Raw genomic sequence first — 142,738 nt, forward strand, 5'->3', positions numbered from 1 at the left:
ACGTGCCCTGTCAAGTTCGTCGTTCTGCAAGACTGTTCGAGGGATGTTATCCTCGGAATGGACTTCCTCTGCGAGTATGGCGCCGTCATCGACCTCGGAACAAACCGGCTGACGCTACGAAAACCTGCACCACCAGCGGAGGAACCCCAAGCGACGTCACCCACGGTCCGAGTCCTCGCAAATCACGTAAACCTACCACCGCGGTCGAGTGTTTTCGTACTTGTCGGGATCGATGAAGCTTCCTGTGGCGAAGTTCTTCTCGAGGGAAGCCTCCAATTGCTCCTGGGAAGAGGCATAGGCGTCGCAAGGGGAGTAGCTGAACTTCAGGATGGGCGGACTGTGGCCCTCGTGACGAACTTCAGAAACGAAACGCAACACCTCACGAAAGGTGCAGCCGTGGGCCACGTCGAGAAACTCCGAAACCCCGCTGAAATCACCGCGATTACTGACGAATCCTCGCCGCCCCAGCAAGACAGTACGTCGCCAGCGCAGCTCGACATCGACCCTAAGCTTCCGGACCCGAAACGACGGCAGCTGGTTAACCTCCTCGCCGAATACCGCGACTGCTTTGCGACGTCGTCGAAGGTGCGCCAGACCGCAGTTGCCAAGCACCGTATCGTTACCGAGGACGACGCGCGCCCTGTGCATCGATCGCCGCACAGAGTCTCCGCTAAGGAAAGGGAGGTGATCCATCAGCAAGTTCAAGAGATGCTGAATGACGACATAATTCAACCTTCAAGCAGTCCATGGGCCTCTCCAGTCGTGCTGGTTAAGAAAAAGGACGGAACTCTTCGGTTATGCGTGGACTACCGGCAGCTCAACGCGGTTACGAAGAAATACGTCTACCCACTCCCCCGCATCGACGACACTCTAGACCGGCTGCGCCACTCTCGATACTTTTCATCGATGGACCTGAAGAGCGGCTACTGGCAAATTGAGGTCGACGAACGGGACCGAGAGAAGACAGCCTTCGTCACGCCGGATGGACTGTACGAGTTCAAGGTGATGCCCTTCGGACTATGCACGGCGTCAACAACTTTCCAGCGTGTCATGGACACCGTACTGGCAGGGCTGAAGTGGCAGAGTTGTCTCGTCTACCTTGACGACGTCGTAGTATTTTCAGCTGACTTCGACGAGCACTTGAAACGACTCCGAGCTGTTCTTCAAGCCATTCAGACCGCCGGACTCACACTCAAGCCGTCAAAGTGCCGGTTCGCCTATGACGAACCGAAGTTCCTTGGCCACGTGGTTAGTAACGAAGGCGTCCGCCCAGACCCCGAGAAGACTCGCGCCGTCGCGGCATTTCCAGCGCCGACAGATAAGAAGGCCGTGCGAAGATTCCTTGGACTTTGTGCCTATTATCGACGCTTCGTTCGGGATTTCGCAAGGATTTCCGCACCACTTACGAATCTCACGAAGGACGCCGAGAAGTTCGAATGGGCCGAGGAGCAACAGCAGGCATTCGACGAACTGAAACGACGACTCCAGACTCCTCCTGTGCTTGGACATTTCGACCAGGAAGCGGAAACAGAAATTCACACGGACGCAAGTAACGCGGGACTGGGCGCAGTACTAGTCCAAGTGCAAGAAGGCATCGAGCGAGTCATCGCCTACGCAAGTCGGACATTGTCCAAGGCGGAGAAAAATTACTCCACGACTGAGAAAGAATGCCTTGCGGTCGTCTGGGCAATAACGAAGTTTCGTCCGTACTTGTACGGGAGCCCGTTCCGTGTAGTCACGGACCACCACTCGCTCTGCTGGCTTGCGAACCTGAAGGACCCGTCAGGACGCCTCGCTCGATGGAGTCTTCGACTACAAGAATTCAACATGACAGTGGTCTATAAGTCAGGCTGCAAGCACAGCGACGCCGACTGCCTGTCCAGAGCCCCCGTCGAAACCCCTTCCGGCTGCAGCGACGACAATGACGACGAGTGCTTCCTAGGAGCAGTGAACACCGACGATATGGCACGACGTCAACGGGACGATCCTGAGCTGCGCGCATTAATCGAGCACCTGGAAGGGGGTAGGAGTACCATGCCACGTGTCTTCTCACGAGTGCTGCCGACCTTCGCCATCCGACAAGGTGTACTCTACAAAGAGAACTTCGGCGACAACAACACACCGTGGTTGCTGGTAATCCCGAGTTGCCTTCGAGAGGAGATCTTCCAAGCCTGCCACGACGACCCGACATCCGGACACCTTGGTTACAGCCGGACACTGGCCCGTATTCGTGAAAAGTATTACTGGCCGAGGCTCCCCAAGACCGTCCACCTATACACACGATCATGCCACGAGTGCCAGCGACGCAAAAAACCGCCGACGAGGCCGGCCGGACTTCTGCAGCCCATTTCTCCTCCAACTACACCCTTCCAGCAGATCGGAATGGATCTACTTGGTCCTTTTCCGCCTTCGAAGTCGGGGAACCGCTGGATCATCGTCGCCACAGATTATCTCACGCGGTACGCCGAAACGAAAGCTCTTCCTTCAGGGACTGCTGTGGAAGTCGCCAAGTTTTTCATCGAGTCCATCGTCCTCCGGCACGGCGCTCCCGAAGTTCTGATTACAGATCGCGGATCTTCGTTCATGGCCCAGCTGACGCAAGAGATCCTTCGTCTCAGTGGCACCGGCCATCGTCGAACCACTGCATACCACCCGCAGACCAACGGGCTGACCGAGCGACTCAACAAGACAATCGCCGATATGATCTCTATGTACGTCGACGTAGAGCACAAGACGTGGGACGAGGTGTTGCCCTACGTCACGTTTGCCTACAATACGGCGGTTCAGGAGACCACCGGATTCACCCCTTTCCAGCTGGTACATGGTCGGAAGGTAACGACCATGCTGGACGCAATGCTGCCCCATGAGCCATCTGACAATGAGAGCGACGACGCCCAGGCGGTTGCTCAACGCGCCGAAGAAGTCCGCCAGCTCGCGCGACTCATGATTCAAGACCAGCAACGCGTCGACGCGGGCCGCTACAACCTTCGTCGCAGGGACGTTCACTTCCAGCCCGGAGACAGGGTGTGGGTGTGGACGCCCATCCGTCGCCGCGGCCTCAGTGAGAAACTGCTGAAACGGTATTTTGGACCATACAAGGTACTTCGTCGCCTCGGCGAGCTGAACTACGAGGTGATGCCCGACGGAACAAGAACATCATCACGCCGCCCACCACGACCTGAAGTCGTCCACGTCGTGCGCTTGAAGCCGTACTACGCTCGATAGGACTGTGGATCTTATGTGTTTCAAGTGACTCTTTAGTTTGCCGTTCTTTTTATGTGCTTTATTTTGTTTTGGGATGCATCGGGGCGATGCACTTTTTAAGGGGGGAGTAATGCCGCGCGCCAAGTAGGCAGCGCGGCCGTAGCCTAACGGTTATCGCGCTTACCTCCCACGCGAAGGGCCAGGGTTCGATTCCTGGCCGCGGCTACGCATTTTTGTTAACACTGTAATGTGATGTTCTGGTGAAATCGAGAACCGTCTAGCTGATTCGAGGTCAGAATGTTCTACGCGTCGAACCTTCTACGTCGAATGCTCCAGAAGCCAACGTGTGTACAAAAGCGGCTCCGCGGGCAAGCCGGAGCCAGTTTCGCCCCAGCGTTCGACTGTGCTGCTCCGCCGACTTCGAAGCCCGCGACGCTCTGTTATTATCGTTGTACCCTTTATTTTTTTTGGCACAAGTTCGCCACATTAAACGTTTATTTCTTCCTATTTCGTTGGTCACCACCCGTGACAATATGAACCGATGTCGCACGACGTGGTTGGCGTCTTCACACTAACGACCTTATGGGACCACCATCATGCTGACCATGTAAGCTGACCACCGTCTGCAAAACTTGGCTGGCGGTGCCCGGCCCCCCAAATTTTATATTTCCATATTGCATTTACCTCACGCACTTCTGTACGGCTAGAAAGCACCTATAGTACTACCCCATACCCCGACACGCGACTCCGGCGTCGTGTTGCTGCCGTCAGCTCGGCGCTTGCACAGCTGCTTCATCTCGCGGGAATTCGGTTTCGGCACGCACGCAGTGTCCACACCTGGCGCGGACAAACGCCAACTTGTTTGTAAACGGCGTGTCGGTCTATATAACCCATTCCATGTTAAAGGTAAAAATTTATCTCTACAAAGGCAATCCTAAACAGCGAGTCACGAGGTCCGAGCACCGCTAGGCGTCCTTGGCCGGTTCTTCCTCCTCTGGCCCGTCCTCACGCAGGGTGCCGGGCTCCCTGCGACCCAGCTCTTCGAGCTCCTTGGCTTGGTTCCGTTCGTCCAGGAAGCGGGCAATGTTGGCATCCACGCGGGGCAGAGCTTTCGTCTGGCGCGCGGCACGCTGCAACGCAAAGCCACGGCAAGGCAGCCGAGTTAAACTCTTAAATAGGGTTTCATTTTTTTTCGTTTCAACAGAGAATGTGTTATATAGCAGGCACCTAACCATTTCCGTTTTCCGACCGGGGACAGAAAGAGCGCGAGAGAGCAACGGAAAAGTAGAGAAAGAACAAGAGGAGACTTCTCTGCCACAACGGGTCGATGCACTTCCGAGCATCTTGTTCTCTTTCGCCGCGAGGTGGCAGCAGAGCTCTCCTTGGTGCTGCCGCATTCCGACAGTTCCGTTTTTCGCACGCTCTGTCCGGTTTCGAGAAAGTCGCATTTACATTGCCACTGCGGAAGAGGGCACCCACGAGTAAGACATCCACGGAGCGGTCACGCGCTTACCGTGCACAACACGGGACCCTTTCGCGTCATCCAGTCTCGACACTAACACATCACATTCTGCGTTACCACTGCCTTTGCCAGGCTAGTGTTTCTTATTTCAAATTCGAGGGTGTTTATCTTGAGGTTAGTTTTTTCGCATTGATTCGGGGTTTATTAGTGTCAACTTTCAGTGTTGCACAAAATATCGGCGTGTATAGGGGGCTTCAGGCCCATTCCCACACTATCAGCCCCTTGAACCGTGTGCCTTAAAATTAAAACCCCTTGAAATCTCTTACGACAAGAGAACATGCTGGCACGTTGATGCCATCTGTGTGATGACCCCGGAAGAGCAATTCGCTAGATCGAAGGTTTTGCGGTATTTGCGAGATAAAATGCAAGTACTACCTACAAGAAACGGTCGTCTATAACATTGACAAAATTCTTTCCAGGCAAAAAGCAAACTATGAGTCAGAAAAAAAAAAAGAAAAAGAAATGGGACTGCCAAGTGTCGCAGGCTACCCGATAGGTGGTGCCAGTGCGTTCTAAGAGATTTTAAGGCAGACAGTCCTAAGGAGCTGCGGGTGAATCGTGAATTAAATAACAATCTAAATTGTGATTTACATTGCACTGATTTGGCTACGACGATATAAATTAAACGCTTTTCCCCCGAAACAATCCCTAAAGTATTTTCCATGTACCATGCGTCTATCATTTTATGCTTCCCACGGTAATTTATTTTGTATTTAACAAAAATAATGATCAAACAAAAATATTTCTATCAGGCAGTCATTTTTAACAGCATATCTAGTGACAAAAAGTCACTCTTTTCTAGCTAAAGTGATTTATATCACAGATCTAATATAAACTAAAACTCCAATTTGTTTAAAAAAAAAAAGCAATGCTTTTTTTTACTTCGTTGATTGGTATTTATTGAAAACACAGAACCCTAGGTATAAGTAAAAGTGAGCCTTTTCCAAAGCTGTCAAGGCCAGCACAGTTTCCATAGCGCTATCGAACCTAGTACTTGTCCGAACATGTGGCTTAATTCGCTTAATATCTCCTCTGTGCAACAGCGCACGTGAATGAGACACAAGAGGAAACCATACGCTCGTGTAGCACTGCGTTACTGCAACAATGTAGAAACTATGCCAGCCTCGCCAATGTTGCATCAAAGAGTTTATGTCAAGTATGGTCAATGTTATGTCAGGCCAGGCTAGATTATGTTAGGCTAGGGAGGGCGAAAACTGAGGTAAAGCTAGTTGAGGCTAGGATATGCTAAGCTAAAGTTAGGTTAGACGAAATGAAATTCACTTAGGCTTGGTTGGTAGGTTTAGTCAGGTAAGGCAAGGCAAAAGCTAGGTTAGATACTTTAGATCAAGCTCGATTAGGTCACATTGGGGAGCGGGTTAGAATAGGCAGAGGCAGGAAAAGGTAGCTTAGGTAAAAAAATGTTACCTAGGTGAGGAGGTAGAGTTGGGTTAAATTAGGTTGCATAATGATTAATCTGGGTTAGATTGCCACCCTTAGGTTAGGGTTAAAAAATAGTTCAAGGGCAGCCAAGATTAGGAAGGTCAGGTTAGGTCAAGCCAGGTAAGTTTGTACTAGGTCAGGTTAAGTTAAGCTAGGTTAGGTCAGGCCAGGCCAGGCCAGGCCAGGCCAAGCCAGGTCAGGTTAGGCTATGTCAGGCCAAATCGGTTAACACTAAGTTAGGTCAGGCACAGTCAGGTCAGCTTAGGTTAGGTCAGATCAGAATAGGCCTGGTCAGACAGGAGGGCGACTTGCCTCTATCTTCTGCACCAGATCCACCTGAGGAGGAGTGACGACAAAGTTGGTGACCCGGCATGTGTCAACGGTGCTCCCGACGCGACCGACACGCCCACACCGGTGGATGTAGTCCGACATGTGGTGGGGGAAGTCAAAGTTCACCACATGCTCCACCTGGCAAGCAAGATATGTTCGGTTTTCAGAAAAGGAAAGCAGAAACCAAATTAGACTCCCTCATATTTAAGAAAGTAGTTATCCTGCATTTATTAAGCTGGCAGTCACCATAGCGCTGTACAGCTACAAAATCAGTAGCCATTTAGCACGCGAAATTATTCCTCCAGGATTCTATCAATTTTAGCACAAAAGCTGAAGCTAATTATGTTTTTTTTTTAAAGTGCCATAGAATGCGTTAGCAGACCCTTAAAATCTTATAACCATTACTGGTGAAAAAAACAAAACAAGGGAAACTAAAAAGAAACACGGCTGAAAAAATAAAAGCAGCAGTGCTGTGGTTATCACATTGTCAAAGTTCACCAGATCTTTTTAGCGAAACTGCTAGTGTCTGGAAGGAAACTACCCAGCACAAAAACACTAACCAAGAGTCCAAGAACCCAAACCTCTCTGCTCGCACCTCTACAAAGAGAAGTAGTCCTGATGTCTCAAAACTACTACGCTACTATTTTTTACGTCTCACAATCATTCAACTAATGCAAATCCAAAATGAAAAAAACAAAAAACAAAAAAAAAAACACGAAAAACGTTGGAAACAAAAATATTATTAATCAAACCTTCCACTACAGATTCCTAGCTTAATCTTTCTCTTAAAGACAAAAAAAAACCAAAAGAACATTGACTGCATCTTTGAGTATTCTGCCAAACACATTTAAATGCAGTAACATTAAAGGGGAGGGCGGTGCTCTTAGTTAGGGTGGTGCCTAGGGTGGGGTTTTGTATGAAAACAGATTATGTCACACCATTGTCTATTTGTGACGCTGCCCACACTTCCCTTCAGCACCACCAAGATACAAAGCATTCATGCTGAATTATTTGGGTCACCAAGCTAGGGGAAGCGTGCTTTCCCGCGATTACCACTCCTCCTCGTTCCGTGCGCCCTTTCTACACCACCCCTTTCTGCTCCTCTCTTACTCGCCCTTTCTACCCCTCCCCGCAGGTTCTTACACCACCTGCTCCTGATCCTCCTGTTCCTGCATGTGGGTCCTTAGCTCAGTAGCCAGCACACTCAGCTTCCATGCCAACGACCAGGGTTCGATCACTGGCACCGGTTGCCATTTTTCTCAATATCGTTTAGCGGTTACGTACTGACCGACCGGCACATTTCGGGCTTAGGAAGCCCCAGAGGCTAGTTGGCCCTGTAAAGCTCCTGCTCTAAAAGCGGGACTCACGTGAGTTGTGTCGAGACCCCGAGAACCGAGATCGGTGCACGCAAGCACGGTGGCCTCTCCCGACGAAAAGCGATTGTAGCTCTCACGACGGTCCTGAAAAATTGGGAGTTGCATATTTAGTAGCTGAAACACTGCTTTTCTAAGCCGCTCTCTAATAGTAAAGGAGTAGAGCATCAGGCTATTGAGCGAGAGTTTGTCGGTCAGATTCCCACCAAAGGAGAAAGTGATTTTTGCAAACAAACCTGACTGTGTCTTCATGTTTTTCGTTAAAAACTTTAGCGATACTCTAGTCTTAGAAGCCAATCATTAAACACATTCTGCATTAAAACAAATCGGGACTCCTAGTGTAGGACTTCAAATGGCTTATGCGGTATTGTTTTAACATTTACAGGCAATGCAGAGGATAGCAAAAGAAAAAAAAAACTGCTGGAAATATACCATTACAGCAAACTATGTCACCACCTTTAGAAGGAGATCGCCATGCAAGCTTGTCACGGAGATGTTGTTCTCTGCCAGAAAGTGCGCCACCCACTTGCACGAAGGGGCTGCGTTGGAGAACACCATCACCGGGCGCCCAGCATTGGCGTCCGTCTTGACTGTCTCAATCAGCGCACCTAGAAAAGACAGAAGTGCCAGGGCTCTGTATTCTCGGATAAATCCGACAAAATCTGATACACTCAAAACGAACATGCACGTGCATTTGTTTCATATTGCAGAACAGAATTTTCCGGGGGAGGGGGGGGGGGGGGGAGGGCTGCCAAAAGAGATGCCATTGCATATAAAAAGATATAAGGCAAAAATATTATTCTTGGCTGTTGTTGACGTGCGAAAGTGATGGCGCCCAATGAAACAGTTTTATGACTGCCATTAGTACAGAAAAAGTCAAACTGCTCTGAGCCAACAGACGGCACTGAATTTTGGAAAGGGTCTATGGTAACTAACGGTCACTGCGTTACAAAGTGATTTCAGGTACGGACCTGCCTTGCTGCTTGACCTGAGACGCAGGAACTTGTGCTGCACGTGGGGCAGTAGCCTGTGCAGCTGTGGGGTAGTCACGTTCACCAGCGTCTCTTCGTCCACCAGGCCGGACAGGGAGTCCGTGATTTCCGTGGGCAGTGTGGCGCCCACCAGGATGAGCTGCGCTCCGACCTGGAAGTTGTCTTGCCTGAGGTCTTGGACCTATTCGCCGGCAAGGAGACATAAAAATATGAGCAGTGGGGTCTCCGGCCGAAATTGGACATCCGGACAAAGTCGGATCTCCAGTTAATGTAGTACCTCTAGCCAAAATGAGATCTATGGCCAAAGTTGGACATAGGCCAAAGGTGGACCTCTAGGTAAAGCCGGACTTCTGGCCAAAGTTGGATTTTTGGCCAAATCTGGACATTCAGCAAAAGTTGGACATTTGGCCAAAGTTGGACATTTGGCCAAAGTTGGACATTTGGCCAAAGTTGGACCTTTGGTTGAAGATAGATCTCCGGCCGAAGCCGAGACGGACAACCTCGGAGTAAAGCGCCAGACTTGAAGCGCAGCCAAGAGTGTAAGATGTCGAGGTAAGAGGTGAAAAGAACCAAGGACAGACGGTTCTGTTAATCCCTCCATAGTGTTTGTTTCCTTTCTGGTGACAAACCCGAACACCAAGAGTCTAAATGCGGCCCTACCGTGATGCCGTAACACTACAAAATTAAATGAACCCCGAGGAGAATACGTCTGATACAACTGGGGACCGTCTAGAAGATGACCCACCAGAGGATTGAGAATCCATTCAGGCAACGTAGACGTCTCCAACACTAAAACTGGCGTCTCAATAGTCACAAAGTGACAGACGAATTCCTCTCGGCGTGGCGCACGTTGAGAGATGCTGCAAGACGTGCTGGCGGCCATACGGACGTAAGCTAGGCAGCGCTGCGTGAATCCGCTATATTCTGTTTCGCTCCAAGTTTGATCAGACGGATCCAACTACGATCCGACGGAGTGAATTGAGCGGCAGCAAAAGTGCATCACCATGTCCCTCGTCGTCTCTGTGCGGTTCTTATCGCCGGCTAATCCAATCACGCATGGAAAGAAGCGCAGGATTACAGGCGGGGTGTAAGATAGGCAGGTGAGGAAACGAGAGGAAATTGCACGACTCGATTGTGTCCCCACTTAAAGGGGCCCTGCAATCATATTTAAGCGTCTACCTTTTTAGCTGTTTCCACATCTCTTGAGGTTCGGGCAAGCTAGCAAGCACGGAGAGTAACTAAATATCAGTGCGTCATATTTTAACCGGACAACGCGGAAGCCTCCTCCACCTACGGGGGCGACCCGTGGTACGGAAAGCGCACAATATGTGAAGTTTTTGGTCCTGGGCTTATTACTGGTCAGAGCCGCTAAAAGCTTCTTTTTAGTCGAAATACAAAATATAAGTAGCACGAACCGTTTCAATTATTTATGAAAGTAGTATTTGTTCAGTACTTTAGATCAGAAAAGAAACAAATGCAGTTTATAAGGTGCGGAAACAACAAATGACCCATTGACATACCCGTCATCAAGCGGTCGAAAAGGCGGCGTATACTAGAAAGGGGTAGTGAGGTCAGGCACTGAAGAGCGGCGAGCGTAGAAAGGTCCCGGATGTATGCGGCGGTGCTGCGGTCATATACGGGCTCGAGGATCCGAGCGTTTCGAAGGCCTTTGGTGAGCGTTTGGCTTGCAGTTTGGCCGTCTGACGGTATGGCAGCACCAAGCGGCTCCCGCTCTGAACTGATCTTCACCCCATGTTTGCTGTCGTTTGTGGCCAATAAAGTGTTATGCCGAATTAGTGTTTAATCGCGCAGCAAATGCAATGCGAGCCACCCCGGCTGCCCGCTTCATACAGCCTATCCAGCACATGCTTTAGCGGCGTGCTCTCAAGCCGCCGACACGGAGTGCGGCAGCCGTGAGCGCTCGCTGAGCTCACTAGCTTTCCTCTAGTTCAGTGCCACTCAGCGACCAAGGACGTCATGAAGGAGGTTGTTTTTTTTGCTTGTCTTTGTAATTTTAATTTGCCTACAACTTTTAATATAAAGCAAAATTCGACAACACAAAAGATTCATTAAGTTACTACGTTTAGTGTGCTCAGGTCCGGTGCAAATTAAAAACCAGTAAAAAGTCCTTGCAGGGCCCCTTTAACAGAGGTTCGTGGCACTTCACATAGATGCTGCCATGCAAAGAAGAAACGAAAAACAAAATATCCTCATTAATTTTGCAGGCAATACGACCCACTGGCAATTTGTTTCCTAAAATCTGCATGAACCACGGAACTTTAACCGAGTAAACTAATAATATCTTTAACATATGGGTTCAGTTTTTCCCGCAGTTTTACATTACAAGTTAAAATAATTGAGGGGGCACGCTGCGCGACAAAATAAAGGCGAGCTGAGAAGTTGGCTCAGGCGTGTCGTGAATGCGTCGACGGCGTCAATTCCACTCTGGCTGCACATGTGTTCAGCAATCTAGCTTACAAGTTTCCATTGTTTACATGCAAGGAAGGTAGGTCTCAGTTCAACGCAATTTGAAGCCAGCAGCACGCTGTCGCACTAGACTGCATTTGTACTGTGTCCAGCACAGCAGTAACCCGACGTCAACATCGCCCGCGTTAAATACCGCCGATTTTTCTTTCTTCGGGTCGTAACCCAATCGACAGTTTGGAAGACAACAGTGGCGGCCCTTGCCTCGAGAATCTTGGCCGTCCCCAGGCATCAAAGCACGACTAGAAATGCAAATTTCGTCCGCTACCGCCATATTCGACTGCTCCAAGCATGTTTGGGAGCAAAACAAACAAAATGAAAAGCAAAAAGCACGTCAGACATTTTGTAGACAACTTTACATTGCCAGCCGCTTGCTTGGTTTGGAAAATGCACCGAAGTTATGAAAAATGACGATAAATAATTGTGCGGTAATTTTATTTTGCCAGGATTTAGTAAATTCTACTTTAAATTAAAGAATATCACTGACACAATGCGTTCTCTCGCAGAGTTCCATAGAAACCCGAGTGCATTGCCTTCCGCATGCCGCCTTGCAACATGCCGTAAGGCTGACATACCTGCCGAGCGGCAGGTTTTAGTGGCCGTTTCCCCGTCTGCTTATCTTGCACCCGGATCATGGGGCACTCGCTGTGCGTGACTGGTTTAGCCGCAAACAGAAAATGCACAAAGACGACGAGCACCTGACAATGCACTTTTGGACTATAGAAACGGAGAATAGAGACGGCGTTTGGGGGTAAAAAAGCACAGGCTTTGTCTTCTAGACGATACAGTTGACTCTCGTTAATTGAAACTCGAGGGGGACCGAACAATTGTTTGAATAAAGCAGAGTTTGAATTACTGAGAGTTTTCTCCCACAGAGACGCATAGGATGGGACCTGCATGTTAGTTTGAATTATCCGCAAGTTCGAATAAAGAGTTTGGATTAACGAGATTCTACTGTACTGCCATCGGGGCCCTCACCCGCGAGACGTCGGCCACCGACCTGCGCATCCTGAAGAATCTCGGTGACTGTGTCGGAAAAGGAGTCATCCAGCAGCGTGTCCGCCTCGTCCACCACCACCTGCCGGACCAGCGACAGGTCCATTTTCCCCCGACGAACGAGGCTTGCCAGCAGCCCCGGGGTGGACACCACCACCTCCAGCCGCTCCGAGCCCAGCTGCGCGGAAACAAAGCTTGTGTCCTTCCTCCGGTACTTTGGACTGTTGCGGATCACACACGCCACGGTGCTACTTCGGCACTGCTAGTCGGTGCTGGAAACAGCATACTGGCCTCGCTGATGCAGCTTTTACTTCGCACTATATTAGTGATGCAGAAATGATACAGTGCTGCAGCAGTAGTGTTATGTTACGTTTGAAGGTTGGCACTGCATCAGCGCCATTCCTAGCGCTGATTTAACACTGCAATGTATGCGTAAACCGGCTGTTATTGTGTCACGTGGTTCGACTGTGGAACACTGCATTTCCATGCAAACGGATTAGTCCTTCGGCTTTGTTGACTCCACGGTTGTACAGTATAGACCACTTACAACGTAACTGCTTATAGTGCAGGACCGGTGTATAACGCGGCTTTTTTAAACCACCGGTTCGCCTCCCATAGAACTTCATGTATTTACATACCACTTAAAATGCAGGCGTGCGAAGGGAAATACCGGTTATAGTGCAATTTCTGAAACAGCGCACCGACTGACCGGTGCTGTGAGCACGCTTCCCTGTGCGACACTAGATAACGGCGCGAGCCGCAAGTGGCACTCGCGGGGCAAGGAGGTTGCTCGAAGAAGCGGGGAGAAGCGAAGAGAGAGGCTTCACTTGCCATAGCGACGGAGGGACGCACGCACGTGTCGTTCACGTGCGTGCGTCCCTCCGCTGCGTTGGAAACAAACAACCGCAATGACAGACCAATCGCAGGTCGAGGAGAAGTGTTTGCGCGCGTTGCATGCCGGTCGCGGGCCGGCTGCTTCTATCCGCAAACATGGCGTCGGTTGTGATAGTCGACATAGACGGCCTGGTGGAAGCTCGTCGTTCCGTGTAAAAGCGCTATCCTTGACTTTGAATTTTCGTTGTGTGTCGCTATGATAACCCAGCACGTACTAGAAGGGACGATCCACCTACTCGTGCGGTGATGTTGTGGCGGCACTCTCAAGACGGCAGAAACGCCCGTGTCGTCGTGTTTGTTTACGTCGACTACAGTGGTGCTTTCTAAGCATTTGTGTTTTCGAACATCGCCCGGATTTCTTATTTGGAGCATTTCATGCCTGTGCTCAAGTTGAAGGTATTACTGGCGCGTACCGTATAAAGAATGCGAATTTTCACGCGTTTTCATCGCCGGAAAAAGTGATTAGGGTTAGCAATCCTGAACGCTCGCAACGTCCGTCCGCAACCTGCGACGCCGTTAAAGGCTGCGCCAGGCAAAAGTCGCCCATTTCTTTCAAAATGTGTGACACACTTGAGAGAGAAGTGTACTAGGCTGGTGAAATAAAGACTTTCCTCAAGCTAAGCTTTATTTTTCATCTAACATAAAATAAATTCTTTTACAAAGGTAAGTTGTCCGACGGCATGTATTTTGGCCTGAAAAATTAATGTTTTGGTTATAGCGCGGTACCGCTTATAGTGCAGATTTTCGCGACTCCCGCGACATACGTTATATGCGGTCTACACTGTATTTCTCTTTTTCTCGAATAATTGGACATCCAGCAATACAGAACATGTCGATGGATATGGGAAGGGATAACAAGGAACTGTTTGTGCAAAACATGCAGATTGATACCAGTTCTATGGAAGTGCCAATGCCAAATGCCGCACAAATGTACCGTAAGACTCTAAATTTTGTGCTTGAGGCGACGACAAACCTTTACAGCTCTCCTGCCGGAAAGTATGTCCACACGAATGTTGCCGTGGCTGCACAGCCTTTGTGCCACGTCCTGAAAAGCAAAATTGATTGGAGGTTTATTTCTCCACAGGAACTAGGGCTATATTGTGTGAAAGTGACTATTGCGAACAAATGTAACCTTAAAAAACAAGGTATGGCACAATGAAAGTGTGACGTAAAAGTTCAATGAACCTGTATTTAAAGTGGGCACGATAAAATTGCTAAAGGGCGAAAGAAAGAAAAAACAAATTGAAATTGTAAAGAGTTTGGCAATTGCAAAAAAAAATCACAAAGGAAGTAACTACTCGAGGCATATGCCATAAAAGGAGGTCATGGACAACAGCATCAGGAAGGCATCTTTTCTTCGCAAGTTAGGAGTTGAGAATATTACATGGTGGTTCCGCAGGTCACCTCTTGAGTGTTTGTTTTCAAATAATTGTTTTCCTGTGGCATGGCTGCTTTTTTAATAAATATTCAGTTGCAAGTCAGTGCCTTGTTTCGAATACTCCTCTTCTCTGCCCTCGTTTATTGCGAGCGGTTTATTTTTAAGAAACTTTTAATTCTATTCAGAGCTGCACAGGGAAAGTTTGGACAGGTTTTGGTCTCTTCCTCTTGCCTCCTCCTTCACGTGCAGTCAGGGTTGTGACAAGTCAGCAAGCCAATCAACTTGCCACAACCGAGAAGCATGCTGCGTGGGCGCTAGTATTCACCGGTGAAACACCGCCAAATCCCTTCAGAGGGCAGACTAAAAGAATGCACTTGCATATATCGTACAACAAACTGGCAAAAAAACGTCAGAGTCAAACGACTCTTAAGCGAGGTCGCAAAGGTTGAGGTTTGCAGCTAAGCCCCCCGAAACACTCCCCAGTCAAACATACAACAATTTAGATCTACCCACTCCCACCCAAAAACTATAATAAAAGAGTCCCAGCCCATATTTAAAACCACCTCTACGAGCCCCTACCTTTCAAGTTGTGCGCAACTTGTGCTTTGAGGCTCGAAATTTTATTTTATTTATTTTTATTTATTTATCAATACTATTATTCCAATACATGGAATATAATAGGAGTGGCACAAGAATGAAGCACTATGTATACAAGATGCTTGCAATGTAAGTGTAGGCCCCCGCCACCAGAATGCCGCGAAAGAAACTCTGAGCTACAATTGACAGCAGTGGGTCGGCAAGTATACACATAGCAGTACATGAACAATTACATAAAAGATTATCTTGATTCCAACAACGTGGTAAGCGACCGTTTCTCAGAGGTAGTGCAAAGTTTGGTCGCACAAATACCGAAAAGCGTCCGGCCTAGTTACACGCAGCTTAAAAGTGCTTGAGGCTACCCTAGAAACGGTGCCGACGTGTTGTCTTGCGAACAGTCACATGCGAACAAAGCTCCTTCGGTTACACTCAAATGCAAATGTGTGAATCACCCTTCAGCAGCAGCCTAGTTAGATAATAAGACCCCTGCTCTTTGTCAAACTGTTCCTCAACTAAACGCGACTACTAGGTATGCACACACCCCGATCTGGTTGACGAGCTCGCGTCCCGGCGCCAGTATCACAACTTCGGGGGCGCCCGTCTTCTCCGAGACGCCGCCCGTGGCACCGTCCCTCCTGCCCAGGAGTGCTGTCAGGATGGGGACCAGGTAGGCCAAAGTCTTGCCGCTGCCGGTCTCCGCCGAACAGAGGATGTTGTTCTTACGCAAGATGGCTGGGATCGCCTCCCTCTGTTTGATTCAAAACGAACGGAATGTCAGAAGCCACGCAGAAACCTCGACGAGCCTCTAGACCTCTCCTCGATTGCAAAGATCTACACAGTGGCGCCTGGAAAGCGTCTCCGACCGACGCGTTTTTGGATGCATGGGCGGGATAGCCCATGCATCCAAAATGGTCCCGAATCGGCGAAAGATGACGTCGCAGAAGCTGGTACGTCGTGTTCGGATGCCAGGATCCGAACGGTTGATCGTAGAAGTCACGCCAAAAGTAAGAGCGAATGCGAGCGTTGCCGTCGCCGTGCGCCCCGACTCCAGGCTGCAGACACTTCCGCGAGCCGAGCTGCAAAGCGACCCGCAGCTAAACAGGCGTCTGCAGCATCCATTTCCGTCGCTGCGCCACTGCCAGGATCGTGACGGGTAACGACGTAACACTTCTGCGACGTCGTTGGGCGGGAATCCATGGGCCGCGGTAGAGGACGCAGCTAACGCGCCGGTCGGAGACGCGCTCGGGGCATCGTGCGATGGGCGAGTTGACCGCGACACGCCTCTCCGCACGCGAGAGAAGACGTGCTAAAGCTGAGGAGGGTCAATCGCATCTGCAACCAAGCTCTGCCCCCCGCAGGCGGCATTCTCTTCAGCAGGTGAACGACACCTCAGCCTAGAGTTTTTTGTTCATTGAAGTGCCGCCGGCGGTTGTTAGGTGACAAAAGAAAGGTGCCCTTGGTGGTATTTACGCTCTCTTTTCTCAAAGGTGGAATCCTTGCTCATAAGGCACGGGTTGATTTCACAGAAGCCATAGAAAACTTGAAGGACACTTAAGCTTCACCTTAAAGAGTGAAACGCGATGGCGTTGTTGGAAACTTCTCACGCTCTTCCTGCCAGTGAGCAGGAAGTGCGGCGGACACGGTGGCTTAGTCAGTAGCATGTCTGGCTCGCAACCAAAGGGTCGTGGGTTTGAATTGTGCCTAAAATTCTTCAAGTTTTTCTTTAAAGGTGCACTAAAGACGTTTCTGAGATCACCTGTTCTTGGTGATAATTTATCTTACGGGCTCGAAGCATCCCAGAAATCCAAATATTATGCTTGTGCGACATCTATTTCCCTACTAAAAATGTGATAGAAGTTTGTGCTGCGCCCCTTTTTCAGCAGAAAAATCTGGAGCACAAAATCCAGCGGAGGCGCCGGCGGCGCCAATGCACTTCCACTGCCGACGCCTCGGCTTGCGATTGGCTGACGCGCGCCCATTGTCGCGCCGTCGGCACTTCTGCTGAATTCTGAGTTGCAGATTTTTCCGCCCAGAAAGAGAAGTGGCACAAACTTCTATTACATTTTCAGTAGGGATATAGACATCGCAGGGGCATAACGTTTTTTTTATTTCTGGGATGCTCAAAATCCGTAGAATGAATTATCACCAAGAACAGACAATCTCAGGAATGTCTTTAGTGCACCTTTGAGGCAAATGAATTGCTTAATAAAGTGAAATCATTTGAGACAAGCGGCCAGCTTGAATTCACATTACAGGTCATGTTTTTCAATCACTGTCATTCCACGCATGACATCACGTTTCACACGAGCATTGTGGGTTGTTTGAAATTCCCACGCGAGATCATGTGATGTCATGACCCTATCGACCAATCAAGATTTTCGCATCCACAATTTTCTCGTCATGCCACCGATGCCGGCTTTTTTGCGACACGAGCTCCTTAACGCTGTCGCGTTAAAAGGCAAGGCAGCCAGTGTACGACTATGTAGCAGACGACGCTGTGCCTTCACCCACAGCAGCGCAGCGACTCTCCAACTGGAGCTCGGCACTGTGGTGTTACTGTAACTCTTTGCACAAGAAGCAGACAAACTCGCTCGTCGTATAAGTGACAGACACCCTTCAAGAACTCTCACGCTCTCAACGCAGTAAGTAATAAACATTGAGTTGAAGCCTAAGGTGCCCGGAACTGTACTTTAGGATGCATTCATCACGCGAAAATTGAGATGCTTTCAGAAATGTCCAGCCTTAAAGTGGTACTCCGGCGTTTTCGTCATGGTCCCCAATTTGCCCCAAAATCGACAAAACACACCAAACAACATAGCTGAACTAAAAACTCAGATAAGCCGAAATAAAAAAAAAAATTTTTTTTAAAAAGTCTCTGAATTTGCAAATATGGTTTTCGCATCTTTTTCAAACTGAAAAGGTCCACTGGCAACAATGTTCCAAATGGATTACAAATAGTATGTTGGCGCCGAAAGAATGCTTGGGAAATTTCGCTCCAGCACCCGCGTACCAGCGGGGAAACAAATACACGGCATGCTCTGTTTTCTAGACTGTTTGCTCGACCTGTGAGCCTGTCTGCCAGTGACGTTGTGGCACTGAAAAGAGCGGGAAGGTCTGGAAGTTGGTTTTGGTATTACCTTCGTTTACCAATTTTTCAAGTACTATTTTGAATTTCACTATACTAAATGGCATGAAAGAGGGCAAAGGCTGAGGAGTCATAAAATACACTCGGTCGGCGTAGCTAAGAAATTGCCGGAGAACCCTTTTAAGAGTGCAGAAAACTGCAAGTCATGCAAGACCCGTCCACTGCGGCTTCAAAAAGGCGGACCGACCTGTATTAAGGTGGGTTGCCGGATGCCCATTTCCTGTAGCCCTCGAAGAACAGCGGGATGAACCCCGTGAGCTTCGAAGCTGTTCTCTTCGTCTTCGTATACTTCTTCCTTGGGGATGAGGATGGACGGGTTCTGAGGAAAGAAGAATAGGTGTCGGGCGACAGAGCGCTTCAGAACTGATTCGTTAACAAAGCGACGCAAAAGACAGTTTCAAATTTCTTTTAAAAATTGTGTTTTTGCTTCCAAAGGAGCCCAAAAGTTTGTCCATGTCTTACTAAAACACTTTGACACACATTTTTTCTTTTAGATATACTGAACAAAAACTAGCAGACACCACTGAAAACAAAATTTCTGCTAGCAATCTGGGATGCCACTGTCAACCACAGTGCTAGAAGCTTTGCATGTTTGCAAACAGTCATATTTCTAACGCTAGTCTGGCCACTGTGGGTGGGAAAACGCCTCGTTGGGGCATCAGTATGGCAACATGGGCACGCCTTAGCAAAGCACGACCATTGGAAGAAAGATGACGGCATGCGGAGGCTGTACTTGCAGACCTGAATTAGAGACAAACATATTGTGTACTCTCACACGAAGACACCTGTACAATCGGCTAACCGACCATTTAATTGAGTTGAGGGGCAAGAAATTGTATGTTTAATCTACAATCCAGTCAGCATCACGCAGAAAACTGCACGTCTTCGGTATATACCGAAGGCACTCTAAAAGCATAGCATTTATGGGTCCTCCGTGATATGGTGTCGCCTGACATCACAGCGTCACATGACCTCATGCTGTCACATGATGTCAGTGTTACTTGACATGACATCATTGTCACAAAAAAGCAATGACCCGAGAGCTGTTCTCTTAGGACTCTTCAGCATTGCAGCACCACAGTCAGACGCCACCCGTTGTGAACGCCGTGATGTCATCAGGATGACGTTATCGTCGAGTCTACACACCAGGTGCAGACACGGAAAACCCAAAAACTTATCCTATTGCTGCCATGCATTTAATATTTTTCCAACATGCTACAACTGTACTTAGCTCCGAAGATTGCTTTGGCATTCCTTCAACAACAACGACGACAATCAGCAAGCTCAGACTCGCACCGCAGTGATCTTGTGAATGGTGAAGTGGTCCCCCGCGGACTTGCGGTGATGCCAGCCGGCCGAGGCCAGCTTCACCTCATCGTGCTTGTTGAGGACGTGGCCGAGATAGCAGTTGAACTCTGGCCGCTTGCAGGTGATGAGGGGGTGCTGCTTGTTCCCCTGTTTGGTCTTCCGGCGAATCTCCTCCAGGTCCTTGGCCTCGAGCTTCTTCCTCAGCTTCTTCAGCTTGTGCTGAAGGTAGACCGGAGTGGTGATGGTTGGTACGTCCTCCCTGGACTGGTGGGAGAAGAAGAATCAGTACTGGTAACAGTGACTGGTAGTGTCAGTCGCGTACGGCATTGCGCAAAGGGAGAACGGCAGTAGAGGTCACGGCTATTCGTATCGGTTGCAAGAGCACTCTCGAAGCCCTTCCGTGATATTAATTAATATGGTGCTGGGTAAGGAAAACGAGCGATTCGGAAAGCAGAAACACCAGTTCACATGTGCCTCGAAGCGCTGAGATAGTGCAGAATCAGCACTGCATCGGCGCTACCGTCGCCACTTACTCAGCGCAGTGCTTGCGTTGTATTGTGCCTGTAAATGGAAAAAGGCTTGGTCACATGCAGTCAATTGCTGATGTGTGAATAAACCTTTGGAGATAAAAGAAATTTAAAAAAAAGGGACAAACAATGTTCCCTCTATTCTTTTACTTTTTGAACGCTCCATTTTCATGGGGTGTTCAAAATGGGAATCACGACGACCTATTGTTTTGTGAAGAGTCATGGCCTCCGAAAAGCTTTTGCAAAGCTTTGAGCACCGAGAATCCCAGAGGCCATGGAAGGGCGAATGCATTGTTAGACTTGGCTTCAGCTGCTTTCGAATGTGCTCCTTGGGTTTATCAGAATAATCGAGGCAAGTTCAAATTTATTCAGGATTGCATTTGTACGAGGAGTATGCCTCTTCCAAGGATGTGTGTAGTGCCTAGGAGAGGAGTTTTCTCTGAAGTTTATTCGAATTCACACTTCGCATTTCTTTCAAGTACCATAGACCATTGTTGTTCGAAAGTGTGAAACTTGCGTCTTGGGCGAGTGCTGCACTACCATTACCTTCCAAGTACCACTGATTTCTGTGCTGCACGAGGCATGGCACGAGGCATGGTTTGACGTTACTTGCAATACAGACACAGACGCATCGTGGGACTTTAGGTTCATCTAAAGCCCCTCGATAAAATTCACGCTTTGCGTCTTACAAGAACCCAGAACCATTCTGAGAATGCATGGAAACGAGCCACAAGTGAGTGCTGTGCCGCTACTTGCTTCCAAGGGCTGCACAATCGGCACACGCCTCGTGCATGGGCGCATATGTCGCTACTTCAGAAACTAACACAAAAACATCAAGGGGGCCCTTTCGGTTTATAGCACCCGCAATGCTATCTATTGGCTGTTGTGTGAGGCCAAGATATTACACGCTGGCTGAGCTATCCGTAGGTACGTTATGAATCTGATGATCCACCCCGTGATGTCGTGAGACCACGTGGGGAGCTACGTTTTATCCTTCGGAGGTCACTTGTGTGTGCCGACGGTACCCTGCTGCTTGGTCCCGCTCTCTGCAGTCCCTTTCGGCTCCTTGCCGTGGTGCCGAGCAAAGGCATCAACCTACAAATCGTGCGGTACAAGGTTCGATCCCTGCCAAGCCGCACGGTAAATCTCGCTGGTTACAATTAATTATGCATTATTACAATTACATATAATTAAATGTGACTAAGTCTGCCCTCTGTTTGGATGCTAGTGTCTGCTTTGGGCTAAATATGGTTTATATTTAGCCCAATAAGCTTTGCATGCAAGCTTTGGCTTGCATGCAAAGCTTATTAGCAACCGTTGAACATGACACTTTTCACATAAAATGCAGCCAATAAGCACATCCTGTGTTAGAAAACATGGCTGTCGTTTATTTTCAGTTATCCAGTGGTGTGTCCTACAATACTGAAATTTCATTCGTCTGCAGCGCATTCCAAGTAGAGGATCCAGATTTGAGTACGGATTATAATGAAACCAGTAAAACATGTCTTCCAGAGGATTACAACACACCGCATCATCTCATCGCTAGCGCAAACAAAAAGGGTAAAGATCATGTAAAACTGCTGCGTGACAGGAATGACAAAGGGATGCAGATAAAGTAGTGAGCTGTTTATCCGAGATTAAATTGTGGTTTCACATTGTGGTTTCAGACACTTGCATCGTTGGGTGCCAACATCAAATCGCATATGTCTTACACAGGCAACGTTATACAACTGCATACGGGTCGTCAAAGCATCAGCTTTGAGCGACAAATTAGAAACGCAGAACACACGGGTCTAGGGACAGAGAGCGTGTGAATGGACCCGCCACCCTATTTCTCCGGATTTCCAAGACGTCTAAACATCGGGAGTGTTTGGAAAGCTTATTGCGACATGGGCCTAAGTAAAACAATGGTAGAATATCGCTTGCGCCAATGAAATGACTTACCAACTGATGCACGTGCTTTACAAACAAGTCATGACGCTGGTTGCTGAACCCTTTCCAGAGCAGCAAAAGCGTTCTCGAGGATCTAGACAGCATTCTGCGCCTTGAAGCTTTGTTAGCTCATGACATTATCAAATAATAACCTAGATAAATCGATAGGAGAAACTAGGAAAACAGTCAATATTTAAAGCGTGTTTAAAGCTTGTGGATGCGGACGGCACGGGCAGACGACACGACTCCAGACGCTTGAAGACCATTCAGTTACTCAAATGTATAGTTTTGTTACTGTGAGTGACTAATGACGTTTTAGCTGTAAGAATAACGTTGCTTATATATTCGAGCGTTGTAAAGTGCCGTGAAGCTTTATCACTTTCTGCCAAATTCGAACACACCAAATTCCTCACTGTTGCTTACAAATGTTTAAAAAGTATCTACAAATGACTAAACTAAATGTGTCATCCAATACGGCGTAGTTTCGTTTTTTCTCATACATTACGCTAATATAAAAAATACGTATTATAAGAAAGTTAAACTAATATTGCTAGTTTATGCAGGCAATTACGATGTTAACATTAAAAACAAGCCGTGACGTGAGTCAGCTCTAGCGTTAGCGACAAACGTCAACAACGTCAACCAAAAAACAAAATCAATTTTACATTTTTCGAATGTTTCGGTTTAGGTTTTACGAGTCCGACCTAGCTGAGCGCGTTTCGCGCAAAGCGACCCCCTCCAACTAACACGGAGAGTAAACAAAATTTCTCTCTCGACTTCGCTATCGGGAGACACAATGGAAAAGTTGGCACCCGCAAGATAGGAACGATCCGACAGGCTTCGTCGAATTTTCGCTCGTTCATACAAGCAACCATTTGAACCATGGATGACGACGGCAGTGGACTCTTCGCTTACGTCTGGGGCACCATAGTCCTTCTGGCACGAACTGCCATCGTCGTTGGGGTGCTCACGTTCGCAGGCTGGATCTACAGCCGTGTGACTCTGAGAAAATGCAAGTGCACGAACCGGCTAGATGGCAAGACCGTCCTCCTCACGGGAGGGAGCACTGGTGAGGCTTACGTATTTTGTCCGTCTAGCGCCTTGTTTCACCAGAGCGACAGATATAACAAACAACGATTCCCGACGCCTTTGGGAACCAGTCTGATCGTGTCATAAATGCCCCTAAAGCAGCGCATTCTTTGTAACGGAGCATTCGCAAAAATCCCGAAAGGCTGCGTGCCAAGCGCGGAACGAATCATGGGAATGTCCTGCGTAGTGCTCCTTGGTTAATCCTGCGAAACATACCACCTGTAATTGAAGAGAGCGAGATAATGTGAGAGAATGTAGCGCAGATGCGTGCTTCCCTCGCCTGCGTTGCTTCTGTCGGCTGCTACAGCCTGTTCTGCACAGACAGTTCACAGAATTCCTTTCAGCGCCACTGGAGGCGCTGCACGTTCCAGAAGTCTCTATTTATCATAACCCTATTCCAAAGGGGAAAAAATCCTCAAATAAAAATATTATATTGTGAATGCAGGTTCCCACTTCTGCAATAGAATATTTTTTTTTTATGCACGTTTATTGTTATGTTGAGCTTCTTGACTGATACAGATGTTTCCATCTGCCACGTTTTAACTGCGTCTCTTTTTTCCTCCCAACCATTATTTGATCATCTACACGCACAAAATATTCATCTTTGAACACAAAAAATTATTTTGACGACAAAAAAAAAATGTAAGACTACATTGATGCGAAATCGCTCAGGGGGCACAGTGACGCATAATTTCACGAGGCGGTCATGACCGACATCTACCAACTCCAGCAGATATGTCAAAGCTTTAGCGTGCATGCGACTGACGATCGGTGTGGTGGTTGTATAGGTATTGGCTACGAGACCGTCAAGGTTCTAGCTGCGAGGGGGGCACGGGTCATCTTCACCTGCCGAAACACACACGTGGGCGAAGTCGCACTCAAGCAGATCATCAAGGAAACCTCGAACCCAAATGTCGTGATGAAGCGCCTCGACTTCTGCTCCCTGAACTCTGTGAGGCAGTTCGCGGATGATTTCTTGGAGAACGAAAATCAACTCAACATCCTGATCAACAATGCTGGTCGCGCAGGTAAGCCGCCGAGTTTCCCCCTATATTACTGGTGTAAATCATCCATCAAAAAATCTCGTAAAAAATGCCTACAGGTAGCGCTATGACCGCCACTAAATGCGTATGATGCCAGTTTTTTCGTCTCCCTGCTTCGCTAAGAAAAGTTTTCCTTTCGATATTGATGAGAGAATGTTCTAGACACACGGTGCCAAAGGTTGTTTAGGCACTGTAAAGCAACGCAATTAAAACAACTAAGTAAGAAGAGATGATTTCCATAAGGTCAAACGCTTTCTCTTCAGTGGGCACATATCACGCCTCTATGCAATGCACACATACCAGATAGGGATAGGGACGGTAGTCTGTGTTGCAGGGTAGGGGAAAGCAGAACACTTGCTCCTCTCACAAAGTCCTGCGCTCTTTCCACCCGAGCAAGGCGGCGAATGCTAAGACATGTGGAGAGAAGGAAGCCACCAATCATGGCGGGCAGAAAGCTCCGTGGGACGGGATTGTCCGGCTTTGTTTACCCTGCGGCAGACCATGGGATGTTTTTCATCTGCATGTGGGCTAAACGATATTCGACATATTATGTTTGAACTCAGACTGAATTCTTAGCAACGAGTCATGTTGCAATCAGGTGCACGACCCTTCCAATGTCTGTAGGCCGAAGAAATACACCAGATGGCGGTCAGTATGACTGCACCATTTAGTTAGGAGAAAGGGTTAACGTATATGTTGCTTATTTGCACACCGCATGTTCTTAAGGTCCCCCCGAGCGAAGCGTGACCCGAGACGGCTTCGAGACCACCATCCAGAGCAACCACCTCGGGCACTTCTTGATGACTCATCTGCTTTTAGGTACGCACACATACTCTTGAATATGGGCTCATGTGCACCTAGAATTTTGCAAATGCAAAGTAAAAAAAAAAAAAGAAAATCCCATTATATTTTTTGTGAACACCCAGAATTCTGGTATTCGCGTTAGGTGACGGTGTGTGCACGTGATTGTTTTTTTTTAAACATTTGTCCGACAATGTGAAAGCACAAGATCCATATTATAACCATTAGATTTACAATTTATAAGATAAAATGTGCAAAGCCAAGGCGCGCCTGAGCCACGTGGGCCCTGCCGCCTGAGAAGCGCGCTTCTCCACATACCGTCTCCTATTGCGGAGAAGCGGCAGGCTCAGAAGCTCAGAAGGTGCAAATTAAAGGGGCGGTGCAACGATTTTCGGACTTTGGACAATTAATTACCCGCGGAAATGAATCTGCGACACGTATAAAACAAAAAACAAAGAACCGTGTTTTTTCATTTTTGCTAGCGCCAGTTTTTATTTTAAAAAATGCAACAAATTGAAGGGAAAGTGCCTCAACTCTCCACGTCGCCTTTCGAGTGACGTGCTCTCCGGGATCACGCGGATGCCCCTTGGGTTTTCTCTTCAGAGACCCCAGCCACTTTCTTCGTGATTGTCGACTTTTAAAGGATTAGCATCGTCAAAGGTCGCGGCGAACGATCGATACAAAAGACAGTTTGCCACGGGGCTGACGGCAAGTGTACCAGCGGAGGGGGACAGGGTTTGTCGGCTTCCGCGTATCTCCCAGAGACGCTGTCACCGTAGTTCCTATAACCGCCACACGCGGCTGCACACTGCAGATCGGCAAATATTTCCCTTTTTTCTTAGCGATTAAGCAGCGAAATATCAGTTTTTCGGGGCAAGGCAAAGCGTGTTTGGTCACTTGTGTTTAGATAAACAATAGAAAAAATACAAACTATCAATTCTTTCAACATTAAAATCGTTGCCTACCCCTTTAAGGGAGACAGGTTTCTACTCAATGTTAGGAGTTACCAATACCGAATCAAGTTGCACGATTAAAAAATATTTCTCACCGACATTATTAGGAGTGAAATACATGTTGAACGCCAGAATGTGCCTTATGTCCATCTTTATCAGGATTAGCTCATTAATTGTTCCAATCAGCCTGAAACGGTCCCGTTTTTGGATAGCCACAACACTCCTTCCAAGTGCCCGTTGAACCGAGCGAACGTCTGTTCTTTTCACAGAGATAGCTTTATATGAGAACCCTGCAAGGATCTTGCTTGCTAGTGTTGGTCGCACTGCAGCAAGCTCACAGCAGAGATCAGAATGGACTGAATCTGTTGGTCTGACGTCATAGCGCGTGCGACCAATAGCATTGTACCGCGCAGTGGAGAGGGGGAGAGTAAGTGGTACACTAACACCCCCTACCTCGCCACCCTTTTCCACTGTCTAGAGGGGGTGAAAGGGGGGAGGGGGAGGGGGGAGGCTGCATGGTGGTGGGAACAGGCGATTTTTTTTTTTCTACGCAGACCTAATTAAAAAGAGCGCACCGAGCCGGATCATCGTGGTGTCGTCCATGGTCCACGCCTGGGCCCAGTTGGACGTTGACGACTTCTTTGTCGAGAAGCGCTACAGCCCCGCCAGGGTCTACGGAGTCTCCAAGCTGCTCAACATCTACTTTGCGCGCGAGCTTTCAGACAGGCTCCGTGGAGAGGGTACGCAAATACGCTGGATGCTCCAGTAATTTTCATTCACGATTGTTTCTGGGGGGTAAGCGAGCGACCGGATGCAAAAGCTCGACATGGGGAAGATGACACCTTGCGAAAGATTGTCTCGCGCTTCAAACAAAAAACTGTCGTTGGTTTAATTCAAGTTGCGGCGACAGAGGTGTGTTCGAGGAAAACAAATGACCATGCACAAACCAGGCGTATGTAGAAGGTGCTTTTTGATTTTTTAGTTGATACAGGATTAAAAAAAAAAAAAATGGAACTTGCGTTAGGGTCTTTTTAGACTTTGAGTTAAGTTGGCGGTCAATAAAGATGGGGAAGAATTGTTTAACTAGCCAATTAAGAAACATTTTCACTACATTTTTATATTTTCCCGTAAGGAGGCAATTCGGTTACATCGACGTTCAGCCTCAACGCACGGCTATAGACCAGCCGTGCAGTGAAAATTTTATCTTAAAATATCATAGTGGGCGTTACGGTGCGAGTAATATCGGTCATGTACACGTCTTCTAACCAAAACAGTCAAAATCTCCGCCAGCGAAGGCTGCTGCGATAGCACTCCAAAAAGACCCCCATGGAAGTTTCCTTTTTCTACATTTTGGACCGACTTAACAGAAACACAAACAGTGGGTAGGTGTAGGTACTAATTGTTGCTGTGCTTAAACTAAGTAGCACTGAACATATTTTAATAACCAGTTACGTCTTGGAAAACTTGACGCGGCAGTTTTACATACGTATGTAACAGTTACCACGGCAAATACCTGTGAACCGACCATGTGCTCACTTTGCCACATACCCACTCTCCTGGAGAAGTATTATTGGTTTTGCAGAAAATCCTATTCTGGAGTGAAATCTCTCGAAAAGCAGCAACAGGTAAAAGTCCCGAGTCTATAGAGCTCTGTATACATGGTTTGCAAGCAACGTCATTGCACCATGACGGTGGTCACTTCTACTTGTTCTTGCAAAGAAAAATAAATTCAGTGATACGAAAAATACGCTGCAGAAGATATGCATCTCAGCAGCGAGGCCACCACAACGCGCAGCAGCAATCTAATTGACGGAGAAAGAATTCATTGCATTCTTAAAACACTGTTGGAGGAAATACGTATGCCATCCGAGAATATAATCAAATCAACCTGATTTCGGGTATGGTCATCCAACTCATCAGGTGTCACTGTCAATGCCCTGCACCCTGGACTTGTGAGGTCCATGTTCTTCAGAGACCCTCCTGTGACCTTCATCTCCAAGTTCCTAAGATACGTCGTGATACCCTTGTTTGGAAAGGTATGTCATCTCTTTCTCTGAAAATGACGTGTCCTCCGCCATCACCCATGTTGTATATGTACTGGGTGTATCAAGGAGCGGCCAGGCTCTTTAAATCGACCGCAAAATTCGTCTTATTAACCTGTCGCGTTCCGATTTTCTACAGCGTTGGCCACGGGTGGTGCATTTTTTTCTATAAAATTCGCAGAGAGCGAGCTTACCTGAGGAAAATGTAAAAAAAAAGAAAAAGGCTTAACTCGTATGGAAACGCAGCGACGCCACCGGTCTTCAAATCATACGGCGCCGTATGGTTTGAAGACCGGTAGCTTCGGTCTTCAAACCATACGATTGCTTCGGTCTTCAAACCAAAACAGACCTAATGCTTTATTTTGAGAAATAAGAAAATAGCGAGCGGTCAAACATGGAATCCCCGACCAGGAGGGAGAAACATCAGTTTTCGCCCTCAATCCACGTCAACAATCAACAAATTTGAAAAAAAAAAAAAAAAAGAAGTATTGCAATACCAAGATAATTTTTGTAAAAGCAACATCTCCCGGGCTCCCTTTTCCACCGGGTTTCTCCTTCCGTACGTCGCTACGACGACTGGCTCTTTGCCCGCCTTCTGAAAAAGTGGAACGGTTTGTGCCTCATTCGTAAACGCTGCACGCTACAAGCCTGCCTAGTTCTAACCAAGCACAGAGCACAAGACGAAACCCTAAGGTCACACTCGCACCTGCAGACACCCCTCAAGCAATATATATTCTAAGCACGTTTTCTTCGAACATCTGTGCGCTTTGAACGTGACCGCAGACGCTTTTTCCACGACCAAAACGCCTCGTCATACAAGAAACACGTGTCAGACGGTGTCTGCGGACCGCTTTACTGGACGACGTATCGGCGGCGTGACGGCCTCTTTACGTACACCCTTCCTCTCTTCCCGGTATAGTCGCCGCTGGAGGGTGCACAGACGACGATCCACCTGGCGCTGGCGCCCGAGCTGGAACACACGAGCGGCAAGTACTTCGCGGAGTGCCAGGAAGCCAAGCCGGCCGCCCACGCACTGGACCCCGTGCTCCAGAGGAGGGCCTGGGAACTCACCGAGAGGGCACTCGGGCTTTCCTGAGGCCACAGTCTCCGAGGCTGCGGGGGCCCCGACTAATAAAACGAACGGATGCAGCGAGATGCGTGTCTTTTCTTTCGTTGTATTCGCAAAGGAACCAATTCTGTCGCACGATTAGATGGCGGGACATTTTAGTGAAGGCGAAGGAGGTGACTACCCACTAAATCACGCTCTCAATATTGCTCTAAAATCATTTTTTTTTCGCGTAAAATTAATTTTTTGACACGCGTGTCCCAACCAGGTTCTTAAAAAAAAAAAAAAAAAAAAATCTTTCTTTTCAGGAGCCCTTTAAGGTGTATCGCGCAGTAGTGATTACACGATGCTCGTTCAGATCGAAACGGGCAGGGGTGGGGACTGTCCCCCGGTTCCGCAGCGCGAGCTTTCACTCCATATGGCACTCCAAGCTGCAGTGCATTTACATGTTCGTACACCGATCCCCTTTGTTGTATTTCTCCGCTGCATTGGAAAGCCCGCAGATCTCTACTCCATCCTTCAAGCAGAGTTGCGAGAGAAATGAGCGTGAATCCTCATGTAAGCGGAGAACTGTACGAAGCTAGATTTTTGTGTCCGTGTCTTTGATGGGGCTGCACTTTCACCTAGTGCATACCAGCGGATTTGGCCATTGGGAAGACAGCCAAGGGATTCCAGTTTGTTACCACTGTCTTAGCAGCGGGCAGCTTGTGCGTGGAGTGTGCGACTTTGAAGTCGACCTGTTTGAACTGAGGTTCTTGGAAGCACTGCAATGGCTACAACTATAGTCGGTGAAAGGTTAAGTCTTCGTGGGAAGCTTCACCCAGCTCTTTCCAATTTAGCAGAGTGAACACTAGAGAGGAGTTGACCTTCTCTCCACCGCTCGCCCTGCTGAATTGGAAAGAGGTGAGAGGAGCTGCCCCTGAACTCACCGACTTTGGAAGCGCGCAACTCTCAAATGTTTGACTGCAAATCAAATTCAAACTTGACTTCAGATCAAATTCAAATATTTTTAATTACGAATCTTTTTTTTCATTTATTGTATATTGAGCATAGATACTCAAAGAAATTAGTTAGAAATCTTTTCTAAAGAGCATATCTATGAAAATGAAGTTTCATTATACAGTAAAACCTCGTTATAACAAAGTTGAAGGAGCGATCGTAATTATTTCGTTATAACCATTAGTTTGTTATAGCCAATGTCCATTTCTTCCCTATTAGCAAGCAAGGGGTTTATGATTGCTTTGTTATATCCCTTAGTTTGTTATATCCCATTTTGTTATAACGAGGTTTTATTGTATATGAAAGAACATTTGACATACCTATATGTAAGAAAAAAAAGCCCTGATAGAATGAGGTGGGTAAAACAATGTAACATGGCAAGCAAAGCAATGACAACTTGATATGTTCGAATATAACTTGACGTTTTCTTTCCAGTAGCGTCCTTAGAATCAGGGGTCTGATCTACAAGTGTGAGCACAATTTTCGAGACTATCGAGCCAATCGAGATGCACCGACATGTCAGTCGTTTCTCCCAGCATACTGGTGCAAAGCAGTAAAAGCTTGACGCCGGAACGCTGGTACATTACACTGAAGCTTGCCGTTGGATATCGCATAATTCTGAAAACAGCGTTGTGCGAATATTCAACTTTCCGAATAGTAGTTTCGAATAATAGGCTATTTGACATTCGCTTCGAGGTCAACTGTGATATTGATATTTTTAGAACTGTGGATTGCAGCGTGCTAGCTCCGTTGAGTGCGCTTCTCACCATGCACCTGCGCTATGTGGGCAAGCAATACCTGCGGAGCTCGCGGGCTCTGCGGGTATTGTTTCCCCACAGTGCACAATTGCTCGGTGAGAAGCGCACTCAACGGAGCTAATTCGGCGCAACTATGCAAGTTATGTTAGGCAGAGATGTCTTCAATTTAAACCAGTATTCGCTATGAAGTCAAAATCCACAACTCACACATGCCTAAATTTTATAATTTTCAGATATTTGAAAAACTTGAATATTTAGAAGTTAGAACAGTAAAAGCGGGTTCCGAGTCGTATTGAGTGGCGAACAATATTTTCACATAATTCCAGGTTTTTAATATTCGCCCATCTCTAGTGACAACCATCTTGCAAAACCAGCTTTTTTTGCCAACACTCGTGTAAGGCACCTAAGCCCCTTGACAAATGTCCTTCAAACTCGCATGGCAATAAAATGTTTATTAGTCCACTTTTAAGGTGTTGACAACACAATAAGACAATTGTTATAAAGAAAAATATTGCACACTAAATGTGAGCCAAGACCATAGCATGAACAGATTTTTCAATGATGTACCATATATTGTTGCGTAAAGGTCGAGTCAAATATAGGCCTAAACATCCCCAAATTCTCACCCATAAAAAAAAAAAAAAAGATATTGGTTTTATCGTTTATACATTTGTTTTAGATACTCATTTTTGAGATATTCATTTCTGGAGAGGTCGACTTATATGTGGAAGTATATGGTAGTCACTGCAAAAAGGCACAGTTGGGATAACTCTGGCACTTTGATACCCCGAGGCTCCTTTGTTTGCAAAGTAAGCAAATCATTGTAAATACAAGAATAAAAATATTGCACACTAGATGTGTACAATGCACAGCAATAGCTGTTTTTCTCTTCTTTTTCGATGATGTAGGCACTGCAAAAAGGCACAGTTGGGTTAAGTCTGGCACCTTTGACATCAGAAATACTGAATGGAAGGCACCAAATAAACAAGGACGAGGAAGGGGACAGAAACGAAGCGCACTCTCAACCGAAGGTTTATTGAAACAACCACCGACTATATTAATACCGTCTATCTGGCTGTTGGCTTAGAAAGAAAAACTCCTTATCCATCAAGTGCAGTGACGGCGCACTAGGCCAACGTCCAGATAGACGGTATTAATAGTCAGTTTCTTTCAATAAACCTTCAGCTGAGAGTGTGCCTTGTCTCTGTCCCCTTCTTCGTCCTTGTTTATTCGGCGCTTTCCATTCTAGCCCATTTATCTGTTCTACATCAGAAATACTTTTTTCTGTTTGACAACAAAGTATGACAATCACTAAATACAAAAATATAGCACACTAGAAGTCTAAGATCAATGCAGTTTGTTCTATAATGTAGATGCAGTAGGAAGGCAGAGTAAGGAAAACTGGCATTTTTGATAAAACAAAAACTCCCTTCTTGCCACACTGCTGTCAGTAGTAGATGCAGTGGCACACTTCTACATTACAGATAAAGGCAGTAATGTAGGACACATACATTATAGTATGTCTAAGTAGTTAGGGCCAACCATGTATGGTGAACTGTGTGTGTAAGTCACACGTTTAGACCCCAAGGTAGACAAAACACAGTTTTAGACACACCTCTGCAGGTCCTTCCTCTTTCTTCTCTTCACCAAGAACATCTACAAGCTCACCTGTATAATTTCTTGGGGTTCTGTATCCATAAAACTGAGCTACAGAAAAAGGCACAGGAGGAATGACTGACATTTCTGACACCACACATACTCCTTTGTTGCCCCAAGTGGAAGAGTGGTATGCTTCTACATTACAAATAAAGACAGTAATGTAGCGCATGTAAATATTGGCACATACAAGTAGTTAGGGTCAACCAGGTACAATGGCTTGCATGTGGAAGTAATTTGTTAAGTACCTGAGCCGACAAAACCAGGTCTTGAGCACATTTACAAACTTACCTGTTGAATTTCTTTGGCTTCTCTAACCATAACATTAACATTAGGTTACAAGGCACAGAAGGAGTAACTCCGGCATTTTTGGTACCACAAACTCTTGCTTCCACACTGTCATAAGTGGGAAAATGGCACACTTAGGTACATCACAAATAAAGGCAGTAATGCAGTGTACATAAAAAATAGCACATACAAATTAGGACCTATGAGGCACAATGGTTTGTGTTCACTAGTCATTTGTTCAGTCCAAATCAAGTTTCAAACACTACTTGGCGGGTACAATATTTTTCGGACTTAAAAAAGTTCAAATTTTATGCGGTGCAAATTATCTACAGTTGAGACTATACACAAACATTGATTATGAGCAGTAGGTGATTTTGTGAATGACAAATTATGTTTAGAAAAATTTTCTGTGTGATACGGCTTCACAATGCATCGGTAAAGCACGCATGTTTTATGGAGTTCTGTATATGAAAATTTTTATGTACAGACAATGCACCAGGCACAAACTATAGTCCGGAAAATATGGTATGTTTCATTGTGGACATCTACAAGTTTGTCTGTATAATTTCTTCAACTTCTTCTCCCTTAACCATTATTCGTTACCTTTAGCAGACAGTGCAGTAAGAAAAACAAGACGAATTAAGCACTCCAATTTTTAGCTCTTCCGCTTCAAAAGTTCTCCGAAATTTTTCAAACTGGCCGCCTAGGCCAGGCAGCGTTGCTCCGTATCGATACGTCGTGCAATTCTGGCTTGGGTCGGCTTAGGAGACGGGGTCTCGAGCCTCCATCCCTACAAGTCGACAACTAGCCTCCCAAAGTTTGGTGGCCGCCATGGGATCCCTGCCTCGGCCGGAGAGCGCCTTGGGTTTGCAGTCCACAAAGTAAGCCCCGCTGACGTCGGACACCTCGTCTGCTACAGCAAGATGAATGGACGTCTGCGCGCCTTCGACGAGGCTCTGCCGACGAATCCAGTGTTGTTTGTGCAAAGACAAAAAACAAGAAATCTTTAGAACTTCTTGCTTGTTTTCTAGTGACACATACCTAAGGATGAAAAGTCAGAGATAAAGGGTTGTCCAATACAGCCAGTAGTCATTAATTTTGCTAATCAAAAGTCAACAACAATACCCAGTAGGTGCAAGATGGCTAAACAGCCGTACGTCCATAGCTAATGAATACCGGGGTGTTGCTGAAAACCGATATGGGAGGGCAGCCAAAACTATTGGCTTCAACAAGGCAGTGTTTCAACAAATGTTCCGTACACACAGCTGCTGAGCTACTGTTGAGTTAAGCAATGCACTAACTCCACTAAATATTTAGAAGCCTGCACTTTTCCAAAACATTTAGGAAAACAAACAAATATTTTGGAGTTGCAGATCTATTTGAACTATTTAAAAATGCCACTCTAGTGTCTCTTAGTTTGCTGCCATGGATGCTGGGCTGCCACGCCACAAAGATGTGGCCAATGAGAAAGCGAAAATCGTACTATTTGCACCCCAATCCAGTATTCTTTCAGGAAGCTGCAAGATGCTGCCTGCACCTTAAATCTTTATAAAGTCGTCTGATTTAGTGATTTTTGATCATGCCCAGCATGCTTCTAACTAAACTATACATCTAGTTTTAATAATAAACCTAATTATTCAAAAATAAAATAAATGGTTAGTTGAGTGCAACAAGGCATGTAGTTGAGCTAGTTGGTGGTACATACTGTTTAGTGGGAGCAGTGCAAAAAAGACGTAGGACCAGGACGAAGAAACACACAGACAGGGCGCTGACTTACAACTGAAGGTTTATTCTGTTGCCCTTGCAGATGACGAGGTAGATTTCGTAAATAAGTGTGGCAGGCTCGTGTGACAGCGTGGGGGCATGGCTGATGTCGAATGTCATCGGGTTGCTTTGTTTGTCCTCTCCCCTTCCTGCTCTCTGTGTTTATTTCTCTTTTTGCAGAGCAATAAACTTTCAGTTGCAAGTCAGCGCCCTGTCTGTGTGTTTCTTCGTCCTGGTCCTACTTTTTTTTTTTTCACTGTTCCCACCAAACAGTTGTGTGTAAAACTAGGTATATTACAAAATTGCCATTTTCCGTGAAATGTCGCAGTTTTCGCCGAAACATTTTGGATGACGTTCAGAGAACAAACCAGTTCATGTTTTGTGTAGCAGAAGGTTCTTACAGAATGACTTTGCGGTAGTTTCACGCAACCTACAAAACTGCACGCTCACAGCCATGCCTTTGGCAGTACTGCTGATGTTTGCGAGATACAGTACAGTGGAAAAAATCTCGGTCACTCACTAGTTGCAAAGACCTTGGAAATATTAAGTTTCATCAGTTCAGTCTCGGCATGTGCAAATAGCAGATTATCAGTTTGAAGCGAATTTGATGCGAATAGTGGTTTTGGCCGAATATTTTCAAATCAAATATTGAATAGTTTCTCTAAGCTTTTCACTACTGCAATATGCTTAAACGAAAACCCAACTGAACTTGCCAAGCTTCAACTTGTCCATTTCTAAAATAATTCAATTTTAATCTAACTATATATACCTTGACTGTGGCCTCGAGAAGCAATGCCCACATTGGGATGGCAAGTAAACGAAACAATTTACATAAACTTAAACCCATAAAAATGTCCAGATATACTTAATCAATGGGATTTATAAATCTTCTTGCTATATGCAAATATATTTTCTTCAATCACTTACGATCAACACAGGTTGTCAGGACATCTTTGCTTAACATGTGCTCATGCATGCCACTTTAACTTAAAAAATATTACTGCAATGTAGATATCAACATCCATGAAGTTTCCATTTTTTTTCTAAAGACATCAGGCACGCACGTGCACCAACCTGCTATGGATATGAGCTTTCCTGCTAAGCACGCGGCTACAATATTTACATTTTCATAGTGTTGATAGCAGTGGGTCAGAGCCGTATATGTAGAGAGTTTGGCCATAGGTTGGGAAGTATAGGAGTCAAATGAGGAGGCGCCATTGGCCAAACACAGGCTGGGCATGTTCCAGGGGGTGTTCACAAATTCAAACGTGGCCAACCAGAAGCCGGAAATAATACCCTGGCAATGGTCGCGAGACACAAACTTGATAAGTGCATCCAAGCAACTCTTGGTGACTGAAAATATGGTGCATGTGATGTTTCAATCATGGTCATCCAAAATCATGGTGGAAGAGTGCAACTAGCGAAACGATCGACATCATTCGTACGCCAAGCGCCAGAAATCTGCCGTCCGAGTGGTCACATTCTGTCCGAGCAAAACAGAGTTGAGCGGCGCATTCGTTTCTTACATCTTTCTGCATGATCATGATCAAAACATCACATGCACCATACTTTCAACCATGAAGGGTCACTACACTTCACTCTTACGTACTTATTAAAACCATATACCAACATATACCTTTGATTAAAAGAGTTTCTCGCTACCACCGCTAGAAGATCCTTTTAGGCTTCTGGTTGGCCAAGAGAGCATGTGAAGCACACTTTCTACGTCTGGTGCACGCCCTGGCTCTGCCCACTCCTCCCATTGACCAAACTCTCTGTATAAACAACTCTGCAGCGGGTTAGCCACGTTAAGTGCGCTTCTTACCATGCACTGGTGCACTACAGGGAAGCCATACCCACAAAGGCGAGCTCCGCTGGTGTTGCTTCCCCACAGTGCACCGGTGCTAGGCAAGAAGCGTGCTCAACAAGGTTCGCCTGCCGTGATCAACACTTATAAAAATATAAATGCTGCAGTTCATCTAAAAGTGAATATCGAATAGAATATTATTTGAAACTACCATTTCGAAAATTCAAATATTCTCATAACAGTATTGCTCACCTTAACTCCAAATATAGTGGACAGGATGCTGAACACTGGCTCCCCGACCTTCATGAGTGAACGGGAGAGCGGCGTGTTCACAACACCAGGGTGAAGCACGTTGGCCGTCACACCTTCAAGAAATCAAGTGAGAAAAAGTGAGTATCACATATTGCCACCTGAAAGCTGCATGACTCACTTGGGAGAAGTGTCGATCTATGTCTATGTCCATCCTCACTACTATGTCCATCCTACGTCTATGTCTACATCTATGTCCATCCTCACTACTAAGTTCTAGATTGTGGTTCTAAAAAACAAAAAAAACAGTGTATGCAAGGGAATAGACCTAAACAAATATGGCAGTATGGAGAGTTGGGCAATGCATCAATGTGAAGAAAATGAACAAAAAAGCAAGGAAAGATAAACTGCATAAGGATGGTTACACACAAAATAGAAGGAAACTGACAATCTAGTTTTATGGTTGAAACATGCCTGAGGGATGCTCCAAACAGTACCGACGAAATAGAAACTATGAGATCAATTCTCACCTCACAAATCTACGTTGTTAACTGGTCTATGAACAAGCTGAAATAGTGGCAGCGCCCATTCCCGTTTAAAGCAGATTCACTTTCAACAAACTAATGACGGTCATGATATTGAATTTCATTGGGTACTGTCACTTTTGCACGTCAGTGGCAGACGAGAATTGGTTCCTTAATCACCTCATAATTCTTTCTTGATTTGTTTTAGTTTCAATAATGTGAACATAAGAGCTGACCGGTATTAAGTGGCGACCCATAAGCCCTTCAATTAAATTTCTGCCATCAAAAGGCAGAGCCACACCCGTGTCAAGAGACTGATTGGAACACATTCCGAAGTAAACACTCACACTGACATTGTTTCTAATTTGTGCGTCATGTTGTAGTGACGTATTGAACGTCGTAGAGGCACCACATTTCCTCCATTTGGCCGAATCTTGAACACCCTTCTTCATCAGCCTCGACAAGGGAGCCATTTGCTTGGTACAAACGACATACACTGAGATGATAGGGATAAAAGTTGCCATACTGAATTTCAAAAAGGGTCTATTCTAATGATGAAACTTTGCTTCTCTCAACTGCAATCTTACCAGTGCCATCGAGTCGCCGTGCCAGTTCCGTCGTGAAAAGCACGGTGGCCAGTTTGGAGTTGCTGTACACCTTCCCAGTAACAAACTTCCCCGACATTGACTGAAGATCGGCGAAGTCTATGTTTCCAAACATGTAGGCCACAGAGGACAGGCTTATAATGCGTGACGGAGAGCTGCTCTTGAGCACGGCTGCGTGAAACACATAAAACACAAATGGGAACAACCAAAAGGATGTTCCTAGCTAACACACTGTGAAGTGCTGACGAACCACTCGTGCAAAAGTTCAAGAAAATTATGAAAAACCTTTTTTGCCTCCTTGCGACGTCATGCAAAGTAACTGTGGCGAAAGCCTAAATGCTGCAAATTGCTGCACACAGTTACCCCCCCCCCCCCCCCCTTGTAAATTTAGCAGATTTATGGCCCGCTAAATTTAGCAGATGGTCTTCATGCGACACTGTGACGTCAAGTGACTCCATGACATCACGTGACACTGTAATGTAACACCATGAAGTCAACAGAGAAATTCCCCTCTAAACTTAACAGGCCACGACGTTTATACAGGAAACATACACGGGATCCACTGTGAAACCTCCCTAATAACGGCTGCTGCATTAAAACTTTTAGGTTTGAAAGCAGAAAAGCAAAAGGGCCACACGAAAGGGTAGGCGCTTGTTTGACCCGACGGAATGCTATAGCAGTATGGGGGTTCGGCAGAGTTCCTCGTTTCTAAAGCAGCCGTGCTGCCGTCATCAAGCCTGGTTTATGCCGACGGTCCTGCGTCAAGCTCTGCTGCTTTGCACCGACGCACGCACACAGCTTCATCGCTTTGCTTTGGTTTCTCTTAAAGAAGCTGCTGACACAGAGAAGCACCTCGATTATCTTAGGGGGTCGGAACTCTGCCAGGCTGGGCACTTCATAGACCCTCTGGTTAAAATTTGATGTTTCAACGGTGAGAGGCAGGTGCTTGTTGCGTCACGGGAGCATGCTCAGTATTTTGCAATAAGAGAGTGCGGCTCTCTTTTGTCCCACGGATAGGGCCTTCAGCAATGTGCCTTATTCTGCATCTGGCAACATGGTACATGGGGCCAAGGGCCCTTCCCCCCCTCCCCAGGGCCTTGCTAATTTTTAGAAACTGCATGTCAAACATGCCGTTCTAGCCCTTCTGCTGTGACCGGAATGACAGTTGTCTCAAGACACTGTCCAAAGGAACAAAAATTGGGCAACCCTAGAGCAACCCACTTGTGGCTTGTTAAGGCTTCAAGCACTTCTTTTTTAAAATATAAAACTAAACAAGAAGAAAAATGTTCAAAAAAACACACGTGTCTGCATTTTATGAAGTAACAAGTTGCATTCTTTTGCGATATATGTAGGGTGTTCAAAGCCCACTTACGGAGCAACAGGTTTGTGAGCAAAAAGTGTCCCAAATAGTTGGTGGCAAAGGTGACTTCAAGTCCCTCCTCCGTGACACATCTTTCCTTCGGTCCTGCATAAACATTAAATGGAAGTGTTGGTTATGATCAGTCTTGTATATGTAACAAACAAAAAAAGTAATTAATTATAACTACTCCTAGTTAATAAGTACTCAACGATAGCACTTGAAAAGTAATTGACTGTTACGTGAAAAAGTAACTGTATACTTTTCCGATTAGGTACTTTAGAAGGTTCATGTAGTTATCACTTGCATTATAAAAAAACTAAGCGTAAATGAAGCTTGCAACATTGAGAACACAAAGCCTATTTACTCCTTTTTATCGGTATGAAAACGAACCGCTTGTACTGTCCATCTGTGGATTTGAATCACCGGATAGAGATCATTCATTTTTACAATACTTGAGGAATGCCAACCGCTTATCTTGCATGACAAAAAAGCTCACTTTTGACTTTTTTTGTCCCCTTAGCTTTGACATTAAAGGGATACTACAATGAAATTTCGGCGCTCATTTTTTAGTCTATATGTGTTCAAAAAAGCAGCATCACATCGAACATACCAATATCTTGTTAAAAAAGTCACGAAAAGGAATTTTAAAACGAATTAAACGATTAGCAAAGAGCACCTGGTGGATGTCGCTAACGCCTCGCTTGTAATGCCCGTCTAGCAACCTTGGCAGCTAGTGACGGAGGTTGTTAGTCTCCGGCCACGACGAGAAAAGAGGGGCAGGAGGAACTCCCCTCTTCCCGAGAATGCCTTTTGTGTGTCGCAAGAGTCGCTATTGTCCCCCTACAAGATTACAGAAGGTTAACCCGTCACTCAAAATTCATACAAAAGCAGCCGCTTCTGTGGCTGGAACGACTAGGCCATCCTCTCGACGTCAGCCTCGCCATAGCTTTGCTCGTCTTGAGACGACCTACGTCACGATTGCGTTGGATGTCACGTGGTCTCCGCTGGGCCTTCTCCGAGCGCTTGCCAGAGTGGGCCGTTTATAACGAAAAATACAGCCACCAGGCTCAAAGTACAAACGTGCGATTGTCATTTACGGATATTGTGGATCATATGCAACCTATTTTTGAACACGACGGGAATATTTCAAATTTCGTTGAAGTATCCCTTTAACTTGTTTTGGTTATCTTGCAGGCACCAAGTTCAGAAATGTTTTAAGTCAGATTTGCTTTTTTTTGTATTATTTAAGAGGAGAGGGTTGTTTGAAATGCGGACATAACAATGCAAGGGTCATTAACTGATCTGGCAAACTCAGTTGGTACGGTGCTCTGCTAATCTTGGAGAGGTCCTCGAATTGATTCTTGAACCAGGCTTTTTTTTTTCAGTAGCTTCCCATTATTGACTTCATGTGGAAGTCAATATATACTTGCGTAAACTACATATTGTCAATCCGGTTAGCTAAATCAGAGTTTTCGACAAAAAAACAACAACATTCGTCTGAAAATTCATAAAAAATAATCTATATGTTTCTCAACCTCCTCACAATCAAAGAACGTTCTCATTAATAAATACTGTAAACGACTTAACTTTCGCGAGGACCTTAATTTTGCGAATTTCGCAAATCGCTTACAATTTGTGAAAAATAGGTCCCGCAAACAATTCCGGTAAAATGTAAGCACATTATAATCTATATTGAGATCCCACTACATCGCGAAAACTAGAACCCGCAAATTATTCAAAAACTTTAACTTTAACCTAAATTGCAAATTATTGAGCCCGCAAAAAATAAGTCGTTTACAGTAGATCAAAATAATATTTGGCATCCCTTCAACCACTTACGTCCCACGCCTTCACACATGGAAGCTGGCAAGAAAAAATTACACCCCCACCTGCGATCCCAGCATTGTTGATGAGGACGTGGATGCTATCCGTGGCCTTGAGGACCTCCATAGCAAATGCCCGCACGGACTCCATCGACGACGTGTCCAGCAGTTTCCACGAAATGTTAGAGTTCCTGGTGTCGGCAACTAGCTGGTTGACGGCAGCTTCTGCTTTCTGGGCGTTGCGGCACCCCAAGATGACCCTGGCACCCCTAGACGCCAGCTCTTTGGCCGTCTCATAGCCGATGCCTGGAGAGCGTGAGAGCGTTGAGTGGACGAATGTAGAACGGAGACAAGAAACACGAGCCATTTTTCTTTCATTTTTTTGATGGCCTGTTGCAGGTTAAGAAAATCAGGACAAACTCCTGTCACAGAGCCCCCCACTCTTTTCACTTTAAAAAAGTGAAGGCTAGAAAGGAGGTCAGCGGAGAGGAGGGAATCACCAATCATGGCAAGAAGGGGACTTCGTCCTGCTTTTCTTATTTGCAACGGACTGTAGTTTAGTTTAACATCAACTACACTTATGCCCGACGTGCCAAACTTGTTGGCAGCAACTGCTCCTGTATTAAGAGTGCGATAAAGCAGTGGTTGTTGGAACAGTAAGTGCCAAGAGGAAGGGAAGAACGGGACACAACAAAGTGCTTTTTTGCACAGTGTTTTCTCACTGCTCGTATCGAAAAGTATATGCCAACTTACCTTTATAACCTGTCGCACTGCAAGGGCCTGTTCGTGAAGCCACAAGTAATAAAATGTCCTGTACTACCAAACCGTTTGTACAACCTTGCAGCATAGTTGCCTGCAACTACAGTAGAACCTCATTGATACGTTCCCAGTTTTTAAGTTTTCCCAGCTTTTACGTTCAAAATCGCCGGTCCCGCCGAGCTCCTAGTCCCCAAAAGGCTTTCTGGGTCTTTAATGCGAATGCATTGACTGTCCCATAGAGCAGACTGGCGTTATCAGCTTTTGACGCCGCCCCAAATGGCACCTAAAGTCCCCTGTCTCAATGGAGCGAAGCCTGTCGTCTGTAACAGCGATCTGATGCATAGGCTCCGATTGGCTGGTGCACGTCATGGTTTCAAAGAACGAGGCTCCCATTGGCTCTTGCGTAGTGTAGTTCCAAAGAATGTCACCAGAGAAGCCCTCTTCATGGCGCCGCAGTGGCCCGGCCACCGGTAAGAGGGAGCGACTGGCCACCGAGCCAGCAGAGCCCGCACGGGCAGACTCCGGAGTGGCTGCATGGCCAAGCTCGGAGAAATGCAGGCACTTCACAAGGGTGCACGCTCGGCCGTCGGCCGCAACCTCGGCAATAGTGAAACGTGGCCGTCCACGCCAGTACACCGCAGACGAACTAAGGAAGCAGAAGAACGACATTCATGCTTTCGCATTCACAACTCATAAGAAGTGCTTAGGTGTCCTCGAAATTTCTTAGGTTTTCCCGAATTATATGTTGTTGTTTTTTTCCCGCGGTCCCCTGAGAAATGTATCAATGAGGTTCTGCTGTACAGAGCGCGACACTGTTAGCGCGAACAAGCGATCGCCGGTTTTTCCAGTTTTTCTCTTTGAAACCAAGAGATGTCATTCAAGTTATTATTGCTACGGAAAGAGCTCATTTAGTTCTATAATTTGAGCGATGAAATTTCGTTCTCGCTAATACTATTTAGAAGTAAAATGCGAAAGTGCGCCGACGTTGTGTTCGCGCTAACAGTGTCGCGATGTGTACATGGGCAGTTTCACTTACCCATGTGTTCAATTGCAAACAGTCACTCTATTTTTTTTTTTTCTCCGAAACTGAGCATGAAGAGGCAAAGATGACATGGACGGAGGACTTGCATTTGCATCACTTCTTTTTCTCTCCTCCTCAGTCCAAGATATCACCGCATCCAATTAAAGTTTTCTAGGACAAGTTTGCTATGGAAAATTTCATAATTTCAGACGTCGAGACTCACCGGTGTTTGCACCCGTGATCACCACAGTCTTGCCATCCATCCTGTTTTTGCTCTTGCATCGTCCCAAGGTCAGGCGGTTGTAGGCAAATATTCCAAAGAGCAGCGCCGCCAGGCCGCAAAGGGCCGTGGTTGTTCCGAACACGACCTTGCCCGCGGTTGCTGACAGCCATTCGATCGGCGACATTGTTGCTTATCACCTAAAAAAAAAATGTTGCACGTTATGCGTCTGCTAGCATTATTCAACACTATTCGATTGCAGACCAACAAAGATGTTCTTTAACTAGAGCCTCTATCTCTCGAGGCTGGTTCACGCGTTTGTGCTCCAGCCCGACCAAGTGGGCGCTTTTGACCAATTGCGACGAAAGAACACGCGGACACCATCTACAGGATAGTCCCAGAACCCTTTTGACCTGTCTATAACTAGAATGAAGGTTCTGCAGTATTTGTGAGATCGAATCTACACACTATCTACGAGATGTACGGCCGCTTACAACGTTACGAAAATTATTTCAAGGTGAAAAAATAATTCCGAAAAAATTAGAAAACATAGGCACGGTATTGGAAGCGACTACTTGATAGGGGGGCACCAGTGCATTCTCTTGTTCCAAGCGGTCACAATGCACTCAGTGACACTCAAACGTAAAAAAACGTCTGATCCAGCCTCCACGTGTTACAACTTGAGCGAGCACTATGTGATACAATCCACCATTTTTGGAATTACTGGTCTGAGAGCACGTCTGGGAGGAAACGTGCACTACTAGACTACGTGCAACGAAACAGGATCATGCCGGCTCCAATGTGTTTCAGCAACCCAGATAAAAAACCCTGAAATCGCTTTTGCACTAATTGCAAATTACCTCGAGGCCCCAAGATCGTACGAAGAGACTTTCTCACATCTCTTTTCGACCAGCACAAAGAAAGAAATAGAACTTAATACTTTTAGACCCATCTCCAATTGACGAATCTAGTGAAACCTTTTCTGCTTTCACAGCGTCGTGTTTTGGTCCCCAGGTGTTGTGAATTTTTGTTGCGGTAAGGAACAAAGCTACGACAAGTGCCACTTACCAAGGCACAAAGCTGCGAAAACAGGTTCAGTCATTTACTTTGGACCTTGCAAGCAATTCAAGGTGCTTGGCGGCCAAATCTTTAAGCTGCCCGAGAGGACATTCTCGGGCTTCTCTGGAATTAGTCAATTGTTATCGCCCGATGACAAGCAGCTTTAGTGGTCACGAAAGGCATTTCAGCATGCGCTCACTCAACAGGCAACAACACTAATGCTACCAGATGACTCCATTTTTACAGACTAGTCCCGCTTTTGAAACCTTTGTACTGCCGATTCTCCCTAGTTGGGATTGACGTGGGACTTTTGTCCCATATTTCCAAGAGCCAGTTCGAAGTCTATACTATACCATATTTTCTGGACTAATATAGTCTGCAGATTATATGTGTCTAAAAGTTGGAATTTTATTCAACACAAACTAAGAATTTGTTTTTCAAGATGACTCATTATGACAAGCAGATTTTATGAATGACAGACTATGCTAAATGATATGATTCCTGTATGATACAAAGCTTCTTTGTGCACTAATAAAGCGGGCATTTTTAAAGGTATGCTGCAAATGAGAATGGTTTTAAATGTGAACTATACACAGAGTGAAGACTATACACTGGGTGCAGATTATCCAAAAAATTTTTTCCTTTTTTCAGTGATTTGTTTTTGCGAATTTTACTCTGGGTGCACACTACAGTTCAGAAAATATGGTACTACTTCCAGTCGTGCCTGAAACACTTGCAGCCAGTGGCACCAAGGCTGCCAAGGCTTGCATCCGTGGCATACTAGTGGCCCTGAGCAGTTACTATGTACGAGCAGCTTATTGGTGAGATCAATCGATAGCCTTCAGGCTGAAAACAGGACTTTAAAATCTGGAAGCTAGCATCTGCTGTGCTCCACGACTGTGGCCGGGACCATATACTCCTCAACCCATTTCATATATGGCTCGCTTACTCGCCACAACCCGTTCATCCTGCTACTGTGCACATGTACTTTTCCGACACATGGCACACATGGCCTGGCAGTGTGGTTAAGTGATTAATTAGAGTGCAAATAAGAGAATGTTAGAATGAAAATATGGAGAGCGCTTGCCTGAGATAGCAGCATTTAAGGGAAGGACAGGAAATAAAAAAGAAACAAAAATGCCGTTCTGCCGATTGGTTTGCATGTACAGCTGTCGACTGCAGAGAACACGTAATCTCCTCTCCACCCTCCCTCCCCCCCCCCCCCTTTAAAAAAAAAAGGTTTTTGTGTTATTCTTATTTATACAAAAATGTTAATGGATCAGAATGAATGTTTGCATGACGTGAGCAATATTTCGCTCCTATTCATATGGATCAGAAAATGCACACAAACAGAAAATACTGCTGCATGGTGTACCACCTTTACGTTAATGCTAAATACGCCAAATGCTCATAGCAGAGCGCATTAATAACTGCTACGCATGCCAAAAAAAAAAACAAAAAAACTTTCGCTATATATCATGCGAGCTCCTACAGTGCGTAACCATGGGCCTAGAAGGTCTCGTCGGAGCGCGTGGATACAGAAAAGTGCTTTTCTTGCGCGAGTGATCGTGCAGAGAAGCACTCCGCAACCACCGCAACACTTTTTTCTATGTGCGCGATGTAGGAACACAGCACAGGAACGGCGTCCCGTCACCTAAATTTCAGCGCTGCCTTTTTTTCCGTCGGTCTCTCGTCCCTTGTGCTGTTTTGATTCTCAAGGATATAACTTACCAAAGCGTTTTCGATGTCAGGAAGGGGGCGGGTGTCAAATTATCAGCTTCGACGAGATAGCAATGTCCAGGGCCATCAGAGAAACATTTTGCGTTCCAAGTCGATAACCGCTACGGTCTTTGGCCTCAAAAAGACTTGCCACCCGTGAGGTGACCACTGTGTATCCGATCATCTTCAAAATAGGGCTTACCATGTTTCGATTCTCTAGTTTGTCGTTTAAAAACAACGCCACATTCCATGTCAATGCCACAATCACCACAATGCAGACGAAACCGTCGTAGCGCCGTCCACGTTGCGACGCTTGCGAAACCCTCCAAACCCCATCGACCCCATGAACCCTGAGGCGAGCTTCATCGCCTCATCTCTTCCATTACTTTGTGACGTCACAGACGTTATTTTAGTTTGATGAGAGGCAGTAAGTGTTACATATACAAAGTATATTATTTAAACAAACCTACTTTCTAACATAAATATATGTCAGTAATAAAATATAAACAATTATTACGAAGCAAATACTATTTTTGGTGTGTTCAATAGTTTCACCTTTCGCGCATCTCGCTTTTTGTTTACTTACTTCCCGCCATTTTTTCGAATGCGCACAAGTTAGAATACTGCAATACTAGACTTCTTTTAAAGGTTGGTTTCTGCATCAAATCATCGTCAACGATGTCTCTGTGGGTCGACAAGGCGCTCGAACTCGTCAAGGAGATCAAAAGGTCGCCAAATCACCTGCAACCGCTGAAAGTAAGCATAGCTCCGCGAACGATGCATTGGCGACGTTGCCCTTGACAAACTTCCCCACTTCCAAACTTCCTTTCAGGAAGAAACAATGCGAGAGATTCTCAAGAACATGCACTTCTTGTTTGCCGAAAATCAGCGAGACGTGTGAGTTGCGAAGTCTCGCGCTTTCGGTCTTTGGACTTGGCTCCGAGCACATTCTTACGGAGTTGCTGCTCGGACCAAATAAGCATGACATTGGATAGGGACCAGGGATGGCAGTATTTCAAATACAAGTATTTGAAATACGTATTTTAAATACAAGTATTTGAAATACGTATTTCAAATACTTTGTGTATTTTGCATTTGTATTTAATTACAAATTGGATAATGTATTTGACGTGTGTATTTAGATACTAAAAGGTGGGTATTTCAAATACAATTGTAATTAAATACAATTTTGTGGGCAAAAATACATCCCTCAGATTTATTGTCACTGTCCAGAACAGGAAGAAAACTATGTTCAGCCCCGAATGCAATGTCTCTCAATCAAGCACAAGTGTTTAGTGACTTTGTGATTACGGTGCTAGTCCAGGGCAAGAATAGTGGCAAAATCGGCGTTCACAGGCAGCCTGGCTAAATAAGTGCCTGTGACAACTTGTGATGCTTTCCAGCCTGACTTTCATCCATATTTTTACCTGGAACATTCTAAATGCGCGGGTTGTCCAGTTTTTCGTAATTGGTGCGAGTTGCAACAATAAAAAATTCTTTAGCTAGTGCTGCGCGTCTTGGTCGTTTCGGTTCTTTGTTGGTCTATACCAAAATGTAATCGACAAAAAAAAAAAAGCTGCTTGAAGCTGTGTACTTTTTTCACCTATTACGTCCAAGCTGAATACATTTTTTGGTGATTACATTTATATTACGTTACTAGAGCCTCGCACACTAACTCCCGAGTATGCGATGCAAAATTAAAATGAGATACCCAGAAACCCGTTGCAGGTGCCCTGAAGTTGCTGACGCAAATTTTGAGAAATGTGTTTGGAAAAGTATTTGGAGGAGACCAAATACATTGGGTTGTATTTGTATTTTGTATTTAAATGCTTTTTTGGAAGTGTAATTAGATTTGTAATTAAATACATTATTGAGGAAGTATTTTGTATTTGTATTTAAATACATATTTGCATGTATTTTGCCCATCCCTGATAGGGATAAACGGATGTTGACCTCTTTCCAGAGAATCCTCAGCGAATACGGACGTTGAACTTCACACTACGGTTCACGTCAGGCACGTTGCTCTGACGCAAATGAAGAGATGCTTGCTTGCATACCTGTGAGTGTCACCCCCCACCTTTTCCCGTTTTCTAACGAGTTTCATTCAAAACAAACTAGTTTCTTTTGAATGAATCTCGCCCCCGCCCCAAAGCCCTTTGCTTGCCATGATTAATGTTTTCCTTCTCACCACTTGCCCTCTCTACAGAGTATTGGAGGGCTTTCTGGGGGGAGCTTGGCCTTCTTTTGTTAACCTGCAACAGGCTATGAGCTCGTAAATTCAATTTTTTTGCTTCGGCGTGTGCAGATTTCATCGCCTCCAGTGCATCAAGGAAATGCGCTGGTCCTTTGGCAGTGTCCTGTCACCCGATCTCAAAGCCTCGATGTCTGAGCAAGAGGTATTTATTAACATTTATACTAGTATATATCAGGGTGTCGAACCAGAACCAAACCGGAACCGAACCGGTATTTTTTCCGGAACTGAACCCGAACCCGAACCGTTATATTGTTATCGCGATGAACCCGAACCGGAACTGAACCGGAAAAAAAATAATGGTTACCGGCTCATGTCAAAACGGTTCGGCCACGCGCTGTTGACAATGAATGTGCTATCAATGCCATTTGTTTTTTAAGTGCCGTCAACTGACACACACCTCGCTTACATATTTTTCTTCTCCACTCAGTCTTAGGAATATAAACGCTGCATCCATGAATCTTGACATAGGAACCAGTATTGCGCTGGTCGCGGCTTGCACGGAAGAAAAAAATGGAAAAAAACTGTGCAAAAAAAAAAAAATCGCGTCACGGGATTTTATTTTTCTACAATCTCGTAAATCCTAAATGCTGCTGTGTGCTCATTTCATAACACGTTTCTAGAACGCGCGAGTTCTTGAAGCTTGCTTCCATCGGAATGAGAAAAGAAAAGGCTGTGGAGTTTGATGATGATGCATCCGGTTTCGTATAGGCACTTAGAAGCTAACATATTTGTGAGACAGCGAGCTCTTCTATGTTAATATTTATCCTATTACGTCCTTCTGGCGTTGCGTTCGGTGAAGTGCTTTTCATATTCCGTATCTTGTTTAATGAAAACTTCTTTAAGAGCCTAATTTGAGTTACCGAAGGCTAGTTCAAATAAAGAAAGCTGTATTTTCTCCCCACTGTTCCTTCAATTGCTTACACGCCGAGGTGGCGGGATAGTTAGCGCGTTCTACTTGTAAGTGGGTTTGTAAGGAGGTCGCGGATTTTACAGCTACTGCGTCGGACCCAATTAGATGAAGTCCGAATGCGTAAACGTCGGTGAGGTAACCTTTGAGTGCACATAAAGAAACCATTCCTGGTGGAAATCCCTGAGCCTTACACTACGATGTATCCCGTTTCGTATGTGCTGATTTCAGATGTTTTATTTGTAATTTATTTTCATGTTGCAATTTGTCATTTATAATTTCCGAACCGGTTCGCGAACCGGTTCAGCGCACCAAACCGGTTCGCGGATCGAATTAATCGAACCGGAACTGAACCGGAACAAAATAAATTTACCTGAACCTGAACCGTAACCAAACCCGTATTTTTTTCGGTCGACACTCTGGTATATATCTTTTTTTTTTTTTTAATTTTTATATATGCTCTTTTTATCATGAGACTGACGATTATGATTTGGTATGCAAAGACTCTGTTCAACAGTAAGCTATCAACACGCTCGCGACATCTTCAGATTCATTTTGGTGCCTCCCAATTTTGCCGCCAGCTGTTCTTGTGGATAGTTTCAGCAGTTACAAAGACAAGATCCTAATTCCTTCCTTCAAAAGCCACAACTTGTTAGCGACCCAGTTGTTTAGATATTCAAGGTTAGCACGGAAGGGTTTGTTCACCCAGTCACAACAATATGGCAATTGGGTTTGTTTTAATTTTATTACTCTGAAACTTGTTAGGCGGGTCCAGAAGGAAGCATCTCGCAATCAAAGCACGAAACTGCATAGCAGGAGGATAAAGACAGGAGTAAAATGCGGAAAATCGTAAGCGCCGTCATTGCTGGTCTCGAGGGAAAGACTGAGAAAGGGAGCGACAGGAAAGCGGGGAAAGAAAGCTAGGCTTGTTGGTTTCACCACAACAAGTTGAAGTCCTTCAAGTGCTCGTCGACTTTATTTTTGTACTATGCACAATGCCGGTATTTTTGTGCGAAATAAAGCTAGAACACTAGATACAAACCTTAGAAGTGATGTTTTGCTGCTTCGTGTTTTTCAGCGTCACCACCAATATGGTCCCATTGGGACTACCAATGTCCGCATTTACGCCCCACCGATCCAAAGTGGCCGAAATGCATGGGACCTTTCCCTCTAGATTATTATATCAGCTCTATGCTGCGAAAGGAACTCCGGAAGTATAGGGTGGTCCAAGTCACCAGGCTCAATCTAAAATAGACCGTAAAAATCTATGCCTGCACGTAGCCTTCTAAACTTTTCAACCAATGGTATATTTCACAGGTTGGTTTTTCCTTGTAAAATTACAAAGCGTAGTTCTCTTTTAGTAGAAAATAGGGCCAAGAAACTTGCCAGGGTCTACGGCGGGCAGCGACCCAGACGACCAAGTCCAGTAGTGAGGTGTGTTTGGCATTCATATTGATAGATGGCGTCGGGAGCAGCGTCTGAAGGTGCAGCCGACCAGCAAAAGAAAGCGGACGACACGCAGACAAAATCAGTTGGCAGCAAAAGCGCCGCCGTTATGCAGATGCTTTTATTGTCCGCATTTATTTTTTAACCGAAGGTACATTTCAAAAAGATTATGCTTATTTTAATAAACCATGGTCGTCGTGAGCCGTCGCAATGAGGAGGTAGTGCCATCTATCAACAGGAACTCCAAACACACCCCGCTACTGGACCCGTGTAGTCTGCGTCACTGCCCGTCGTAGACCCTCGCAAGATTCTTGGCCTTATTTCTTGCAGAGAGCTACGCTTTGCAATTTTACAAGAAAAAACCGACCTGTCAAATACACCTCTGACGAAAAGTTTAGATTGCTACGTGCAGGCGTTGATTTTTATGGTCCATTTTAGATAGAGCCTGGCGACTTGGACCACCCTATATTTGTTTTCAAATGTCTTGGGGGGGATCTTAAACATGCACAAGATGCTTTTTTACTTAGTCTTTTATGATATGTTAATGTGGTCTATCTGCTTAAGGGTTCTATAACTTCACAAATTATTGGTACTACATAAGGCACAACTCGATTTCCTAGGTGCCGAGGACAAGCGGCCTCCATGTAGCCTTGAAGAGATGTACCACATAGTTGGCAGAGGAGCTTTCGATGCAGACCAAACAAGTTCACGACACTCTGCTAACGCTTTCCTCCTCGTATTTTTCTCTACATTTCTTCTCGTTGAAAAACTCACTTTGAGCATATATTTTTTTTATATTGAAGCGGAGAATCTGCCTCAATGATTGGCTATGTCTTAAAATCCTTGGAGGCTATAAAATGCTGTTAAAAAAGCTCTTTAGCATGTCCCTAAGATGTAGACCCACTGCCACTTCGGCATTACCGCTTCTATCAAAAGTTCAGCTCAAACAGGAATTGCGCCAGTCTGAAAGTGGAAGCTCTGTACTATGTCTGAAAGTTTGACCCCCCTTGCAGCAACAATGGTTCCAGAGGTACAGCAGCAATCTCGCCGACTACATGTCGTCCATCGGCGGCGGCGTGGGCCTCGACCTGATGAAGTACAGGAACCCCCCGAAATCCTTGTACATTCAGGTAGGAAGGATCCGCCAAGCGCTACTAGGGTGCCTGGAACGCAGCTTCGACCGTTGTGCTTACTGCTTCCTCATTTGTGGTCCCTCGATTTCGGCCGCATCATGCTATAAGTGCTACGCAGTCGCCCGTCGCAGTCACGACGGTGGCGCAGCAACAGAAACGGATGTGGCAGATGCTTTTTCTGCTGCAGATAGCTATCCTGACATCACCATCATCATCGTAAACTTTATTAATCGATGAAGTGAAAGGACCTTGTGGTCTCTGGTCGGTGCCAGAGACCACAAAGCTCCGTTGGCCACCCAGATTCGGCGAACTCGCTCAACCGGTCGCTTTTGGTCATGGAGCTCCGTGCCGGATAGGGCCGCCTCCCAGGTGGAAAAGTAGGGGCAAGAAATGAGGGTGATACCCTCACCGAGGGGGTGGGGGCATTCTCAGATGGAGTGGTACACGTTGGGGTGATCGCTGCCACATCCCGGACAGGTGCCTGGGTAGCGGTTGGGGAACCAGCGATGTCGCTGATGGAGGTTAGGGAACGTAAACGGGTTGTACGGTAGTATTCTGTTACCAGGTGGTAGGTGTTAAGGCGTGTGTCGGTTGGGGTGCTGAGGGACTAAGAGTCCGCGGTTGCGTTAGGCTCTGGGTCCCGCTGTATCCTGATCCCATCCGACAAAGCTCGGTGCCGCTGGACGTCGCAATCCTGTCAGGATTGCGACGTCCAGCGGCACGACTCGCTAGATCATGCGTCATCATTTGTTGCCATCTCAGGACTACTGTTGATGCTTGGGCATTGTAAGACGCTAAACACACCAATCAAAGACATGTCCAGACACCATATAGCAGTTCTGCAGCCGCTTGGCCCTCCTTCCCCGCACTGATTGCAGCCTGTCACTTCAGCGCTGATGCAGTGGAGCAGTGTGTGAAGCGGACGTTTACATTCTTGGCTGCTTCGGGGCGGATTCTATAAGGGTGCCACTGCACCGCGACGAGGGACACTCGAAATATCCCAGCTCGGGGTATTCCATGTGCTTCTAAGAGCTCCGCATTGGGAGACGCTTTCATTGTCATTGGCTACCCTTTGTGCTTTTGAGTGACAAATTATTTTAAAAATGTATGAAACTCTTATTTGCGTTGTAATGTTTAAAGAAAATTGCTCATTCTGTTCATAGCACGTTTTCTCCACACGTGCGACACATTTATTGTAGGTTTGCCTACTGTAGAATATGGCGCATCTGTCCATTCCACATTAAGCGCCCATTCTCAAATTTGCAAGATCGGAGAAAATACACACAGTACATTCATATGTAAAATTGATGACCGAACAAGTGTCCATCCCCCATTTTTTCTCAATAGACCCTTTCTGGAATTCAGTGCCATCTGGTGACTCAAATGGCAGTTTATCTTTTACTGTACTAATGGCGGCAATGAACCTGTGGCCTGCAGTATTTTATGGTCAACGATAAACGATAATGTGCACTTCAGTGCAATTCTTTTTCAATCTCTTTTAGTGTCGATGGCGAAACAAATGCAGCTGGTCGGATTGAAGCGCCAACCCACATAGACGCCTTGATAGAGTTCTATTCATCAAGGGGCTTCGAAGCCGTGCGAGTGCTTCTCACAGATTGACTGGTACTGAGTTAGAAATGAACGCTTACGCAGCTCAAGCACCCAATTCCTGCTTCACGTCGCGCTAACATCTAAAATGTATAGGCCTCGAATCATCTGCTTAGGAGCATCTTCAACTTCTTCCTTCATCAGTACATAGAAGGCTGCCATTAGTATAGCACATATGCAATTTTCAGATGATAGTGATCAAAGCGGCCACACTGAATTCCGGAAAGGGTCTATTATCTTTAAATTTTGAGTGGGCGCTTGCTTGGTATTTTACAGTAGATTCACCGAGTCGCCAACGAAGAAATCTCTGCCCGTTTTTATAGCACATAGTTGACGATACGTGGTTTTTCTCCAAATCTTAAACGTGGCGGGCGACGTGGGCCCAATGCACCGGCATCACCACCTGAACAAAAAAAAAAAAAAGAAAGTTTTGAATCTCTGTTTAGTAGTGTCTATGGGAAATGACATAACTGAAGTGATCTAATGATGCTGGTTTTGAGAGTGGTAAAAGTCTGGTAGCAATGTGGACAACCTGCTGATCCCTGAAGTCAGCAGTAGACTGCACTTTGTGCAAAACAAGGGGCCACAGTGCTGCCTTAAAGTATCATAGTCAATGGTTTCCTCAGACTACTTCTACTGGCTTCTTGCTGTGTAAGGCTCAGCTTCCCTACAAACGCTCCTGCAAAATGCACCCCCCCCCCCCCCCCCCCTCACCACCGAAACATTAACCTGCAACCAGCGTGCATGACACCATTCAATTCTTGTTTTGCGAAGGTACGGTGCCTGGAGGACTATGGGGACTTTGAAACAGAGGATGGCACCTGCATCGTCCTGACAAAAAACAGCACCGTAAGTCTGTGGAAAAACAATTCTCAAATAAACACTGCAAAAAAAAAAAAAAAAAAGTTTTGCTCTAGTGAAGTTGAATTACGAAATCTTTTCTAAAATGGACGTAACTCCAAGTTTATTTGAAGAGCGCTTTTTCTTTTTGTCAGAATTTTTTTGGTTAGTGCATTAGAGAGAAAGGTAATTGAGAAGTGTTTACTTGCAATGTGGCAGAGCACTTTGGAGGTATGCCATTTGGGCAAAACAAATTTTTGGTTGTGGTTAACCTTTCGAATTGCTCGAGTGTTGAGATTTAACGTGTTCCACTTCTTTCTTTTCTAGCACTTTCTGGAACGATCTCAGTGTGAAAAGCTTATTCATCAGGGCATCTTGCAGCATGTAACAACGTAAATGAAACTTACAATAAAATGTTTGTACAGAAAGACCATCTCCAGTGCAGTTGACATGTCTAGAAAAAGCAATTTAAAACCATAACATGAAACCTTTTATATTTACTAATCCCTATGCAGTTTGTAAAAATGCAAAAGATGACCCCTTCCAAACTTGTATGGTAGGGTAATGCGAGGCAAAATGGGACCAAAATTTGCAAATGAACGCTGTATTTTTATTTTTATTGCCAATGAAGAAAAAACTGTACAAAAATCTTCTTTGGCATCTAGGTCAGTAAAAAAAACTAAGCTCTAGATCCATCCGGTTTCGGCTTCACTGCGCTCCATCGGGAGTAGAAAACTAGGTGTCGTCTGGCTCGGCTTTTCGCGCGGCTTCAAAGCTGGGAGCCATCAGATTGTGGCTTCACTTGGAGAAAGGTGGTTAGGTGCAGTTTGACGGCGGCTTCGAGCTGATGACATTTTCTCGATCCATGGGACAGTTAATGCTTTCGAATTAAAATAAACACGGCTCGGTTCTCGCACTTGGAACGCTTGAGGAACACTCCGGGGTTCCCACGTGATCTTTGCGAGCCCACTATTCGCACGCGGTGCACTGGTATCAACACAGGACGGGGCACTGCTTTGCTCCATACTTTGCACACCAGGCACTGCCAGTCGCGTTGTCACTCGTCGTGCAGTTTGCAGAACGCTTCAGATTTACCAGCTTACTCAGTTAGCGAGGAGTCTGCAGAAAGCCCCTCCATCGTAGATTTTCCTGCTCGGTTCCATTTGTTTCACAGTGGCTGGAAACTTTCCTTTGCACATCCTTGCGAGCGAGCCCGACCAGGGAACTTCTCGATACACGCAATATGCTAAACAAAGTTATTTTCGCTGGTCTGAAAGAGTGTTGTTTAGATTGAGTTTACTTTTTCAAAGCGCTTATTCTGGATCCCTCGTGTTTTCTTGCGTGCTTTTGTATTGCATTCTTGGGTGCCCTGAAGGCTTTGACTGCACCATAAATAGACAGATTCTGCTGGTGCACACTTTCCAAGTACTAGAGATGTCGCGAAATTTTTCCAAACCCAAGGTTCGAAAAGCTCGAGAAGTTTTGCTTTGTCAAACGTCTGCATTTATAAATTGTATCATTTCAAAATTCCAAACTTCTTATATTCAGTTATTTCAAACTTATTGCATTAAGAAAATCACGAATTGCGAACTTACCAAATCTAAAATATTGACGCTTTTTGAACTTCTAAATCTGTAATCTTGAATAATTCGAGGAATTGCTAATCTCATCATGGTTCAAAATATTGCGCCGAAGCTTTTATACATTGTTCCAAGATGGAGCCACCACACGAGTTTTTGCCCATCTTGCCTTTTGTTGGCGAGCCCCGACCGGCGACCGCCCCGACTTCGTTGCTGCGTGTCGCTTCGTGCCTAGAGTTTAGTTTCGCTTCGCAACACTTCGCAAACTTTTGGTTCGGCGAAGATCCAACAATCAAGCATGGAGCAGGCTGACGTACATGCAGCAGAAGCAGACTCTCAAGATAATGAATCATTCCTCTACAGAGTTGTCTTCGGTGACTGAAGTGACACGTATTTAGGGGAGATCTGTAATGACTATTGTTTAGTTTTGTGCGTTTTTCTTGTCATTTCTTGAGAAAGCTGCCTTCAGAAAGTGAATATCTCACAACTTAATGACATGCTTTACCTGTAATGGTTTTAAATCTTAACAAAAATATTTTCAAGAATTTAAAAAAAAATTGCACAAAGTTTGCCTATAAATAATTTTCTTTTGCAGTTCCACACACCCAAGAATGTGAACCCTGCAAGAGCTTTAAAAATACAGTATATACATGCAAACAAATCTAACCACAAAGGAGGAAAATTTTGTAGGTTAAAATGCCTGGCAATTCGACCGAACTAATCGGCCCAAACGTTACCACTTTGTTGAAAACTTTAAAGGGAAGAAAATTTTAAAAGCTCGCAATTAAGATGCCCGGTTCTTTGGCAGGAACTTCGGGGTTGCCTTGCAGCCGACCCTTCCGCGCCCAGCTCTCAAGACTACACCCAACAGAAGCTCTTTATTAGCTACAGCGGCCCCACTTTTGTCGCCCTTCTGTGCCCCTTTGCGTGGTTGGACCGGTATCCTGCTCTGCAGGTTCCTTTCTCCCTGTTGGTCTCTCCTGGGTCGTTTTCTTGGTGGTGCCCAGTTTTCTCTCAGTTGAGTTCCCAATTGGATTTATAATGAAATTTCCACTTGATCAAAAGATCCAATTAATTTATTTTAAATTGTCTTTAAATCGGGCGGCCCTATACAAGCGGTATCGATCGAGAATCGTAATTTTCCTTCTTTTAACTTCCTCACCTTATATTGTCAGTTTCTCCTTTCGGAGAGCCTACACTTTTTCTCTCATTTCACCGAGGTTCCGGTTATAACCATAACTTGCAAAAAGTTTCTCTTAATTAGTAAGTACCCTGTCGCAGATACTTCATAGTTTACACAAAAGTGTTTTGTATACTTGTAAATACCTCATAGTTTATACAGAACAACGTTTCGAATTGATAATCATAAACAACAAATGTACAAAACATTTGCCCCTTCTGGAAGTTTCATCTGGAGCAAATGGGCACTTAAGTGGAACAGGGCAATTGGAACGACAATCCATGTAGCGCCTATGGGTTCGAGATTAAAAAAAGTTTAAAAATGAAGAGAAATGGCGTTTCACATCTAATCTCCAATCCACTGAAGAATTTGATTGTTCAAGAAAGAAAATTGTGGTGGCTTAGCTCGGCTGTGCCAGGATATACGTAGCGCGAGCTTATGCGCACAAAATGAGAGGTGCTATCAAGCGGCTCCGGTGCAGCGTCAGACTTGGCTACTGCGCAACGGAGGCGCACAGCTGGGCACGCGGCGGCACCAGTGCGTTTGCCGCAGCTATGACGTCACTCCTCTGAAATGCGCAGAACGGCGAGGCGCGTGCAACGGCGGCGGCGTCTCTGGCGCGCCAGCTGTGCGCCGTGTGACATCACTGCTCCTCGCACTTGCACAGCACGGCTCTTTGGGAGCCACGTGGAACTGCTGAACCTCTGCCAGTGTAGCTCATGCTACAATATGTGGAATGTCAACTGGAACCTATGTGGAACCAGGATAAAAGTCTAGGACGATGAGGCACTCTGAATTCCTTTGGGCCTTTTGTCGGCGGGCCCTCTAGGCCCCGCAATCGCAGCTCCCTTGATTGCATGGTCTTTTTCGGCACCCTTGTTCCTCAATGAACTCCGTTGCATATTGGGATGATTGTGTTGCCACACCATTGACGAACCTGGTATGGCGATCACCTTTGTTTGCAGCAATTGTCCAGACCGCGTGAAGGCCTAAATAAAGGAGCCACAGTTTTTCTTGCAAGTTTTTTTTTTTTAATTAATATTCCTTGTGAAGATAAAGTGCCTGTACATGAAGACAGCAGTGTCTCTGGTACAGTAAATCGGTAAAACAATTTAAAACCACACTGTGAAACCCTCAGTTTTCATTAATTGCCAGGTGAACCGTGGAATGTGGTTTGCAAAGGGCAGACACCCAGACTTGCCCCACAAGTGGCAAATCTCAATATCTGCCAATGGCAAACGACTGGGAAGGCAAAAGCAAAGGGTACCACCAAAGTATCTGACAAAAAAAACACATGCACAAACAAAAACACATGAACTGTGGTAAATCGTGGGCGGTGTTAAAAATCCAAATAAACAAAACCGTCTGACAAAGAAAAAAAAAAAGGAATGTGGTAATTCTCCCAAAAGAATTAACATGCACACGGACGAGGAATGACGATCCAGAAAAACGTCTCCGAGAAGTAATTCCATGCTCCGTTCGTTGTTTCGAAGACTGAGCACTTGATTTGGCACCTGAGTACCCCAATTAGTAGAAGAGGCCTAGGGAAGACTTGGGGGGAAGAAAAAAAAAAGGTTTCGTAATAAAGGTTACGAGAAACAGTCTAGCGCCGCGTTTCTAGAAGCCCCCCCCCTGAAATTTTTCACTTCCTCTAAACTCGCGGCAGACAACAACTTCGACGTTTGGCACCCTCACCCTACGTTATATAAATACGAAGCCCGTTAGCATAAGGGTGGAAAGAAGTGCACTTTGGCTGGTGAGCTTGCGGACCCTCTTTGTTAAAACACAACGGCACGCGGGGAAAAAAACGCTATACTACAGTCTTTGCTCTAAAACGACAAAGTGTGTGTATCGTATGTACAATGCTGGACGAAACGCCGCAAACGGGTGCGAATTCCCCCAAAAAACATCACCGGACCGCGCTCCCTCGGAATGCTGCAATCTCTGCGCCTGCCGAAACTCTGAAGCCCCGCCAAAAAGACGGCGCGGGTCTCCGCGAGACGCAAAGTGAACCACCGGTTATTTACAGAACAAGGTGAACGTCGACGCGCGTCAAAAGAACGGCAAAGGCACCGGTGGCGGAAGCGGTTCCTGGCACGTCGCGAGAGTCTAAAAAGCTCGCCGACGCTGCGCGTTTAGAATCCGGAACAAAACTAACATTAGACCTTCCATGCGCCGTGGAAAGCGTAGTTATGTCGTCGCCACGCTGGAGGGTTAGCTATTTGCAAAGTTTTCACTGCAGCTTAGGAGCAAGTCTCCGACCGGAGCGGAGACGCGCTCCGAGCTCCATAGTTTAAGCCTACAACTATAAAAATGCGTGAGCTTTGCAACGAATCTCTCGACCAGGAAGGTCATAGTTCTGGCGGTCCGCCGAAAACCGGATGCGGGCAAATCGGAGCGGGTGCCCGGAAAACGAGGACGACCCGGATTTCGGAATGTTCGACAGACGCGCGTCACTGTCCGTCCGACTTGTCCGTCGTCTTGGCTTGGTTGATCTGCTCCTTGACCATCTTCATCAGCTGCTCCGAGTACTGCTGCAGCAAGGCGTTGAGGTCTGAGCTCGACTGCGACATCTGGTCTCCCTTGCGGCCCAGAGGATGCTGTTTGTTAGACGCCGAAAAAAAAAAAGAAAGAGGGAACGGTGCAATGAAAAGAGGGAACGGTGCAAGCCGGTTCGAGGACCCGCGTCCCGGGGTTCGATACTTTCTACTGCATGGACCGGACGCATTCGTTTCAAATAAATAGCAAGGGTCATTTTTGCAAGTTTCGAACGCCGTAATTTAAGCTCGAAGTGAGGCTAGGTGACTTTGCGAAGTTTAATTCTAGGTTTAAACCGTGGTTACAATTTGGAGGCCAAACACTAACCCTTTGAAAGCTGGTTCACACATTGAGTGCGACCAACTGTGTCGCATACGACAAGAGCACGCACCGACACCATCTATCGGGAGCTCTAGAGCCCCCCCACCTCCGACTATACACCTTTCCAAAAAAACGCTCCTAGGCCGCCGCCACGTTGCTGATACTAATGCGGCTGGTGCGACTCTCGCACCCTCTATCAGCTAGAAATTCCCTGCCACTCCCTTGGACACATTGCTGATGCTGATGCGGCTGGAGCGACCCTCTCACTTCGCACTTCCGTGCGATTCCCTACTACCAGTGTTTTGCGGTTTTGCATTCCACGTTTTCTTGCCCCTCTCGAAAGTTTCCACATACATTTTCTGATGCGTGCTGTGTAGCCTTTCTGTGTTATCTTCCACTGTAAGAAATAGGGCTTCTTTCTAATAGGGATCTTTCTCAAATAAATGTATTCAGATAATGCTGCATCGTGTGGTACATACAATATCTTGTTAGAATGTTAACACTCACTAAATTGTATGTCCGCGTCCTCTCCATCGGTAAAAACGCTATTTGTGAGCGTGAAAAATGCATGCCTTTCGGCTATCTTTTGTTGCAAGTTATTTTCGACAGCCAAGCGCTTTCTCGTTTGACAAGCGGCTAATCGGGCGACACCGTTAAAACATCGTGAAAAAAAAAACAACACAACAACTAACATTCCAGTTTCATTCGTTCTGTCGTGCACATACCCAACAGAAATAGTTTACAGGTTTTTTGTTTTTTTTAAATGTGGTGCAAATGCTTTCTCAATGTCCCCAGGAAAATACACACACCATGAAACACAAAATATAGCAGGAAAACACGAGAATTTAGCCGCCAGCAGTGTTTGAAACTGCGCCTACACAGGCTCCGCCTATGAAAACCACAATCCATTTGGTTAGGGTTAGCAGGGACGCCAGTGAGGATCTAGCCTCAAACCCCGTGACTGGGCTAGAAAACGGTTTGTTGCCCCTGGGGTCGAGTGTTTCTTGGAAAGGTATTAGTACACACAGTGTGCGCGCCACTTCCGACCGCCATGACGGGGGCACAGAAAAACTTCTGGTTCTCCTATGTTTACTTTGTGTTTAAGTGGGTGCGTCATGACTCTTTGCTCACAAGCGAGCAATTCCGTGAGAGCTACGCTCTTGAAATGCCCCAGTGTCGCGCTTTTAAGTTGCCAACGTGTACAGTCACAAACAAAAAGTCACGAGTGAAGTTATTTCGATTTTCTCGAGATAAGGGATGCCACCGACGCCGCCGAGACTGGGCGATCAGAGGACGACTGTATCGGCAGGCTGTGCTAGCCCGCTTCAATGTGCCATCGACAAATGTCGCAACGCCACAAGCGCGAAAATGCGACGCCTCGACCGACCAATCTTCGTAGAACGATCTGTCATTACGCCACATACAAATGCAATGTGCACGGTGACCTAAGAAAGGAACCTTCAATACCAAAGCTAGCGAGTCAAACCACCAGAAAATTGTGCATTACAGAAACTCGCGTCGCACCAAAGGCAGCATAATAAAAAGCTTTCGGAAGATTGTCTCCTAAAACCAAGACTCGGCTTGACGACTCCTGTGGGGAAGCTCGGCGCGTATCTTTGGCACCCGGAGGAGGTTAATGCCCACTGCCGATGCCTTGCCGTTCACGAAATAGTTGAACGCATTTGGGGATTTGTAGGCTTTCAGTCGTTCTTAGGTATATGGCCCAGGCTAGCCGAATAGACAGTCCCAAAGATGCGCCCATGATACCTTCGGCAGATTTGTCATTTTCCCAAGGAACAAGTGTTCTTTCTTTTTACCCAAAGAATCGGAAAGGTATGTCAATAAGTGAAGTTTAAGAGGTATCGCAGTTAGCACTCCACAGTGAGAATTATTTCAAAGATACAGGGAATGCAAAAAATCGTAAAAATATGTAGTATGCACCTCAAAGTGTAACAGGGCTACCCGCCAGACGGTGCCAGTGTTTTCTCTCGCCACGAGCTGTTACAAGCAAACACGGTGCATGCGAGCCCACTCAAACGCAAACTGGCCGACCGGAAGAAGGACCCTCACCATCTGCTGCTGGAACATGTCTGCCGGAGAGGGCACCTGCAACGCAGCCGCCGCGGCACCGTTGTTGACGAACCTCCCCGCTGCGGGGTAGCGCTGGAACACGGCGGGCACCGCGGCGCCCGGGGAGCCCACGTCGCCCAGGCTGGGAGGGGGAGCCGTGGGCAGGGGAGGGGGCACCGAGGCTGGGCCGCTCCCACCCCAGGCTGGCATGGGCGGAGCGGCGGGCCTGAGGTTCTGCTGCGCCTGCACCACCCCCTGGGCCAGGGTGTTGGTCATGGCAGACTTGTCTGCCGGTGAGAGCTCCATGTCCATCGTCACCTGCGCCCGGCGGGAAAAACGTGGGCTTTTTCGGGCCAGTGAAGACCAGGACGCGGAATGAGTCCCGCACAAACCACCCAAAGCTAGACCGTTCTTCGCAGCTGACACCGAGACTACTGTGAAGCCCACTTTAATAGTGTATGTAATACAGTGCTCGTACATGAGGGGTTTCTCTTGCGCTCCCCGCTTTCCAGGGAAGTTTTACATGATCGAAGTGAAGTGGGCATAGGAATGAAAACTAAAGTGCCTCAGTTGGCTCTCGCATGAGCACTGCAGACTTAATCCAATTAAAAATAAATGTCCAGTAGAACAGAAAGAAACAAAAAAAATATTTGCTTAAACAAAGCAATGATTTGTAAAAGAAAGAAAAAAAATCCTGTGTAGATACTAAGCCAAGGGAGCAAGCCCAAAAATCGGCGGCTGTTTGAACTATCTGGTTATTGGTTCTGGTTCCAGCATGCTGTGCGTGCAGGACAGCTTAAGAAGTGTTCGAGGCCCCCTAGTGTCTAGTCATGCACGATCCACGGGTGTAAACTGGAGTCTGTCGGCATTTGTTTGCGGGTGTTAGCAGAGCGTTAGCAAGCACGCAATGCAATGCACGACAAACACACAACCTAAAAATGTTGGATTTCGCTGGGCAGGTGTGATGCTCCAAAATCGAGAGCCACAAGTCTATTGTGAAGTCCACCCTGGGTTACAACACGTTTCACGCAAGGATGAGCAAAACGGCCGTGCCGGTACAGTGCCCCGATCACATCATCGACCGGTGCGCTCAGGGCAACGAACGACACGGCGAAAGCTGGAGCATCGTGCCGTGGGACGTTCCGATCCGAGGGACCGCTTTTTGGGACGCGGTAAAAGCGCCAGCCGGGAACGACGAAGCAAACGCACCCTCTGAAAAATCTGGATGGCGTAGCGCGTGACCTTGGCCAGCTCATCGGCCACCCGGTCGCAGAGGTCTCGGGTGAGCGGGACGTGCAGGGGGTTGCCCGGCAGCGCCTGCTGCTGCGGCGCCCCGCCGGAGAAGCCGCGGGAGCCGTCCGAGTCCTGCTGCGGCGCGCCCCTGCCGCCGTTGTGCAGCACCATGGGCTCCACCATGGCCCGGGGACCCTCGTGGGGGGTGTTGCGGGAGCGCAGGAACGACGACTCCCCGGGAGAGCGGTCCTTGGAGGCGAAGGAGCGGCTGAGCGACACCCGCGCCCGGCTGGGCTCCACCTGTGACGGAGGCAGGGGAGAGGTTCGCAACGACCTCTCGACGCCTCGATCTTGTCGAGCTCTGACCGCGCTTCGTCCCACCCTACGATTGGCTACGGCCGAAGCGGCGGGTTCGATCTTGAGCCCTTCAGAAACCGTGCAGTACGTTGCTTTGTCCAACGAGCGATCCAGTGCATTGCTGCGCCACGCTTTGACATAAATATTCCGTTAATTATTTTGACGTGACGTCTCGCCCAAAGGGGTGTACGTAAGAAAACATTGTGCAACAAAAACAGACTAACTATAGGGCGGCTCGATGTGACACACTTCCGGCTCGGAATTCCAAACACCCTCTGAATGAGCCAGCTGTGGGTTGCGGCGACACGCTGACGGCGTTTCTTGTTAACGTGAGCGTCTTTGGCCATGTACACTCAACCACTCAAAAGTACTTATCTGCAACAATCTCCAAAATAAAATAACTTTCTATCTTTTTTCTTTCTTGTGTTTGTCGCAAAACATTTTTTGTTGTAGTGCAGATTCCGGAGACCGATCCTGATAGCAGGCAGTTGATCCTGGAGGCAGTAGTACAATGCCTGTCAGCCGGAACTCGGGGAGGCGCGAAGTCACATCGCCGCTGAAACACTACGATATACCTTTTTTGCATTTCTCCTACCATCGTCCAATAATCAATCGCTCGTGCCCATTCCAAAGACAAAATTCAACTCCAGTTTTAATCTGCATTTGTTTCGGTGGCCTGTGCGACCTTCGATTGAATACGCCTGTGTTGTGTCTTGACATTTGCTTCGTTCAGTTTCTTGTGTATCGTTGAGTGGTGCAAGTTTACCTCATGTTTAAACATTTGTTTTGTTCGAATAATATTGTGACTAACAAATAAATGCGTTCCATCTCATATTTGTGTTTCATTTAGTCTTGTGCGAATACTGGATTTTGAGTTTGAAGCGAATTCAAAGCAAATAGTGATTTTGGCCGAATATTTTTTATTTGAATATCGAACAGTTTTTCCATGCCTTTCACTACCAAATCATAATGCTTAGATGACAACCCAGCCAAACTTGTGAAGGTTGTTCCACTTGTTCATTTATAAGCTAAGTTTATCTATGTTTTTGAACTGTATCTTCATAAGGTCCGATGTCTTGGGATGGCAAGTAAACGACGGATTTGACATAAAATGAATCCTAGAAAGATGGCGAACTATACCCAATTGAGTGAATTTACAAATCTTGCTATATAAAATATTCCTTCTTTAATCTCAAGTTAAAAGAGAAAGAACCAAGCATGATGAATGCAGATTGTAAGGACATCTCTGCCTAACATAGTATACTCTTGCATATCAGTCAGTTTAATTTTGGAACTTTTACTACAATGTAGATATATACATTCACAAAGTTTCCATTTATTTTCAAACACAACCGGCATGCGTGCACCATCCTGCTGGATCTATGCTTTTCTTCCAAGCACGCAACTGCGATATTCATACTTTTCCAATTGTTTATCGCGGCAAGTTACCCTGTTGAGTGCGCTTCTTACTGAGTACCGGTGTAATGCAGAGAAGCAACATCCGCGGAGCTCGCTTTCGTGGGTATCGCTTCTCTGCAGTGCACTGGTGCTCGGTAAGAATCGCACTCAACGGGGCTAACCCGCCGCAATCAACACTTCGAAGAACGCAAATATTGTAGTTCTTCTTGAAGCAAATATCGAATTGTGAATTATTCGAAACTACTATTCGAAATTTCGAATATTCGCACAACCCTAGTTTCACTGCATCAATTTCGTAACATTAAAACAAATATTCCATTTTATACATGCGTCTCATTTCACTATACTCGGCACATAGACATTGCCATGCTTAAAACTTGCAGTCGTGTTGTATACACAGCCTACCCATTTAATTTTGGAGAGAGGGAGGCGGGGGACAAGTGGATCTTGTCACAAATCTTGTGACATGTCCTATACACCAACTCAACTTTGTTACGTCACGCCGAGATGGTGGCGCTTTGGGCGCACTTTGGTATGGGAGTGTGGGCAGAAATCGCCATGTGGGACGAGCATTCCTGTGCTGTCTCGAAAGGAACCAGGCTAAGGCATGCCTTCTCGTCAAAACGCCGCAACTGGGGCTGTATGCTAAGAAAGGCGCAAAGATCAGTTTTTATGCGTTTTCTGTCTGCTTGGTTCGACCGAGAATGGGAAGGGGTGCCGTGAAATGGGAAAATCAGACACTGTCTGACCACAATCGCTTGTGTGGGAAGCACTTCGGGTCAAATTCGTGAATACTTCTGGTCGTCGAATTTATTTGCAACATGAACGGAGGAAAACGGTCAAGTTGTCCAGACCACCCGCGGACCACGTTCAATGCGTCTTCACGCACCGATTGTTTAAACTGTCATCTGCTCGTTCAAACGACAGTGGCCAGTAGACCAAATGTTGCGATAAGAAGCAAGTGCAGGCCTTAAAAGACTTAGGTTTGAAGGTTGTCTGGGGTAAGTGGGCTTGGCGTAAACAGCAACACGAGAAAATGTTGATCATTGTTACCAGTGGCCATCACCAACTTGTCATGACCCGAATCCCTTGGTCAGATTCTGCTCACGATTTTCAGTCCAGTAAACTTTTGTTAGTTCAACCTCAGTTAATTTGACTTTTCGTTCAATTCGACCGTATTCAAAAGTCCCGGCGAGCGCCCATACATTTCTATGGGAGGAAAAGTTTGATAGTTTGAACTCGGGAAGACTCCGCATCGAATAATTCGTCCGGAGCGAATGCGCGCAAGCTCACATTGCACGGCACCCGTATATCCTGGCATAGCCAAGCTAAGCCACAGCAATTTTTTTTTATGGCAGTCTTTCGGGCACAACACCGACGCTGCCTTTTCCCGTAATGAGACATATAAGGCTTTCGCCTAAATATAAACTACCCGTCTCTGGTTCATCCCGGAGGCTGTCCAAATGCATAGCTCTAAGTACATAGGTCCTCTCAGACGTAATGGTGTCGCTCGATGTTGCAACATCACGTGGCATTACATCACCTGAGCATAATGCAATGCGAGGTTAGATAACGTGATGTCGGATCACGTTACGCGATACCAGGTTATAACGTCGAGTCGAGACATACTGTCGTCGGACGCCGTAACTTCATGCGACGTCACAGTGTCGTGCAACACTACGATTTTGCGTGACGACACGGTGTCGCAAAACAACCATCGCGCTCATGACTTCCCACGAACACCGCGACATTGGTGCATTGTCACCATTCAGGCTACATCCCATGGGCATAAAATCGCCAAGATCTGGTCCGTAAGTGCTACGCACTTAAAATATTTTTCGCAAGTGCACAGTTTCTTTATAAGGGCTTCTTTTTCGAGCGTTTTGTCACTTCAAGCTTTTAGGTTGACTTCCAAACGTTTTGAGGTCATGACAACAGGGTCTTCCATCCCAAAGCCACACTCCTCACCTGATCCACGTCCGAAGAGGACGAGTCGTCCGAATTCTGCGCCAGCAGGGGCAGCTGTCCCCCAGGCGGGTACCTCCCCAGGGCCGAAGTCGACCGGACCTTGGCCAGCGCCGAGGAGCCTCTGCCCGTCAACAGCTGGGCGGAGGGCGCCCTGGCCAGGGGGCTCGGGGCAGGGGGGCCGCTGCCGGGGGAGTACTGGTCCGGGAAATGCAGAGACCCCATGCTGGCGCTGCGGGACATGTTCGAAGAGGAGGACGGGCGCAGCGGGACGCTCAGGCGCGCCGGCGTGCTCGTCACGGGTGCCGGCGAGTGGTGCAGCGGCGAAGAGGGTGCGGGAGGCGCCTGGGGCTTGGCCTGGGCCCAGAGGCCCGCCGAGGGCTCTGCGGAAGGGACGACAGAAAATGCGCATCGATAGACGAAGGGTGCAGTTCTCGACAGATATTTGAGCTGCAGAGAAGTCCCAAAGATTTCTTCCCGGGCCGCGCGTCGCTCGCCGAAAATGTCGGGCTTTTGCTATGCTGCAGTGTAATGTCTGTTCCGCGACGGTCGTGGCGGCACAGCGTCGCAAATGCGAAACGTTCTCGACACATGATGCGTGCTCCTGGGAGAAATCCCCGGCATCACTCTTCGGAGGAGGTTCAGGATGTACAAATCTTGAGGCGCTTCGCATCGCCCGAAGGGATCGAGACAGAGCGCCGTTGTGGGTACGCAAAGCAGAATGTTGAAAGCACTGGCGACGCCAGCCACTGCATGTGTGGACTTCTGCTCGCCTTGCTTCATGAGTGAGCTCGCAATGGCTCGAGCCACACGAGAAGTCCCGGTTTTATGGCAGATCAGTTTTCCTTTAATGACACTGTCGGCGAAAGCTTTGGCATCGTTGTATAAACCACCAGATTCATCTGTAGTGGCGTCAAGAGCGGAAACTGATAAATTTGGGCGTTATCGCCGACATCCCTCTCACCGGCACCTCGTCCGTGTGAATAACGAAGCTGAGGAGAATGTTGCTCTCGACGCTGACGTCATGCACGTTCCTCTATGGATGTGTCCTTCACGCGAACAGCACAAAAGTTGCGAGGGAACAAGGAAAAATCAGGAAAACAGGGCTACACCTGCAAGGGCCTCAGTGAGAACCTGGTCTCAATGTTGAAGGAGTGAAAGGGAAGAGCACGGGGGTATAAAACCAAGTTACAAAAAAGAAGCAGTGTTGGCTCAAAAAGCAGGAAGTAGGTGAAGCACAGCTGCTTTGCAAACGGAAGGTTACGGGCCCTTCCATAAAAAAAATCTCTCAAACCGTCCAGAAACAGTCCGACCATTAACTTGGGAGTCGGAGCACCCAGGGTCAGAAAGACAACCCGTGGGACGTTCCGCTGCTTACCGGTGCCCGTGCCGCTGCCACCGGGGCTGTTGGGGAAGGTGGGGAGGAGGCGGCGCCTGGACGAGAAGCTGATGTCGGTCATGGAGGAGGTGCGCCGGATGGAGTCGTCCCTTGACTTGAGTTCCGAGAAGCTGCGCTCAAACGAGTCCCCGTCCTTCAGGCTGTGCAGGTCCCCGATGCTCTTGCTCGTGCTCAGGTTGCTACGCCAGCCCAGCTGCAAGATATGCGAGGAGGTCGAGAGATTGGTTCCTTCAACAACGCCCGTCAAACTCAAAGTGCCTCGACGTCCTTCCGTTTAGGGTGAGGCCGTTCTGCGAAGCACTCGATGGCCACCACACGCACTCGCAGGGAAAACGCAAAGAAACGGCCGGTAACAAAATGCCATTGTGGCACGGTCGATGCCGAGCACTCGTCCTGGGAGGACGCTGTTTCACGTGATCCAGAGCAACGAGAAGAGTCACGAGCAAAAAGGGTCAGTTGTCATCACCCCAAGCAAAGCGTGCATGAAGGCACCCTAGACAAAGTAAGCAAACGACAAAAAGCATCAGCTCCTGCCTCGTCTTTCATTTTAGAGACAGACTTGCGCTCGACTGTGCTCAAGCACGTTCCGTTCCCACATACCCCCTCACGACGAGGGGACACGCAGGTTCCGTCCAACGGATGGCCCCAAAACTCACCTCCATATATTTCGTGCATAATTCTTGTACCGTTGACACAAATTTGACCTTTCGAATACTGCAAAAGAATGTCAGTCTAGTTATATGCAGATTGCAAAGGTTCCTGGGCTACCCATAAATGTGCGAACAAGCCTTTAACATATATGAAATCCAAAACAGCAAGTAAAAATTAAGAAAAAGGAAATAAAAAAAAAAAAAAACACAGAGAGGGGGTAAGTTTACATAAAATTTGTCTTTCACTATTAACAATCCCTCTTGAGGATTGCGGTTGGGTACTTCAGTGAACGGTAGGCATATTAACAGCAAACTACAAAAGAAGGGGGCTAACCACTGAGTCCAGAGAAACAAATTAAACTTTTAAAAATAAAATAAAAAAAAAGGAATTAATTAAGGGGGCACAAAACGAAGGAGGGCTGAGCTTTCTGAAAGTGAACAGACCCTCAGAATATTAGAGATGCGAAGATTAGAGCGTTTCCATTTTTCCGTGAAAAAATGTTGAAGCGTGTTGTGTGCACATGCCGACAACACAGACTTGCCGAGAGTACACAGTTGGGTGTTGGCGAGCCACACGCATGCCATGTGCACAGCAATGAGGCAGGCAACATGCTCACAGAAAACACAAGGAACACAGTGTGCAGGTAGCCCGTTGCCAACTGTGGCTATGGTGAGGCCCACGCATGGCAAATTTTGAAGCAGTCGAAGAAAAGAGAAACGGGGTCACGGCATTTATCAGCGGCAGGAGGAAATATTGCAAGGAATCCGAGTGAAAGTGGAGCCTAGACTTGTATTGAGCGAGACTTGAATTATGTGCACAAACCTTTGTAAATGCTAAACATAGACAAACGTCTCAAAAAGTAGCTTTCATTATCGCATAGTCAACGGGTTGGACCACAATTTCTGTCGGCAGCAGCTTTTAGTGGGGCCGACAGCAAACTAAAATTTGAAGTTACCATTTGAAGGGCACGAGAGGTAGCGGAAGAAACATTCTCAACAATATTGACAGACTGACATTGCACTGAGCTACAAGCACTAGGAACTTCAATTCCCTACAATTACGAACAGCAATCTTCTGTTTGCTTATACTATAACGAGTACAGCATGGTGTAATGAGTAAAGTACTCATTATGTACCCCAAGATCACCAAGTGACACAATGCTGTTTTGGCAAAGGCTTTACACCAAATGAAAACCAGCTTTTAATTTCTTTGTCCTCACTCAATTCCAACTATCTGTTCCAAATTATAACCTGCTTTGTGGTGCGACCTATTTTGACCTTCTTGCCGAAGCAGTGCTCTTTTTGCAAGTCTGGTGCCGAACAGAAACTACGAGAAACAGGTATGTATTTTTGTGTTGTGCCAAAACAGGTTTTCTTCAAAGCCAGGAAGAACTCAAAATGCAATGCATTCTAAATTCCCAGCATTTAGAATACAGCGAGATAGTATTCTACCACTCGGATGTGGCGACACTGGTCCTTGCTGTAGATGAGAAGCTAATGGCCAATTTCACCGGTCGCATTGGAGCGCATCGGGATCGACTTTTCTGGAGCGTACCTATTTCACGGGGTGATTCAGATCAGGAGAGACATGTCCCACTAGTCGTTTTGTATCAGCTCCCATTCCAAATCTCAATCTGGATCCAAGAAAGTCCCTCCGCCGATTTTGACGGGCTCGAATGGAAGTTAAACTGGCCAGCGCTCGGTACACAGTCGTGACTTTCTTGTTCAGAAAGAAGACTTCATAATGGCCGCTCGCGAAGTGCGGCCCGCTTTACTGCTGCTGCTGCTGCTTGAAGATAGTTTGTCAAGTTGCTCGAGCAGCTCCTCCAGCAGCAGTGGCTCGAGTAGCAGCTACGATGAGGATTGCTTGTATGTCCCGCATGAATCCGAATGCCTTTTCGAACCTCCGCAGGAGAGGTTGAAAATCAGGACTTACTTAGACACCGTTCACGAGTATTCCAGTAAAGAGGCTAGTGGGCTATGCTGATGCACATCGCTTATCGACACTCATCTTTCACATCATGAATTAAGGGGGGACACTGGCTAGAGGTTGAACTTCTGACTACTCAAGTGATTGGAATGAAATTTGCAGGGGAAATTTAACTTCAGATGTAGGTGTACTGTGCAAACTTTCAGCTCTCTAGGGCAACTTTACATACCTGCATAAGATGATGTGTCACTCTTCAATAAAAAATGTATGATATGCAAATGGAGCTATTAAGCATTGTTTTAACTGCTTGAGTATAAAGGGGGGGGGATGTGGGACTTCAGGCTACCTAGGTTTTATAACTCAAATGAAAATATTTCAGGAAGAAAGATTACTTCAAAATATGAGATTCGTATCTGTCCTATGTCAATTTTTGAAAATATGGTTTTTTCTCAAGGAGGACTTTAATGTAAAACAAAATAAAGTAGATAGCCCGATTCCCCAGTAAATTTCGGTTCAGAAATGTCGTGATTGTGGTATCAGAAAACTTTTACCTTCGAACAAAAGATTCCTTCGTACGAAATTTGCAGCAAAATGTGGAACCGAGAAAAATGCATTCAAACATTGAACTCCTTTACTTTGTTACTGCCTCACAATGTCTTCAAAATATTTTATATCAACGGAACTATTTGGCGCATAGTTATGAAATTTAGCGTAAGGCTGTATAATTAGTTTCTAAAACCGAAAACCTCAAAATTGAAAAATGAATTTTTTCAAAAAACTTTGAAACTTAGGCTTATGTCCCCATTTAACTTTGCTCGTGCGTTGAACATGCGTTGTTGGCACCGCAATTGCGAAAACACGTGCTTCGAGATCCGGGACCGGGGGAGGGGGATTTCCGGGAGGTGAATGACGGGAAAAAATCCGCCAATCACAGAGGAGTGGTTATGTTTCGCTGCAGAGAGACTCCATTTGGAATGCGGGCTCCACATCTCAGACCTACTGATCCCGGAGCGCTCCAAAAGGGCCAGTGGAATTCGCCAGTAGTCAATGCATTTGCCAAAGATCTTTCATGCATTTCCGCGCAGTTGTGGTTGGATAAATGCACGTTGATATGAGGCTCATCCAGATAGAAACGGACAGGGGTGGGGATAAAAGCAAGAATACAGATTCATGCATGAAAGCTCAAATCAAGCATTCAGCATAACGGTTTCAAGGCAAGCAGGCTTGCCGTGACAGCTCATGGCATGCAAACAGGGGTCAACAAGTATTTTGTGGCGTCCTTTCAGCAACAGGAAGCAGACATTGTTTGGACAGTCACAAATCACAACAAGAGGCTTGAGCACACAATGACTGACTCTTACCTCGCTGTCGGAACCGATCTGAAAAGAGAGGCGATGCCTTCAGCACATTCTTGTTCATAGAACTAACATGGAAGGATGTGCAACATGGGATCACTAGGACTACTCTATAGAACAAAGACAATTTAAGCAAGAAGTTTTTTTATAGCATTATCATTACTATGAACACCTTAATTGCTCATGCCTTCGTTACAAAGTGTGCCTTCGTTAAACGTTCTATGCATAGTGAATATCTCAATATTTTACATTCAAACAAAATTTCTCTAGATTCAATTTTGTATGAGACAGAAAAATAAAAATGCTGCAGTCAGCAGGCAAATCTTTCCGTCTCAAATCAATAATGCCGCATACTTGCAAACCTCAGCAAGACCCTAAATCAAAAACCCGAGTCTAGACCTAAAGACGCATACCTGCCAACCTGTGGACTTTCAAAATCGTAAAAGTTCCGCAGCCCAGCGGGGGGGGCGGGGGGGGGGGGTGACGCGAAGCGATGTGCAGCTTCAGCCTGGCCAGCGTGCGAAATGCTTACATCACACGTGCCTGTGCTACAGAATCCAAACTTCTCTCGCATTTCGGGCGGCACAAAGCACGGAAATTTCGACGTGTAGCACTTAAGGAACACCTGAAAGTACCTCTTTTGAGGTTTGGAGTTCAGCATTATGCCGCGAAGCCACAGTGACCAGGAGAATGCTACAGTTACACGTGCAACAAACACAGACGCCGTACTTCTCGCCTCGAAACTGGCCGAAGCAACGAGGCCCAACAACGTCTGAGCACGCCGAAGCAACGTGCACCCGTGCACCGCCGAACACAAGGCTTTGAGCTTTGGATTGGTTTTCGATCCGTGGCCACCGGATAGACAAATAGTTAGAACCACGACGCTGCTGTGGACGGTACCTATCGTCCTCTTGTGGCGGTGCAAGATACCGCCAACAACGGAGTTACAAAAAAAGAAAATAAATAAATAAAAATAAAAATATGTTTTTTGTAAGATTTGGAGCAAGATTCGAAAAACTGTAAAATTACTCCCAATTCGTACATTTTACGAAAAATTCGGAAGAGTTGGCAGGTATGCTAAAGACGTCTCCTCTAACGTCCTCATTCAATCAGCTGCAACCTACTCAAGAATCAACGGCCCAAAGCTCAGTTCCTCAGAGTGAAGCCACATCATACAATGCCACCATCTCACAAACGGTCTCATGCCACAAGAGGCAACAAAACAGGGCTGGAACGCTCAGTTTCAAAGATGACCAAACACACTTGAGAAGGGACAGATGACATACATAAAACCACTCGACATATACGATAAAAGGCAAAGGGTCGCCCAAGACAGCAACAACGGCACCATAAGAATTCAACAAACCACGAACGTAGCCAAAGCCAACCAAGAACTTGAAAAAAAAACCCTAGCGTTGCGGGCAACGTTTTGCCAGCCGAGCGAACTTCAGGTAGGTAAAGCATTAAACACGTTGTGGCAATATTAAAAGCGAGGTCACATACAAAGTGCAATCACCTGTCACAACCCAGGCCATGGCAAGGTAGCAGACGTGGTTGTGGCAGACGCCTGTTCTGCCGCAGGTCACTCTCCCACAAAAGCTTCAGCAGTCGCAAGTTTGGACGCAACGACAGTGACACCCGCGTTTGTTCCTACTTTTTGGCGAAACTTGTACGATCAACTTTTGGGGACCACCTTTGATGCATGAGCGGTGTAGGATGCTAAACGCGCCAGCCGGAGACACTTTCAAGCCACCGCAATGTTAGGGCCCCGGTAATGCACGCAGCAACTACACCAAACTCTGTGAAGGTTCCACACCGTCGTAAACTGCACGCCAACGCCACGCCTATGCTCTCGCACGAGTCGCGACACCCCTGCAAACCCCACAGCGGATTGTGGGACAAATGCGGCCGCGTTGGCACTCGAGGACACTCACCGCATTAAGCTTCTGCCGTGCCTGATTCAAGGCCTGCGTCAGTTCTTCCCGTCGCTTGGAGCGGTTCTGGTTGCCGATCTGTGGGAGAATCGAGCGGAAAGCAACTGTTATTTCGTCGCCTCTTATCTGCCGCCCCCGAGTCAATCATTTGAGTCTCCAACCGGAGTCTGGGGACTTCTGTCACACCTGGCGGGCCTCTCCAGTTTAGGAGTGGTGAACTGAGAAGGCTGCACTCATTCGCGTCGGGATTCGGCTTAGGGGACATTGTTTCGCTCTGTCGCGGACTGTTTTAACATTTCTGGAGGATGTAAATCCATACCTCGGGGTTTCAAACAAAGCTTCAGATAATTGGCAACAGCGATTTTGAACACCAAGGTGGCCGACGTGTCGTTACTCCGAAGCATGGCTTGTATAGTGACTTTGGAACGGGACTAAGAAGGCCATTTTTTAAAGGGATTGTCCGGTCAAATTTTGTGTACGAGCAAACAGTTGAACATCACTGTTATTACCACAAAACGCATCCTCCGTGCAATGTCTAAATTTATATGCCCCTCTGCATGATAATGGTTTTTTAAACTGCTCTAATCGTATCCTAGCATAAATGGTGCTTACGTTGGCAATATTAAAGCTCTGACGTAACGTAATGCAAAGTGCGCCTTTCCATCTCATTGTTTGCCAGTGAGTAAATGCCCCAGCGTGCTTCATTTTTGTTGCGCGGTTGGGTGCCACACCCACGAGGCAGAACCTGCGACTGGCGAGACATGCAACAACGAGCAAAATGGCTTGTCCCTATGCGTAGGGAGCACTGGGCAATAATTTCACAACAGAGCTACAAGCTGAGCTCTAAGCCGACAGAAGGCTCATAAGCCGAGGTGTGATGGCGTGCCGACGATATTCAACTATGTCCACCCACTCCTCACCCAAATCTGATCAATCGGTTTGATTATGCAGCAAAACCGAAACCAACAACTAGGCCATCTTGAAACGATGCCAAAATTTATATTTAGCAGGCATGCAGTCCGATTCTGCTTGACCCGCATGTGAAAATGGAGTGTAGCTATGATCCACCAAGCTTGTCAGAATCAAGTGGCGATCTAGACATATTGCATGCATTTTGAACGCTTTGGCGTTTGCCTTCGACATGCGGGCATTGCCTCCGAGGGAACGACCTGCAGCCGCATCACTGATGCACTGAATCTGCCGATGCGTGAACCCAGATGCCGTTTCAGAGGAAAATACGGCATCCTTCTCTTTGCCTTGTCTGATCGGTGGCCATCACAGTTGTGTATGCACAAAATGGCATACGTTTGCTCGAAGCTAACGACTGTTTTCGAGTAATATCCCGCTAAATGGCGCAACTTTTTTGCATACGCTAGGGAACTGCTGTACAGGAAACATTTCAGTAGGGTACAGCCTAGGAGACTATACAATTCGAAACAAAATAAAAGACATCGACCGACGCTTGTTATCCCGACCATCCTTTGCGTTATGTGACATCATGCAGCAGCTACGGATGTCAGTCATTGACACTGGCAGTATTCGAGGTGCAGTTTCATACAGGTGCTCGCGAAAGGTTTAATTTATATTGGGATCTCATCTACCAAAATAAAAATGACGTTTGTCTATATGAAGGCTCCCTTGATGTAACGAGCGCAAAGACCTAAGTACTTCCGGTTTCGATCAAACAATCCCTTCAAACTTTGTTTTCTCTTGTTCGAAAAACACGAAGCCAGCTTGGACGTTTGCACGACAGGAAGGTATTCAATTGAAGAGATTTATCGAATAAGCACAAATAGTGACTAGTTTTGGTGACACTTTCATGGAGGAGACTGAAAATTCCAGATTACTAGAAAGTTGGACAAAGTGATCCAGTGGTTTTCTCCCCGTCACTAAAAGAGACAACGAAAAAAAACCCGAAGCAAAAAGGCCCTTGGAAAGACTAAGAAAAGCAGAGATAGCCACCTCTTGATCGGACTTGCTCCCGGAGGTCTTGTTGGCCCTGTGTAGAAGCAGAACCAAATATTAGACACAGTAAACAATCTTATTTTGAGTAGTTACTTTCAACTAATAAGACATTGTTTTAACTCATCTAATCCTATTTCTACAATTGTGAGAAACTCGCAGAAGAGTCTATGCTTGTAGTCGGCTCAAGAAAAAAGCCAGTTTCGCCCCAAGTTTTTGTTGCAAGATGAGTACATATATGCCAACTATCACCCCAATATCAGATCAGGTCGGTGGTTCAATTCCCGCCGAGACACACGGCCTTTTGCAAAGACAACTGGCCGTGTTATCGGTTTTGTCACACTCTGCAGCGGTTCTAGTGAAGCTTTTTGTGTTTTGTGACACTTGTCATGTATCATGATGCCTTTCGTGTTTTATGACACCTCATGCGTTTTCTGATGCTTTTCATGTTCCTTGACACTTATGTTTTGCTATGCTTTTTGCATTTTGTGACGCTTAGATGCTTCTCGTTCTTTGGCATGCTTTTCGTGTCTTGAGTCATTTTTCGTTTCGTGCCACTTTTCACAACACTTTTAGTGTTTCATGACACTTTTCGCGCATTGTGAAACTTTTTGCATATTGCGACACTTTTTGCGTATTGTGGCACTTTTAGTGTTTCGTGACACCTTTCGCATATCGTGACGACACTTTTCGTGTTTTATGACAGTTTTTGCGTTTCATAACACTTCTCGGTTTCGTAACACTTCTCGGTTTCGTAACACTTCTCGGTTTCGTAACACTTCTCGGTTTCGTAACACTTCTCGCGTTTCGTAACACTTCTCGCGTTTCGTAACACTTCTCGCGTTTCGTAACACTTCTCGCGTTTCGTAACACTTCTCGCGTTTCGTAACACTTCTCGCGTTTCGTAACACTTCTCGCGTTTCGTAACACTTCTCGCGTTTCGTAACACTTCTCGCGTTTCGTAACACTTCTGGCATTTCGTAACACTTCTGGCGTTTCGTAACACTTCTGGCGTTTCGTAACACTTCTGGCGTTTCGTAACACTTCTGGCGTTTCGTAACACTTCTGGCGTTTCGTAACGCTTCTGGCGTTTCGTAACACTTCTGGCGTTTCGTAACACTTCTGGCGTTTCGTAACACTTCTGGCGTTTCGTAACACTTCTGGCGTTTCGTAACACTTCTGGCGTTTCGTAACACTTCTGGCGTTTCGTAACACTTCGGGCGTTTCGTAACACTTCGGGCGTTTCGTAACACTTCGGGCGTTTCGTAACACTTCGGGCGTTTCGTAACACTTCGGGCGTTTCGTAACACTTCGGGCGTTTTGTAACACTTCGGGCGTTTCGTAACACTTCGGGCGTTTCGTAACACTTCGGGCGTTTCGTAACACTTCGGGCGTTTCGTAACACTTCGGGCGTTTCGTAACACTTCGGGCGTTTCGTAACACTTCGGGCGTTTCGTAACACTTCGGGCGTTTCGTAACACCTCCCGCGTTTCGTAACACCTCCTGCGTTTCGTAACACCTCCCGCGTTTCGTAAAACTTCCCGCATTTCGTAACACTTCCCGCGTTTCGTAACACTTCTCGCGTTTCGTAACACCTCGCGTTTCGTAACACCTCGCGTTTCGTAACACTTCTCGCGTTTCGTAACAATTCTCGCGTTTCGCAACACCTTAAGCATTTCGCAACACCTTAAGCGTTTCGCAACACCTTTAGCATTTCGCAACACCTTTAGCGTTTCGCAACACCTTTAGCGTTTCGCAACACCTTTAGCGTTTCGCAACACCTTTAGCGTTTCGCAACACTTTGAGCGTTTCCCCAACACTTTGAGCGTTTCCCCAACACTTTGAGCGTTTCCCCAACACTTTGAGCGTTTCCCCAACACTTTGAGCGTTTCCCCAACACTTTGAGCGTTTCCCCAACACTTTGAGCGTTTTGCAACACTTTTAGCGTTTTGCAACACTTTTAGCGTTTCGCAACATTTTAGGCCTAAACACACCCTGTGTTAAAAAAGGGGGTAGACCCACCAAGCGGGCGAGGATAGCCCAGCTGCAGGCGTGCTGCCCCTCGAGTGGAGGTACTTGGCCGAGATGGAGCTGCGCAGGGCAGCCACGGGGGTCAGCGTGGAATCCAGGCCGGACTCCATTCCGGAGTGGTCCAGGCTCTCGTAGTTGCTCTTCATGAACTTCTCCCTCTGGCCTAGCTTGTCCAGGTTGTCCGTGCTCACGCACATTGAGCCGCCCAGAGGTCGCGGAACGCCGGGCTCTCCCTCTGCCGCCGTGCTTGAGTCCTCCTCGTCGCTGTTCAGCTCACTCGCGAAGTCTGCGCGCAAAATCCGGAGGTCTCGCCGAGTTTCCTGGATCGTCCCTCTAGAGTGCGGTCTCACAAACTCAAAAATCATAAACCCGCTAAAGGACTTCTATAAAACAGCTATGAATCAATAAATGTAAGGTGCAGGCTGAGATTGACTGTTTTAATGTCTTGCATCAATGTTTCTCCCCATAAGATCTCAATGGCGGGGCATGCATTATTCTCACTGACAACTTTGTTGACTAAGCAGAAATAACGACCCCATGACTAACTTAGCACGGAAATTAAGCCATTTAGGACCGATAAATGCAAACTGGAGAAAAATTTAGGCCTCCAGAAAGCATGCCAACATAACTCAAAAACTCCTAAAAATCCCGCCAGCCACAAAACACCGTCTCTCGCTTAATAACTCAGAAAACCGCTAAATTGGCAACACTGCCAGTGTGTCTATAAAGACCTTTTCACACATACACCCTGGCATTAGCTCAGCACTATAAACACAATGCCGAATTTGCACTTTAGTCGTGGGTTCGCATGCTGGGTTCCTAGAAACCCGGGGTATGTCTAGAGTACACCGAAACCTTCAGTCTAGTGATACAGAAGTCTGAAGTGTTCCAGGGCTACCTGACACGTGGCGCCAGCATACCACCGTGTTCTCTTGAAGTAATGAGTTATGAGGGAATGCAACGGAGTCGAACACGCTCCAAACGCAAATGTGTGCACCGCCCTTTACACGAGGCAAACCTTCTCCTGTGTCTCCATCAACGGTACACAGTACGGTGGCATGAACGCCTCTCCGACTGGTATGTTTCCCGCGTCCCCAAATGTGGTCCCTCGATTTATGCTGGACGACGTTGTAGATGACCAATTAATTTCGTCGTAAGCTTGTATTCGTAACTCCAATGCCCCATAGATGGCGGAGCGGTACTTCCGAAACGGCAGAAGAGATGGGGGATAGATTCTCCGGGATTTCCCGTTCGCTTGCTCGTTGACAATGATCAGTGTGTTAAAATTTATTTGGCTACAAATATGAAGGGGTCAAGGCAGTAGCACATCGCAGGTTGAAGTGCAACAACGAAATGAGCATGTTGAACTTTAGAAGTTCCAAAGCAGGACATAACCATTCATACTCTAAAGCACAAGCTTCTTTCGATAGAACTGCACGATGCACGGTCATGCCAACCAGAAGCATGCGGTAACAGCACTACCAAGGCCTAGAGTACCCGCCACCGCCACCCCCGCCGTCGTCCCTGCTACTCTGGTTCTTTGTTCGTCCACGAGGGAGAGGGGCAGGCTGGAGTTCCAAACAAGGGAATGCAATGCACTCGAACATACTCGAACGCACGTGTGAACCAGCCTTTACACGAGAGGAAGCTTGTCCCGTGCCTCAATGAACGGTATGCAGTATGGTGCCGGGAACGCGTCTCCGACCGACATGTCTACAGCGTCCTTAAATGTGGACTCTCAAATGCCACCGGACAATACCATGGAAGTGCTATGCCGTTGTGCCGTTGCCCGTCGTGATCCTGGAGGCCACACGGCAGCAGAGGTGAACGTGACTAACACCTATTCCACTCTGGCTCGTTCTCAGCTCGACCATTTACAAAAAATTTTTCACACTGAGTTGGGGCGCTGCCACAGTGGCAACTTCACCGGAAATTATGTGACCCACTGCCAGGATCGTGACATCCGACGACGCGACACAGTAACTTCGGCGACTTTGCTCGTTGCGACCTCGGGACCATTTTCGAGGCAGGGGCAAGATAGGACGCTAGACGCACCCGTCCGAGACGCTTTTCAGACACCGTGGTGCGTGGCGAAGATGTCCGTGCTCACCCGTGACGCTGCTGTAGAGTGAAGGGGGGTCCCTGGCCGGCCTGTCAGGCCTGTCTGGCCGCACCCGGTGAAGTCGCCTCCGGGCCTCCTTGAGGTCCACTTCGGTCGTGGCCCGCACTTGGAATGCTCTGCGCAAGAGCAGCATTTTAAACGGGCACTAAAGTAGTCCCAGAGATCGTCTACGTACGGTCGTGACTCAAACCTATGGCCTCTGAGCGCTCTACAAAAGCCAAGATTACGTTGATGCGCGGTAGATTTCCCTATTAAATTTGAGATCAAAGATTGCAACGTGCTTCTGTTTCTGCGATTCGTCGAAGAAAACGGAGGGCACCTTCAGGGGCGCGACAGCCGATCGCGAGCGGTTGCTTTCCGTGCAGCAAGGAGGCTGACAAAGGCCGCTTGCGATTGGCATGAAACACCTCCAAAAGTGCCTTCCGGTTTCCGCGGCGAATCGCAAAGAAAGGGGCAGATCGTTATATGTATTCCAGTTTTTATTAGGGAAATAAACCACACCCGTTTTTATTAGGGAAATAAACCACATATATACGTAATCTGGCTTTTAATTCTTACTGCCCATAGATCGACTTATGACCATAGATGGTCTCTGTAACTACTTTAGTGCCCCTTTAAAACCGGTTCACACGTGTAAGATGATAGCTCGGGTAAATCAACGACGGCCAAAATCTGAAAAATCCGAGTTTGGCGCAATATTTCTCGAAACAACCAACTGAACAGATCACCGAATCCAAAATAATGAATGATATACAGAGAAGAATGGGTAGTTGGGCGAGTTGGTGGCGATTTTTACTGGAAACAGCGCGAAACCACGAGGACGTAAAAGAAACACCCGGGATGAGTGTTCGTCCCGTGCGTTTCTTCCACGTCCCCGTGGTTTCGCGCTGTTTCCACTGTATACAGAGGTCGAGAGACGTACGAGTCGCCCCCTTCGGAGCCCTCCTCGGAGTGCGGATAGAAGACCATCTCGGAGCCCTCCGTGTCCGAGTGCTCGTCCTCCGCATCCCCGTCCTCCATCCTCGTGCTGCTCGCCGCGCTGCTCGAGTCCGTTGGGCAGCGGTTGCGGTCGCCTGTACCCCTCTGGGTGACGCGTCCTGAAGGCTGCGAGTCAGACCAATGTCAAGGGAGATCAAAGTCTACCCACCAAGCTAAAGAACACACACACAAAAAAAATAATGTTCTGCAGCAATTTGCGACTTCAGCGACCTATACACTCCGTGCGGGAACTATAGGGGGCGCTTTGAAAAATGCGCGCAGCGCCGCTAGCGGAGGAGCTGGCGTTCGACCGTGAGTCGCGTTCAGCAGCCTGCGGCGCCTTTTCGCATGCCAAGCTGTGGCGGCGGAAGCGCGCTCGGACGAAACTTTTGCTTTTTGAGCCGATACGTTGAGGGTGGCGTTGCATGAATGCTGGGGCAGACCTAAGAAGGGCATTTAGCTGCTCTCCTCTTCTTATATATTGAGTTTTAGTCGTTATTCGGGGGAATTTCTCTAGTTGCGGCCAAAAAAGGAGTCTGAGCAATTTTCCCAAGAGCAAGACGGCCGCCACCATAATTGCTTTGAGTGGGAAATTTATTTCGCTCGTCGCTGTAAACGTAGGACTGCTGGAACGATGATATTGGAGGCGAGTGAGATGTCCACTAAGTTTCTGCACGAAGTGCACCAAGTTTCATCAAGACAGCAGGTGTGAAAGTTGTTTCTAACGAATAAATAAATAAAGCTGTACGGTATATCCAATCTTGGACCCAAAATGTTGTGTTATAGCGAGTTGTGCAAAGTGCAGATTTGGGCACACAGGTGCTTGGACTTGACAGTAACATGACACAGCACTTATTATAAAAAAAAAAAGGTGGAATAGGGAAATTAGGTGAAAATTTGGTTTGGGCGGCGTAACTCAATGGGATCCGGTTTTGACCATGAAAAGGCTGTCAAGAGAATACGTACCACTGGTCGGGGGAGGTGAAGACTTTAGAGGTAGGAAGGGACTAGTGGACTGTACTTCCAATTGAAACAACTTTATGAAAGGTGGCTCCAAAGCCGTGAAGACAAAGTTGTCGGCCAGAACACGGTTTGGCCGCCAAGGGCTTTTGCGCTCAGCTGTTGTGTAATAACCTGTTGTGCGAGCTGCTGATTTTCGGCCCACAGGTACTTTGACATGACCGTCACTTGGCACAACACTTATTATAACAAAAATAGTTGGCATAGTGAAACCAGGTGGAAATTTAGTTTGGGCGGCGTAATTAAATGGGAACTGGCTTTGACCGTCAAAGGCTGTCAGCAAATACCACTCATCGTGGGAGGTGCACACTTTACAGGTAGGAAGGGACCAGTGGACGGTACTTCCAGTTCGAACCACTTTGCGTTAGGTGGCTCTAAAGCCGAGAAACAAAAATTGTTGTCTACGGAACTTGGGGTGTCAGTGTTTCCAAATTCAAAAGGGGGCTGATCAAGAAAGAAAGCACACCACATAAACTTCCATACTCAAACGCCGATTCTCCAGTGATTCCGAGTTTCATGGTTGTTTTCTTTAGATTTATATTTGTCACTTTTTTTACCGTTCAAATCTTTCTTCATGAAGTACACATTGCGTGCCATATTTGTCCGGAAATATCATCGACACGTACGATGGGGACAAAACTTCTTTGGAGGGCATTCCTCCAACGAAATAGGCACTGCATACCCGGGAGTGTGGGACGGCATTTCAGTTCGTCCCATCGGCGCCGACACATGTAGGCGTTACTGGTACGAAAACAAACACAGAGCGCAAAGCGGCAGTGTAGAATATGTCAGCCGTGCCAACACAGTGGCAGACATGATCGGGACACCAAATTTCTCGCGTCGTACGGCACGGCTCCATCGTTGTCGCTGTCGCACAAGACATCGGCGAGGTGAAAAACTGTGAAACTTTGTCTCCACGAGATACGACGCATAACTATTGAAGCACTTAATGACGCAGCACAGGCAGCACTTCATGCTGTGAACCCAGCGCAACAGCACCACTCGGATAACGCGTACCAACGTACGCCCGGCGTGGTTTCGGTTTCGTTTTCTCTGCAGTGCTCACTGCCTACCTTCGGTACCGGCCGCGCGGCGGCGCGCCAGTCGCGTCGCACGGGGTGTATAGGAGGCGCCACCACCAAACAAACGTGGCGGCTGGGAACAGGTCGCATCGGCTCGGCCGGGCCGCCTGAACGGGTGGCGCTTTCAATTTAACACATTTTCTTCTGTTCAATGCCCTATTTTATAGGTATTTGAACTGCGACGGTTAAGTGTAGCCGGTGCACACAAACTTGCAGAGCAGGGTTTTGTTTTCCCAGTGCTTTTGGTTCTTTTCATGTCAAACTTTTGTTTCGGAGATTTCGTTCAAAACCGAAACTATGGGCTTCGGAGAGTCTTTAGTAGACTTTAATCAGTTTTAATCAGCTAAGGAAAGCGGCAACGACTACAGAATTGTTCCACAGAGAGTAATCTTCAGGTAACTCGAATGCCTCGACCATGCGACTTATCTGTCCGCAAAATCTAACTTTTGTGCGTATCCGCGTTTAATAAGAAACAGCTCCAGATGCCTGCTCGGTCAACAACACAGGCTACAGGAAAATTAAGAAACTTAAGCAAGCGCGTCTTAAGCCATGGAGCATGTTAACCCGCTGGCGCCCCACTAAGCAGCTGATACTCGTACGTCAATTCAGGTTTTAGTAGCAATCGAGAAGTCATTTGACGAATATGCGGGTTGTGCTTTATATTACGTACTATGTCCCACTAAAGCGATATTAGTATATTCTTAGGGTTGAAATATGAGCTTAGTTGACTAGCTATTAGGTGAACTGCTGAATAAGAGTATATTTGACCAGTCAGAGAGACACTATTTAAACTCAGCCAAATGGTTCTAGCTGGCAGCACGCTGACGAATGCAGAAAAACTGAAGAGTCTTCATTGGAGATTCATGCAGAACCCCTCCGCATTGAACTTGACTTTGCATCCTGAACGGAGAAACTTTAGTAAGGTACGTTGTTGGGCTAGTTGGTTCATCTTAGTAAAACGTATAAAATAGCGCAACAGAAAGACAAGGACAAGAAGTATACAGGACAGGCGCCTGCACTCACTCAGCTATCGTCACTTCGTCGTGCACTGTAGCAAAAAGCTGCAAATTTTTAAATGCAAGAATTGCACTCTCACGGAAGCTAACTCGGATAACATGTAGCACGACCCGACGTCATTGTGTCGCGACTCGCAATGCGAAGTCGTGGTGACCTGCGACGCCATGGTGTCAACATTATTGCATCTAGCAACACTGGGTGTCGAGTCTGGGTGTTGAGGGATCTGACATTGTGCACTTTGCACGATGTCAGATCATGCAACAATGCCGCCTGATGCAGCATGAAATCAACTGACACCATTATTCGACGTCATGACGTCCACAGACTACATCATGTGTTGTGAGGTCCCACAATGTCGCACGATTAATCAGAGCGCCAATAGCTCCAGCAATTTCATGTACATTGTACTTCTACACAGAACCGTTCGATTGACAGATGTAGATACAGCTGCCAATGTTTTGATAAAGGCTGCAAATTTTTAAATGCAGAGCACAAGTTTTTCAACCCATTCACGCAGTACTGCTTGACTCAGTTTTGGTGACTCATTACCTGGACATTTGTGCTTCGCATGAAGTGTAGCAAACGATTCAAGTAGCAGCTTGGTGCATGGCAAACAAAGCACGGAAGGCGAAACAATATCTGGTTTCCTGCTGCCGGGCTCAGCATTATGTTCCATCTTACACGGACTCACACACAAAGAAGCCATTATCCGCAAAAGTACCGGCTCTGCCTAGTGTCAGCTCAGTGCAGTGTCAACCTATGTTATACACTGCACAACCTGGGAAGCGTTAGAAGTGTAGAAGAACAGAGTTGCAAAATTAGAGACTATGGCAGGAAACGTGCAGAACAAAAAGAGTGAATCTGTACATGAAAAAAATGCTACCCCCACCCCACCAACTTCTCGACGATGCGCAGGTAACAGTGACAGCACATGACACATACTGCAAACCAACAGTGTTACTTTCACAGCTTTTTTTAAGGGGAGACACTGCCCAGAAAAAAAAATTTCTGCGAAAAAAGTTGATTTTGAAAAATACCATATTTATATCCACCAACATCTAGAGAGTATTCCCAAGAAGTTTAATTAATTTTCACTGCATAGTTCAATTTTTATAAATTATTCTCTGCCCACCAAAGCTAAAGAAGAGGTAGGGTTTGGAGCACTTTGAACGCATTTTTCTCCGTTCCACTTTTTGGTATAAAATCCAATTTAGTCAATCTATCGTTTGATAATGGCTAAACAGGGAAGGCTCATTCTTCCTTTTTCCTGACTGAAATTTAATAAGGAATGCGGCTATGGAGCTTTTTTGTCACTTTACGGGTGTCTTGTATAAAAAATGTTGACATTTTGTCGAAGACACAGAAGACCAAAAAGTTGTCCAAGTTTGCAGAAGAGAAAATTTATAGAAGTAAATTACTTTTCAGAAAAAACGTTCCATAGCCGCACCCTCTAGGCATTCTGCTACATATCTAGCAAATAAAAATCTTGAATATTGTGATAGTTTTCTGACGATAGATTAACTAAACAATGTAGGCGTGTTGCTGATAGAAGCTACTCTAATTTCTTTCTCATTTAACCGACAGACCTGAAATTTTGCTATACACCCTCTAGCATGACCGCCAGCCTACCCTGTAAATTTCATTGGTTTTAATACAAAAGTTCAAAAGTTGACCCCCGTAGGGGGTGTGTCCCCTTAAAAGAAATCTGCAAAGCCTAAAAAAAAAACACTGTGTATGCAGAATACACGTGTTGCAAGGCTACCCCAATAAATGACGCCAGCGTTTTCTTTTGTTGTAAGTGGTTGCAGCGGTTCCAATGTCGTCCCTCACACTCAAACATAAACATGTGAACCTGCTTTAAGCTGCTCTGGTTATAAGAGGCTTAAGTGAAGTCGTCGGCACAACGAGGGAAGTGAGGCAGAGAGGAGGAAAATGCAGGCGGGAAATTACCAGCTTGTGCAGAGACAGAGAGGGCTGTTCAATCTCCTGCAAGCTTTTGGGACACACCTCAAAGTCGTCGTCTGCGTTACCCGCCTCCTGGTGCAAGCAAGAGAGGGTGAGGGTGTTAGGCTAGCACAAGATGGAGAACTGCATTACATCATTATGGCCTACCACAGTCTGCAATGTAATATGCTTGTTGGAGAGCGTGAGCAAGATGCAAACTAGAGGTGTGCGAATATTCGAAACTCGGCATAATTCACGAATAGTGTTGGTTACACTAATACTATTCAAACTATTCAAGGTTTATTAATATTCTAATATTATAAATAATAATGTCATTAAAAATATCAAGCGGGCCGATCTCGGAGGCAACAGGACAACCCGTGGCATATGTAAAGCCAGTTTCAATCAAGCAGTCGCATTTTAAAAATGAGAATATAAAAATCTTGGGTGTACATATCAGATAAAGGTTTAGACAATTTAAAATAAATAAGGCAGTCACCGCCTTACTTGCCATGCTACTTTATGTCTTACCCAACTCATCAGGAGCTTTTATCTTAAAGGGAGAACTACAAAATTGCTTTCTGACGGGCAGAACACCTGTTGCCAGTTTCCTTCTCTCCATGCCCTCTCGCACTCTTCTCTCTTCCTTTCCCCGCAGAAACGGGTCTCTGAGCTACTTCCCGCAGAACACAGAAGGGTCACCCTCCTTCTCGAAAGGCAAGGAGGAATTGAGTCAGGGTTGCCTTTGTTCTGGCTGCTCGTCGGCCTCTAATACAGGCGCACAGACTATGTGAAATGTTTCTCTCGAAATAAAACTGTTCCTTTTCATAGGTATGCTTTCTAAACAAGTTTCCAGGTGTGATTTCTTGAAGTATCTATGCCTGCAATTAACAATAAATGTAAAATGGATTCATATTCAAAAACATCAAAATTCGATTTGCGGTCAAATTTTAATATTCACATTTAATTTGTAATCAAAGATTTAATATTCGCTCACCTCTAGCGCAAGCTCTTTGGTCACGGAGATGCTACTCTTTAAAATACCATCCAAAAAACCAAGATCTTTGGTAGTTGAAGTGGTAGTAGCTATCTAGCAGAGATAGGTAATTTCTGTGTCCAAGAGACGTCGCAAGTGGGGAATAACATTTGAGAAAGTTTAAGAGAGGCATAGAGAAATTGCAAAAACAATTGCAAAATTGCAGATTTTTTGATAACTCAAATTTGCATCATTCACAGTCCATCTCTTTACAAAGTATGGCTACTCAACTCACTTTATATCAAAGAGCTCAATTTAATAGATAAGAAAGTTCCAGTGATCGATGCCTTACATAGGTTTGGACGTCTTTATAAACAGATTTCAGTAAACGTGGTACTACTTTCTGCTGAACTGTATTCTAAAGCTTTATTAATAAGCTGCAGCTCCAGCTATGTATTCTATTTTTGTTTCCCTCTTTTTGCGACCGCACAATACTTAGAATAAATGATACTGCTTTACAAACATGCTGGTAGCTTTAGAATACCAAGAGATTATGAACCACAAAAAACACTCTGAAAAAATGAACAGTAGAAACTGGTATTAATGTAACTGATTTCAATCAATGTTTTTATGCAGTACTTTTTTTTTTAAATAGTAAAACCTTGAGAGTTACCACAGGCAGACTGAGAAATCACACTAACCTGTAAAAAAGTTATTTATATAATTTGTGTTTATCCACATTTCTTATTTATTTACATTAGTTGCATAAGTAAACAAGAAAACAACGCCTGAAATCTCGTCGCATATTCGGGAGAAAACTATAAAAAGATCTGCAAATTGCAATGAGGTGAAGTTGCCTGCACAGAAGTGAGTTCAGAGACAAAACAAAGCACCAAATGATATGCGAAGGCATTTCATTTGGTGCACAGCAGCCAAAACGAATCTAGCACCTACACATGACCACGCTGACGTTCACGCACCGAGTACTTTGGCAACATAACATGCCACTCAACTCTGAGAAAAAAAGATATGATCGGTCAAATTGACAACATCAATTATTCAATCAGAGAATGCAAATAGGCCAGAGCGTCAGAAAAGAACCAGAAACCTGCGCTTCACTGGTTCATAATGCACTTCATTTTGATATCTCTTCACTGACCTTCGCATTATACAATTTTGTTTACGACCAAAAAGCACTCTTAAACATGCTGAAGTTGCTATAAAAAAAAAAAATTTATGTATAACGTTAGAACAATAAAAATTACTTTTTTAAACAAAATAATAAAAAAAAGTTTTGGGCGATGTTGAGGTTGTGAGGCCCATTTTGAACATTGCAATCTGTTTCTATTTCGTGCCTCTAATGCGGGACGACACACCGAAATGGAAGCACGTATAGCAATCGCTTCCCACTCACAATGAGTATTACGACAAAAATATTGCGCTAACATTTCTTTCCCCAGAGAAAGTTCGCCTTCTGACGTCCATCTGCAACCCAGGAACTTGAGAAAAATACTTCTTGTTAGCTCAATGTCTAGGAGCCATTCCAAAACATGCTTTTACTTCGAACCGACGTGCCAAAATGTCCCAATTGCTCCTAACCAATAACAAAAAAGGTTAGCTGGGTGTTCAGTGTCCTCTTAAAGAAATGATCGCTTTCCTGGCCTTTACATTTCTTAGACCTATCGGCAGATCACACCGACCAGCTAAACGTGACCTCTAGTAGAGTCGACACGCGGACCTCACAACCCTCGGGCCTTATTGCCCTAAAGCCTCCAGTTAGCCGCGAGCTAGCCGCAGAAACAGCCAAGACAAGAACGGACCCGTTTGGTGGGGGAGTCGCCCTTGCCGTTGACGGATGCCGTAAAGGACGATGTGCGGTCGCCACCTTCGAAGATGGACCTCGCCGCATCAATGCGCTGCGCCCAACGGCCTCTGGGCTGCGGCACGGGCGGCTGGCCGTTCTGATTGGCCGCCGAGCTGTTGGGGGGGCCGTTGTTGTTCATCTCCATCATCTGTCGTGGCAAGAGAAACGAATAAGTCACTCGGAGTCGCACCGCTTCTTTGCAATATGTGCACTGTGAAGGAAGGTTTCCTCGGAGCTTGTCTGCTAGCTGTGTCGAAAAGATGAGTCATGCGGGATGAAAGACGAAAATTTAAGAATGTCTTGATTCTATCTCATTGACTTGGAGACTTGCGGAATGTGTTGCAAATGAGCTGGGCAGATAACGTGCGGGTCGACATCATTGCGAGGTCACGTGAAGGCATCGGGCCCACGCAGTCACAGCCTGGACTATTTAACGTGCTTGCGACATTTGAGCGAGAGAAGGAACGAAGGAAATGGGCCGATGAGGAGAAAAACCAAAAGATAAAAAGGGTGGCAGCGGAATGCAGACGCCATTTTTCGGACCCACATCTACCTCTAGGCGCACGGCTAGCCGAAACAGCGCCAGCCGGTGCTCGCTCACAATTAAATCTGTCAGCAATGTTGCGACGCCTTGGGACATAGTCAAGTTGGACTGTGATGTCAAAATGTAATGGCACTGCCATTCCCTGCCAAATTTAGCGGGGAATTTTTCTCGCTAAATGCAACTGGCCACAATGTAAGTAAAACATGCACGGGATACACTGTGAAACCTCACCACAACAAACAAATTGCTTAGCTCGGCTATGCCAAGATATACATAGCGTAAGCTTATGTTCAGCTGGTTATTCTCAGCTTTCCTGGTTGTCTAGGATTAGCTTGATTCTCATGCTTACTGCTGCTTCAATGACACACACACGGTATACGCATTATGTGACTACTTCAGGATCCGATGAGTTAAGCTTCTCCGCTCTTCTTATTGCAGAGAAGGCGCCGTGTAACCGAGCTTTCGGTTGCACATCAAAAGATCCCTAGGTGGTCCAAATTAATCCTCAGTCCTCCACTGAGGCGTGCCAGACGCCCGTCCCTGGTTTGGCCAGCTGTGTGCCGTGTTGTCATGTATCAAGCAACCAAGCTGCCGCCCAGAACAACCGGACAGCGCGAGCCATGATCTCGAGCGGGTGCATGCGTGCGGCGCGTGCATCGAGGACTGACCTATGCGCCATACCAGTCCTGCCCATTCCGTCACTGCTCCTCGCGCATGCGCAGCATGGCTCTCCAGGAGCCATGCGAAACTGTTCAACTTCGACCACTGAACAAAAAACTCCTTCTTGAGGGAGAACATAGTGAGAAAAAGGTACCTGTCTCTTGGCCCACATGGGCAGTGGGCCCATGCTGAACTTGTATTCGGGTGACCGCTCCCCATGATCTTCCTTGGCATCCACCCGCGATGCCAGAGGGGGTGGAAGGGCGGACTCTACTTCCTCCTTGTCTGCGGCCGGAAGGGGCTTGGTCACGGCGATGGCACTCTTCCTGCGGACAACGCAAGGGACCGGGTCAAACTCAAATCTGTCATATGGAGGTTTGAACAAAGAAAAGTTGGCCAATAGGCCCATCCCAAAATTCGGTCTAGCCACTTTGACCACTGTCATCATCCGAGTGTTTAGCATCTGTGCCGTACTATGATGGCACCCTTCCGGCAAGCCGACGAAGAAGAAAGTTGAAGATGCTTCCGAAAGGCCTGTATGTTGGTGATGTTGGTACAATGCGACGCACAAATTGGGTACATGCGCCGTGTCGGCATTTATTTCCAACTTGAGCTCAGTCAACCTCCTGGCACAAAGACCACTCCGAATCCTCTCAAGATGGGAATTTTATGAAGTTTGAGGGTCAGTGATTCGTACTGACCAGTTCTTTCGTTTGCACCATTCAAACCGAAACAAATCTAGAAAGAACTATAAGGGGAGGAACCCATTCCCAGTCTGCTGTTTACGCGCAAAAATGACAGTGCACGACGAAGTACATTTTTATGGCCGCCCTCAGTACAAAAAAAGTTGAACTGCCATCCGAACCCCCAGAGGACACCGAATCTTTAAAAGGGTCTATTGTCTGCCGTGAACTTGGCCAGTGCAGTGAGACTTAATTTGGGGTCTGGCAAAAATGTGATTGTCGCCGATTAATAGACAAACCTGAAATGGTAACCCAAGTTGCAAGTCGCAATAATTTTTTTTCGAGAGGTTATTGAAGTTTCAAATTGGTTCGAGAGACCAATAGGCTCTGCTGGCCACACTGAAAATGCGCCATCAAACATTGTAATACGGTGGCAGTGTGGCTTGCTCTCAACGGGTTAGAAGAAGTTTGAAGGTGCGAAACGAATGCTGGAGAAGTTCACATCGTCAAAACGAAACAAAAAAAAACAAGATAATGTGCATTTTAGTAGCCTGCTGGTGCGACGTTACCCCCACCGGAGAGCGCGAGAAAATTTAACTGTCTGTTTTTGCGTAACTTTCATTTTTCGTCTTCTCATTAAACAGTTTGAATTTAGAGGTAATAAATAGCATACCGAGCAGAGTGAAGCTCTGGTATTCCAGAAATGCACTTAGTTTGGGTATTTCGAAATACTGCCGGCGCTCCCCTTCAAAAGGCAACTCCAAAGAAAGAATGGGAAAGCAAGAAATTTAGAGAAGGCAAACTCATAAGGCAAACTCGTACCTCGCTTCTTGCCAGCTCGTCGGAAGAGGCACCCCGGTCCGCCGGCTCACTATGGCTTGTGTCACGTTCTCGGGCAGCCGCCACATGAAGATGCACCTGTCAGAAACAACAGACGCCCCAGGCTTGACAACGGATCCCACGTATTGCAAACAAGAGCATTCATTAGGGTTAGATTCTGTTTGCTATAGAGTGTGTTTTACAACGACAGCTCTTATTGGCTCTTCCCACTACTGGAAACGACGTCCGTCCTTGATGTTGTAGTTGGCGTAGTAGGGCATAGGGTCTCGGTCGTCAATGTTGCCAAATCCTCGAAAAAGATTGCCCGCCACCTGCCAGAATTGAACCCGGGTCCGCTGCGTGCGAAGTGGCTGCATTGCCACAGATCTATGCGACGGCATTAGCGACCAGCTTTATACTTCAAGTTTTCGTAGTGCGCGATGCCCACTGGACGAGCTGTCTAAAACAATACCAAGAAATAGCCGATAACAAATTTCCGTCGTAGCATCGTCAATGCCAAGAGCTCATGCCAAGAGACGCGCTTTCGCGCACTTTGGAACAAAAACGAAACAAAAGCATTTGAACAAAATGGTCAGACGTCTATTTTGTTTCGAACGCTTTTGTTCATGCACCTCATGGTGATTTAACGCAACGCCAATGCCCCACGATTTCGCCGCTAAGTGTTGCAGCTATCACCGAGACTGCAGTGCAGATAAACACAGGACTGCTTAATTTTTTTTTCTTTTATGCGTTACAGATTTGTTTTAAAAAATCTGAACATTACACTAATGTGGTCTGTACAGATAAGTTATCCAGTCAGGGGGATGTAGTAAAGGAAGCTAATCATCACAATAAGTCGATTATTAACTAAAATTTGCTAATTACCTTTGAGACCGCAACTTTTAGGCGCCCATTTCCAGGTTGAGCGGCGCCACAGTCGGTGCAATTGCACATGTTGCATTATGGGATGTTTCCACGCCAAATTTAGCAGAAAAATGTTCTCGCTAACTTTAGCGGGGAAATGTCCCATAATGCAACATGCACAATTACGCTGACAGCGACGCCGTTCAACTTGGAAATGGGCGCTTAAAAGTTGCGCTCTAAAAGGTAAATAACAAAATTTAGCGGTAAAATTGACGCCACGACTTAGTGTCACGTCACTAATGAACAAATTCAGCGGTGGGAGGGGAGAAGGAGGAAAGGGGGAGGAGGGAAGGGGGAGAAGAGAAGGAGGAGGGGGAGAGGAGGGTATGCAGGGTAGAAGGGGCACACCCTCCCCTCTGTACCCTCCCCTCCTCCTCAAGAGCTGCGCTCTAGTTTCACATTACAAAGATTTGTAAACGTCTTTAATTTTTTTAATTAGTGAAAATAAACAGAAACTTTGCCGAGTGCCATCAATCCCCACTAAATCTGCCACTTTTTTAAAAGACAGCTTGCGAGAAGCGCACTAGTGTGCTTAAGTTACCGTTTGCGCAACAGGCAGAAGGCTGGCAGTGAGAAAACGTGGATGAAAAGACGGAAATTGCACAGGCCCGTTAACGCGCCGGTAGCCTTGCTTCTGCTGCATGAGTGCCAACTTCAGCGCTCCACCCTGCTTTTCATGTGCTCCAAGTCTCTCTATAAAACTGACCGACTTAATGGTTCCTGGTCGCTCAACAAGGCTGACCTGTCGCGAACAACAGTTAGAAAAACATGAATATTGCAATCTTGAAAAAAATACTGAATAGCGTATTACTTGAAACGACCATCCAAAAATTCTAATATTCCCACAATCCTGCCATTAATCAAAATGCGTTAAAAAAAACAAGTGAGCAGTCCTGCGTTAATTAACGGTAGTCGCAGCGACAGCTACAACAAGTATCGGCGAAGTTGTTGGGCATCGGCGTCGCATTCATCCAATGTAAAGTGCATGACCAAAAGCATTCAAAACAAAATACAGGGCAATTCAAGGAGACACCAGGCTCTTTAAATCGACCGCAAAATTCGGTTTCTTAATTTATCGCGCTACTACTTTGAGCAGCGTTGCCCACAGATGGTGCATTTTTTTTGTAAAATTTGCAAAGAGCGAACTTACCTGAGGAAAAAGTAAAGAAAGAAAAAGGCCTAGCTCCTATGGAAACGCAGCGATGCCACCGGTCTTCAAACAACATGGCGCCGTTTCGCACGGGAGACAGAGATGGCGCAACGAACGCCGCCAACGAACGAGCATACGGCGTCGAGAGCCGGTGTCTTTAGCAGACAATCTTTTCGACTCAAAAGCGGCCTGCGTTCCGCAGGCGGCGACAGTCGCAGAAACAAAAACAGGCACGGTATCAACAAGGAACTGCAGTTCCTTGTCTGCTAAAGACATCGGCTCTTGGCGTTGTATGCTCGTTCGTTGGCGGCAGTTGGCGTTGCGACCACTTGCGCCATCTCTAGTCTCCCGTGCGAAACGGCGCCGTGTTGTTTGAAAACTGGTGGCTTTGCTGCGTTTCCATAGGAGCTAAGCCTTTTTCTTTCTTTACTTTTTCCTCAGGTAAGTTCGCTCTTTGCAAATTTTACAAAAAAAAAATGCACCATTTGTGGGCAATGCTGCACAAAGTCGTAGCGCGATAGGTTAAGAAACCGAATTTTGCGGTCGATTTAAAAAGCCTGGCGTCTCCTTGAATCACCCTGTAGATATCCATTTTGTTCCAACGCTTTTGTTTTGTTTCATTTTGTTCCAAGTGCTCTTGTTTCATCTTGTTCAGGAGCACGTGAACGCGTGGCTCCCAACACGAGCAATGGGCACTGAGAGTGCTAAAACGACATTTTGTTAGAGGCCATATTTTTTTTTCATAGAGCACGGGCAGTAGCTATCGGATACTACAAATACTTTAAGTATAAAGCAAGTTGTTAACACTGTGGCGTAGCTCAGTGGCAATGCCTCCGTTTCGCACACAGCGGACCCAGGCTCAATTCACGCGCGCCGCGGACAATCTTTTTTTAGGCTTTGGCAACATACAAGGAGGACGCCGTACTACGCCATCTACAACATCAACGACGGATGTCATTTCCAGCAATGGGAGGAGCCCATAAGAGCTATTGCTGTAAAACATCCCTTCTTTGCTGCAGTGTGGAAAGAAGGGACAGCGATAGCTGTTATAGCGCACATAGCATCCATGTTTATGCATATCTACTCTTTATTTACTGCATCACACACAACGCACCCAAGTGGCTACTCGAGTATGGAAAAAGGTAACGCAGTGAAAACATGAGACAGCGTCCCTCTTAAAGACTAAACCGAGACGGGCACCGCTGCGAGCGGTGGGTTGCTTCACATCCGACTGCACGCACAAACCGGGTTCATCAGTACGGAATACGTAGCAGTGTCCCCCGTCAGCCGCAGCAGACAAAACCGCCCGAAGAAAGCCAAGTGAGCGCTTTGACTGATGGGGCAGTGCACGCGAGACCGAGTTTTCTGCGTGGCTCAATGCCGACGCTGGGAAGCCCTCGTAACAGCCATCACCGTACTGAGTCGCGCCCCGAGTTTCCTATCGGTGAACATATAAATAAAAGTAAGGAGGAGCGCCGTGTGCACGCACCCGTCTCCCGACACGGAGATGAGGTGCCTGCCGTCCTCGGTGAACTTGAGGCCCGTGACGAGCTCCGAGTGGCCGAACATGGAGGCCACGCACTCCCCCGACCCGTACTCGTACACGTACAGGCTCTTGTCCGTACAGCTGGTCGCCAGGTAGGTGCCCGTCGAGTCCAGGACCACCTGGGGGGAGGGGACGCCGCACGCCCAAAATGTCCGATATTTGCGCCGCATTCCGGCGGCAGCGCTTCGCTCGTCGTGCCGGATGCGAGGGCAAAGGCGTGTTTATAGTCCGACAACTTCGGCACGTTGGCATGCGGTGGTGGACGTCAGACAAGCCATGTTGGCCGCGCCGTGTCGGTCGGAAATTCGAGCCCTCTGTGGTCGAACTTGTTGGACACCACGAACTGTCGTGCGCCGACATGTCAATTTTGTCAAGTTTGCCTGAGCCGCATTGGTGCCCGAATGGAGAGTGGGTGCACAATGCATCCTAGTCTGGCAGCCCGACGTAGCTGACACAGAAAAAGAGCATGCTCCATCTTTGTGTTGGCACTATAAGAGCGTGCCGAAACGCTGCTGGTCACAGACTACATTCAGATGCCAGATTATAAAGACATCTAGAAAGATTTCATGCAAGCCACCTACAGAGCCATCTAGAAAGCCACCTAAAAAGACGACGAGAATGCTCTGAAGGAAGCCACCTAAAGATATGACGAGCAAGCCCATGAGCCAGTCGAAGATCGAGCTCCACCTACCTTGATGAGGGTGCCGTCCTCTCCTTGGGCCCCCCTGAAGCAGCGGGTGTTCTTGCCAGAGGCCACCGAGTAGACACGCACGTTGCGGTCCTGACAGGCCGCCAGCACATACTCCTGGGGACCGTCCACCTCCATGTCGTACAGCGTCGTCTTGCCCACCACGTGGTGCTTGCGCGTGAACGTCAGCTGGGAACCCTGAGGAGAGAACCGCTCCCTTTCGTAACTGCTGCACACACGTGCCACAAGCATGCGAGAAACATTGTTTTGGTGGCGCTTGTGCCACGAATGTACGAGAAACTCTGCTGCGATTCCTGGGCATATATGCCACAAGTACTACGTACATGAGGAACTGTTGCGATTCCTAAGAATATGAGTCACAAGTATGTGAGATATGTCACGATTCCTGAGCACGTGTCTCACTGGCACAGGAAAATGGTTGTCACCTATAGACCATTTCAAACATTGCCTTCCGCAGACTGCCATCTTTGTGTAGTGAGCTGTGGGAAGTGTTCTGAACATGCACAGTAATATCTTCTGTGAAATTTACAGTTCAGCGACTACTTTATGAGCGACAGCGGCAACCAGACAACCGGCAAGTCGGTTGGCTGTTGCCGCCGTCGCTCACAGATGGCGCAACCTTTCCAGCCTTTGCACTCTGGCTTGCCAACTTCATTCCCACCATAGTACAGCTTCGATGGTCTTCCTTCTTCACCAGAGTGGAAAGGCTGAAAGTTTTTTTTCTAAAGTAAAATGTGTTGCATGTGGGTTTTTTAAACTTGCAGGATTTGTTTCTAGAAGAGTAAGGTACAAAATGTATATTTTTAATTTTCTTACTCCCAATTCCTTGCAAGATACATTGAATTAAAATTAAAAAATTTACATTGGTTAGGCAAAATGTGACGACCTTTTATTTTCTGCTTATAATAAGCATCTTGTTTGAAATCTACATTGTTGAAAAGAGAATTCCTTCAGCCACATTTTGATGTTTTGGTACATCTGACGGCATCATTTGCAGCTAAAACCATTTTTTTTACACAAAACACCCCATAACTGTTCTTTTCCTGCGGTGAAGAGCTAAGCGCCACCCTTTATCCCTCCCATTTACCCAGATAGCCGGCTAAAACAACAATGAAGCGAATCTTGCTCGACTTCGCCTCGAACGCACAGATGCCACAGAGCCAATCGACGAACTCGCGAAAAGACTCCGCACGCACCTGCAGTTGCGCCTTGCGGAAGATGATGGACTTGTCCGCGCCGCACGAGATCATCTGGAGCTGGCTGCCGGGGCCCTGCACGAAGCGCACTGCCGTGATGGACGACGAGTGGTCGTCCAGCGTCTGCTGGAACTGGTACTCCCGCTCCACGTCGAACACGTGCACAAAGCGGTCCCGGCTGCCGGACGCCAGCAGACGCCCCGTGCCCTGGCTGCCGTTGTTGACGCCCGTCTTGTTGTTCACGTTGTTGTTGTTGACGACGTCACCTCCGATGGGAGCGGTGCTGTTCTCGCGAGAGTATTCCAAGCAGAGCACTTCCGAGTCGTGGGCCTCGATCTTGCACACCTCACGGAGTCCGTCGACGTTGTAGATCCTGCGAGAGGGTGGGTCAAAATGAGAATCAGCTCTTGCACAAGCAAGTGTGCCAATCATGAATGCACCATAAAATACCAAGCGTGCACCTGTGTCAAAATAAGCACCCGCCAGCACTTTTGAAAAGATTGAGAACTAAGCGAAGGGGCATTAAACCAGGCCCCATCGGGGGACTGAGGATTTTACTTTGACCGGGACATTTTGATTCGCAACAAGTACCCCTCCGATTGCGGGTACCCCAATGGGGATTCGAACTCGCCACCCGGGGATGCGTAATCTGGCACTCTGCGTACGGGCCACCGTCCCAAAAGACTCGCACCTCCCAAACCGTAAACTCAAGCTAAGGTTCGGTATTGTGGCATGGGTGGCCGACCATTTGCCAAAGTGGACCGCCAACATTGGTGCTTCCGAGCTAGAGTTGGGTGAAACGGGATCACCTGATGTTGCCGGAGCGGTCGCCGGATGCCAGGTGCCGCCCGTCGGGGCTCACCCGCAAACAGCGCACCCCGTTCTTGCCATCGTACGTCGTGTCCACCTTGTCGTTGCTCCCACCTGAAGACGATTGGAAGAAAATGTCAGACACCTTCTCTCCCTCAGCTTCTCAATACCTCATCGGCGGAGGCATGGGCCACCATGCCCCTGGGGAGCACACAATGTGTCCCACACAAACCACACTTAGTTTGTCGTTTTTGCTGGATTTCTCAATCTGTATTTTTTTCATTCATTTGTTCCTCTTTTCTTTTTTTCTTTTTTTAATTTTTACTTTATTACCCTATTTGTATTTTATTTTTATTTATTTATTAATGATTTTATATATTATTTCATCCCAAAACCTCCAACTGTCGCCGGCACTTTCGCATTCAAATAAAAATGTTGACATGTCTATACCAGCTGCGTTGGTAGCTCAGCAGCTATGGCATCGACGGCCACCACACCGACCAAGCTTCGTGCCCCGTGGGGGTTCGAACTTTACATATAATCTCTATACATTCTAATCTTAACGTCTGCAATGCTCCCACCATGTCACTCGTTCACGACGCCCACTGCGACGCCTGCTACGACGCTCGTTCGCTACGATTTTTTCGCAGAAAACGTTGCATAAACAGATATTGCGCTGAAAACTCGCCTTGGAAGTCGACGTCCGAAATGTATGCCAGGTCTGGATCCATGTACAGCACGCCGAGAAGCTCCTAGGAGGTTGGAAGGATAAAGCAAGTTGAGTTGAAATGATCAACCTCTACAATCCAACAAGTCGACGCATTATATTAAATGCTCCCCTGTGCGAGTTATTTCATGGCGACAGCCATAGCCGACGAGGTTTTGGAGCGGATCTTCGAGTGCTTTGTGCAAAGTTGTCTTGGCATATGACGTCACCAGTGTCACATCTTATCGAAATGTCCCGCACCATCATTGTGTCATGCGGTCATGCGACACAGTGATTTTTTGTGAAAATATTTTGGGAAAGAGTGTCTTCGCTCAATTTAAGAAAAAGATCTCAAACTCGGCTAAAGTGATTGTGAAAATGCCAGTGTGCAGTGTGACTGTGTGTAGTCTGTGAGCGGTAGAGCATGCAGCGCTTCAGCGGTCGCTGCAGTTGACTTGCAGGAAACGGCAAGGAACTGAAAAATAATTTTCTAACGCAATTCTAAGCTTGTTGTTTCTAGAGGAACTTCCCTACCCAGCAGTCTAAAGACTAAACAGTGTAGTAAACACCCTCGTGTAAACGTACTAGGTCTCGTTTTAAACCCGTACATCACGACAACACTCATACTATGCAGAAAGATATGAATAACAACCAGAGTTCCCATTCCTGAAATATTCCGAACTAACCTAATACGGAACAAGATTAGAATGCAGTCGAGCCCGATTATATCCAATCCGGGTATCTAGAAATATTGACGATTTCAAACAGTCAAAACATGCCCTTAAAGGTATAGGCGCTTTGTGAGTCCACGTTGAACTTCATCACCCGAGATATTAGACAGATCAAACCATGTGCCACGTCCCTTGAGGGAGACTTTCCCCAAATACTGCCGTCGCTGAACGTTTTTCATGCGCCGAGGATGAACGACTTGAGCCATGGACAGCGAAAGGCGCAAAGACGCAGAGGAGATAAATGCTCCGCCTCAACCCCTTAGCTCCTAAATAAAACAAATAAAAGGTCTTTGGCAAGTTGAGTTTAAAACAGTTGTGCATTCACACTTCAGTACCTTGTTTATCTTTACCCTTTTTATTTCGCCATTTTTGCTTTGCCGTTTTTGTTTTGCTGTATAATATCATGACAGTTTTTTTTTTTTTGTTGTTTTAGTTGTTTGCTGACTTTTTTTTTTTTTTTATTGATGAAGAAAAAAAATTTTTTTTTGTACAACTTCCAGTTATCTCTTAATTTTAGGGGTGTGCAAATACTCGAATATACAAATTCGAATTCAATAGAAAGTTCCCGAATAATTCGATTTGAGAACCGAATTCCTAGTATTCGGTCACTCGAATATTCAATATATTCGGCCAAAGACAAAAGAGCCGTTGTTTCTCCCGATGTTAGAGCCCTGATGTTAGAGAGGCCGTGCGAGAAACACCCCTTGGGCTTATAATTCGACTAAAATCTTATGCCCAGGTTAGAAAGAAGAAAAGTAACGAATGCAAAAAACTTTATAGCACGCAGATTTACTCATGATCGTGATGCAATCTAACCTCGAATCACAACCGAAATATCCCGTTTGCACCACTTCCAGAGAGGAATTGTTGGGAGGCCGGAATTCCGCGCCATGCCTAATTCTTTTCACGAGTAAAGCCCCTTGTTTCAAACTGAAGTGCCGATGCAGAACACACTTGCCGCACTCACAGAAATCGGCGAGAACTGCGGGGCTAACCATTTCCACAAAACCGCACACTCTTTCCACTTCAGCAGAGCAAACACTGGAGGAGGCAAGTGGAGAGAAGGAATCCCCAATGAAGATGAGCAGCGAGATTCATGAGAGGGGCTTGACTTCACCTTCTCATGTTGCGATAAACCATAGCAAGCACTATATTAAGGTGTTTAGTTACAGCGTGCTTTGTCGGAGAGCTTTCTTCCAACAACAAAGCAGTAGATATCCCGCTCGTAAACAAGGAGCGGAAAAGCCAATACGTACGGAGCAATAAATATTTCGCTGGAACCTGGTGTTGAAGGTGGCATGCGGATCCAGGTTCCAGATGCGGATGGTGTCGTCGCTCGAACACGTCAGGAACGTTCCGCTTGGGAGCAGAGCCTCCGAGTCGTCCGGCAACAGCGGATAGGTCTGCGAGCGAGGAAGGGCACGGGCGTAAGAAAACCCGACAAGGCTGCGCGGCGCAGTCAATGCCTCGAGCTCGATGAAAGAGGTGTATTCAGCCTGGAGGTTCGTTTATCCGGGAACAGAGGGCACTCACTTCCACACCCCAGATGCAGGCACTATGGAAGAGGTACGAGTGGGATTTTCCTATCCTCTTCAGGTCAGCCACGTCCCAGACAAAGAGGCTGTGGTCGTTGTACACGCAGGTCACCTGCAGACAAGAAGGTAGAGCCAAGGCTATAGACCTTCCCAGAAAAAGTAGCAATGCCAGAGATATAGTGAACCTGTACCCATCGGAAAAGCTTTGAGTAATGGTGTATGCGGTAGATCCTTATTAATACAAACTCCAGGAGGCCACAAATTTTGTTTGAATTATGGACACTGATTTATAAAAAATTTATCTAAGTATGACTCAAAATAAAATTATGATTTGTTATACGAATGGCTACATACACATAGTAGATATTTCATGATTTCCTTCACGCAGGCAGATGCCTACTAATCATAAGCAGTTTTGGCACACATGAAACTTAGGTGAAATGCCCAAGTTTATCCATCTCTCAAAAATGCTGTTAATTAAGGACTGTTTAGACAGCACATGACACCTAAAAAAAATATGTTTTTTCATCCAGCAAACAATTTGACCCGTTTGAGCGCCCTTCTTACTGAGCACCGGTGCACCGTGTTGAAGCAACACCCGCGGAAGCGAGCTCCATGGGTGTTGCTTCTCACCAGTTCACCGATGCTCGGTAGGAGGCGCACTCAACGGGGCAACCAGAACAAAAAGTAGGAACTGCACAAAAATGCCGTCCATATTAAGTGGCTTATAAATAAATTGAAAACATAGCGGGACAACAAACATATTAAATTGGTTTCAGTTAACCAGAAGTATGAAATATCCGAGTTTGATTATAGTGAGCAAGCTGTGGCACAAGCAAAAGAAAAAGCCATTCATTCTATGAACATTCATTTGTACAGCACAAAGATATGAGGCTAGACTTTGCCCCAAAGCGAAGGGAGTACTTGGTTTGCATGGCGCGAGTATACTAAGGTTAGGGCAGTCAGCATTAGCCGCGGCAATGTGGCAACGAAAGCGCACAGTGAAAAAGAGCCTAGCAAAGCAAAACACGAAGTAAAGACGAAATGCATTGCTACTCTGCACATGCCGTTTCTCGAGGTCCCATAGAAGACTACTGACAAGAGCATTTACGAAGAGGCTACTCAATGTGTGCTTGTTCCCAACTCCGTTCCAGGCCTAGGAACAGAAAATAAACTAAGCTTTTGCACACTCACCCTCCTGTTGATTTCGTCGAACGTGACTGCCGTTGTGTGAGGATACTTTGCCCCCGGTGGATGGGCACTGAGAGCGCTAGAAGTGCAAAACAAGAAGAGAGTAAAGTACATAAAACAAGTTTAGATTCTAGATTCCTTTCTATCAAACTGCGTCCCACGGCGATACTTCTAGTGCGATAATGACCCAGTAGCACTGATTCAGGTCCATACTTTCCAAGCCGAGCCAAATGCGATTGGATTGCAAGAACATTAAAATCAGGTTAGTATTATGTTACTGTTTTTACTCCAGTATGTGTCTCTTTCTCGCCAAAGGGTTCCAACATACAAATGAGATCAAAAACGGTATATGCAGTCTAAGTATCAATCCTTCCACCATAATGTTAGGACTAAAACGAGGCCATTCCTTCGCAGGTCACGTGCAGTATAATCGGACGATTTCTACAACCTTTTTTATCACTCCCGCAAGCACATGCCACAAGCCGCATCAAGATCGAGACCGAAATCGGTGTAACAACACCGAAAAAGCACTGAAGCAGTTTCATCTCAGACACAAACTGAACTTACCTAGATCCTCAGCAAAAAGCTGACCAACACAGAACGTGCCGTGCATTCCCGTCGAATTTCCTAACAGACTACCCTCAAAGCGAAATGGGCGAAACAGATGCAACAGGTCCAAGTGCACCCTTTTGTGATCTGGCTTTGTCCGAAGTGTCGAGGCAAGTTTTCCGTAAAGATACTTCGCCGTAATATTGTGTTCTCGTAACAGCTATTTGCGATGCTCTAGACTCCCGATAGAAGGCACCTCGGCGAGGGGGTATAAGAGGGAGGGAGCAGAATGCGGCAAATCGTAAGCACCGACATTGTTGGTCCCAAGAGAAAGAACGAGAAAGAGGGCAACAAAAAGGGGAGAAAGAAAGCAGACGATAGCTTAGGCGTGTTCGTTCTGCTGCGACGAGACGAAATTGTTCCAGTGCTCGTCAACTTAATTTTTATACAGTGCGCAACGCCGGTGTTCTTGTACAAGATAAAGCTAGAAGAACACTAGATAAGGATCTTGGAAGCAGTGTTTTGCTGCTCCTTTGTGTATATCAAAGCGTCGCCAGCAATAAGGTTCTGTTGGGACCCTTGGCATCCGCATCCACGCCTCACCGTTCCGAAGTAGCTGAAATGCACGGGAATAACTACCTTCACTAAAGGGCTGGATAGCGCATTGAGCAAACAGGTACGAAGCCACCGGAAGTAAGCGGCGTGTCTCGGAAGTGAGAACTTGACAGGTTTTTCAACTCTTAAGTACTGGTGTGAACAGGATTCAAGACGCTGGAGTTTTTCTTGGTCTCGAGAGAGCCCGCTTGCTGCGCTTGATCAGCGCACACAGGTCCGAGAAGTCTCCTGAGAAGCATTGGATGCGAAAATTCTGAAATTTTTGTTGATCAAGTGCGCACATGTCCCTCATTCAAATGCCTTATTCTCGGGATTTAATTCAGAACGGGATTACCAATACCCACTCGAAGACACAAGAAAGCATGAACCAAAACATTGAATGAATGTACCAGGAACTAGCCCAGCAGACGCCCAACTTCCAGGACAAGCATCAAACTTTCGGTGGCTTCACATGCACCAGGATCACAGAGCAGCTATGCACTATCCGGCCCCCTATGTTAGAGATTGGTGCACGGGACCTTTCCCTCCAGGTCATATTAAACTCATGGCCTTGGCAGACCGAGCCAGCCCTGACCTCGGGTGGGTGCTCTTGGCGATGTCGAGGCCCAGGTGGTGCGGCCTCGGCAGGGTGGCGAGGAAGCGCAGGGATACGGGGTCAAAGCAGCGCACCACGCCGTCTGCGCAGCCCACGAAGATGCAGTCCCTCCCGACCGAGATGCAGTTGGCACATGTCGTCTGCTCCCGACGTGAAAAAAACGGAAGGAAAAGCCAGTTCTCAGTGCCCTTCCAAAACGTTTCGGTTCCCTCTGTGGAGGGTTGCATAATGGCGCATGCAGAGTCTGCAGTTTCCAGACTTTTTGCACTGTGCAGACCGCACGGAAGCACAAAGCAAGTTTTGAAAGATCTAAGAGGCAGAGGATGATGAAGACTGCAACAAAGCTTTGTTCATATGCAGCAATTTAGAAGATGTTAGAAAGAAGTGTATACGAGTCTCAAACTTTCAGGTAAAGTGGGGAGACAAAACGTGCACCATGCTTGGAGCTCCTCTCACCATTGGGACAATGAAGCTTTTGCAGCGACACGAGTATATCTAAATCGACTACAGCCATGCTCACCAAAGCCACTACTCTGCCGCAAAGAATAAGGTGTCGGATCACCGAGCAAGAGGTCAGTGGTTCGATTCCCGCCGAGAGACACGGTCTTTTCCGAAGACAACTGGATGCATTGCTTAGGGGTAAAAGCAAGTTTTGGGTTTTTGTTAACAAGTCTGGGAGCAGCAAAGTGGAGAAGTAAAATATCTGCTTTGGAGCAGCTTGGGAGCCACAAAAGTTGAGTTTTGTAGCAGCATAAGTAAATCTTGGAGCAGGTCACCCAAGTAAAACTCGAGGCTATAAAGGCAGAGGCGTTTTTCTAAACACAAAAATATCACAATGAAAAAATTATTGATGTTTACAATTCTCTGTAATGCGAAACTAGAACGCAGCTCTTGAGGAGGAGGGGGGGACGGTATGCCCCTCCTCCCCCTCCGTACCCTTCCATTTAGCGGGAAAATTTTCCCACTAAATGGGAAGGAAGGAGGGGAGGGGGTTATGTCATGGATATGGATGTTATGGATATTCAGCTCCCAGAACGGGATAGGCAATTTCTCGGGGGAGTGTGTTCATATGAGGCTTTACGGAATACACGATTTCAAGCGTGCAGTATTTCTAAAACACGCAGCCAGGCTCAACAGCACTGTGCCAAAATAAAAAATATAGTAAACAACAAACTGATGCCTCAGTACTTTAACAAAGCTACCTATGCATGACCCATTTTCGGAGATCAGACACCACACACCGATGTTGGCTGAGCTGTGGCACTGAAACCACAAAGCAACTCGCCCAAACAAATGTTTCCACGGCACCATGGGGAATGAAAATAAACACAGAACTTTTAGTATGTGTTGTTCATATTCGTCCAAATACGGTATATTTCTAAACAATAATAAAAGCATTTACTTTTCCTTGCGTTCGAAACAGATGACTTAATCAACGAACTTGTGCGGTTCTACCTTGTGCTGCTGGCGCTTAACGGCTCACCAACATGAGACCATGAAACGAAATGGAACATCGTATTTTCCTGGTCCGGAATAAACTATGCCCCTTCTCGTTAGATGAAAATAGGCATTTGGAGCTTGTTTTTATCAAACAAGTGTCACCTACTTTGACGTTGACACGACCACATCGGTACAGTGGTGAGGTTTAGTAGATTGTTCCGATGACTATGATAACGATACCCTATACTTTGCCGCTGCCTTTGAGCATACATTGTATCGTTATTGGGGGAATTGGAGGTATCAGAATGATCCACTAAAACTCTTTAATAACATGGTAAACCACTTCCAGTAAAAAAAATACTTCAATTAATAAAACTAAAAAAAAAAAAATTTTTTTTGGTTAGCTTTGGCACAACATGCGCGCTTGGGAGCAGGATAGTAGAGCTAAAGTGGATTGGCGCAAAATGGCGCAATAGGTGGTGCAGTGCTTTTGCCACCGAATGTTAACATTTTCTTTACATTTTGTGACACTGAGTTTGAAAACCAGCCCTAAAACACATTCTTATTAAAAAAAACCTTTGATCAAAGACCATTAGGCAGCATATTAGGCCGCGGTACACCCCCCCAAGACCGCCATTCACACCACAAACGTGGAAGCGTTTGCTCTTCATTACCGTCTACCCCAGCAAGAAAGGCTAGTAGCCACGCTTCATGGGCATGCCAAAGGCCTTCAGAACAAACTTCCATAAAAAATCGCACACGGACGGGCACGCGCAGAGCCGAGATCGTAAGATCGTAAGCCGACTCAATTCACGAAAAAAGTTTGTTTCGAAGGTTTTTAAGGTGTCCATGAAACGGGGTGTATAACAGGTGCCTGCAGAATCATAATTTCTAAAACAAAACAAAAAAAAAAGGCCGGCATTACCCTAAGCTCGACCCATTTGTCGAGCAGTCTGCGGCTGTTGAACTCGCACAGCAGGCCCGACTTGGTGATGGCGTAGGTGCTCTCCACGCTGTCCCCCTTGCCACAGGCCACGCCGCAGAAGTAGTTGTTACGCTGGTCCCCCAGGATGGCCGACCGACCCATCAGGGGCACAGGCTCCAGTTTGTACTGCAGGGAACCACGTCTGAGCACAATGTGGGCACTACTCACGAAAGGATCCCCTTAAACGGGCGACGTAGATCAAGACCGGTTCACGCATTTGCGTTCGAGCGCGGTCGACAGCGTTGCAACTGCTCGTGACCAGTTATGGCAAGAACACGCCGAGTCCATCTGGCACGCTTCCGACCAACGTATATTTTATGCCACATTCTTCTACCGTACGCCGTAAATAATTATGACAATAAGCAACCCTTTCTCTTAGGTAAGGGCGTAGATTTCATCTCGCAAATACTGCAAAACCTTCGGTCTAGTTATACAGTCGAATCTCGTTAATTCAAACTTGCGGATAGTTCAAACTAACATGAAGGTCCCATCCCAATGTCTCGATGGGGGGATACTCTTGATAATTCAAACTTTACTTTATTCAAACTCACTTTCAGTCCCCTTCAAGTTTGAATTAACGAGATTTGACTGTATGCAGATCGGCAGCGTTTCCAGGCCTAGACAATAGATAATGTCGGTGCGCCTGTGTATTCTCTCGTGAGCGCTTAAGAGTCGTTGCGACGCAGCCATTCAAAACTCAAATGCAGATGTGTGAACCAGCTGTAAAAAGGAGGCTACGTGAGGCTCACTCGCAGGTTCGTCTTTTGTTGCAAAGCAACGCAATTGCCAAGTTTTTGTGAAGTGTACATTGAAAGCCAATTAAAGCTGCTGGCTATTGCGCATTAATAAGCTTATGCCAGACTGTACAAGTTGCAGTTCACGAGCCTGTAATCCAACTTCCCTTCATTCCACCTGGAATGCGAGACAGGGGTGATATTGTGCGTGTGCCCACCTTGGTAGTCCTAGAGTACTCGAGGTACCAAAACTTGACGTGCCGGTTGCCCACTGTGACGAAATAGTTGCCGCTGCAGGAGAAAGACACAGCCTTCACCTGGAAGATGTGGGAAGAAATTTCAAGTTATTTCTCTTCACGCAAATACGACAATATCTACAGTTCTAAACATTGGCTTTCGTGCCTAACGAAAAAGCTGTCAAGCAACAAATGCATTCCATCAAGGAATCTACGCTGGACAAAATGACAGACAACCAAACTTCACCTCGCCACACACAACCGCTAAACCGTTCCAAGGCCAGGCCATTTTGACCAATCACAATAATAACAAAACCAAAAATAAGAAACAATTCTTACGTGCCTTTTGCGTGCCTTTTTAAATTGTGTTGTGTGCGGGTTTATACAGTGGGAAGATGGTCAGCCCCAGTGGGTGTCTGATGTCTTCGCCATTGAACCATTTATAGTGATTTTACAACAGATTGAAGGAGTGTTCAATGTGTGGCAACTAAATAAAGCAACAGATCAGTTAAAAAATGTCCCAAATTTATAGTAAAAAATATACTCTCAACATTGTAAGCCTCACATATTTAGCAACATATTGCAACATAAAGTAATATTTCTATCTGCCCTAGATTCTTAGATATTCCTCCTGCAAATATGCAAGAAGCACAAAATTTGTGCTTCGAGAAAATGCAGTTTTAGCGTAAACTTCAATGCAAATTCAGCCTGCGCAGATTGATATTATAGCACTAATATTGATCCACAAAATTAGAAATTTGCCAAAAAAGCTGTCAATCTTAATAACACCATTAAAAAAAATTAGGAAATGTTTGGCATTAAAGACCTATGTACCCTCTTAACGTGCACCATACAGTGGCAAAACGCAACTGCACACCGGTACGGTGCCCATCCAGATTGAAGTCAGCAGGAGTAGTGACTGAGCACCAAGATCCCTGGGTCCTGTAGCACAACCTTTTGCTCCACATGCTCCGGAGCTGTGGTGCGCGGACACCCTCGGCTACCGACCCCCCTAAAGAGTGACCAAAATAAACAAACAAAGGAAGGGTGGGCAAAGAGTCTCACCTTGGCAGACACCTTGTTGGAGGCCACCTTCACATTGTTCCGCCAGTCCCAGACATTGACCACCATGTCGTGGTGCGTCCCCACAGACACCACATACTTGAGGTTGGGAGAAAAGGCCTGCACGTGCGCAGATCAAGAGCAAGACCAGTATCAGTCGCACGGCCACGTAACATTCGCATAACCAATGAATTGCCCTCCTGTAACCATAGTCCCAATTACTAACTGCACTAATTTTAAAGTTGCAATTCCCAAATTTTTACATGATGTCTCGTAGTAAATTTGTATTTATATGCCTCTTCATTGGTATTGTACAGTGCCCCCCCCCTACTCTCTGTAATGCTTTCAAACTCCGAAAAAAAAAAAAAAATGAAATGAAAATGAAAAGTATGTTGTTCACTGCCACCAGGCAGATTACTGTTCCAATGGCTCTAGGGATCATAGGCTCTAACATTGGTTTGCATCCATCAGCAGAAATGAAAGGAGACCCATTGAAGGGTCTGACTACCCCCTGGGCTGTCCCACTCACCACACAGTTGATGCCGTACTTGTGCCCTAGAAACTCTGCCACCTGCGTCCTCTCTTGCACATCCCACACCCTGAGGTGCGGTTGATGGCCACACTGGGGAGAAACCATTACAGTCAATTAGAACAAGCGAGAGAGCACTTACGAGCACCCTAAGTACACTACCATCCAAACAAGGAAACAGAGAAAAATAAGGCCACACGAAGACAGTCCTACATTGGCCCCCTTTCTGGGCTTTGTGTATGTGTGTTTGATTGGTTTCCATTACAGTTGCTGACAGCAAAGTTGCACAAAAGACACAAAATACCAAACTTACAAATTGCACTATCACCTCGTGAGGAGAAACGTTCTTCGAATATGTGTTCCAGTGGTCACACTCACCGGCAAAAATTAGAGTGCAACCATCTTTGATTAAATCTAATCCCCACATTTTTGACTGCCGCTTGGCCGTTTTAAAACAAATTATTCATTCCTTTTGTTTACAAGGAGATATGTGGAGCTGTCATTAAAGATATAAACCAAAGAAAGGACCAGCTGCTCGTAACCAAATTGCAACACTCCAAGGAAGGTGCGGTACGATTTCCGTTCTTTGCATGGGTTATCACTTTAGTAGACATTAGGCTTGTTTGATTTATTCACATTGGATTATAATTCAGCAGAAGATGTAGCACCAGTGTAGGCTGGCACACCACTTCCTGAATTAAATTTAAAATGAGCTGCACTCTTACGCCACATGAAGCGTAGCTAAATCAAATGCCCAGATAGGTATACAAAAACAACCTGATTACCTTGAATATAAAGCACATTCATGATGTCAGTTGCCACAAACTTTTAACGTGCCTTATTTCTTGCCTGTGGACATGCAATGCAATCTTTGTCTCGACACGGCGGAAAGAAAGAAGCACAAAAACCGAAGCCGACATAAACCAATATTGCACCATCCACTCGCTGTCAAAACTGAATTGTGATTAGCAAAAGTTATCACCTTTAGGAACTGGCTTTCACGATTTTAGGATAAACTTTAGATAACAATGCTCAGGTCGTGCGGGCTTTCCAACTCTTAGCAAACCTATCACACACACTTTCTTTGCAGAAGTTATTTTCTTAACATTCCAACGGCACTCAACATCATCCGCGGCAAAGCTGCGGATGAGTAAGAGATCTGTCTCTCACCTCCCCTGTGGCAAGGTATTTGCCGTCCCAGGAGAATGCCAGGCATGCTATCGTCTTCTTGGATGGACTTAGAATGTGTTGCTGCTTGTTCTTGCGTGTGTTGTATAGCACTAGAGCACATCTGCACATAGAAAAAAAAGAAGAGACCCATAGCATTAACATACTCAGGGTTAACTATTTTGTGTTATGTCGCCAAGGCCAGTGCAGCTTCCTCAGTGCTGCAGCCTACACTGCTACTAGAGCCAGTAGATTTGTCTTGCATCTCATTCGCACTCGCTCTCATGCAAATGCGACGAGTTGGAGCATTGTGGAATCTAGCTAGGTCAACGCAACATGCAGACAAAACACATACAAGATTAATTTTACAGTGCCTTCAATTTATTTGGATTGACAAGTAAGTGATATCGCCGTGCACACCTCAATCGTGCATAATGATCATCAGTGTTGGGTAAAGTACATATAAAAAGTACTTGAAGTAAAGTACAAAGTGAATTAGAGGTTATGTACTTAGAGTGAAGTAGTAAGTAGTCTGGACAAAATGTACTTGAAATAAGGTAACCATAAACACAGTGTACTTTCAACATAAAGTAGTGTTTCTTTTTAAACTGGTATGCATTGCCCCGGGGGTAATTGGAGTGCATCAGGTGGCCACAGAGGAAGAGCTGACTCTCGCTGACGAACTATGAGGTCTGTTAGAAAAGTACCCAACCTTTGGCTGAAGAAAACAAAAACTGGCATAACTGGAGTATTGGAAACCTAATCACCCTCAAAGCAGTCTCCTTGGGACTCCACACACTTCTCCCAGCGGTGCTGCCATTGTTGGATGCATTCCGAAAAGGCGTCTTTCGGAATGGAGTTTAGCTCAGCTGTCATTGCAGCCATAATGTCCTCTCTTGTCTGAAATCGCGCTCCTTTCAATGGCCTCTTGATTTTGGGAAACTGCCAGAAGTCGCAGGGGGCCATATCAGGAGAGTAAGGAGCCTGTTGAACTACAGGAGTCTGGTTTTTCGCCAAAAAAAGTCTGAATCAAGTGCGAGGAATCTGCTCGAGCATTGTCGTGATGGATGCGTCAATTCCCCCTTGACCACAACTCCGGTCTGTTGTGCCGCACAGCATCACGTAGGCGACGGAGGACATCCCTGTAGTACTATTTGGTGATTGTTTGACCCTGTGGTGCGTACTCGTGGTGTACGACACCACGGGAGTCAAAGAAAGTGGTCAGCATGCATCACTTTGACGTTGCTCCACCGTGACGACTGGGATTTGATTTCCGGGTCGTACCCGTACACCCAAGACTCGTCACCAGTGATTATGGTGTTCATGAAGTCTGGGTCACTGTTTGTGGAATCCAGCATGTACTGTGAGACTTCAACACGAAGTTGCTTTTGCTCCACCGTGAGCAGCTTCGGTACAAATTTCACAGCAACTCTCCTCATGGCCAAATCTTCAGTCATAATGGAATGTGCAGAAAAAGTGCTGATTACCATCTCTTCTGCTATTTCTCGAATATTCACACGACGGTCTCGCGTCTCCACAGCGTTCACTTCGGTAATGACCTGGTCATTTCGGCATGTTGATGGCTGACCAGAGCGTGGCTCGCTCTTAACCGATGTGCGGCCTTCTTTAAACCGGCTGTACCACTCCTTAATCTGTGTGCTGCTCATAGCATCGTCACCAAAAGTCGTCTGAATCTTCCGAATGGTTTCCACTTGACTGTTGCCCAGTTTCTGGCAAAATTTGATGCAGTTGCGCTGCTCCAGTCGCTCCGCAATTTTCCTTGCAATAAAGAACCGACAAGAGCACTAAACACTACCTCACTCAAACGCTGCTTCCCAGTGACTGACGCTATCGGCAGGCGGGAAAAAATTTACGCATGCGTACGAAGGTTAAAGGGCGGCTAATGCAAGCGCGCTTCTTTCATATCCATTAGGTGTTTGCAAAAAAAAAAAAAAAAAATAAGGTTGGATACTTTTCTAACAAACCTCGTATTTGTATCTGTCTTATAGCCGCCATTACTTCAGTCAGAGATAACCAGACGAGCGATGTTTCGTCTGCTCGCGTTTCTGGTCAGAGTAAAATATCCCTCCCAGTATGTCTTCAGAGTTGACAAAGCGTCATTTTGTGATATAAATTTAACGAAATGAAACTTGGGGAATGTACTTTGAAGATGGGAGCTACTTTCCTCAGAAAGTACCAGGAAAACAAAAACTAGGTAAAGTGCTAGTACATACTCAAAGAATATACTTCAAGTACAAGTTTTCTAAACCTACCCTCAAGTAGTACGTAGAATACAATATACTCGGTGACTGGTGCGCGACCGGAAAGATCCGCCTGGTCCTGGTACTAAACCTGGGACCTCTCCATTTCCAGCAGAGCGCTCTACCAACTGAGCTAACCAGGAGTTAGACAACAGCAGAGCGATTGGTCACCTAGCTGTTTGGGGATTTGTGTTTGTCCTTTGTCCCCCCTGCTCCTCTTCTTTAGGGATTATTATCTTTCTTGTCCAGCTCACGTGCACCTTTGCATTAATTGCATTGTCATCATAACCTTAAAAATGCAAGCCACTCTTGTTGGTGTTAGACTGGTGGCAGCTGACAAAACCTGTTTGCTCAACTGACGTCTAACTCCTGGTTAACTCAGTTAGTAGAGCGCTCCACTGGAAATGGAGAAGTCCCTGGTTCAATACCAGGACCAGGCGGATTTTTTCGGACGTGCACCAGTCACCTAGCTGTGTTTGGAAATTTGTGTTTGTCCCTTGTCCCCCCTGTTCCCCTTCGCCAGGGATTATTATCATCTATACACTGTTTTACTTACAAAGCATGCCAATTGCAGGAACAGCCAAAATTATAAATTTTAGTTTCCTATGAAGATGGGAGCCATTTTTTGTCATCAGAATAAAACTGCACGGAGGGCAGCTGAAATCTTCATTCTACCAAATGGCAGTGCATGAATGACAGGGTGAATTGTATCTCTACAATCTCGGGGCATTGTAAAAACACATTTCTTGGTGTACCAAATGCAGTCTCTTCCTTTTTTTATTTCCAAGTAAATTAGTTGGTACCCAGCCATAAAACAATGCATATATTTTACCTACACCATTTCATTGCATCTTTGGAACAAAAAATAAACTAGCAAGATCAAGAAACTAATTTACTGTGCTCAACTAATGTAGGCTGTAACATACAAACTGTAGCCCCTTCAAGCTGGCATACCACCAGGGCCACATGCCAGTTACTTCCCAAAATACTGTGCATGCCCAATGCTGAACAAAACGCTCTTCTACTTTAGACCCTCGCTTCTCCCACTACGTTACCAAAAGGGCCTGCTATATGGTACTGGCAATTCAATGTGATTACCGTCTTAAAGTAGCCGCTAACAAAGTGCCATATCCGCAGAGTTATTGTTTCTATGCAGTCTCTTAGACCTCCATCTTCGGAAAGGACTTTGTTTAGCTCCGAAACTTCCAGGACAAAGGTAAAGAAGTGTGGAGCACTGAGTGAGCCTCACTTACCCTGCTGGATATGCAACAAGCCCTGTTAAAGGGTCACAGTCTAGAGCTGCGCTGCTTGTCACCGTCAGGCCAAGCACCTTTTCTAGTTTGACCTGCAAAAAAAAGATCCGGACATTTTAGCCCACGACCGACAACAAACTTAAAAAACACTAACACCCCCCAAGAATTTTTTTTTTTTCACTTTTTGCCAGGCGATTTATTACGGTGTCGGAATACTACGAAATTAATATTTTGCTACGGAGTCGCATATTTTTTTAATAAAGCCAAAAAACGCAACTGCTCGAAACTGAAACCGAGATCCACGCACCGCACAGAGATGTGGAGAGGAGGGAGTGAGTGGCGAAGTAACGTGGCCGTGCAATTTTTTTTTTTTGTCCGGGTGCAGCAGACGAAATGCGTTCGGGATCCGTTTGTCGCGAGATTCCTTTGCAGTTATGTTTGTTCCGCTCGCTGTTCTGTACTTTAAGATGAGTTGTTTTGTACATTTAGGTGTTGGCAATTAGTGGCGAGTGCCCGTAAGGAATTCCCGTGATCGGCTCCGAAAAGAATACTCCCAAGATGTTGCGTGAAGAGCTGCCTCAAATCTGAAGGTGGCATTGTGTGGCAGAGGTGTCAAAAATGGAATTCCATACCATTGCGTTCGGCAACATATCGTCCACAACAATTTTTTGTTTTTGTTTTTTTCAGTTATAATTGTAAAAAAAAGAAACAAAAACATTGCAAAACGTTTGAAAAAAAAAATAGTACGCCCACACTGGGGATTGAACCCGTGCCCACTGCGTGTGAAGCGGACATCTTTCCACAGAGCTACTGAAGAAACTCTATAAACATAGTAATGCATCCGGTCGACTGTATGTCGGAAAGTTTGCTGCCGATTTCCCTCCAGTACACACACTCCCGGCTTGAAGTCGGGCAGCACCACGCGTTGGCCACATTCGCACCAGGTAAAGAAACAGTATGCGTGCGTTTTCAGCTCGATGTACGCACTTTGTGTTTGATGTTTGAGCGAGCGATGTCTTCAGCCACGAGAAGGGACGACGGCTCGGCGACGTCTTTGTGCAATCGGCTTGCTGGTCGGGCGTGTTGTACGAGATGAATATTAATTCTTTTGATCGGTCCAAAATTTCTCTTTCGAAGGAAGACAGAATTCACCGGTATTGTGAACAACAGTTCCGAAGTAGAGGTCCCACGCCCGTCGTCCGCTGCCACCCGCGAGTCTTACGAAACGCAAAACGACGCCATGTTGAGAATTATGCACTGAATGCACAGAATGCTTCCAGTTGTCTGTGCAACCTTTTTTTTTCTTTTTTATTCAATGTATTTGCAGTTTTTTGCAAGCCACAAAAAATGGGTTTAATATTTTTTTTTTCTATTTTTAGTATTGACTGTGTGCCTTCAATGACCCACGACTTTAATTAAAATTTGTGGTCGTTTCGAAAGCTTAGAAAACGGCCCATGACCACGGAAAAGAGAGTGAGCACGACTCAAACCGGCCAGTTTTCAATCGGCGGTTTCCGAGCAAAAAGAAACCGAATTTCGAGCCGCAAATTCTGTACTGGGTAGTTGGGCTCTCATATGTCACATACAACTAAAAGCCTCGGCGAGCATAAATACCATGTCAGTGTCCCTTTAGGGAGTCGTCACATGCATAGATCACCTACAAAGAATGGGCCTCAGTTGGATGCTGTTTCATTACACCTACTATACTTCGTTTCAAAGCCAAGGCTACAAGCATGAGCATGTTGCTCCGATCAGTGCTCGTACTGCACGGGCATGCATGCTTAGCAGGGATGCCGAAAGCCAGGAGCTCCCTCTAGTAGCTTCTGCTACGCTCAAAGTGAACCTGGTGCTCCTCGTTGGGTGCGTCCACAGCTTTTTGTATAAATTTCAGGATTCCAAGGATCAATATTTATTTTTTACCCGAGGAGAACAATAAACTATAAATTGTAATAAATTGTCATTAGGGGAGATTTAAATAGCCAAAGATTTCTCACACAAAAAAAGATTTTTGCTGGTGTTTACAACTGAAATATGGCACTTCCTTCACAGAGTCATCTGTAGACTAGTACAAGAATATTTATTGTGTCAAAATAACTAAAAAAAGTAAGCCTCAGGTGAGTTTTTTTTTCTTTTCTTGTACAAATGTACTCAAACTTGTTAAAGGTAAAAATTTCTAGCAAAAAACAAAAAAAAATGTTTTATTGAAAATAATTAAATGCATGTTAACTCAACCTCTCCCCAAATTATGCAGGTATTAAATTAAATAATAAATCGGGCCGTTTGATCCTCTACCCAAAAAACACTGAAACAATAAAAAAAAAATTTCCCATGAAAAAGAACAATGTGTTATATAAAAGTGGGTGCTTAAAGAAGCTTATTTAGTGAGTATGTGAGAATAATGACAACCGTGGTCCTAACTAAAGGCTAAAGACAGTCGTGGTCCGTCTACTAATTTCTATTGAAAATGGAAGAACAAATTTGTAGCCTGTTCCAGGTCACGCCTCAATACATACAAAGGTTTGGTTTGTAGTCACCAATATCTGCTGAATTTGATGGGTGAAACATTGCCCACTAAATTCGGTGGACCGTGATCATGTAACAAACGTCTGTAGTTCTTTGTTTTTTTTTCTCTTATACATAGCCTGCCGTAAACAGTCACTGTAATGGCAAAAGAAATGGGGGAAAACTACACCTCCCTGGCTGCTGAAAAAGGAGGTGTAATGCAACCGCATTTAAGATCCTTTGCACCTCTTTCAGGTGTTATTATACACCTCTTATGCCTTCAGATGTAATTATATGCCAATCTAGACTTCTCTGCCAAAGCTAGTAGGGAAATGCTTTTTGTTAAATCTAGCAGAAACCGTTTTAGTGACAGTGTGTTCTAAATTGAACTGGAGTATTAATCAACACCAACTCAGGTTTTCACCCTAAATTTAGCGTGGGAATCGAAATCTCGTACTAACTCAGCTTTCATGCAGAACTGGAGGCACAACACCTCTAGGTTTGAGGGCTCTAGAACTGCAATCGCATTTTGAAATATTTGCTCAAAATGCGTCCTCTAGTTCCACCCCAGTGTCTCCTGGTCTTTTTCGAAGAGAAACACCATAAATATTAAAGAGAAAGGGCAGTAAAACCCCAGGGACAGTAAACAAGGAATGAGGAAGGAAGGCAGTGAAATCTGTCCGGACTCAGGGGCACAGTTTATGGCTCGCTTTATCATATCTTTTCCCATCTACGGCCATTCGGCGACTCCTACGAGTCTAACGAGATTTTTGATCAAAGAGTCTCCCCGCACGAGACCGCGTGATCGATCAAAGGAAACCAGCTGGGGAAAACAAAAATATTGCCGGCACGACACGTCACGCAACAATTACAAAGTTCGACGGAATCGCATTAAATAAACAAAAATATAAACGATAAACGAACGACGCGGGGGTTTGGAACGATTATACAGGCACGATCTTCAAGGTCACCCTGCCGGTGCTCAAAGACAAGGCCATGCCACCCTCACCCCTACGCTGACAGTGCGGTGGAAGCTACGTGCTCGGTTGGACCAATCCTACGCCTATCTTCCGCCACGTGATCGCGTTCTCCCGCCCGCGTCCACGCGCAGAGAGCGGGGCGTTTGGTTGGTCCGGCGACCGCGTAGGCTCCCCAGCGCACGGATGAACGGCGCGGACCACCGGGCACCAAGGGCTCCCTCCAGCCAGCCGACACGCGGAACTGCACGCTCCATCTTTTGTGTACGTCTATAGCACTCGTTGGGTGGAGGGAGGGAAAACGAGCGACCGCTCGGTACAAGGGAAGCGACGCGGCGGCCCTTTGAACCCGCCGCGATAGAAGCCGAAGATGTATGGGATACGCGCGCGGTCAGGTTACTGTGGTCGACAAAACGAAACGGACCAGCGGCTGCACACAGTCACTGAAAAGGTGACCTTCTAAGCCACGGTTCCGAAAAACCTCCTTCTGCTTCCCGATTTGCAATACTCTCGTCGCCATCATCATCATCATCATCACCATCATCAATCTAGCCAGGCCTAGAGTAACCCTATGGCTTCGCCATTTGATTACTTTAGGCATCGCTAAATACCTGCCTACGAGGTTCCGCTTCGCTGGTTCGATTCGTTTCGTTGAGCTCTGTATGTGAGGACAAACTCGAGTTTAAAACAACAGGTTTGCACGTTTATGAGGGAAGTTAAAAGGAACTTTGAAAACTTCAAAGTCCAATTTCTTCACAAAAAAGAGCGCGTGAAAACAAGCGCGAACGACCAAAACCGAAAGGTCTCCTTAGGGCCAGATCTTACGTATCGATCGAACAGTGTTTTGTGAAGACAGCTAGCCGTGTTACCTTTGCGTTATATCTCGTGACGATCTAGGCTTGGAACTTAGCCCTATTTGCGAAACCAGAGCTGCGCACACCTATGAGAGATGGTCTCATAAGTAGGGTTCTGTGTTTTCGGGGTTTATTTTTCTTCAAAAAGCATGCGCTCTTGACAGCACCCATAAATATGGCGCCCAGTGAATACTCCTTACAATATGGTCAGAATTCTTTCTGGCCCACGGGGAAAGAATGACGCGATCTGTACAGTATACAATTAATATAAAATAACAATACACAGGCGAGGTAGCGGTGCTTTCAACGCTCTGGAAATCCCCAACGACACACACAACCTCTGGTCAGCTTAGCGTAAGACTCCTTGGCTCTCCTCGTAAACACTTCGCCCCGCGAGCAAACCCAAGAACGGCATCTCTGGAAAGACTCCTTCGTTTCTATGTCTAAAAGCAACAACAATCATTAAAAACAACATTGCGCTTATTATGTTCTAGACCAGAGGATCTCAAATGGTGGTCCGCGGACCCCCCTTTGCCTCCGCGGACACTTCGGGGTCCGCGAAGGCATTCTAGGGGTCTGAGAAGCCCTGCCTCATCAGTCAAGCCCGGCAATAAAGGTTGTCTTTTTTCAGACTGAGAATAAACATTGCAATGCTCGGGCGAGTTCTCTCGTGGGTATGTCAGTGAGAGAAGTCTACTTCACACTAGCCCTTAGTTACATTCATTTATTAAATCATTATCATAGTCCGCCCACCACGAGCGGGGTCCACCATCCCCGCCGATCCACAAGGAGTCCGCGAAACGTCGACGGTTGAGACCTACTGCCCCGGACAACCTAAAGAGCTCGTTGGAGATAATAAAAGTTGCAGCTGATTCTGAGACCGTTGTGTGTGCGTGTCGCCCTTCTTTTTGTCCCTCGAGTTTCCAAGATGTTGGATGTATACGTTTCCTCGTTGCTTTTCGAGAAGGCGTTTCCAGGGCTAGCCGCCTACAGATGACGTCAGTGTGTGAGTGTGTTGGTGTTTTGTCTCGTCGTAAGCGGTCAGACGGAACGCACTAGGGTGGCGGTGGCCATCATGGAGCGTTTGTGAAAACCTGCACATGCGAGTTCTTTGCTCAGTGGCTCCGCGGGTATTGCCGTCGGTCGTCGAGTGCCTTTCGAGAGCATCGCAATCCAAACATCGGCGGATAACGAAAACGCCCGACGGTGCGCACCTCTGATGGGAAAAAAAGAAAAAAAAAAACGGATTAAGATTCATAAACAGGTTGCCGCAAAGGGGAGCTAAAAGGGGCTGCCGGTGCAAGATACAGTTCAGCTGCGAGGTGGAGCTCCGAGGGTCCGAAATGGTACGAAACTGAATTTCAGGTTAATGTAGGACATCGGACCAATAAAGGCCGGTTCGCGTATTCACGATTGAGTGCGATCGACTGCGTGTTGCAACCTCTTCTGACCATCAATTGGCCCTTGCCCGAAAAGTTTGGCCAAACGAGACAAAATGTCGGCGCGGATCTCAAGGTACGAGAAAAGCGCCACAAAATAACGTAGCCATTTCGCGTAATCTCATCAAAGGACGTCAACACTCTTACCAGCACAGATAGCACACAATAGCCGGATGTGTTTACGGGTTATGTTGGCCAGTTCATTTCCTTACTAACGGGAGAACTACGGATAAACCACAGGAAAAAAAAAGGGGGGGGGGGGGGGGGTATTACATGTTGGAGAAAACACGCCACCCGCCTTTACCACCCTTTGCCCCCGCCCTATTCTTTTACACATGCGATATGGAACTTTTCCCAGTTAGCTTCTGCGCACGCGTACGCCCCCCTCCCCTGGCCTGGTTTTCCGCCGTCGCCATTTTCGGAGGGCAAAGACCAACATACTCAGCACCTATCTTTGTGCAAATTGAGTCTTTTTTTTTTTTTTTCGATTCTTGTTTGAGTATTAGCGAGTATGGGGCAGAAGAGGCGACGAAGAACAATACAACGGCACGATGCCAGTGTGTATTGACAGGCGGAGGCAAGCTGGGCTGCCCTTCATTTGTAGTTCGAAGACGACAACGCAAACGGCGTTTGTTACTGGAAAGATCCGTTCAAAGGGGGTGGAGGGGGGGGGGGGGGGGGGGGGTCAAGACATTCCGATTTGACACCTAAACCCGCCACCGAGTTTAGCCTAGGAGGACGGTGGCAGACCAGTAACGACCACTTCTCGTGGCTGACTGTGTATTACGCTTCATCTCGCGAATACTGCAAAACCCTTCGCTCTAGTGAAATGCAGTTCCGGAGCCACCCCATAATTACGCCAGCGTGTTCCCTCGTCGCAAGAGGTCACAAGAATTCGGTCGTAAGCTAACCAAAGTGTGTGAACCAGCATGTACTGGCAGCTATTTACAAACTTAACCGAAAAGGATTACCAAGTTCATTACAAACCGGTCACAAAAGAATGGGCAATTTTCGCCATTAGCTACCCAGTTGCCGTGCATTATGTTTACACACTGATTACAAAATAATTTGCCTTTTTTTATCAACTCATCGAAAAGGAACGAAGAATTTTAGCATTTTTTTTTACCAGCTACCACAAAATAATTACACAATTTCTGCCGGGTGACCAATTCTTTATATACAGACATAAAGAGGTACTAACTGGCCACAAACACGCACAAAGAAGTGCTTGTCACCTTACTGCACTGCGAAACAATTTCAGTCTGATTGCAAAACAGAAACAACAACAACACAATTTTATTTGCGCTAATTCAAGGGTTACAAAGAACTCAGCATCTCTCTACACGCCGTTCCAATAATCTTCAACTTCACCTTCCATCTCTGTCCACTGAGCCGTGGATGCCGTTCCGAGCCTCCGCAGTACGTATAACTCTTCTGCCTAATGCCAGACGCTGCGCATACGTCGTCGGCCCAATGACTCAGCATTTTTCTCCCAAGTGATAACCACTACGGCCCATGCAAATTCACGATCCAGAGGCAGCAGTTGTTTCATGATTAAAAATATATATAAACATAGAAAAAAAGCGACACGTAGCGACGGCGCGCACGCTATTTCCCCACCGTTTATGGATATTTGTTGGCACGATCCGACACCAATCTGAGTCCTGGATCTACACGGGCTTTCGCGGAAAGGCGGGGACCTCCGGTCAAGGCCGGCAGCGCCGCAGGGATCCGTCTCCGCGGGACAACGAAGCCGACGACGACGACGTCATTTTCTCGTTTTAATGGAAGCGGGTGACGAAAGACCCAAACAAGCGGGACATTAAAAATACTGGCCACTTAACCGGCGCTAGTTGTCTTCGGCCTTTTCACTCGAGTGACGAAACGCGCATGGTCTGTACAGCACGCCTCGAACAATGTTCCGCGGCGATTGTGGATGTGTAAAGGCCGCTTCCCACATATGTGTTTGGGTGATCGACAGCACTGCAAGTGGTAGGTGGTGGCTCATTTCTCCCCGGCCCGGTGATAGTTGCAGGAACGTAGAGGGAAAGAAATTGGGTATTTAAGTGGGGGAGGAAAACATTTTCTCAGGCTAGGTGGCGCAAGTTACCACCCGTTACAAAGAGCATAGCCAATGCCATCCATCCATCCATTCAACCCTCTTAAGACGAGAAACAACAGACGAAGACACACCGCCAGTCACGTAGCCCGGGAGCACTTCCGACGTGTAAAACGTACGCAGACTACGAGTGTTCCAAAAGTCCCTCTATCAAATTCAGGCTTCGCATTTCTTACACGCATACCGACAGGCATTGCTGCACAACAGCACATGGATAGATGTTAGTGGCCATACATAACCTTTGTAACAGGCGGCAGCTCGCGCCACCTAGCCTCTTTATAAAAAGACAGCCAAGCCAACGGGGATCTTCGTCCATATCAACGACGCGTGCGAACTCTCGCGTCTCGAGACGAAGAATGCCTCGCGGCAGCCGCCGGACACAAGCATGAACGTCCGCCGACGACAACCACAAAGCACAACGAGATAACAACAACGCGGAGTAAAGGAGTGTAGCAATCGCCACGCGTTCCCAAAGTAAACAACGCGTGGAAATGTCAGGGGGATAGGTAAAACGGCGCAGGAAACGAGCGGCCCGCTTCAAAGGGAGAGCAGGAATTCCCACAAGTCGCGCCGAACCGAGGCCGGAGGAATCGAGGCATTCAGAAACGCGCAACCATGCGACCCTGCCGGAGATTTCGACCTAGCTGTGTTTGGAGATTTGTGTCTGTCCTACGTCCCTCTTGTTCCCCTTCTCCAGGGATTATTTTCGACATATTGCCGGTTCCTTTCGTGTAGAGTCCAGGGGTCTCCGAACGTTCTGGTCAAAGGGGCCGGATTCGGGGTCTGTCGCAGTCCCCAGGGCCGCAAAGTAAACAAGCAGACATAAATAAGGGAGTGCTAAAAAATAAACCTAGCTAACCATCTAAATACAGAAATTTTCAACTGGAGTAACACTTAAAAAAAAAAAAAAAAAGTAAGGTGGATAATCACGTATCATTTAGTTTTAAATTAAATACGACGTTACAAAAGGAAAACTCACCAGCCACAAATCAAAGTGCATCGGCTGACATATTCACATAGGTCAGAACACCAGTGAGAGAGCAGATCTGATGACGACAAGATACTACGCACGATATACAAAAGAAAAGATAATTAATAAAGTAACGCAAAGAAATTTTACAGTTACACGGGTTCTCCGAGGGAAAAATATAAAATAAAAGCAAAGCATCGTGATAGTTTTATAGAGAACTTCTGTTTTTCTGCTTCATGCAACAATGTGTCACCACCGCTAGCGTCACATTCTCCGGGAGTTGCAGCTCCCTGCGATGCGCGTGCTTTATTCATGCGGGTCGTAAAACACGGATCCTCTTCTCGGCCGGACCCTGCACGTGTATACTGTGGTTATCTGTGACACTTCCGTTATTTTTCTATCATTTCGAGAAACCCCCTTCCCCCAAACAAAGAAACAAACACACGCACGCACGCACGCACGCACGCACGCACGCACGCATGCACGCACAAAGTGGCAAGGCAGTAGTAAAAGCAAAAGTCAGACAGAGCAAAAACTGAGGTGGGCACCATACGAAGAGACCACCACTAAGACAACATCCCGTGTCCTCGCAAAACCCACTTTGTTTGCAATATTCTGTGTGCGTCCAGCGCCGCTGCCGCCGCCGCCTTTGTCTCTTTGGTAAACTTGTTCGCGAGCCTTCGCTTCGAGAAACGCGCAATAAAATTCCCCAAGGTCATTTGCGTAGAGGCGGGCACTTACAAAAATAAAATAAAATAAAAATAAGCTCTTTGCGGCATCGCAGCTTGTCCATCCCTCTCCGTGCCGTGAAACGCGAGACGCTATCGGGGATATCGAAAAGCGTGTTTGAAGTTACGTCCTTTCGAGTTCTCATTCGCTCCTTGCTTTCCGTCGTGCTTCGGCCCCACACGCACGCTCGAAGCTCGCACGAGACGTCGAAGTGGGAGAAGGGACAACCGAAGGACCTCGCTGCCGCTCTCGTCCCTTCGGCCACTGTTCCACGCCGCAACACGAGCCGAGGACCCTTGCGCAGAGTCCGAACTTCCGGGCATCCCACGCGTTTACCCTGTCGATATATCCGAGTATAACCATAATAATATGCATCTGGAGAACGCCAAGACGGCCTGCTCTCTCGGGAACGTCGTAGTATTCACAGAGATCGTTGCCGGTCCTCTTAAAGAACGGGCGCTTTATTCGATTTTAGTTCACTAAGGCGAAGCAGAAGAAGGACCAGCCAGAGGAAACCGCGACAACAATGTACTAACAAAATGAGGAAAAAAAAAAGAAAAAAAAAAGGAAGAGCGAAGGAAACCAAACTCGGTTCTGCTCCAGCGACGAAGAAGAACGAATTTCCAAAAGGAGGGCTGGGACCAGCGGAAGGAGAGGGGAGCAGGGGGCTGCTTTCACCGGCGTTTCAGGAGGGACCATAGGACCCTCCCCCCTGAGCTCTCGATATTACGTGAGAACTTTCACACAAGGCCAGTTTCACTCCGTCAGATCGCACCATCGCTGTTCGCCATGCTCCAATGCCCGAGCCGAGGGAGACGAGTATACACAATGTATAGAAGGATGAAAATGGTCGGACGGTGTTATTCGCCACACACCCCTTCTTGTAACAAGCAATAGCTTACGCCACCTTCAAAAAAAAAAAAAAAATAAGTACAGCTTTGAAAGCTGGGTCTAAAACCCGCGTCTGGTTAGATACCCTAACCACACCAATTTCATCTAATACCGCACCACTCAGACCTTTTCCACGAATCGTTTAACCTCCTCTTTGTGACTTTATTTCAGACTCCGCGAGTTTGTAGCAAGAATGAAAGACCGAAACCAACCGCGCAGAAGAATTATATACCGGGTGTTTCTGCGAATACTTTCAAAAATTACTAAAAGTAGAGTAATAGAAAAGAAATAATTGTTTCGGGGAACAAGCCGCCAGTCACAACCAACGCCAGGAATTGAAAAATAGTAATAATAATTAGCAAACTAATTTGCCTAATATTTATTAACCGACTTTTTTTATTTAGTGGAAATAAACATATGGTTCCAATCAGAAACTTTCTGAGCGTCATCGAAAACTCTTAGCGATTTTGCGGACGCCTCGAAGCACGTGGGGAAGTACGTGTTCTCTAGTCGAAAGGAATCGCAAGAACTCAGAGACGGTCCGCGTTTATGCTGTGCAGGAACTACAGAAACATCCGACGGAATTTAAAAAGCTTCCGAGGTTCCCACAGAACGTGACGACGTCATCGTGGCACGGGTCGCGAGTCGGACGACGACAGAAGTCGTTACTTTCGAATGCGGTCATGTTCGTGGCGCCGCATAGCCTTCCTTACGCAAGAGTGGCAGTGTAGCCGGCGACTGAGCGCGGTGACCACCCCCTCCCCCGTGGTGTGGTTCTGCCTGCCCCCCCTCCATTGTTAGGGTCGCCATTCGCATTGTTTGTCTCGCGCAGCGGCACGTGGGAGACGGATGCGACCGACATTTCGTTTGCGAGCTCCTGCCGCAGGTGCACTTGTCGGTCTCGCGGGAGCGGAACAACGGTCTGCATTTGGAACGACGAACTCGCCTCCGCTGCATCGACACAAGTTCGAACTTCAAAAGCCCTGTTCTTTTCTTGTGGTTTCTTTTCATAAACACAAAATGTAAAGAAAAAAAAAAAAAACACTAGGTTAAAGAACAATTTAAAAGGGTATTGAAATCGATTCTGAGATCGTTCTTCTGTGGTGACAACTTAATCTAGATGCCCTAAGCATCCCAACAAACCCGAAATCACCAAGCGTGCCTAACTTATTCCCTCCTTAAAAGCGTGTTCAAAGATCGCGACACGCCTTTTTTGGGAAGAAATTTCTTCCGAGTGAAGTGGTCGACGAAGGGCGCTTGTGGGCGAGTTGCAAGCGATGGCTTCACCCGCGGAGAAAAAGAGGAGTCTTATCGGAATGTGTACCTAGCAAACTCTCTTCGAAACGAGTTATAATCATTCGGGAGCTGCGCGTATTGTAGGGCTTTGTTTGGTCCACACAATGTAGTCCGGGAGAAAACAGGAGTGCGCATGTTTTTTTCTTGCCCCGAGATAAATGGGCAGTTTTGTAATATAGGATTAGGTATATGTGGGGACTAACATATTTTAAATAATATAAGATCGAAAACGACCTTTTTTTCAAGAATGCGAGGCAGAAGATCCTCCTCATCACGGGGAGGAGGAAACAGGCAGCGATGGACAGGGTAAAAAGGGGAAGAGGAGGAAGCGGGAGAAAAGTGGAAAACGCGAACTGGTCGTCGGTCTTTAAGCACGAAAGAATAAACAAATAGGACAAAGCACACAACCCAACTTTCATTAGCAACAAATATGAAAGAGAACCGACCGACCCTTCCCCCTTCCCGTTTTTTTTTCTTTTTTCCAAAGGCGCCAAAAAATATTGGGAGGGGGATACAAGTGTTGAAGGAAACGGAAATGTCAGAGGGGAAAAAGAGATAAATGCATAAATATCGCGTTTGGAAAATTAAATTTTTTTCTTAAAAACATAGTCTCACGTCGGCGTGCGAAGCGTGCAAAAAAAAGAAAGAAATAAAGAACAGTAATTGTTACTTTTTTTTTTTCAAGGCACAATTGCAGTTTGGAATAAAGGACCGATGGGGATTGCCACGTTTTTGCGATCCCCGCGGCGATATTTAAATGCGGCTCACAGACAGTGGCGAGCAGCGCGTAAGCATTCGTGTATGGCTCGTAAGAATCGATGCCTCTGCAAATGCGTGAAGAAAAAACGAACAAGAACGAACGCTTGTTTTATAGGATATGAATCTCGAGGAACAATTCTAAGCAATATTTACTGAAAGGACAAAAAAAGAAAGAAAAAATGGCAGCATCGCATTTTTAAACACAAATACGCGAGAAACTGGTTTGTCCCGGACCAAAACAACCCCCGATCAAAACGATCCCGACCAAAAAGGTCTCACAACCGAACTGCTTGGGATCGGAATGTAAGGCACCGAAAACAATTGGAAGCTTTAAAGCTCTTTGTCCCGTCAGGCTTTATACATAACCGGGCAAAATTTTCCTACCTTCGCCATCACCATATAGCCCCTCGCTTAGCGCATTACGCGAAAACGAAAAAAAAAAAGAAAAAAAGTTACTGCCGATATATTTGTCTATTGTCCAATATGCCGGCATGGGTACACTATAAGGAAGGGCAGCAGCGTGCAAGATACGAGACACGAAATGTGGAGGCGCTCACAAATATCCTTCTCGTTGAAACGAACGCCGAACTGCCAAGCCGCCTGGTCCCAGAGCCAGAGAAACCGGAGTAAGCCACACTATGTCGGTTAGCTCCCAATCTTAGCAATGTGCGGCTGAACACACACAATGCCTTCACGGCCAGTTTAACGGGAAAATAGGGCCGACGGTTCTCGGCGAGACCGCCGCGATGTGTTGCGGAGGCTGCACCAATTAGAGCAAGTTCGCTCCATTTAATTTTTTTTTTTCCTCGTTATTTCTAGAGAGTTCAGTCCACTTTCTTTGTCTGAACCCACTCTTGTTCCCCCTTCCCTTCTCTGAGATAGATTACCTTTTAATCATTCCAGACTGGTCGCCCTTCTGTAAACCCTGGGTCACTTCGACCAACATGATACGGGGAGTCCATATATATATATATAATTCATCATTTTTATTTTATAACGAACATTTTTAGAAGCAGTTTTCATGTTACCAATTCTTCTCTTCGTTAGATTCGTAATAAACGTAGAGAACCAGATACTTCGCGTTCTTTAGACAGGATCGCATGAGTATGCAAGTTCGACAGTCCAATCGCGCACGGTTTCGTTGTACACGGAAAAAATTTGTCACGAATGACAGGTGACGAGGCAGGAACAACTGGGAAAGCTAAAGGCTTAACTTGGCAACAGGACAGACTAAATGGAGGCAGTGCGCTACGGCTGCTTTTATACACACTTCATGTTCTGCAAGGTTCGAAATCAAAACACACAACTATCGAGAATGAACTGGAACTCTCCAAAGGCCAGGAGGAAGACCTGGACGACAGGCGAGATTCGGATCCGGTGCCTCCCCTCCTCCCTCCCTCCCTCCCTCCCTCCCTCCCTCCCCCCCCCCCCCCCCCCCAACATGGAAGGATGAATGAATGGACGGACGCACACAGCTGAGTCCTCGGAATCGGGCGACGGCTTGCGCCACCCAGCGAGTGTCAAAGGCAGCGCCTCGACGTAGTTTTCCAATATCCCCCACCAACGCAAGGACACCCTTCCCCGTTCACGAAATAAGAAAATGACAGAAGGGGAGAGACAGAGAAAAGGAGCGAGTTGGAGATCACATTCCTGGACCGCTGGCAAACCGAATCAGGTCACGCCACTCAGAAAGCGGCGGCCGACGGCGTTTTCCGGGACCTTCCCCGCTGCTGGGTCGTCGTCGCCCCGAAGTGCAGGCCGGCCAAGTGTCGGCGGCGTCATCCCACTCTCTCGCCTCAGCAGCCACCGGCCAACGCACAACAGGCCCTCGGAGCCGCTGCCCGCCGAAGCTGGTGGGAGCAACGTTTGATGACGACAATTATCGTTTTTTGCCTGCCAGCCTCCGTCTCCCGACGCGGGGAGGGTGCAACGCCATTTGGAGAAACCGCTCGGAGAATGTGGACGGTCTCTCCCTGGCCGCCTTCTTTCCTTCTTTTTTTTTTTTTTTTTTTTTTTTTTTTTTTTTTTTTTTTTTTTTTTATTGCTGCTAGACTGACGGTTTTGCGGCAGAGTGTTTGAACCCGGACTCGCACTGCTAACACATGGCACAAAAGACTGTCCGCAGTCAGGGCCTGAGGCGTGTCTCTTCCTTGTATAACGGTCCCGTACGACATTAGGATGGATCGACGTTAATGGGCGGCAGCTTGCGCCACCTAGCCTACCCTTTTAAAAGTACAATCTTTTTTTCTTTTTTTTTTTTTTAGAGTGGTGAAGTAGTGTTGTGTATGACCATAAATAGAGGATCTCGGTGTCACGCGAGCTCAAGTTCCCCGCTGAATATGGAGGGGTAAATAATAAACGCAGGTTCCTTCACTCCCCGAAACGGCCGTTTAGCGCCTTTAAAAACAAATATGAACGATCGCTCGTGGAATACTGCCTTCCGTGCATTACGGGACTGCCAGTTTTTTTCCTTTATAAAATGTGACGTCACAAGGCGGAAATCGACGGACGAAGTATAGACCCGCGGCACAAACGCATCGGCGTAATGAAAACGCAGGAGCCCGATCGTGCCGAATCGCGCGACCCAGCTCGTGACGAGGAAAGTTCGCTTCCTTCCCGCAGTGGCACTGCGCGCGCGCAACATCAACGACAAAAAGAAGAAAACCGCACCATGGTTACCGCTACAAGCGATGACCTTGAATCGTGCCGATCGCGGTAATATTTCAGACCCGAGTAAAAACAATAGCTCCGTGGCAAATGCATCGGCGCTTCCAGCCGAGCAAGGCCGTTCAGATAGGCAGACTCATTTAGGCATTCCAACGCGTCTTCAATTGGTCGCGCGAACCTGTTCCGCGAGTGATGTAAACAATGAGAAAATGCGACCTATTTCCTATTTTCGTTAATTTTGTCCCCGACTATAATCTGTTTCACCTCGCGAGGATCCGCAGAGGAAACTACACGAGCCGTAGTTCAATCCAAAGCCGAAAGCCAATCCTAAAAGACGCAGCACCGTGTCCTCCCAGCGGGGGCTCGAAGTTGGACACTCGGCGAGCAAGTCGGCGAGGGATCGCCTCATCGGCGCTGGCGTCTCGCAGACTTGGTCGCCGAGTGTCCAACTCGCAGCCTCCCGATCACAACGTTACAATTACGCAAAAGAGAAACGACGAGTGTTCATCTGTGATGCGCACATACGCTTGATCCCACCGCGTACTCCGTTGAAAGCTGGCGAAGGAGCGACCAATGCCGCAATATGGCGCCAACAGATCGCCGCACCAGCGATATACAATAGCCATATCAATAGCAGTGATAGTAGGAGTAAATCTATACCGGTGTGTAGCGGCAGTGACAGCAGTAGTATAGTAGCTGGACACCGAAGGTTTCCAAGTCCCGAGTGACCCGAAACAGGAGGGTTTCACACATATGTACTTCATTTGTTTCGAAAAGTGTTCCGATTTCAAAACCAATACTACTACCGCTACAAACGTAAGCTAATATACCGTGGCTGACGGAAGGCCAGACCGTACGATCGTACCAACACCTATGGAACAAAGAAAATATAGAAACAGACGACGTATATACATCAGCGACGAACGCAAATGTACACACAGACACACACACACGTTAGGTAACACGAGTGTGGCGTCATATCCAGGGAGCCGCACGAGCCTAAATTAAGCTCGCCCCCCTCACAAAAAAAAAAAAAAAAAGAAATGCTTAAAAATGAAATCTTGCATAGCGTTTAAAAAAAGAGTAAAACGGGGAAAAAAATAAAGGTACAAAATAAAAGGCAAAAAACTCCGAAAGAAGACTTTCTCCACGACGGGATGCGGCAAGGCAGTCATGCAAACGAGCCGCGATATAAAATAAATAAATAAGAACGCCGACATCGCCTGTCCTCCCTCGTTTCCTGCTCCTACCCAAGGAAGCGTGTAAGCAGGCAGGGAAGCTCTAAAATTATAACAGCAAACTCTTCGAAGGCTGTTACGATGTCCACATAAAATTAACTAAAAAGAAAAAAAAGAGGGGGGGGGGGGGGAGTTAGAGGCACAACTAGAGAGACAGAAAGAAAGAGAGAGAGATTGAGGGAGAGAGAGACGAGCGGTCGGTGACAGATAGCGAGCGAGATCAACCACGTCTGAGGCCAGGCCGCTTACAACGACGCCGATTTTAGCGACAGTTTGGATGTCAGCGGGGCGACGCAGAAAGAAGCCTTCTCTGGGTGAATGCAGCGGAATTGCATTAGTCTATTTATTATTTTTATTTACATTTAACATATATAAACGTATCGCTGCAAAGAGAAGCAAAACTAATTTCCAACTTCAGCGAAATAAGTGCTCGGCGTCTTTATATTGTTTTGTTTCAACTCAATCCGGCAGTTAAAAAGACTACCAGAGCGGCGAGGGAAATCTCAAAATGATACCGGCATTATGAGACGATATCCTCACGTAATACATCTAACGGATGTCTTTGAGGATAATAAACTCGAACTTGAACTTTATATGATTTCACTTCAACTCAATCCGCACGATGAAAATACTACCACAGCGGCAATGTTAATCCCAATATGATACCGATATCCTACGACATCATCCCCACGTTATACAGCCGACGGATGTCTTTGAGGATAATGGACTTTATATTATTTTATTTCATCTCAATCCGGCTGTCGAAACGACAACCACAGCGGCAATGGGAATCCGGATTCAATATGGCCACAGAATAAGGCACAAGGGTCTTTCCCTTTCCTCCGGTTCGTTCAACCCTTATATAAAGGGTTTTGCCCGCATTACAATTTTAGGGTTTTTCCCGCAACAAAATTTTAACTGCGTTTCAGACGTTCCCCTTCTTTTTCTCCTTGTGTACACTTTCGATATTTCCTCAATCTCGGGTTGCTTCAAAATGTCCCACGACCCCCATCCATAGCTCTCATCTTCTCTAGATACCGTGAAAGGTCCTCCGGTGCGATCCGCGGACGGGCGGAGGACAAGGAGGCGGACGGACGAAGGAACACGGCAGAACATTTGTCATTGGACGGCGGCTTCCGCCACCTAACGAGCGTTCCATTTCGACACTTAAAGGGATTGTCCGGTCAAATTTTTTAGTCGAGAAAACGATTGAATATCATTGTTATTGCCTCGAGACGGATCGTACGTGCAATATCTGAATTTTATATGCCCTTCTGCATGAATAATTGAATTTATACTGCTCCAATCGCATTCTAGCGTAAACGCTGCTTTCGTTGGCAACATTGAAGCTCTGACGTCACAGAACACAAAGCGAGCATTTTTGTCTCGTCGTTTCCTTGCGAGTGAACGCCTCAGCGTGCTTCGTTTTTGTTGTTGTGCTCGACTTGTTTCGTGGTTGGGTGAGATCTTTGTTGCGCGGTTGGGTGCCACAACCGAATCCCGGAGAAAAGCTCACCGGAGAAATGCTCACCGGAGATAAGCTCACCGATTTTTTTTCTTCTTTTTATATGGAGGCTATTGGATCATGCGTAACACAAGTATATCAATTTATTATCATTAAACATTTTCAGCTTTGTAAAAAAGGAAAGGTCCTTTTTTGTATTATTTGTTAAGATTATTGGATATATTGCTCCCAAATTAATAATTGCGGGCGAGTGTTTTCTGTGGCTTACTCTGTAGGCAACGAAAGCCCAACTCAAATTTGTATGAGCTTGAAGAACAGGAAAAGTTAGAAAACTTAATAATGTCTGCCTAAAACCTGAAAATCAAAACTGTAAATGCCGAAAATCCGAAAGTGCATGCGCGCAACAACGCGGTGCCTGAAATTCTCTTTGAAGCCTCTGTTAATTTTTGAAAATAGGACAAAACAGTCAGTAGGATATCAAAACTTTTTTCTTTCACGGAGAAGCACGTTTTCTAGCCGTTCGTGCTGGTGTTTCCACACGTTGCCTTTGTGTGATAGTGCCTTTCTACGGCGAGCCACCCATGAGCTTCAGAGCTGCACACTGGCATCGTTATTACTCGTGACCTAAATAAGAAGTAGTCTTCTGTAAGGTGGCGAATAGGGCGAGTTGGTAAACGTTATACATGATACAAACCGCCCAAACGACGACGACGGAGTGAAGACAACAAACACGACATGACGAATCTGTTCTCGTAACTAAAGCTTAGTTAGTGAAATTAACAGAAAAAAAAGCAGCGTAGCCGACACTGATTACATCAACAAACACCTACTTATCTATTAGGCACTACACAATATTTGAAACTGAAACGGTTCACACACCGCTATTCATATTAGCTCGCAAAGAACAAACATCTTTATTTGACAGAGCTACCGACGGCACCTTGCCAGTTGTCAATAAATTGTTTTCTTTTTTACCGGTGTACGATGTTCTGATTTTATACTTGCGGCTTCATTAATATACAGAATGGGTGATTACTAATTTCTGATGAATTAGTAAATAAGCCCAATGAACTTCAAGAATATTGCAAAAAAGTGGACATATTTTATTGAAGTGACGAATGCGAATTACGTTAAATTACAACGTTTAATGCTATCTCCCGCTAAGTTTAAAAAAAACAAAAAACGGTGAGCTTTTTTCCGCATCCGCTCAAAGGCCGCGGTGAGCTTTTCTCCGCATCTGCCGGTTTTGCGGTGAGCTTTTCTCCGGTGAGCTTATCTCTGGTGAGCTTTTCTCCGGTGAGCTGTTCTCCGCCGCCCGCCACAACCACCGGGCAGCACATGCGAGCCAAGACATGACGTTCCACACTTTTCCGCGAGACGTGCAGTGACGAGCGAAGTCGATCGCCGTCGTGCATAGGGACTGGGTTCCCGTCCAGATCCGAGATCCTGCTTATGCAGCAATCATCTCACAGAAGAAAGCTACGAGCTGAGTTTTCAGCGGACAGAAGGCTTGTAAGCTGGGTGTGATGCTGTGCCAACGATATTAAACTACGTCCACCCACTCCTCGCCCAAATCGGATCAGTCAATTTAGGTCTGTTCGATTCGCCTGAACTGGCTGAACTAGTTCGGCAGTGCAGGAACTGGTGCATTCGATTCAACCGGAAGTTGCACGACCGCTGCACTGGCGCGTTCGATTCATTTCAGTTCTGAACGAGTTCAGACCCAGTTCCTCAAAATCTTGCACCGGCTCCGGACTCAGAGTTCAGCGTACGTGCAGAAGCAGACGGCGATAGCAGACGACACTCCTCGTCCGTCTCTGCTCGCGGTGCCATTTTTCGCAGCTCTTGCTCAAATGTCTGCGAAGTTTTACAACAACGCCGATACGGAGGTTGCATTTCCTCTCATTTATGATAATAACGTACCCGCGGTGGACGCGGAATTGAGATCATAACCTAGGGTAGGAATTTGCTTGATCATGATATTCTGAAAGCGTTTAGGCACCTGCTCGCGTAGGTTTGGCTCCCTGTGGTGAGTGTTGAAATATTGGCTCACGTAAATTGTTTCTTTTTGATGCTATGTGGGGATCCACAGTGTTGATATTCTTACTTACAGACACGAGGAAGGTATTGCCGTCTTGATAGTCCGCGACTTCAGTTGCTCTTGGATGCATATTGTCGACTCCGATACAATGCAGAAGTTGGGATTTAGTGCGTTGGTACTCGCATGTCCCTGTAGCTGAGCAAAGTACTGCATGCTTTGTCCGCTGGTATCTGTGGACGCCCACTAACGGGCCTGGGAAAGACGCCGAGAATCGGCATTTTTGCCGATTCTCACTTAAAATTGACGCCAAAGTTATGGTCGGATGATCCCCCACTGCATCCTGAATTTGGCTGTTTTGTTGTTCTATTGTCAATTTTACTCTGTCATTTTTGCGTCAAAGTGGTTTTTTTTTTTTTGTATTGTCATCGTTTGTCATCATTTAGTTTGAATCAGCGCTTTTTGGGTTCTTGTGGCGCATGCTAGCATTATAACTTCATTTTCACATCCGTTTACTTTTATCTACATACTTTCGCTTTGCATTTGCTTTCTTTCCTTGTAATTCAAGATTTTTTTTTTCCTCGAAGCGTGTGTGTGTTTTTTATTTTTATTTTTTTACTTTGTTTCTATTTTTTTGTTCTGATTGATACTTACCCTGAATGTACCCCCCCCCCCCCCCCCCCTCATGTAATGCCTTTAATTTGGCCTTTGAGGTACCATGAATAAATAAATAGATAACTGTCTTGGCCAAGACGCTATCGTCAGGCCCCCGTCTTCGACGTGACCGGTATACCGACCGCGCGCTGCCGCCAGTGACTCCCGACGGAAAATCAACCTGATGCCGCGAGCCTATCGTCGAAATGCAAAGATTCTCTTTGAGGGGCATTCGCCGCTGCCTTCTTGACTTGTAACCGACTATAGTTCAGAACTTCCTGGCCGAATCGAACAGAACTTGATTATGCAGCGAAACCGAAACCAACAGCTAGGCCATTTCGAAATGATACCAGAAGTTGTATTTAGCACGCGTGCAGCCCGATATCTGTTTGACCCGCGTGTGAAAATGAGGCGTGACTTTGATTCACCAAGCTCGTCCTAGTCAAGTGACGACATGCATTTGAACGGTTCGCCGTTTGCCTTCGACCCGCCGACATCGCCTCTGAGGGAATGACCTGCAGCCTCATCACCGATCCAGTGGATCCGCCGAAATGTGTACCCAGATGCCGCTTCGTGTACCTAGGTGCCGCTTCCGAGGCGAAATCTGCATCCTTTGCTTTGCAAGCGCCCCTGGTTCGATCGACGTCCGTCGCAGTTGTGTTTGCGCAAAACGGCGAACATTTGCTCGAAGCACTCGAAGCTTATGGCTGTCTGCTAGTAATATCCTGCGAAAAGGCGTGACTTTTTTTTGCACGTGCTTGGGAACTACATTCAAATAATTGTATTTCAGTAGGGTACTGCCTAGGAGACCATATAATTCGAAACAAAATACAAGACATCCATCGACCAACGCTTGTTATCCCGAACATTCGACAAACCTTTGCGTTTTGTGACGTCACGCAGCACCTACGAATGTCAGCCATTGACACTGGCGAAATGCGGGGTGCAGTTTCGTACATAGGCTCATGAAAGGTTTGATTAATAACGGGAGATCATATATCAAAATAAAAATGACGTTTGTCTATATGAAGGCTCCCTCGACGTAACGAGCGCAAGAACTTAGGTACTTCCGGTTTCGACCGGACAATCCCTTTAAAAGCCAATCCAGTCGCGTGTTCTCAGCATCACCGCTCGTACAGCGGTACATAGAGCCAAAACATGTCTTGCGTTCCAGGGACAAACAGAGGGAAAGGAGAAGACGCGGAACACCGAGCTTTATTGTGCCCACACTATCGTAGGGGAGATTATAACACCTTATATGGTCACATATCAGGCAGTGCCTGCCTTCGAAGTATGCTCAATGGAACACACGAAGTATTCGGCCGAAATACAACTTCAGCAAGCCTTGGAATGACGCTCACCATAAAATCCAATCGTTAAAAAAAAAAAAAAAACCAGCAAATGACTCGTAAAAAAATGCATAAAATGAATGGAAGATAAAAGCTCGCCCACGATCGAGCGCGGGTACACGTCCCTATGTACGCGATCGATTCCCGAAATCCGGTTATAGTGATACTTCCTATTTATAATAGACATACACCGATCGGAATTAAATGACCGAAACTACGCATAAAGTTCGCCCACGAACGGGCACGCACATGTTCCTCCGGTACGCCATCAATCCACGAAAAGAGTAATGGATTCTCAATGTCGAGCTTTGCCGAGTTAATTGACTGCAACGAGGCTGCAGATACATCATCCCACCCGAATTGGCGCTGCACGGCGAAACGCGCCTAATCGCACATCCGTCGCGGCCCGCACATTCCGATCTTATACAGGCCCGGCTATAACAAACTGTCCGATTCTGCAGGCGTACGTTTTCCGTAATAGCAAACGCCAATTTATTAAATTTTTTTTTTTTTTTTTTTTTTTTTTTTTTGCATTTTAGTTTTGTCGCAACTAGGGAGCGTTTTTCTGTGACGGCCACCATTTTGAATTTTGACGCAGCCGAGTTTCGGGCAAAATAGAAAACCACTTTATTTGCCGATTAAAAGAATGCGCTAAAACCCAAGGGTGGCCAATAGTTACTTTTGTACTTCATGTTACTTCATGTTTGTGTTACTTCATGTTTTGTAGCCCAACCCAACTCTACACGTAATATTTCAGCGTGGCAACCGTCACACGAAAACGGTCAAGATTATCCGCATAGACGTTTGCAAGCAAACGCGCTTCGAGAGCTAGTCTGGCCACCGTGGACGGAAAAAGATTTGTTTGGTTGCCAGCTCTGGAAACCGTGGACACGCCTCGGCAATGCTCGACTATCGGACGATCTACCCACACCAGCAGCAGGATGGCCGTGCCCCGAAGCCGTACTTACAACACACTGCGCGCATGCGCCGTGCCAACAATAGCGCCATCTATCGGAAGCCCTGGAACACTTCCGATCTGAGTTGTTTTTTACGCATAATTATTTTATTGCGTGCTTAAAATACCAACCATGTTATAGGCGACAATTTCTCGTAGTTGCGTAGATGTGATCTCGCGGGTGCGGCGAAACCTTCAGTCTAGTTCGGGCAATCTACGCATAGATCGGAAGCGTTCCAATTCTGTCCGATAGATGGCGCCACAGCGTTGACTCGTCGTAGGTGGTCACGAAAGGTTGCGACGCAGTCGATCAAACGCAGACGCGTGAACGACTCTTAACATGACCCGTGCAGGCCGACCAAATATAACCTCTACGTGAAATGTGGGCAAAAATAGCCTCCTCCTCCTCCCGAATTCCTACAATTCGTTCAGCCCACCCTGTGAGCCTTGAGGTTTTCGCTTTCTTCCTTCGTTTTGTTTTGTTGCCGAATAACACATTTTAGGACCCACGCAGTAAAAGAACACTTCACGCTTGGAGCTCAAAGTGATTCAAGGACGAGTTAACGACGGGCCCGCCTCGAAGGCATCCGAATGCACCGAGCGCTACATAAAAACAGAAACAGCAAAAAAGCTACAACAACAAAAGAAACGTAGAAACATAACTTGAACGAAGATGGGACACTGCATACGGGGGCCGTTAGGTCTCATAGAAGAGGGCCGCCTACGATGTTGGAAAAGTCATTAAATAAAGGCGGTCGCGCGACACATCAACAGAAAACGTAGGACAGCCACATAAACAGACGTCGAAAGTAATAAAAATAAAAGTCAGGTAACAAGACACCGCAACGTTGGAAAAAAAAAAATTAACGACGCAGCACTGGTTGAACGGAGAAGAGTTCGAAAGCGAAGGCGAGTTACCGAATGGAACAGGGCAGATTTCGGATAAGCGGAGGAAAGAAAGCAGGCGGCTGAAAGCAGACGACAAAATAAATGCTAGAAAGAGGACGGCCAAAAAACATACGACCAAAAAGACGGCGACGAATACGTAGACGATAAAACGAATCCGACAAAACGCCGGCGTCTGAAAAGAGACGAGAAATAATCGATAGAAAGCAGACGACCAAAAAGAGGGCGAAAAATACGCAGACGATAAAGAGAACGAGACACGAAGCAGGACGCCAACCGCGTTCGACAAAAACCAGGCGATAAGAAGGCAGACGACCCAACAAAGAGTAAACGGGCAACCCAAAAGAAGACTTAAAACAAATTTAGATTAGCTTCTTCAAAATGGCACCTACAAAATACTCTTTGATCACTTTAAAAATAAGTAGCCCAGAAAAAAAAAAAAAAAAAATAAAGGCTAAAACGAACTGGTATCAAAACCGGCTCTACCAAAGCGACGGTTGCGAAACATTTCTCGTCAGAGTTCAACCAAAATGTCAAAACATCAAGCACGCATCAGCCGACGCAACACAACAAACCGAGAAAATTCCCCACAGCAAGTAAACCTTATCGGTCACTCGTAACGCAGCCAGCCCAAAGGAAACAAACGAAACAAAAACGGAGCAAGAAAGAAAGAAAAATACGAAACCACCCACAGGCCGGTAGTAAGTGGGTAATACAAGTTTGCAGAAGGAAGGAGGAGAGCTCTCCCTCGAGTCAAACGATCGGCCGCCACGACTTAGAAGAGAGTTGCGTATCTGGGCCACCGAACTGCGTGCGAATACCAAACAACCGCTTCATCTCTTTATAAAAATAAAAAAAATTATTAAAAGCACGCACGACAATCATCTAAAAGCAAGAGGACGATCACGACGTAGGAATGTTCTTACGCGGCACGCGGACAACCCAACGACGCATCGCTCGAAAATTGCAGACAGCCTGTTTCATGCAATCGCTCCAACTCGTGATGCTGTTGTTTTTCTGCGGCGGGAAAACTTAAGAGTGCTTTCCTGTATGCATAATCAGCAAGCTTGTGCAATCAAAATTACTTGATTTCAGCATATGCGACTTAGACGTATAGAGCAATTCAATAGAAATACATGCTGCAATTTACTTACACTAGCTGCTTGAGTGCAAAGCAAGTCTTGGGCATAGTTTACACGCTGCCTGAGATAGCTCTCGTAATATTTCGTTGTCGAAAGAAAAAAAGTCACCCTTTGCGTTTCAAACGTAAGCGTTGATAAAATAAATTCTTATCTCTCAAGCACACACAATTCTCTTAATTCACCAGATAAAAGGAAACACTATCCTCCCGTCAAATATTTACCATGTGGCGGTTACGTTTAACATAAGCACCGTAAGCGTTACCTACTAGTCAGCCTCCTCCTCCAAAGGTGTAGACAAGCACCTTTATTGTGAAGCCGATCGTCCAGGAGCTAGGCAGCGCGATTCTCACACCGCAGAGTGCCCCCATGGCTGAAAGTTGCGACTAGTTTCCTCTGTATTGCGTCTGTACAATGCCCCGCAGCATAGTTTCCACTAATTATGCTGGGATTCTTACATTTCCGCAGTACAGCCTCCAAAAACGGGACCTTTCTCACCAGACATGGCTAATTTTTCTACCCTCGACGCCAAAAAAAAAAAAAAAAAAATACTTCAATTAGCTCCATAATACAGCGCGCTTGGCGACACAGTAAAAAATCGACATGAAAAATACGGTTTGCATTGCCAGATTGCCAGGAAAAAAAAAAAAAGACGTCAATGAGCGAGCAAGTCAGTTCTCCAAAAAACAAAAAAAAAAAAAAAAACCGTTGATAAAAAAAACAACTTTATCCAAGAATTTGAGGAAAAGGAAACCGGGCTGCGCAGCCGGCGACCGCACTTTTTCTTGCATACATATCCTCAGCGTTCCACGCGCACCGCTTGATTCATTGCTAGGTAAATTATTCAACGTACCTCTGCACGAGCCAAACAAGAGCAGCGCATCACATCTACAAAATCCCCGATAGATCGATATTTTTTTTTTTTTTTGTGCGATTTCACACTCCGTTTTTCCCCGAACACAATTAAAAAAGCTTCATACTCAAAAAAAAAAAAAATCTATAAAGCAAAAGGTTGTTCACAAAATCTCTGCGCAGATTGTCGTTGAAGTGCGATAATTGTTCGGTCTTGTAACGCCCATACGTATGTAACGCCCATCTTTATTACGCCGTTTAGGAACTGCTGTGGAAATTCTAGGAATACTGTTCATCAACGCTAACGAAGTTTTCTATCACATTTAAAAAAAAAACAATCCATAGTTGCTGTTTTTCTTGTATTTTTACCTGTCTACTTTTCGCGGGAGGGCCTCCCGTGATTAACCAACGTAGGGCTACCGCATTAAAAAAGAAGAACGATAAAAAAAGGATGTTTACCTCAGGATGTTTAAACCCAGGAAGGCATTCCTCTTCCAACGTGGTCGGCAAAACGTCAACCTCAGGCATTATCCCTCCACGAAGCGGACACAGTCGTATTTCAAACAAACCGTCGAGGTCTAACACGGACGCTGAGACGCCGATATAAAGTCGACATCAATCCGTGGGCGTAGTCGCGACGCCACCACCATCGCAGCACGGCCGAAACACCAGCGAGCCGACAGAAATGTCGAAACTTCAACTCTCCATCGAGCACACGACGTAACGCCAACCGATCCGTGGCAGACGACACAAGTTGCAGACGACGCAGCAGCAACACCACCAAAGAAGAAAGTAGCAGACGACACAGCACCGAAGAAGTATAGCAGACGATAAAACACACCACACCACACCCCGTGCTGCGAGATTCTGCCGATACTGATACCGAAATAAAATAAAAGTGGCAGCGCAACGGAACGGTAGCAGCGATTATATACGCAAACAGTTTCACGTCGGTTAGAACGGTAAAGCCACCATTACTCGGCGCGCACGAGCACGAGAAGAAACCACGGAGCACAACTGCGGCACACTACACCGACAGGGCGAACGGCACGAGCAAAAAAAAAACAGTTCGCCAAAGAAGCGTGCGAAAGAATAAACGATATTAAAAAAAAAAAAAAAAAAAAAAGGGCCGAGGAAGAAATAGGAGGAAGCAAATGAACCAATGAGAGAAGACCGCCTCCGTGTGACGTCACAAACGGGTATACGTAGCGCCGTACGCGGGAAAGACCGGTAACTGTACGTGAAGGCGCGCGGCGCGTGCGCTGGAGTCTGTGTGTAAACGTTGGAAACGCAGCGTGTTTTTTTTTTTGTTGTTTTTTTTTCCTTATTTTAAGATCACTCGTTTTAATTTTCGTGGATGGGACGACGGTTCTCACCCCCCTTTTTCACGGTCCTGAGAGAGGGTCACGAGGGAGGTGGAGAAGGTACGGGCGTGGAATTATCTTTTCCCCCGAATCCTCCTCGTAGGCTAGCCGATGCAACAAGGTCGGCTGCTCTAGAACTAAATGCGCCTCACGATCGTCCTTGTCAGTGATGGTGACGTCATGCAGGAGGCTTTATCAAAGTGAGCTCTGCGTTCTCCTACTACGGAGATACAGGTATAAGGACGCGGGCACAAAGGAAGGATACGGAATTGTGCAACCTACCTAATACATACCGAGTGAGCAGGGAAATATATATATATAAATAAGCAAACGGTAATTGCGTATAGCCATTGAATACAATAAGTTACATGACATTCCCGGCGAGAAGTTTGGGTATCGCCACCTGGTGAAATTTTTTCACAACCCAAAGTGAGGGAACTTCAACTTCCTCTGCTGGTGCAAGCGCGTGCAATGCTAAGCTTCTATATGCACTATGAAAATTAAAACATAACAGAGTGCATGCACATGCGCTACCCGTAGTGAGGAAAAGCAGAAGCGCCCCTCGCGAGCTCCTCACCGGGAATAGTATCGAGACTTCGAATGACTTCGGCGAATGCATTTTTCTTTTTTTTTTTTTTAGTTACCCTTAAATTTAGATTCCGCAAACTGCTTCATTTTCGCGACTTCAAAATCATCGCGAAACAGATCATACGAATATTTTCACCCCACATGGTAATAAATCCACGGCATCCTTGTCCCATTCTCGAAATGTGGCGCGAACGAACGAAATATCCACCCCGCGAGAATAAGTAATCTGCACTATATATTTTCCACCGCCAAAATAATTAGTTCACGCCGTCGTCGGTTGCCACGCAGGATTCGGCTTTCTTTTTATTTTTTCTACTACTTAGTGAAATAGGGTTCGTAACGCAATTCTAGCTAAACAGGTGCAAAAAAAAAACGATTTCTGACACAAAGTTGTAAAGGAAGCCGTCGTATAGCAATAAAAAAGAAAAAAGAAAACCAATTTAACCACACCGACTGAGCTGTCATGGACGCTGCCTTTTAATGCCTTCTTAAAAAGAGGAAATTTAAAGCGTTCACTCGTAGGCAAAACAAAACGGTCGTTCCTTTCTTTTCAAGTATCCCCATAGACGAAAAGTAACCCAACAAGCAGGCCTCTGCAATAACAGCATCCGTGTCAAACCCCCGAGAACGAACAAAAACGCGCCGATCGAACCAGGAAATCCCGAACCACATAAACGAAGATAACGTGGTTCCAATAACACTGCAGTTCCAATTCTCCGCGGAAAAAAATAAAGAGAAAGGCTAATCGAACTTTTCTTGCAAAACATAAGAACAAAAGGAAAAAGAGGAGATGGTCATTCAGGATAAATACCCCTTCGGAATAAAAAAATAAATAAATAAATAAGCTTAGGTCTCATAAAAGCACCATGCCGCTAGCACAAAACAAAAACTCAGAACCGAAAGTCAAAAAGCAGGTCGCAGGAGAGGGGTCACCCCATGACACAAATTGCCCCAGAGTTCAAGAGCAACCGTTTGTGTTTGGAGGGCGACATTTTTCTTTGCCTCCCAACTTTCTTATTGTTTCCTCCTTCTATTCACCGCTGCGTTATTTTCATGGCCATAAAGACGCTCGCTGTGCTGAAGAGAGAAAAAAAGAAAGCAACTCAACAAGCAAGCAAACATGTATGTAGCCAGATGATCAAAGCCAAGCCGAGCCATCTCATCTCATCAGCTTTGAGCCTTTGACGACGACGACGGCGCAACTGGCGAATAATGCGAGCAAACAAGCGTCCGTAGCCCCTGATGATCCAAGCCAAGCCGAGCTGTCTCATCTCATCAGCTTCGCACGTAGCGAAGCTTCGCAGACAGCACGCCGTGCGCTTAGCAGACAGCGCGCGCAACCACGTTTAGCAGACGACAATCTGCGATTAAATAGGCGGAAACGCTTTCCGCTTTGATGTTGGTTACTTATCTTTTATTTTTGTTGTTACGATTGTCTTCTTCGCCAAGCGGCGGCGCTTGTCACGGCAGAGTGACTCATTGTTAAACGGGGCGACAGCGTTTAAAAACCGCTTC

General features: G+C 46.4%; 5 protein-coding genes across 7 annotated transcripts; 2 read left to right on the forward strand and 3 right to left on the reverse strand.

Moving 5' to 3' along the window:
• Window positions 1–4,097: 4,097 nt before the first annotated feature.
• LOC8033281 (probable ATP-dependent RNA helicase DDX28) lies at window positions 4,098–22,386 on the reverse strand. Its single transcript, XM_029989033.4, has 11 exons — window positions 22,135–22,386; window positions 19,652–19,927; window positions 18,543–18,674; window positions 15,752–15,958; window positions 14,209–14,280; window positions 12,346–12,519; window positions 8,841–9,042; window positions 8,326–8,477; window positions 7,864–7,956; window positions 6,479–6,634; window positions 4,098–4,334 (listed from the first exon to the last, which is right to left on the reverse strand). The coding sequence occupies exons 1-11, from the start codon at window positions 22,225–22,227 to the stop codon at window positions 4,170–4,172; spliced, it is 1,722 nt and encodes a 573-aa protein (XP_029844893.2). The 5' UTR covers window positions 22,228–22,386; the 3' UTR covers window positions 4,098–4,169.
• Window positions 22,387–22,756: 370 nt separating this feature from the next.
• Window positions 22,757–29,200, forward strand: LOC8033299 (retinol dehydrogenase 12). Its single transcript, XM_029989060.3, has 6 exons — window positions 22,757–23,191; window positions 24,000–24,239; window positions 24,981–25,073; window positions 26,563–26,748; window positions 27,929–28,044; window positions 28,970–29,200. The coding sequence occupies exons 1-6, from the start codon at window positions 23,005–23,007 to the stop codon at window positions 29,144–29,146; spliced, it is 999 nt and encodes a 332-aa protein (XP_029844920.2). The 5' UTR covers window positions 22,757–23,004; the 3' UTR covers window positions 29,147–29,200.
• A 2,565-nt stretch (window positions 29,201–31,765) lies between these two features.
• LOC8033280 (retinol dehydrogenase 12) lies at window positions 31,766–46,064 on the reverse strand. 2 transcript variants are annotated; one of them, XM_029989046.4, is made up of 7 exons: window positions 45,930–46,064; window positions 42,953–43,149; window positions 41,016–41,255; window positions 39,139–39,231; window positions 37,749–37,937; window positions 36,641–36,753; window positions 31,766–33,773 (listed from the first exon to the last, which is right to left on the reverse strand). In XM_029989046.4, the coding sequence occupies exons 2-7, from the start codon at window positions 43,134–43,136 to the stop codon at window positions 33,579–33,581; spliced, it is 1,014 nt and encodes a 337-aa protein (XP_029844906.2). In that variant the 5' UTR covers window positions 43,137–43,149; window positions 45,930–46,064; the 3' UTR covers window positions 31,766–33,578. The 2 variants fall into 2 exon arrangements, with proteins under 2 accessions (XP_029844906.2, XP_029844900.2); XM_029989040.4 differs by having other exon boundaries at window positions 45,740–46,064.
• Window positions 46,065–46,231: 167 nt separating this feature from the next.
• LOC8033279 (DNA replication complex GINS protein PSF1) lies at window positions 46,232–54,343 on the forward strand. Its single transcript, XM_029989064.2, has 7 exons — window positions 46,232–46,483; window positions 46,560–46,624; window positions 47,691–47,786; window positions 48,033–48,123; window positions 51,348–51,464; window positions 53,850–53,924; window positions 54,243–54,343. Exons 1-7 carry the CDS (start codon window positions 46,406–46,408, stop codon window positions 54,309–54,311), a joined length of 591 nt encoding a protein of 196 aa, XP_029844924.1. The 5' UTR covers window positions 46,232–46,405; the 3' UTR covers window positions 54,312–54,343.
• A 3,706-nt stretch (window positions 54,344–58,049) lies between these two features.
• Window positions 58,050–97,443, reverse strand: LOC8033297 (mitogen-activated protein kinase-binding protein 1). Of its 2 annotated transcripts, XM_040505045.2 has the most exons (18): window positions 97,074–97,443; window positions 95,860–96,054; window positions 95,112–95,287; window positions 91,552–91,647; window positions 90,201–90,372; window positions 88,799–88,990; window positions 86,009–86,095; window positions 80,884–81,065; window positions 79,950–80,077; window positions 77,831–78,125; window positions 75,809–75,845; window positions 73,847–73,924; window positions 71,919–71,936; window positions 67,957–68,170; window positions 66,582–66,961; window positions 62,814–63,137; window positions 61,605–61,922; window positions 58,050–59,275 (listed from the first exon to the last, which is right to left on the reverse strand). In XM_040505045.2, exons 1-18 carry the CDS (start codon window positions 97,125–97,127, stop codon window positions 59,129–59,131), a joined length of 3,093 nt encoding a protein of 1,030 aa, XP_040360979.2. In that variant the 5' UTR covers window positions 97,128–97,443; the 3' UTR covers window positions 58,050–59,128. The 2 variants fall into 2 exon arrangements, with proteins under 2 accessions (XP_040360979.2, XP_040360980.2); XM_040505046.2 differs by lacking the exon at window positions 71,919–71,936 and having other exon boundaries at window positions 97,074–97,310.
• Window positions 97,444–142,738: the final 45,295 nt, after the last annotated feature.

This window comes from Ixodes scapularis, unplaced genomic scaffold (genome assembly GCF_016920785.2).
Source record: "Ixodes scapularis isolate PalLabHiFi unplaced genomic scaffold, ASM1692078v2 PGA_scaffold10__122_contigs__length_95168666, whole genome shotgun sequence".
In the NCBI taxonomy this organism is placed as follows: domain Eukaryota; kingdom Metazoa; phylum Arthropoda; class Arachnida; order Ixodida; family Ixodidae; genus Ixodes; species Ixodes scapularis.

What these genes read in the sequence shown, in the direction of transcription:
- LOC8033281 (XM_029989033.4), bottom strand. Translation starts at nt 22,227, where the DNA reads ATGCTGTCTAGATCCTCGAGAACGCTTTTGCTGCTCTGGAAAGGGTTC. An exon ending in CAGGTCAAGCAGCAAGGCAG is followed by an intron (nt 8,478 to 8,840) that starts GTCCGTACCTGA and finishes TGTCTTTTCTAG; the next exon opens with GTGCGCTGATTGAGACAGTC. An exon ending in GGGGTCTCGACACAACTCAC is followed by an intron (nt 6,635 to 7,863) that starts GTGAGTCCCGCT and finishes CTTGCTTGCCAG; the next exon opens with GTGGAGCATGTGGTGAACTT.
- LOC8033299 (XM_029989060.3), top strand. Translation starts at nt 23,005, where the DNA reads ATGGATGACGACGGCAGTGGACTCTTCGCTTACGTCTGGGGCACCATA. An exon ending in GATGACTCATCTGCTTTTAG is followed by an intron (nt 25,074 to 26,562) that starts GTACGCACACAT and finishes TTTTCTACGCAG; the next exon opens with ACCTAATTAAAAAGAGCGCA. An exon ending in TGATACCCTTGTTTGGAAAG is followed by an intron (nt 28,045 to 28,969) that starts GTATGTCATCTC and finishes TTCCCGGTATAG; the next exon opens with TCGCCGCTGGAGGGTGCACA.
- LOC8033280 (XM_029989046.4), bottom strand. Translation starts at nt 43,136, where the DNA reads ATGTCGCCGATCGAATGGCTGTCAGCAACCGCGGGCAAGGTCGTGTTC. An exon ending in GCTCACAAACCTGTTGCTCC is followed by an intron (nt 37,938 to 39,138) that starts GTAAGTGGGCTT and finishes TGTTTCACGCAG; the next exon opens with CCGTGCTCAAGAGCAGCTCT. An exon ending in CCACTATATTTGGAGTTAAG is followed by an intron (nt 33,774 to 36,640) that starts GTGAGCAATACT and finishes ATTCGTCGGCAG; the next exon opens with AGCCTCGTCGAAGGCGCGCA.
- LOC8033279 (XM_029989064.2), top strand. Translation starts at nt 46,406, where the DNA reads ATGTCTCTGTGGGTCGACAAGGCGCTCGAACTCGTCAAGGAGATCAAA. An exon ending in GCCGAAAATCAGCGAGACGT is followed by an intron (nt 46,625 to 47,690) that starts GTGAGTTGCGAA and finishes ACCTCTTTCCAG; the next exon opens with AGAATCCTCAGCGAATACGG. An exon ending in CGAAATCCTTGTACATTCAG is followed by an intron (nt 51,465 to 53,849) that starts GTAGGAAGGATC and finishes TGTTTTGCGAAG; the next exon opens with GTACGGTGCCTGGAGGACTA.
- LOC8033297 (XM_040505045.2), bottom strand. Translation starts at nt 97,127, where the DNA reads ATGATCTCGTGCGGCGCGGACAAGTCCATCATCTTCCGCAAGGCGCAA. An exon ending in ATCTCCGTGTCGGGAGACGG is followed by an intron (nt 91,648 to 95,111) that starts GTGCGTGCACAC and finishes TGTTTCTGACAG; the next exon opens with GTGCATCTTCATGTGGCGGC. An exon ending in GGCTCCGAAGGGGGCGACTC is followed by an intron (nt 80,078 to 80,883) that starts GTACGTCTCTCG and finishes GCTCTTGCGCAG; the next exon opens with AGCATTCCAAGTGCGGGCCA.